This window comes from Lutra lutra, chromosome 10, assembly GCF_902655055.1.
Source record: "Lutra lutra chromosome 10, mLutLut1.2, whole genome shotgun sequence".
NCBI classification, from domain to species: Eukaryota; Metazoa; Chordata; class Mammalia; order Carnivora; family Mustelidae; genus Lutra; species Lutra lutra.
Window position 1 is genome coordinate 56,750,502 of NC_062287.1, and position 107,954 is coordinate 56,858,455.

The following is a 107,954-nucleotide window of genomic DNA, read 5'->3' on the forward strand; positions in this document are numbered from 1 at the left end:
AATCACAGGCTTTTAAAACTCCTGGCATCGCAGATGAGCCCGCGACATCTTAGCATTACAATCCCTACCCTTAGGGACCTCAGAGACCATCTCATGTGAACTTGTCATAGTACAGCTGAGGAACTGAGCCCAGAGAAAGCCTGCACCTCACCCTAGGCGGCCCGGCACAGGCCCCAGTAAGCCGGTATGACCTGTGATGGTGCTCCAGAGTCAGGGGTGTGGGCTCCATGCCCCACAGAGGCCCTGCCTGCAGTGGGGACCCTGTCCCACAGGATCTGAGCCATGGGATGCTGTTGTTGACAAGGGATCTGAACAAGATGTCAGCCTCTGCGGGTGTGGACCAGGAATCGTGGCGCCCTCTGCTGGCCGCACTGGAATTTTAACAAGGAAGTACAAAGTAGGAGGAATGCTCTCTAAGGGCGCCTGGCTGGCTCAGTCAGTGAATAGGACAGTTTATCTCTAGGTTGTAAGTTTGAACTCCTCATTGGGTACAGAGATTATTTAAAAGTAAAAGATCTTTTGTTTTCAAGGGCGCCTGGGTGGCTCAGTGGGTTAAAGCCTCTGCCTTCGGCTCAGGTCATGATCCCAGGGTCCTGGGATCGAGCCCTGCAACGGGCTCTCTGCTCAGTGGGGAGCCTGCTTCCTCCTCTCTCTCTCTGCCTGCCTCTCTGCCTACTTGTGATCTCTGTCAAATAAATAAATAAAATCTTAAAAAAAATTTTTTTTTCAATATTCTGCACTTGGGTAACCTTTAACTGGCCAAGTCCTACCCCTCTAAATGTCGGCTGCCCCCCTGTGTGTGGGAGCTAAGGGGAGGGGTGGGCTTTGGTCTAAGGAGGAACTGTGGCTAGGAGGTCAGGGTGGTCCTCAGACTTGGGGCAGGACAGGAACTGAACTGAGGCTGCTGGGCCTGAGAGCTAGGCTCAGGCCAAATTTAGGTCCAGACCCTGAGCTGGGTCTGGAATCTCACTGCGGTTGGGTTCTGGGGTCACAGAGATAGGGGTCAAGTCCCAGTTCTGCCATTGCCAGGCTGTGTGGCCTGTGTGGCTTAAGCAAGTGACTTTACCTCTATGAGTGCAAACTCACCAGCCCAGGGTGTAGTGAGGATCTATTGAGACCCCATGTCTCAGCTTCTTCCAGGACACTGGGCTCAGAACAGTTATCTGCTCCCTCTCCTCCTGTGTCCTCAATTCTTGCTTGGTGTTCTCCCTGCAGTCTGGCATGTAGACTCTGCTCAATGTCCCCCTCCTCACTTCAGCCCTGCAATTTCTCCCTGATCCAGCTTAGGAGGCCTGTTCACTTGCCTTTGCCAGGAAGGGCTCCTCATTGGCCATAATGGGCCCAAAATAGCACTTCCCCTTGCTGCTTCCTGCAACCTGGCCTGTGGCTTAAAGTCTTCGAGGACAGAAGGGAGAATTGGTGTTTGGCAGGCATGCAAAAGATGTGAAGGGCTCACAGAGGTCATTGGTTCCAGGGACGGCAGACACTTGCCTAGGGTCACACAGTGAGGGGAGGCTAGGGCTGAGGCTTGAGTTTGGATGTCTGGGTACCCCATCTCCTCCCCATAAGGTCTAAGCCAGGGCCTTAGCCAGACTTGCCATGGCTTACACCAAGACTTCTGGACCTGCAGACTACTACTAACCCCAGGTTGAGGTGTACAATGGGGCCCCTGGAGACCAGCTAATCCCGTCCTGTGCTTCCTGGGTTCTAAGGGTCTTTCTCTGACTGTTCTGACCACAGGAAATCTTCCTGCCTGGGCTGTCCTCTAACCCACCTCACCCCAGCTCCCCAGCCTCAGTGATGCCTTGCTGTGTGACCTGAGGTTAAGTCCCTAACCCTCTCTGTGCCTCATCTTCCCCGTGAGGCGGATGTCTAGCTAGCTAAATCCTGCCCTCTGTCCCCAGCCCCAAGGACCACCTGGAGAACCCCTTTGAAGAAGAGATGGCTCTCTCCCATCCTCTGAGATCAGGACACCCTGCCCTGGGCTGGTCTACAGAACACGAGCCAGACACCTCCTGAGTGACTGGATGTGGCTGCTCAGACTCCATCCTCCTGTCCTCCAGCCACTCCGCGTGGCCACCCCTCCTCTCTCCCTTGAGCTGTAGAGCCCCAAGCAGACAGACCATACGTGAATCCAGGCTGCACCACTTAGTAGACTGGTGACCTTGAGGAAGGCATTTTACCTCCCTGAGCCTCAGTTTCCTCATCTGAAAAGAATAATGGTACCAATGTCATGAGGATTTAGTGAGATGGTCCATGCTCCTGAGTTGCAGCAAACAATAATTGGGAGCTGGAGTTATTGTCCTGTGACATTTAAGACCTAAAGGGGGACCCCAACTGGATTCTCCAGATTGAATTCCACAAATATTTATTGAGCCTCTACTGTGTATCAGGCAGCCTGGGAATGGAGCAAGGAACAAAATAAGTGGCCTCTCACAGAGCTCACACTCTGGCTTCCCCTACCCTTTCCTCTGCTCCAGCTGGGCCTGCTCAGCGGACTCCTCCCTCTGGGCCCTCCCCTCCCCTGACTGCCTTGGCTCAGGCTGTTCCGTGTCCATACAAAACCTAAGCCCCACTTCCTCTGACCCTGGTCATACCCTGGTTTCAAGCTCAGGCTGGCAAAATTAAAACATGGTGTCATAAGCCAGGGTAGTGATTAGTGTTGGGGGACAGACTCAGAGGGAGGATACGGAGAGTTTTCAGGGTGATGAAATATTCATTTTTTTGATCTGGAGGTGTTCACTTCACAAAAATTCAAGTCACCTGCTAACAAACACAAGTTTGTATACTTCTCTGTACAAACATTATACTTCAACACAGTTCCCTTGAAAAACAGTGGCACCTGGGTCCACCCTCCAGCTTCTGATTTAATTGGTCTGGGGTGTGGGCTGGGCCCCTCAGGTGATTCTAATGTGCAGCCAAGATTGAGAACTACTGCTTTAGAGGAGCAGATTCTTCCAGAACTCTCCCCATGGCCAGCAGCCTAATGACTGTTCATCCCAGGACCTCCCTGCCCACAGCTGACTGGCTCAGGGCCAACCACCTGTCCACAAGCTGACCAGGGCCCCAGGATGTGATCTCCTAAGTAACAGTTGGCTGGGCCAGTGCCCAGTCCTGCTGAGGCGCTTGAGCTGGGAAAATGTCGGGGACCCGCCCTTGGGTGCCCAGTGCCGAAACTAAAGTCTGGCCAGGGCCCCTATGTTGAAGGCACAGAGGCCAGGAGGCCACAGAAGCCACTGTGAGCAGTGAGAACAGCAGTCATGTGGCAGCAAGGGAGGGAGGAGAGTGTCAAGGTGTAGGGGCCAGGTGTCCTGAGGGAGCTCCAATATCCAGGCCACTGTGCTGGCAACTACTAAATTAGTGGCTCCACTAGTTAGCTCCCCCCTTTTACTTCAGGGCACAACAAATCTCTTCTTCGTGGGGGAAAACGATCATAGGCCCCATTTTACAGATGAGGAAATGAAAGCTTACAGGGGATGGAACTCCTCCAAGGTCACATAGCTAGTTAGTGGCAAAGCTTTCTGTTCAACTTCAAAGCCTGTGTTCTGTTTTTCACCATGAATTCCACATGACTGTTGCCTTCCACTCTGGAATATGTGTGTTTAATATCATCCCCTCCTCCCCAGATATTCCAGGTGAAGTGACGCTGCGGAGAAATGGGCCTTGAAGGCCCAGCAGACCCGAGGTGTGTGTATACCAGTTTGCGAAGCATGAAACTACACTCCCCCTTCAGCAACTGATCACTTAGGTTGAAAAACGTTCCAAGGTGTTCAGCAGAGCGGGGCCCTGCCTCTGCCCTTTACAAGTGGTCCCCATCTCGAGCTCCGCAGGGGTACCCCACGGGGAGGGGATCTGCCCTCCAGGACTGGCCGGCCCCATGGGTTGGTCTTTGTGTTCTTCTGTCTGATTTAATGACGCACCACTTTGGACCAGAAATCAGACAGACTTGGATTCCACCCTTGCTCTAAAGCGTTAAGTCACTTTGGCTTCTGTCAGATTCCCCAGCTTCACACGAGGCTTTGCTGCAGAACACCGTTTCCTGCTGGAGCCGTCTGGTCTTCTGGTCGCCTTGTTTGTCACATGCTGCCTGTCAGCTTCGGACTCCCAAGCCCCATCCCAGGCCCAGCGACTGAGAAGCTGTGGGGAGCCTGGGAATGTATACTTATATGGACATATAATTATGGATCATACTTTATATTCACACATGTAATCTGTAAGGGTTTCTAACATGTCGCCCTGGTCACAAAGATGTGAATGGGCATGAGACTTTGTTTTCCTGATGAGAGAGAGCGACAGCCCAGACAGGGACAGCGACCTGCCTGGCCTATCATGGGGAGTGGTGGCTTTGCCTTCCCAGCACCTTCTTGGTCTCTGAGCCCTCCCTTCTGCTCAAGTGAGTGGTGTTGGGAGGCCTGTCTGCTGGGGAGCCCTGAGGCTGGTGGCTGGAGGCCCCTGTGCCACCAATGGGGAGTGGTCATTTGGTGTTTCTATTTATTGACTCTTTAAAATTCATCATCCAAGGAAAGTTAATACATGACTGTTTGGTAGCAAGAGAAACATAATCTAAGACCACAATGACCCACGCACCCCAAACAAAAACAGAACCAAACAAACCCCATCTGAAACCAGACCTTTGGAGCTGCAGCTGAAGAAGCAAGGGGGCTGGGGGTCAGACTGGCTCCTGCCATCCAAGGATCAGGGAAGAGGCTGCCTGTAAGTGGTTCCCAGTTGAAGAGGCCATATCCAGCCCCTGGGCTTTGGGAATTCTTCCTGCCCTGGCAGGAAGGGTGTGAAAAGAGGGTCTCAATGGTCCGAGTGAGGGGGGCTCCCAGGCCCACCCTGCCAAGGTGACCATACGTGCCAGTGCATGAGACACAGGAGCTGGGGGGGCAGCTTGGAGGAGAACAAGGGCCCTTTCCTCTTCCCTGCTCAGGCCAGGAAAGAGCCCTGTCCAAGTCCCTATCAGTGTTAACAAATCTGGAAACGACTAAAGGCACTGCCAACAAGTTAGGAAATGCCAAGGCCTGGGGAGGCCCCCACACAGGAGTCACTGCCCCCTGCAGCCATCACCTTGTTCTAGATGACTGAGGGTGCTTGGTCCTTGGCTCTGGATACTGGAGGGCAGCCCAATCACGACAAGGCCATGGAAAGTGTATGTTAAGAGGCAATATTCTAGTGCCCTGAACATGCAGTGTGTGTGTGTGTGTGTGCGCGTGTGTGCACACGTGCGTGCACACACCCATATGTCTATGCACATGTGTGCGCAAGTATGTAATAAGGGGGGATTGGTCCTTCCAGGAAGGCTCGCTTAGGGCCCCAGGGTGGCCCCCAGAGCAGGAATAGGGTCTTTCCCCTTCTGTGACTTCCTCAAATCACCCCTGCCCAGGTCATTGCATAAATAAGTGCTTGGGAAGGTACGCATCTAGAAAGAAACATAAATACTGTACATGGGAAAGGCTTCTGTCCCTAGCCCTCCCACTGCCCCCTGAAAACCCTCCAAATATTGCACATGGCCCTCCCCAGCCCCAGGGGGTCCAGGCCCGGCCGTGTCTTTGGTAGAAGCTCCAGGGACAGTGGTCCTGGGCAGCCCACATGCCCCCCTGCCCCACCCCTGTCATGACTGGGGGCACTGAAGCCGCCAGAGGGTCGGCAAAGGCCTCGGCCTGCTGGCCAGCAGGTGTTCCGTCAGGAATACTTCCTCGGGGCTGGGAGGGAGCCCGAGCAGGCACAGGTGTGCCCCTGGCGGGACTTTCCTGGTCAGAGACCGCTAGCAAGTGTGGGCTGGGAAGAGGCAAGCAGGCCGAGGGCAGCTGGGCAGGCAAGTCCTGGGCCACAGTGGACAGGGTCACACCCTCCACAGGAGGAGGTGGTTTGTGCTGTCGTCTCGGCCCACCGTCTCGCTGCTGCCACCACCCCCGCTGCTGAGTCGGAAGTCCTCGTAGCCGTCCCCACCACTGATAACGAGCATTTTAGGTCTGGCCGAGGCAGGTCCTCGGTGCCGAGGGGAGTCCCGGTGCTCCAGGGATGGCAGCTTCTCAGGGCCTGGAGGATGGAGAGAGAGACAGTCTGTTAGCAGGGGTGGGACTGGTGGCTGTGCTGTCCCCTAAGGGCCTGCCTCACCCCAGAAGATAGGAAGAAAGACAGGCATAGTTTCTGTGGGGGAATCCTACTTCCTGTTAGCCAAGAACATCTTTGGAAAGAAATATCCACTTCCTGGCAGTCACACAACTTCTTACCTCTTATCTGTGTGTCCCAGTCAAGAGTGACATAAGCTCTTGGCACCCCCCTCCCCCATTACACATGTACTGTCCTCCTCAAACTGCTTCCTACTTTCCCAGCCGGGGAGCTAGGTCTTCTCCCGCCCAAAGCTTCCCGGCTTCTCGGTTCCCACAGGCACCTCCTCGTGGGAATACGGTTTCCTGCCCGGTCAAGGCAAGCCTTGGCTCACTGTGGCGCTCCTTGACAGATGTCATCTCCTAACACGCTTCTCTTGCTAACCCTCCCAGTCCACGTCTGTCCCGCCTGCCATTCTGTGTTCTAGTTGCTGCTGCTCCGTTTCCCACTCTGCCCGGGACTTCCTGATGCCCTGCCCTGGCCCTCATTTCTGGTCTTCTCTGTTTGCCTGCTGTCTACATCCCTTGCTGTGCCATGGTCTGATTCTCAGGTGACAGTTCTTACAGTTCACTCCCTGTCTCCAGTGACACTTCTGGACCGAGGTGTGCACAGAGCCCACATCCGGGAAGGTTTTATTTTGGGGACTTTAGAGCCTACTTCCTGCTCTCTGTGCTACTTCCAGCCCGTACTACACTCTTCTTCCCTCTTAAAAACCTCTTCTGGTGGAAAAGGGGTCGGATCTTAAACAGAATCCGGATCCCCTGGGCCAGAGGAGGGGGCAAAACCCACCCGTGTCTGGGGGAGGTGGTGGGGTCGGGCAGAGCAGGCTGAAGCCATCTGGCAGCTGGACGGCAGCCAAGAAGCGGACGTGGCCGGTGTGCCCCTGGCCTAGGCCGGTGGGGCTGAGGGGCGCTCGCGGGCAGCTGACGGCACTGGGTGAGGTGGGCATGGTGAGCACGACGCCGGCGCTGGTGCCCACCCACAGCAGCTCCTCGCACACCAGCAGCGCCGTGATCCTCAGGCAGGCGGCCTTGTGCTGCCGGATGATGGCGTCCGAGCCTAGGGGGCGAGATGGACCGGAGCTGGGGCTGCCTCCCGGCCCCGGGCTCAGCCTCCAAGATATGGGGGCAGAAGGGCTCCAGGGGGAAGGGCAGGGGTGGATGGAGGTCAGTACCTGCCAGCATCCTGTGCACGGGGGGTGTGACGTCTACCTCTGCCAGCTGCTCAAAGGTGTCCGGGTGGTAGAGACACACGTGGGCACTGCCTTTCAACGTCACCCACACCCCCAGACTGGAATCCACCATGCAGGCCACGCTGCGGCTGGAATCCTGGCCCACGTGGAACGTGTGCTGGCCGGAGCGGTGGGAGGGGCAGGGAGAGAGAGCACGGGGGCGACTGGCAGGCCTCTGCCCTCCCTGGCCCCTCCCTGCCTCATGCTCCACCAGCACCCGCCTCACCCCTACAGCTCACACCAGACCTCTCCAGAAAGCCCCCCGGCTGACGGCAGAGGTGGCCTTGCTCCTTTGTCTAGATGACCAACCTGTCAAAGCCTGGTTTCAGTGAAGCCCCCCATTAAGCCTCAGAAATTAAAAATGGAGCTGGCTTTTCCCCTGCAGCTCAGTGATTCTGTGATCGAAGGATATTAGAGCTCAGAGGGTTTTCGGATCAATCACGGGCCTCTCTCTGGACAGATGGATGCTTTCTTATGGCCCCCATGGTCTCAGCTCCCTCTCTCACGGGCCAGGCTTACCCCAAATCACCAATTCTGTCCCCGCCCCCACCCCCACCGGTACCTCCAGCTGCAGTGTGTCAGGGCTCAGGACAAGGACCCGGTTCTGGCAGCCACACCACAGCCGCCCACCCACGGACACCATCTTGGTGATGGGGCTCCCCTGAGAACCCAGGGTCACTGACTTGAAGTTCTGGGGGTCCCAGAAATGGCCTGGAGTGGGAGCAGGATAAAGAAAACAGCAAATTCAGTCTGGTATTGCCCTGGAGCCTCAACCCCACAAATATAATTCTAAATGCTAAACTCCCCATTTGTACATGAGGACACCGAGGCCCAGAGAGGGCCTGGGAGGTGCCCAGAGCTACGTCTCCAGACTCACGGGCCTCAGGGAGAGGGCCTGCACCAGTCATGCCGGCGGGGCGGGTTGCGGAGGGCACTCACCTGCTTCTCGTTGGTAGACCACAAGTTCTCCATTGGCCAGAGACACAAACACCTGGTTATTCAGATACCTGGGCAGGGCAAAGGGGAAGGAGTCAGGGGTTTCAGGAGGCCAGAGGAGGTCACCTGGGGCCCAGGGACTCCCAGACAGAATGGCTACAATGCCCAAGAGACTGACGCTCCAGGCAGGGAGCCCAAGGCCAGAAAGGGGTAGTAACTCGCCCACCGTCACACACTGTAGGAGAGGCCCAGCTGGCCTAAGGCAAGCCTCCACAGAAAGAAGGGGCTGGTAGAACAGGGAGAGCTGGGTGAACAGAAGGAGGTCTGCATGGGTAGGAGGGTCTGGACCAGGAGGACTGGCCAAGGGCCTTACAATATGCAGGTCACAGAGGCCGCGTGCTGGAGCTTCATGCTGTTCCTGCGGTCACGGATGCTGTCGGAGGACTGGTACACGTGGACGCTGTGGATCGGGGCATGCACCTGTGACCAAGGCTTGCCCCCGAAGTTCGCCCTCCACCTCGGTCCCACAACCATCTCCCCGCCGCCAGGGGCCAAGGTACTGAGATCCCAAAGCCTCCCTGTAGGCTTCAGACCCCGCGGGAGCCCCGGCTGGTCGTACTCCTGAGGTTGGACCCCAAGCCCTCCCGCTTCTGTCTCAGGATACCACGTGGTTTCCCAAGCACGGAGCTCAGGGTTCTGTGTCCCTGGCTCCTGTCCTGCCCCTACCAGCCATCCTCAGTGCCCAGCCACACAGAGCTCTGGTAGGCCTCGGGGTCAACGTTCAGCAGGTCCTCAAGGCTGCCCCGGGTGAAGGAGCCACGGCTAGAGCGGCGAAGGGCTCTCCCATCCATGGGGCTGGTGCTGCAGGGACCGCCAGGCCCGAAGGAGCCAGACAGGGGCAAGAAGCCAGGGTCCTGCTCCTCCTCTGAGCTGGTCGTCTCTGCCGTGGCCTCTTTGGAGCTCGGAGTCTCCTCATCTGAGGGAGACAAAGGTGTCTACCTCCATTCCCCTCTGCTGGGCCCAAGACCTGTCACCTTTCCAGACCCCCATCTCCCCTCTGTGCGTCCCTCCCGGCCAAGTCCCTCCTGAGGGCCTCCCACCCGTTCCCCCCTTCCCCGAGGCATCTGCCCCTCTCAGGCCTAGTTATTCTGCTGGCTACACACACCAATCCACCATCATGCTATGGACAGGCAGATCAACCACTCCAGCCCCTACTCCATCTCCCCTACTTGACAGGGTGTTCTGGGGTCTTTGGGATCTGGCCTGACTGGCCCGCTGCCCTCTGGGTCCTTGCTGTCACAGTCCCCCTTCCCCACCTTGCCGGCTCCCCCAGCTCTGTGTGCTAACATCCTGAGACTCGATGCCATGCCTTCGCTGACGCTGGTCCCTCCTCACCCATCAGTACCTGCTGGGTGCCCCCTCCTCAGGGCAGTCCACCCTGACTGACAGCCCCAAGCCGGGCACTTACTGCCAAAGCTAGAGGAGATGGTGGACCGGCTGGCTTGGCTCTGCAGGGTTCCCGAGGGGCTCGGTGAAGACTCATCATCGGAGTCGCTGTCAAAGGGCACCAATTCCGGGCGGGGATCTCCTTCGGTGGGGCCTGGGGCCATCTCCAGCCCCGAGCCTGCGATGGAGATATGGAGGCAGGGCTGGGGCCCCGGCTCTGCCAGCGTTGCTGCTTCTTCATCCACAGCCTCGACGTCCAGTTCTGGACCAGGGGTCTCCAGGGCCGTCTCTGGGGGATTCCTCAGCGAGGCAGGCCGCTCCCTGTGAGATACAGGAGTGGGGATGAAAGCTGCCAGGAGCCGGGGCTCTGTCCCACTGCTTGGCCGCCAGCACCCAAGGCCCCGCCCCATCCACCAGCCTCGCCCACAGCTGCGGAGGGGTTGGGAGCCAGATGTGTCTCGCTGCTCCGCTGTCGCCGGCCTCACCTGTGGCCGCGGCGCTGAAGGCCAGGCACGGCCCCGATGCAGAGGATGCGGGCGGAGCAGACAGCGATGCAGGCCTCCACGTCGGGCTCAGCGCGCAGGCTCAGCAGGCACACCTGGCCCACGTAGCCGTCACTGTTGCACACCCACACCTCAGGCATGGGCTCAGGGCAGCTGCTCTGGGTCGGGGCTGCACACGAGAACTGCAGACGGCACCAACAGACAGGAGAAGGTGAATGTGGGAAGGGCTGCCAGCTCCCCACCGCTCTCCCGCCGGTTGGCGGAACGGAGGGGGTTGGGCCTGCAGTGCGGGGGGCATGAACTCCCAGGACATCCCTCTGTACACACGTGTACACACACACACACACACACATACATGCACAGCGCATGGGCCACTCTGTGAGCCAGAGGCACATATGCCCACATGATGTCGGTCTCGTCCCTTCATATATGTATGTGTACACAGACAGCCACACATGTGGAAGCCCTAAACACGATCCCAAATGTATGAGGTAACAAGTGTGAAAAGTGGTAACCGCTGTCCAGATGTAGTCAGACTTAGGCGCGTGACTTAGACACCTCATGCCCACCAGACAGCCTTCGCTCATGTGCACACACAGATGTGTGGCCACACCCATGTGTACTCGACCCACGTAGTAGCCACATGCGTGTGCATAGTAGTACACTCTGTAGCAGACACAGGGGGCGGCTATCATGTTCGAGACAGGCACCTAGTGGACCCCCAACAAAACCATGTGTACCCACGGGGCCGGGGCCCCCACACACCTGCATGCCACTGCGGGTCTTCATGATGGGGATGGCCTTCAGGAACTCGGGGTCTAGACAGCTTTTGCTGGAGGCTGTAGCGGAGATGGACAAACACTGCTCAGCTTCCACCTTGCCCTCGACCATTTCCCTTCCCGCCCTGCTCATTAGGGTCTCTCAGGGGAAAGCGAGGAGGCTGTGGGTTATGCCCTGCTTGTCCCTGGCCTCAATTTTCCCACCTGTACAATGTGGGAGGCAGACCCAGAAATCTCAAAGATCCTCTAAGCCACAGACTCTAACAGCTTTCCCTGCTCCAGGCCTGCTCAGAGTGTACGGAGGGCGCACAGGGAGGAGGGTCCTGCCTCCTCTCCACAGCAGTGCCCCTGTCCTAAGTTCACCCTTTCCATCCACTGAATCCCCTCCCTGCCCGGGGAAGCAAGTCCCGTTTCTCCTCGGGAGTCTCAAGCCACCCTCCCCCTGAGCAGGAACCGAAGCACAGGACACAGGGGTCTCGGGATTTCTGGTTCCTGATCTCCCACACCTGATCTTCCACTTCCCACTGGAAGTGCTGGAAGGAGGACATCGGCATGGGCCTGGCTTACCCAGCTTCCTCTTGGCCTCATCAAAGGCCTGTTCAAAGCCAAGGCGGGCGTCAGGATGAGGGAACTCAAAGATGAAGGAGTCCGTGCCCTCGGGCCTCGAGCTGCACAGCTCCAGCTTGGTAGGTGGGAAGGAAAGTGCGTAGCACAGCGCCTGCTTCTCTGACAGGTCCCGGTGCATGGCAGCTGAGAGGTCCCGCAGTGCTTCGTCCAGGCTCTGCCGGAAGGAGGACCCAGCCTTAGGCCCTGACATCTCCCCACAGCCTGCTCCTGCCCTGAGGACTAAGTGGGGACCTGACCCCCCCCAGACATGATGGGCCCACTCTCCTCCCTCAGCTGGGGACAGAGCTGTGTCTCCACCCTCAGGTCTGGAACACATCACTTCCCTCAGTTGCCATGAGGCTGTACTTTTCCCTTCCAATAAGTGACAGAGCTGAGTGACCTCTTCCTCAGGCAATGAAGAGGCTGTTCTCTCTCCCTCAGATAGGGTCTGGGAGCCCCCATCACCCCACTCCCCCTGCCTCAGGGGGCAGACCTGGTGGGGGAAACCAAGGCTCTCCGAGAGCTTGCTCATCTGGCCCAGGGTGGTCAGGTCCTCGTCCAGGCGGCTGATAGCCTTCTGGATGTTCTCCCGATTGGTGGCTTGGGATGCCCCTGGTAGAGACAGAGGGAGGCCATGGACAGATACAGAAGCAGACAAGGTCAGGCTTGGACAGACAGTCTGCCCTTTCCTCAAAGTCTGCAGTCAAGCATGGGGAGTGGCCTGACAAGCTGAGAGCTGGTCAACCCCAAGACCCAAGGAACAGAGTGACAGCCAGGTGGCTCGCAGAGAAACACCAGGCCTGGCAACAGGGGACTGGGCCTGATTCAGAGCCACCTGGCCCAGGGTGCTGGTCCCTTGGAGAGACCCCGGATGGGCACACAGAATAGGCGGCGGACAGCCCTGTAGCTTCGGCAGCCTCCCACTGACACCGGAAGCCGCGGGGGTGCGGCTCCCACAAGGGAGTCGGCTGGGCAGCCAGAGCCTCGGGCAGTCAAATCTGCTGACCAAGGGACTCCGTTCCCTGACAGAGGAGGGGAAAATGAGCTGATGCTCTGGATTTCTCTAGTCCTACCCCATACCTGACCACAGCCAAGTAGCTGGACCCACAGGCCAGCTCAGCATCCCCACACCCAACACTGCCTGGCCAGGGGTGTCCACCCTAGACCAGGAACCCACCAACGGGCAGAGTAGACAGCGGTGGAATGTACTAGAAAAGCTAAGGCTTGGGTTTTCTCCTACTCCTTCTAAAGGATGCCATTCCCCCCACCCCACCCCAACAATGCTCACTGCCTGGGCAGCCCTGGTTTCTTCTGTAGGACCTTGCCCCACTCTGACCACACTCGATGGGACCAGGAGCAGACACCTGACCTAAAGGTAGTCACTTTATCAACTGGCCTGTGTTCCAGTGAGAAGAGACAAACCGGACCAACCATCAGCTTGTTTTCCTCCACAGTGGCCCACGTGAGGCCAGCCTGGGTTTGCCCTGGGGGCCACCACAGTTAAGCCTAGGGACAGAGTCTGGACCTGAACTGCCTGCCAGCCCAGAGGCACACACACCACCATCCCAGACCAACCCGCCCCCTCAGAAAGGTAAACTTCGGATCCTGGAGCAGCTAGGGAGAAAGGCCACGATGCGGAGCAGGCCATGAGGGAGCGCAGGAGGTGGAAGGAAGGAGGAAGCAGAGAAAGCTAAGGGCAGTGAGAACGGGCAGGAGGAGCAATTCTCTGAAACCACCTCAGCCCCTCTCAAAAATCTCAACACAGATTTTTCCAATCAGCCTTCTGCTTGCACTGACTTAAGTGAGTCTCTGCTCCCGATGAGCTAAACTGCTGGACCAGAGCAGTGCATCGTCGTCTAATAGGATGCTGGTGCCGTGGTCAGTGGCTGGTGGCAGGTGTGTCTGTGCCCCCGCACCACCCCAGCCTAGGCGAGGTCCCTGCCCCGTCAGAAGGTGGTCTGTGTGCACAGGTCCTGGTGTGGCTCTGTGGTGGGCACACCGATCCTGCAGCCCCCCCACCCCATACTGGCTGGGAAAGTGAGGCCCCCCCAACAGAAAAGCAGACAGATCCAGGCAGCCAGCCAGGTCACAGGGCAGGCCCTCCAGGAGGGCTTCTGAGAGGAGGGCCCCGGGCAGGCCTGGGCCAGCCCCACCTTTGACGATGTCCGCGTCCTCCAGCGGCAGCTTCCACAGCAGCTTGTACTTGCTGGCCGTGTCGATGACGCTGGCTGCCGTGTACCTGTGGGGAGCCAAGGGGGAGCTCTGGCCGGGCCGGCGCAGTGGGGGCAGGGAAGGACAGCTGCTCCCCCGCTGCCCCAGCCCAGCCCCGCCCCAGCCACTCACAGGCTCATGGAGCTGCGCCGCAGGGAACCCGATTTCCGCTTTAGGGTCGTGCAGACGATGAGGTCCGTGAACAGGAAGAGAGACCGGTCCTTCTTGCCACCGACGGCCTTCTGTGGGGTCCGAGGCAGGACTCAGGCCCAGAGGCCCACCCTCCTGCCCACCGTGCCCAAGGGGACAGCCAGGCCCAGAGAGGGGTGAGGGCTCTGCCCCAGATGCCCAGAGGCAGAGCTGGGACTCGACCCAGGACTCCTGTTGTGGGGAAGAGCAGGGAGACCCAAGGGCAGCAGGTATGAGCGGAAGTATGAACAAAACAGGGAGATGGGAACAGGTGAGTAGACAATGGGATACTTCTTACCACTTCAATGACCATCTCCTGCCTTAGGAATCGCCGCAGAGGGGCTTGGAGCTGTGGGGCAGGAAAGACAAAACCTTGAAGGCCAATTATTAATCCCATCTCCTCCCCAGACCCCAGGGACCCCTGGCCCCCCTCCACGGGCCAGGCCAGTAGAAGCAGCATCCCCTCCGTCCTCCTGATGCTGTGCGCTCAGGCCGTGGGATCTGTGGCCAGAGGCAGACAACAGGGTTGTGGCTATGGACAGAGATGGGTGGGGATGCTGGCAGACACGCTGTGGAGGTGGACGGGACGGTGACTGCAGGGGACCACAGGTGCAAATGAAGACTTGGGTGGCGGGGGGCACTCACGTCCTCCATGCCCTCAATGTGAGCCTCAATTTCCTGCAGCACACGGGCGTGTCGCTCTGCCTCCTCTGCGCTGCGCACACCCTTGTTGATGCGTTCAGCCACCTGCTTAATGTTCCGCTGAGCATCCAGCAGGAGTGGGTGGTCTGGGTGGTCCTCGGGTGTGTGTTTCAGGAGGTCCTGATGTGGAGATGGGGATAAGACCCCTGCTTATCAGCTGCCCCTTTCAGGCCCGGCAGCCCCATGTTGATGGCTGGAGCAGGAAGGACTACAGGGAGACTCCAGAGAGGACTTCTCTTCCTACCCGACCCTTGGGGACACTGACGTCAGGCTCAATCGAGGAGGGGCCTTCCAGCCCCCTGCAGCCTCACGTGCCTCCAATGCCCACCTTCACCAGAAGCTCATAGCGTGGGATCCGCTGCACAGGCTTGATCATGAGGTCAGACAGAGCCTGCTTCTCCTTGTTCTCACGCATGCTTTGCTGAAACCAGAGACAAAGTGGATGGGCACCCATGTGAGGAATGTCATGCAAAGAAGGGAATGACTGGGGACAGGTCCCCAGCCAGTGCCTCCATCCCAGCCCAAGGGCAAAAACTGAACCCTAGCCTAAGGCTATGGTGCCCAGTCTGGGAGCTCTTGCCCCCTCCCAAAGCTGGCCCAAGGTAGGAGTCATGTCCACCCCCCTTAGCTGGCCCCCAGTACCTCCAAGAACTTGAGAAAGGCAGGCCTCGCCTCCTTAGCCACACGTACGGCATCCTTTGCGTTGAGAAAGTTGTCAATGTAGGCAGAATAGATGTTGACCAGGATGTCCTTGGAGAACTGTGGGTGAAGAGGTAGGTTGGGGACCTTCAAGGTATCCCTTACTTCACCTCACCCTGTCCTGGTTTCCAATGATGCACAAGCCAACATCCTTTCCCTCCAACTGGACATGATGTGGTCTCTAAGGGATGGGGTATGTGCTCCTGCATTGTGTATACACATACACCTTGTATGTGTGACCCTGTGAGCATGTGTGTGTGCAAACATGTATCTTACTTAGGGTCTGTGTGTACATGGAAATACATATACCTAGAAGTGTCCTGTAGACCAGGCTCTTCCATTTCCAACTGGGCATTTCCATCCCTTGCTCTCCAGCCTCACTAAGTCCAGCCAGGAGGTCCCCCTCCTCACTGTCTTCTGAGAAACACAGACTCATTCCAGCCTCTTGGCCTTTGCCCATGTAATTCTCTCCACCAGATGCCCTTACTACATCCAAATCTCACCATCATCCAATCTCAGGGCTAAGCTCCAACCGTGCCTCCTCCAGGAAGCCCTCCCTGCCCTGACTAGAACTCTTTCTGGAATCACACTTGAAATCTGGCCTCCCTTGATTCCCCCTGGGGACAAGTCTCTCCTCTGGAAGGCAATAGGGATGTCCATCCTGTCCAGTGGGGGCACACAGCTGGTGGCTAGCACCGATGGCCAGCTGATAGCTGGGCTAAATGATAAAGTTCTTGGGCAGAAGCGCTGGCTTCTGCCCAAGGTGGTGGGACACCCTGGTTCCTGTGTCAGCTGAACCACGGATGGATTAAGGGCCCTATGGTGGTATTTGTTTCTGGCCCCTCTGGGCCCACAAGCTCCTGTGTCTCTAAGGTACTGACTGTCCCCCTCCCCAGGCCCAGGATGTGCTACAGAGCAGAGGCTCGGAGAAGAAGACAGCCCTTATGCCCCAGCCCACCCTGGGCCCAAGCTTGCTCTGCTGACCCTTCCCTGGGACCAGGGCTTCTGCTCGTAGACCATGGTCAGCATCCAAGTCCAGACAGGGGATGAGCCTGGTGACAGCGAGGGTGGCAATGGCCTGGAGGTGTCAGCACCCAACGGGGGTCCCATCAGAGTTCTTGCCACATCCGTTCAGGGTCAGCAGACATCTTCTAAGACCTTCTTAGGCCCAAGGCCCACCCACATCATCACAAACACATGAATGAACATCCACATCTCACAACAACAGGTAAGTTTGTAAGTTTGTTTTTGTTTGTTTGCTAGTACAATTTTTGAAAGGCATTTTACAATTTTGTTTTTGAAATCATTTGGCTCTGAGTAAGCAGTTTAGTTTGTGTTTGGCTATGATTTATCAGTCATCACCGTGCATTCCTGGGAATTCTGGCCAAAAAACAAAATGTAACTTAAGTTTTTTCAAATGCAATTAAGCTCGTATAAACAATACTATATTTAACAACTAAAGAAAATGGTGTGCTATGTTTTTACAGACATTTAATTAAATGTTTATTAGCTTTGCTTTTACAGCTCTTTTTGAGTTTTGAAGCCAATACCTTTTCTAAGGTCCCATTCACTATTGTGGGATCCTGAAGAGCTCACAGGTGGGGGCGTGCTCGTGATGAAGGGGGGCACAGACTGGGGCAGAGTGTGGGCACTGGAGCCGCAGCTCTTGGAGCCTGAACCCTTTACCACTCACTGTGACCTTGATCAGGTTACTTTCTCTCTATGCTGCAGAGTCATCCACTTTAAACTTGGGAGAATAATTGCACCTTTCTCCTAGCCTTGTGGATTTATGTAATGTATTTAGAATAATGGCTAGCACTTAAGTGCCAAGTAGTTAGCTATCTGATTAAAATGCTGGATGGAGAAAAGAGCTAGTCAACGTAAGGGCTGAGGTCAGTACCAGCAACCGCTGAGGTCTGGGTCAGTGTCAGGACCAGCTCGAGTTCAGGACTAGGGTCAAAGTTAGTGCCAGCAACTAAAGCTGGGTCCAGGATCAGGGTCAGGAACTGGTTGGGGCTGGGGTCTGTGCCAGAGTCTAGCCAAGCTCTGAGGTTTTGGGGTGTCCAGGTTCAGGTCAACCCCAGGGCTGGAGTCAGTGCCACTGTCTGCCCAGGTTCTGGGGTTGGACCTGGGATCAGAGTCAGTGTCCAGGTGGAGTGGGGGAGGGTGAGGGGTCCATGGCAGCAGTCATCCCCTTCCAGGAGGGGCCCAGGCTCGTGGGGGCTGTAGCAGCGGGCAGCAGGGCCACTCACCGACTGGACGAGCAGGTCTCCCACCTTCTGCTGGGCGTGCCAGGTCTGCACACAGTGCCGCACCTGCTCGAGGAACTGTTCGTGGTGCTCCAGGAGCTCGGGGATCTGGTCGAAGATCTCATCCACCAGCGATGGGTCACAGAGCAAGGAGTTCTCTGGCTGCTTCAGCGGCTGCATGTAGCCCTGGGGGTCCGCTACAGGTCAGTCCAGGTACCCTCAGAGGGATGGCATCCCAACCCACTGGCATGGGGGGCATACGAAATCACCTGAGCCTATGACTCAATGGCCATGCCTCTGGATCTCCCTCGTTAGACTGAGAGCTCTAGCAGAGAGAGGAAGACCTATCCCCACACCTCTCACTGTGCGGCCCAGGGCCTGGCATAAGATGGGGGTGAGTGGCTCAGTAAAAGTTTGTTGGATGCATGAACCCGCAGAGAGTGGAGTGAGGAAAGCAAGAAGACTGGGCTCCTGGGAGACCCACATGCGCTAACTCAGCAGACACTTCACTGAGCAGTCACTGTGCACAGGCACAGTTCAGCAGTGAGCAAGGAAGACCAAACTCCCTGCCCAGCGGAGCTTACAGTCTAGTGTGATGGAACACACAGATATGAGGAAGAAACAAAAATAAACCACATTTCATTAAATCTTTAAGAAAAAAATTGCTGCCAATTAAGTTATCATATGCTATCAATTACAGGATGAACCTGGAATTCAGAGATGTTTATCTTCAAATCAGTTACATGTGGAAAGTTAAAAGTTGAGAACTGCTGTTGGGGAAATAAAGCAAGGAGGGGCCTGGGAGGCCTTTCATGCCACCATGTGAGCACTGTTTTCATGGTTTTCAGGGCTACGGTCAAGTCTGATTAAAACTCTTTTTCGCCTCCCATCTGCCTTCAACCCGGATTCCTGAGAATGAAGAGCCCTGCTTCGCAGTACGCGTGCTCACGCAGCGGTTGCTCTCTACTGGCCGAAACTCTAACTACAAGCCCAAGAAATGAGGATGTTTGAAAAAGTAATGCAATGTTCTGGCAAACTTTATATCAAACATTTTTAAAAACTGGCTTGATATAACAGCCTCGAGAAAGTCAGGCTCAACAGAATCCTCTTGCCCGGTTGGGGATTCTTAAAAGGCCAGCGGGTGATGGTGAAGGGGCAGGCAGGCAGCCTCCCTCCTAGAATTCCTAGGCCAGGGGCACCTGGGTGGCTCAGTGGGTGCCTCTGCCTTCCGGTCGGGTCATGATCCCAGGGTCCTGGGATCGAGCCCCCCCCACCCTCCCACCGCATCCCGCTCTCTGCTCAGTGGGGAGCCTGCTTCCCCTTCTCTCTGCCTACTTGTGATTTCTGTCTGTCAAATAAATAAATAAAATCTTAAAAAAAAAAAAAAAAGAATTCCTAGGCCAGTCTGAGCCAGGGTCTTCTCTGGCTGGGGGTGGGGTGGGAGGTGGGGGGGAGGTATGTGGGGACGGTGAGGCGGCCTGCTGTCTCACAAGGAGAGGAGATAAACTGCACCCCACACAGGAGCAGGCACACAGTGGGAGGAAAGACTAAGCAGAGAACCTGATCCAGAACCTTCTAGAAGCCAACACCTGCACCCACTCATCACGTACTCACTGGGCAACTACTGAGTGTCCCGCCTTCTAAGCACCAGGCGGCACCTGGGGGTAGACAAAAGTCCCCGTGCTTGTTGAGCTGACACCTCAGTGGAGAGAGGCAGAAAACAAACGCCATAAATATTGAAATTATTACATGTGTGTTAGAAGGCAGTAAGTACTGTGGGAAAAAAGACAAGGTCCGGAGTGCTGGGTGAAGGGGGCTGGGTCAGGGAAAAGAGGGGTTGTTGGCTGGGAATTCGGGGGTTAAAGAAAGGCTCAAAGTGGGAGGGTGACCCTGAGGAAAGGTGTAGCCTTAGGATGTGGGTTCAAATCCCATCGCCTCTGTTAACCTCTGTTTTTCTTCTTTAAAGAAATACCAAGCCTGGCCTACACATGACACTAATGTAACACCATATGTTAATTATACCTCAATTTAAAGAAAGGAAAAAAAAAGAAACTCCTGTCTTGCAGGGAGGATACCAATCAATGCAGGTGGCAGTGGTCACTGTGAGGGAACACTAGGGCCGTGGAGTCCATTCGGCTGACACTCTCCTGCCCATACTCTCAGTCCAGCCTTCTGAGAACTATCTTTAGCTCTCCTCCTGGCAGGTCCTGCAAGCCTCCACATGTGCAGCGCTGAACTGGCCAGGAGAGTGAAAGGCAGAGCGCCCTGCCCGGGTCGCGCCAGCCTCCCGGGTGTGAACAAGGCAAGAGCAGCTTTGTTACCTCTGCACCTTAGCACCAGGACATGGGTGTGATACTCACATTCTGCATACAAAAGCACCAAGGCTCAGAGAAGCAAGGTGACTAGGCTAGCATCACACAGCAGGGAGGCGAGTGACTCAAACCTTGGACTGCCTGACCCCAATGCCTTCAACTCCCACCCAGGAGACCCCAAAGAACCCCACACCCTGCTGGACCCCTGCATAACTACCACTGCCTAGCGGCCAAGGGCAAGGCTAAAAGACGGCATTCTAGTTGTGTCCCAGCACCTTGCATAGCAGCCACCCCGGCCACCTCTCCAGGGCTAACTGCTCCAGGTTTCCTCCAGCCTCCAGCCTTTGTTCCCGCTGTCCCAGCTGCCAGAAGGGTGCCCTCCAGGCTCTCCCGCTGCTTAACGCTTGCCCAACCTTCAGGTCTCCGCTGAACACCCCAACCTCAGAGAAGCCCTCCATGGCCTGTGACACCAAGGCAGGCCCCGTTCTATGATCTCCTCTTTCCATGCACTTATTTTTTCTTTATTTTTTAAAAAAGATTTTATTTATTTACTTGACAAAGAGAGACACAGCGGGAGAGGGAACCCAAGCAGGGGGAAAGGGAGAGCCACTGTGTGCTTATTTTTAATATAAAAAAGCAACGTGGGGGCCCCTGGGTGGCTCAATGGGTTAAGCCTCTGCCTTTGGCTCAGGTCATGATCCCAAAGTCCTGGGATCGAGCCCTGCATCGGGCTCCCTGCTCAGTGGGAAGCCTGCTTCTCTCTCTCCTCCCTACTTTTGCTCTCTCTCATGATCTCTGTCACTATCTGTCTCTGTCTCTCAAATAACTAGATAAAAATCTTTTAAAAAATAAAATAAAATAATAAAACTAATGTATATAAACACCATAAAACTTGCCAATTTCAATCATTTTTAAGTACAGTTAGTACACTCACATTAAAAACCTTCACGTTGCTGTGGAACCATCATCCCCAACACCCTCTGGAACTTTCCCATCTTCCCAAACCACAACTCCATACCCATTAAACACTATCTTCCACTTCCCCTCCCCCAGGCCCTGGCAAGCACCATTCGACTTTTCTGTTTCTATGAACTTGGCCATCCTAGGTGACCCACAGAAGTGCAGTCATACAGTATCTGTCCTCTTGTGACTGGCTCACTTTGGTTTAGCCTCGTGTCCTTGAGGTTCACCCATGTTGTGGCACATGTCAGAATTTCCTCCCTTCTCTGGCTGGACAATACTCAGTTGTTACGGATACACCCTCTGCGCACTTGTGAACCTGCATCTCTCCTCACGTGAGGTTTGCCTGGCTGGTTACTGTCCGTGTCTGCCGGAGACCATGAGCTCTAGGAGACAGGACCTTATCACTCATGGTCTCTGCTGAACCCTCACCAAGAACACGGTCCGCACCCAGAAGATGCTCATTGCGGATCTGCAGAGAAAATGATTGCACACTCTGGATGTTTCCAGGGCTCTACCTTCTGTTCTTTGTTCTCAGTCTGACTAGATGGCTTGAGTGAATTTGTCAAGGCCAGGCCCCCTCAGCTGGGATCCATGTTCTTAGTCCTGGGCCCCAGGCCTACATGTGCACCCTGAGCTGGGGGCTTTCCCCCATCAGAACCTGATCTGGCCATCTCACCCCAACTTTCACGTGTGGGGCTCTTACAGTGCTTCCATCACCCAGACCAGGAGTCAAGCATTATCCCACAGCCGACCAGCTACCAGGCCTGGCCTGATCAGTCCACTTCCTGAGTGTCTGTCCCGATGCTCCTTCCCTGTGGCTTCTGCTCTGGTCCTGGCCTCTCCTCCCTCACCCACCCTCAGTGGCTGCCCCCCTTGGCTGTCAACCTTCCTAGCAGTCAGATAGACTATGTAAAGCATGAATGAGACGACATGCCACCCCCGGCTCAAAGCCCTTCGCAGACTCTCCAGGGCCCCTGGTAGGGTCCAAACCTTCTTCCTGGTAGTCAAGGCCTCTACCATGTGGCCCCCTGCATCCACAGAGGACCAACACTTTGTGCTCTATGCTGGCCTCTCCTTACCTGACCTTGCACGTGCCGTTCCTATTGTTGCCAAGACAGGTGGGGAGGAAGACAGCACGTCCTCCAGGGAAAATTCCCTGACCCCCTCACCTCACAGGTGGCCCCTCAATACTTTGAGAATGAACATATACTCAACTCTGTGCCCAATGGGATGATGAGATCCTGCGGCAGCGGCTTGCCTCTCTTATTCATCCTTGTGCTTCCTATTCTTGGGCTGGGGCCTGGCACACAGCAAGTGCCCAGCATTTTACTCCATTCAATGATCATTTTCCCAGTCAATGAATAAAATGGATGGGGCTACCGTGGGCAGGGGCACAGATCTAAGCTCAGGCCCAGGGCTGCCAGGGGGAGGTGGCAGGACAGTAAAAGGAGGGAGCACCTGCCCTGGGGTGGCCTGTCTGGCCTTATTAAGTCCCCTCCATGTTGTCCCCCACCCTGGTGGGAGCTTCCTCCTCTGGGATAGTCACACGATGGGGGGGGGGGGATTCTCCACAGAGGGGTGATGTATCCCAGGGTCCTTCCTCTCTCCTCTCCAGCCTCCATCCCGTCCATAAAAGTGGCTTTGTTCCCGTGTGTGTGACAGCCTCCTAGACACAGAATGGCCGCTCTCAGGGGCCTGGTTAATAGCCTCGAGCCTCACCTGCATCAAGGTGCGCAGAGACTCCACGTACGACTGCTCCGTGTCCAGCAGGGTCATGGTCACGTGCTTCCGCATGTCCTTGGGGGACAGAAGGCAGAGGGTGAGCATGCCTTGTTCCCCTAAGACCCCACCCCCTGCAGGCACAATGACCCAGAGAGCCCACCCTCTTCCTCTGCCTGGCCTTCAAAGCCTGCTTTCCCACCATGCAGGGCTGCTAGCTATTACCCCAAAGCACCATGGGCCTCCACTCTGCCAGAACTTGCTCACATGCTCCCCGTGCAGGGGGCACCCTCCCCCCACATCTCAAATGCCCCCCTTCCAGGGTGTGCCCCTTACTCCTCCACCACCACCCCATGGCTGCTGGTAGAACTGGTGATCTCCTGTTCACTTCGAGGTTACCCAATGGGCTCCTGAAAAGGACTCAAAACAACCAATAACTTCTTACCTTGGCAAAGGAAGATGCCTCCAGGCCACCCCCCACCCCAGCTGCCAACTTCAAAAACCCCTCCTTCAGGCTCAGTGCTACGGGGTGAGACCCTACCAGGCTGGGCTTCACACCATCCCTGAGAGTGGAGACTATGGCCTCCTGCCACAGATGAAGAAAAGGTGACTCAGAAAGGTGACATCAGTACCAAAGGTCACTCAGCCAGGTTGGGGCAGGGTTCATCCACTCTCAGACAAGGCTGGATATCCATTCTCTCAGTAAAAACAGGTTAACTGAGCCCTACTCCACACCAGCTCTGAGCATATCATTATTTCATCCTCCTGACTACCCTGTGAGGTAGACGATGTTCTTCCCGTTTTAAGGATGGGGAAAAGGAGACCCAGGAGCTAATGCCTCCATCCTAAGCATGTGATGGTCTACAGTATGGAGTCCCTGAGGGTCAACCAGACTCTGCACCTGCCCCTCCAGGGATAGGGTGTCCATCCTGCCCTGACAGGGCAGCCCCTATTCTGTGGGAAAGCTTTGCTAGAAACCAGGCAGAGGATGCCTTCTCTGTGTCTGACTCCCTGGACCTCAGCTTACCTACCTACTACCTACCTACTGCCCCTTGCCACCAGTTCCTATACCTCTGGCCCACTCCTCCAGGAAACCTTTACCAGATGGTATACCCATCTGGTGATCCCCTCCCTCTGACTTGGGGCCAAGTCTGTCCCCAAACCTGTCAACAATGGGACATGCTCAGAAAAGTAGGCTCCTGTGCTAGGAACTCACAGGTGGGAGGGGTGCGAATGGCTCTCCCTTGAGGGAGGGGAGGAGACTGGCCTTGCCCCACCCCCACCAGCTGCATGCTCTGATGGGTGACAAGACACTGGGCTTTGCCTCAGAGCCCCCAGCTACAGTCAGATCATCTACCCTCAGTGATTCGAAGGCCCTTAAAACACAAGGGCAGCTTCTAGTAGGAGCGAACATCAGTTGGGCCCACCCTAGGATGGAGAGTTTGGGAGAGCCTCAAAGGCCAGAAGGGCCTCCCAAGGAAAGGCCCAGATGCTCAGTCCTCCCCTTGTCCCCCAGAGCCCTCTCAGCACTCACAGATATGGCCTCATTTCTGCCTCACACTTGCAGGTATCATCATCTCCACTTTATAGACAAGGTAGTCAAGTCTGAGAGGTGATTGACTTGCCCACGGTCACACAGCTAGTGACTGGCAGAGTGGGGACCGAGTCTATTTTTTTTTTTTTTTTAAAGATTTACTTATTTGAGAGAGAAAGAGTGTGCATGTACATGAGACAGCAGGAGGAGGGGCAGAGGGAGAGGGCAGAGAGAATCTCAAGTGGATTCCCCACTGAGCACAGAGCCTGATGTGGGGCTCAATCTCACGATCCTGAGATCATGACCTGAGCTGACACCAAAAGCCGGACCCTTAACTGACTGAGCCACCCAAGCACCCTGACCCGAGTTTCTTTAGCCACCTTATGCTGAGTCTTAGGGCCCAAGCACCCCGAGTTCTTGCCCACACTGACTGACCAGCCACCGGCCACAGGGTCCCCAGCTGGGCCCTCATGAGCTCTGTGACCTTGGGTAACTGCCCTAGGTTCCCACATTCTCTCCTATGAAATGGAATGAATAATGTCTTCCTCCCATACTGTGAAAGCAAGGAGCTGGGAAGCGGGGCAGCTCCCTCCACACATGCCGGGTCTTCAGTGTTCTTACTCTGCCTCAGCAAAATGGCTCTTCTATATTCATCTCCCTGCCCCACATGGAGCTCCCTGACAGAAGAACCGGGCCAGGCTCGGCCCTGAGGGGCGCAGCGTCCCTCCCCCTTCCACTCCCTGGGCCCGGCCCTGCTAGGCCCAGGGCGGAGGGTCATGGGCAGGCAGGGAGGCCTCCTGAGGGAGGCAGGGCTGAGGCTGGGCCTGCCAGCGCAGAGGGCTGGGGTAACTCACGCAGGGAGGCTGACGCTGCAACACCCGCCTTTCCCAGCCTTCTCCTGCTTGAAAGCACAGTGGGCTGTCACTCAGCTGTCAGGTAGAGGCATGGAAATTAAGGCCAGCTCCCTGTCACTGCACGGAGTGCCCTTCTGCACGTGCCCAGACACGGGTGTGAGTGCACGTGGGGGTGGGGAGGCAGGAGCGGAGCGATGCAGCTGTCAAGCAGATCAGCAGGCCCACCTGTTCTGGGCGGGACAGCCCTGTAGGCCTAGCCTCCCCCCCAGAGCCCGTCACCCCTCAACAGCCCCATCCTCAGACCTTTACTACAGGGGGTGCAGAAGTGGGAGAGGGAAGGGGGCTGGAGTGATACAGCAGGGAGATAGAGGGGGGCCTCTTCTACCAGTGTGATTGGGACATCATGACCCAAAGCTTCAGACCCTGCACACACAGCATGAAGACAGAGACACATGTACACAGGAGAAGCCATAAAGGCCAGACACTCCGAGAAGAGACCAAAAGGAAATGTGGCCAAGTCACCTAGCTGAGAACCAGGGCCTTCAGCCCAGAGATGTCAGGTGGTGGGGAGAAACACATCACACACAGCACAGCATGGGGAGGACGACAGAACCAGAGGCCCGGCGGGAGCCCAGGAGAGCAGGACAATGAGAGACAGGGCCCAGAGACACACACAAAGGCACGGACACAGCCCCTGGAAGCCTCCCCCTCCTCTTCCCCCAGAGGAGAAGAGCACCGAGCCAGGAATGGGGACACCACCATTGCCACCACAGCATGACACCTTCCAGGCCCAGCAGGTCCAATGGCAGGGGGAGAATGGCAAGGCAGGAGCATGATCAGCTATTCCCAAGGCCCCATCCCCCCAGCACACACATACACCTGGGGACTGCTGCAGGCCTGCCGGCAAGAGGCTGATGAAACCTCTTCTTCCGGAGCCTGTGAACCCAGGATACCTCCGGAGCGGGTCTCTGCCCACACCCTGACCCATATCACGCACTAGGAACCACTAGGCCTTGCCAAGGCTGGGTCTCAGGGTACAGGCCCACACCCCAGTTGAGGTTGCCAGCCCTTCTGCCGTCCCAAGCTTGCATTCTGGTACCATCAAACCTCAACGCCCTGCCAGCCGCACCATCCCTGCCCCCATCATTAGTCTCTGAGCCCCCAGGCCCACGGCCGGACAGCTGGTGTGCCTGATCCGAGTTCCCGGTCCTGTGCCCCGGCATCTACCCATGCCTCCCCCAGGCCCGGATGCGCTGGGTTCTAGGTCTTGGCCCAGGGCCCTGGCTGTGTCTCCCCCTCCCCGTACCTGGGCCTCCCCAGGCTCCTCAGCGTCAGCACCACTGCTCCCGGCGGGCTCCCCGGAGGCGGTGGCCGGGCCCAGATCGCGCATGTCTTCCAGCGCAATGGTGAACTGGGCCAGGGTCTTCACCATCTGAAGCATGCGGCCGGGCCGCCGCCAGAGCGGGGATGCCGGGGCGGCGGGGGACGGTGGGCCCCCTCTCTCCCACCGTCGTTCCCTCCAGGGGCTCAGCCCGGCCTCCGCGGTGTCAGTTCCAGCGCCGATCTGATCGCGTCGGCCCGGGCGGCGGCGCTGTTGCCTCCTCCGCTTCGCGAGTGCGCTGGGCGAGCCTGGCGCGCTTGGCGCCGCTGGCGCGGGGGGAGGGGAGCGGAGAGGAGCGGAGGGGAGTCCCCGCCCCCCGCGCCCCCCCCCCGCTCCGCCCGCCCCCTTTCCGCGCAGCCGGGTCTCCCCCAACACGCTGAGGGCTGCAGGACCTCGCCCCCGCCGCTCCCGCACGCCGCAGCCTCCCCTTGAGTACCCATCCCCCTCAGAGGACAGAAGTTGGCGCACACCAGTCGACAAAGGCCAGTACACTGGGAGACATGGGCCTTTTGTCCACACCTGTACCCAACCGGGCACGCACGGACCTACGCTGAACAGGCCCATATACATGGAAACCTGTCCTCCGGCCTTGGTTTGTATACGGGTGTGGGGGCCAAGTGCACACTCATCAACAGAGTCCCATACAGACCTGAGCCCGGACACACATGAACCCGACCCAGTGCTGCACGGTGGCACATGCTTCCGGCTCACACAACTAGAACCAGGCACAAACAGGCACACATATTTAGGGATGAGCATACATGTACATCCCTGGAAACTGACACTGTCCTCCCTCGGAGGGGGGGGGGGGGCGGGTGGGTGGGTGTGCACAGCATTAGGGCATGATAGCAGAAAGGGCCCACCCTGAGTCATGCCTACTCCCACCCCAACCAGATGACCAGTGTCTATACTTGAGACAGTCCTAGTGGATTCCAGCCCTAGTTCTCTCCACCCACCCCCCCAGCATGGGGGTGGGGGGTGGCTCAGGCATTTACAACCCCTACCACCATCACCAGATGATGCTCCAGAATGTATCCAAGCATGATCCCCAGGACCTGGTCCTCAAATTGCAGGCGATGCCAGAACACATCCCAGACCCATTTAATCAGGAATGGGGGCAGTGTGAGCTTTGTTTTTGTACCAGCCTCCACGACCCACCAGGGGACTCTGATGCACCCTACAGCTCACTGGGGGTCCCTCTGCTGTGTCTCTGGGCTGGCTAACTTTATGCTTCTTCAGTGTACTAAGGGCTCCCACACTCACCGAACTCCTGTTGCCCTCCCTCAAACCTGCTTTCTGCTGGGTTTCCGGCACGGTGGACACCTTCTGACCCATTGCCCAAGCTAGTCCCCTCATTCCCTTTCTCTGATTGATATGCTGCAACCACTTCTGTTTTAACTCTTAGAAACAAACCAAGCTCTCTCCTAGTAATGTTTTTGCTTTTCCTTTAAGATGAATCTTGGTGTGATTGTCACCTCCTCCAGGAAGCCCTCCCTGATCCTCATCCTCAGATCAGGCCAGGTGCACCTGCTCTGCACTCTCAAAGATTCTCTGTTTTTCTTAACCAGATACCATAGTTTGTAATTACACATTTGAACAATTGCTAGGTTGATGGCCATCTCCTCCCGGGACACTGTAGGTCCCCTAAGGGCAGGGTCCATGGCCCTTTGTAAACCACAGCACTCTGCACATAGATGTTGGCTAATAAACAAAACTTCTATAACTCTTCCCCCTCCCTTCTCTCCCCACACTATGCAATCATCACAGGGAAGCAAACCCTGTAATTCCCTGCTCAGGAATCTTCCCTGGCAGCCCCAAGGCACAGGATAAACCCCTTGCTGGCCCTTGCAGCCTCCTGCCATCTTCCCCTATTCAGCCCTGAATCAGGTGAATCAACACCCCACAGCCCCACCCAAGGGAATTCTTCCTTCTCCTCTCCTGAGAGGGCAGGACATGGGCCCAGCAGCACTGGCTTCCTCAGAGGATCCAAAATGTCCAACACTCAAATTTTAACTTCCCAACAGACAATCCCAAAGTAGTCAACAATGAAAACAGGCACAGAGAATTCCAAGAGAGAGTAGCCAGAGAAAACAGGCGTGACCCCACCTGGCAGTGAGGTGGCTCCCAGGGAAGTGAGGCTGCACGAGGGGGCAGAGCCTGACTCCTGAGAGAGGCTTGTTAAGTGTGTGCTGCCCTCTCCCCTGTGTTCCAAGAGGGCCTGGCCCAGGGTAATGCCTGAGCCAGCTTGCTGAGTGAAAGAATGAACGGAAGCATGAGTGTGTCCTCTGCACCGACACCCTTGCTGGTCCCTCTATGACACTGGTTCTCAAAGGGCAGGCCCTGTGGACCCCGAGGGAATGTGTTGGAAATGCACATTCCCATCCTAGGGCACAGGTCCTGGCCGAGCCCCTCCTACCCCTGGGAGGCAGAACAAGGGTCCCCCAGGAGGGCCCCCAGCTCTCCTCTACCTCTAGATTGAACCAAGAAATCCAATGAGTCCAGCTGCCTCTTATCATCTCTATGGGCTGGATTATGGACTTCCCTGGGGGCTGGCCATGTTGGGGGAGGGTTTGGAACCACCAGACCAGTTGACGATGGAGTGATGATTTAAGCACAGAGGATGGACACACCCCCCGGGGAAATCTAAATAGCCAGGTCTCAAAGATAATCCCACACTAGCAGGAGGGCCATGAATCGAGCGCCCCATCTTTAGCCCATTGCTTGATCATGGTGGCTACTTAACTCACCTTTAGTTTTCTCTCAGCACCTCCTCCCCCATCTGACCCTGTCTCCAGCTATGTGACCTAGGGCCTCATCTCCCCTGAGCAGCTGGGGGGCTGTGCATAGCTTGGACTTATTAGTAAAGTATGTCTATGCCCTCACTCACTTCAGCAGGACAAGGCCCTGCAAAGATGAACCACTCTGGCTGGCATCCAGGAGCTGCCAGGCAATATACAGGACTCAGCAGAGGGAGTCACCTCTACCTGGGGTAGGGGGTAGTTAGGGGGTATTCAGGGAGGCCTTCCTGGAGGAGGTAGGGTTTGAACAACCTCCTGAGGTCAAGAAATCCAGAGGCACGTGGGTGCCCAGATAGCAGAGTTCACAGGAGGCCGCTGCCCTAGAGAAGGGGGCAGGGCTTGGCGCGGAGGCCCTGCTTGCTGCTGCTGCTTCATTAAAGATGGCTAATTACATCCAAGCCTGTTGTCATGGCAACAGGGGAGCTGGTGGGGTGGGGGAATGAAAGGAAGCTGAGAGAAGGAACAGGAGCACACAGCTGCTGAATTGGGGTGTCCAAGGATCATTCCCACAACAGCAAGGCATCGGAGCCCCTCAGGGTGAGGTCAGCCTGGATGGGTGTCGGGGACACCATGTATGCCCAGAGCACCCCGTGCAGGTCTGGTTCTTTTGTTGTTTGGCTGAACTGAACCCTCCTTTTAGGTGCTGACGTCTCTTTTCCTTTTGGGTATCTGCAGTTGCTTGGAGTGGGTCTGGCTCGGAATCGTTTTTACAAGCGTACGACGTGGCTGGTAAGGGCCCTCCTCTCCTCTCCGTACCCCACACCCAACTGCAACACATACCCTCCTCCCACCAAGCAGCTCCCATCCTCCTTAGGCCAGGGGAGATGAGAGGCAGGGAGGGACAAAGGGCTCTGCTCTGCCAAACCACCGCGCCCTGTAGGAGAAGCAGGCTGGGCACCCCAGTTGGGTGGAACCAACCTTCTGCTGCTCCTGGGGAACACCTAACTCTCCCTCCCTCCCTCCAGTCAGTCAGCTGACACTTCCCCATCTCTCAAAGAAGCCTGATACCTTGTTTTCCTGCCTCTGGACACACCTCCCACCATGAGCCCCACCAAGACCTCCTACAAGCCTTCTTGCCCGCTCAGGCCCACTTGGTCCTGCAGCTAGTGCTGGACCAGCTGGCGGCCGGGGATGAGACAGGACATATGGATGGACAGACGGATGGGTGATGAGTACGGGCTGACCGAGTGAAAGGATGGGTCTCTGAGCAAGGAAGCCTCCAAGGGGATTCCAGCCCAGTCACTAATAGGTGAATAGGTGATAGGTGAATGAATGAATGGACGGGTGAGCAGAACGATGTATGTTACAAATGAACACAAGTGGAGGCGCAGACACATGGTTTCACGGATGAGTAATTCATGGAATTTTTATTTTATTCATTTGTTGATTACTTCAACAAATATTTACTGAGTACCTCCCAGGTACCAAGCACTGTGCTGGGAATTTACAGGGAAAAGTGGTCCATGCCCTGCTGGGCACCACAGTCTAAATGGGAAAAGAGGAAGTAAAAAAGAAATGACAAAGGCAATTCAGATTCTGGGGCAGTGGGTCTCCTCAGGCTCCTGTGGGGTGGGGAAGGGTCTCCAGCCTTTCCTATCTGCACAGCTCTATCTAAGTATCTGCCACAGAGGGTCCGGACGCCAGAGCTGCCCACACAGATCGGGAGCACCATAATCTTAGAATCCTCACCATCACTAATGCTGTCGGAATACTTTTCAGGTGTCACCCCCTCACCATTGCTTTCCAAGCTCTGGCTCCTTTAATCCCCACAGCAACACTACATCAAGGGCTCTGCTACTGCTTCTCCTCTATTTTACAAACAAAGAAACTGAGGCTCAGGGCAGTCACCTAAGTGATAAAAGGTGATGCTGAGGCCTGCAGGGTCCATATTCTGCAACCCACCCCTTCCTCCAAGAGGACAGCTCCTCTCCACCGCCCCTCCAGCCTCATGCGCTCAGCCTGGCCTCCCCGCTGCCTCCCCGGTGCACTAGTTGCCTGAACTACCTTTCTCCGGCCTCACTGGTACTGAGATAATGATGTAAAGAGGTTCTCCTGACCCAAGGTGGTTTCGGTGGAAGACAAAATGCATCAACAGGCCATGCTGGGATCAGAGAGAATCCTCTTCCCTGGAAACCAAGCCCTGGCTAATGACCCCGATGGACCGTCTCATGTTCCTGACCCCACTGATCTCCACCGGTGTGGACTAGTGCTGGATGTCCCTGACCTGATGGGCTAGTAATTTCCCTGATGGTGCTGCGCTCCTGGGTCTTCAGGTTCATCACTGAGACCAGAGTTCCAAGAGAGGGACTACTTGGCACAGAAATGAAGAGAGCAGGCTCTGAGGCCACAGCTTGGGCTCACATCCTGGTTCTACCACTTGGTGGCGATGTGACCTTCAACAAGCCACTTCCCTTCCTGGGGTCTCAGTCTCTCCATCTGCTCTCGTCTGAGACCCCTTCCTGCTTCTTCCCATCATCTGTCCCTTTGTCCTGCCTTCCCAGGTCATGGCCTGTCCCCTACAGACCTTCTCTTCCAGAAGGAGGAGCCTCCCAAGGCCCCACAGAGTTCCCAGGCAGTGTCCAAACCACAGGGCTCCCCTGAGACTGCTGCTCAGGCTGGGTCCCAGTATTCTAAAGAATGGGAAGGAGAGATCAAGGGCCAAAGGGCCTCAGGTCCTTCCTGCCAGGGGAAGGCCGCTGCTCTGCTTAGGTGGCCCTGTCCTGTGAGTGACATGACGTGTGTCCCATTTGTGTGGACTTGTCCACGTGTCTGTGTATACCTGTCAGCGGTCCGTCACCACGTGACCATCGCAGGGAGACGGTCCATGTGGTTCCGTGGCAGAGGTGAACAGCGAAGGCCATTTCCGTGATAATTCCATGATAATCAAAAGCAGCCATAGCTGTTGTTTCCTGAGCATTCACCACGTGCCGGAGATGAGCCTAGTACTTGACACCGCTGTCGCATCTTATCCGCAGAGCCACCCGGGGAGGTGTGGCATCTGGTACTTCCCGAAGACAGCTACCCCAGTATTCTCTGTGCCGCCTACGCTTCTTTTAGTGCGCTACTGACACTCTTCCATAGCCTGGTGAGGCCTGGGTCCCCTCCCCCTTGCAACCAGGTGACCTCTGTGACTGCCTCGGTGAGCGGAAGACAGCAAAAAGCAATACCATGTGACATCCAAAGGTTGGCCATAAAAATGCCATGCACGTCCTTCCACTTTGCTGTCTCGTGTCCCTTGTTCCTGGAACCAGGCTGCCGCACTGGGTGGAAGCCCAGGCCACAGGCAGAGGCCGTGTGTAGGAGCTGACCGCCCAGATAAGGTCCCACCCAGATGCCTGCATGCACTGCCAGGTCTTTGAGCAAGGAAGCCTCCAAGGGGATGCCAGCCCAGTCACGAAGACTGAGAACTACCTAGCTGGGGAAACTGAGGCTCAGAGAAGTAACAAAGCCAGGCGAAGCCAGGAAGCGGCAGAACTGGGCTAAGAACCCAGGGTCCTTAATGTCCTGAAGGGAGAAGGGAAGAAAGGGGATGATTTCTGCACAGACCTAGATTTCATCTATTGGCCTAGAGGAGTCTAGCTGGGAGCCCTCGTCCCAGCAGCACTAGAAGATCACCTTCTAGAAACTAACCCTGCTGGCTGACGGGAATTCGAGGTGGCAGCTCTCACTCCCTGTGCTGGGGGCTCAGGCCTGATTTCTGGCTGATGAGCCGTGCTGGCCACTACTCAACCCAGAAGAAACGCCTCCCCCCACTGCACTCCTGACCCCCTCCTGGACCTCCAGGAGGGAAGTGCACTCCCCACACCCTTGGTGGGGTCTGACTTTTACTACCAGCTCACGTCCCATGAGGTGCTGCTTCTCATGTATTATCTCATTTAATCCTCACACCAATCCTCTAAGTTACGTATAACTATTACCTTCATTTCACAAATGACTGAACAAAGGCTCCAAGAACTATAGGTCAAGAAGTTGGATGTGGCAAAACTGGGAGTTGGCAAAGCTGGGATCTGGCCCCAAATAATCAGCCTAACAGAGAGGCAAGTGACTTCCTCAAGGTCACAGAGCACATAAATGATCAAGCCAAATGCAGGACACCTTGAAATAGATGGTGACGGTCTGTATTCGCTTCCTTGGATGACTGACAATAATAGGAGAGATGGAAACAAGAGGAAGGTCTGTGTCCACGGCACCCCTTTCCCCTAATAGGATCCAAAGGGCAGAGTCCAGGACTCTCTGTGTTCATAGCTGTGCCCCTGACCCACACTAGGTGCACAATACATGCGTGTCAAACGACTGACTTGCTCCGTAACTTAGCAGAGTCACTCCACACTCTGGGATCCTTTCCTCCCCTGTAGACAAATGGGGAAGGAAGGAGGGTTCGGGTGGATTCCAGATTCCTCACCATGCTCCCTGAAAGAGGTGTGTAAGTGAGGCCACGCCTGCCCATCCTCCTAGATTTCAGGCACCAGGATCCAGCCTTCAGCTTTAGTGAGAGAGCTGGGCCTCCAGAACTGCACTTCCAGCAGACAACCCCAGATGGCAGCAGAGGCCTGCATGGCAGGAGCTGCGGTGCATGTGGTTTAAATTTAACTGGTCTTTTTTCATTCGGGTTTTTTTTTTCCCTTTCTTCTTCTCTGCTCTCCCCCATACCCACTTAATTTTGAGAAGATACAGCTGGACCTTCCAGCTTGGAAAAGAAGAGTTTCTTAACATCAAGGATAATGGCCGGAAGCGGGAGGTGGGGGGTGGGGGAGGTAGGTGGATGGAGAGACCCCAAAGGATGTGAAAAACACCTCCTGACCAGCTAATATGCTCTGAATTGCCTCATCTCCAGGGCCCAAGGGGCTCAGTTTGTCATCTGTACTTTTCAGGCAGAGAAACTGAAACCCAGAACTTCTGGGTCCCACATCTGAGTCTGAGGGGCCAGGTTGGCCCACTCTTGGAGGCCAGGGGTTGGGGGCAAGGACACCACTGGGAATTGGATGAAGCCTTAGAGTAGGATTTATTAAATCTGGCAGCCTTCGCTCCCAGGAAATACACCCACCCAATCCTGTGCACACTTGTGCCCACAATAGTGGTCTGGCCCATGGTCCCAGTCCTAGCTCAGAACCTGTGTATGAGGTCATGAGGTCACCTCCCAGAGCCCTCCCCTCCGAACTCCAGAAACTGTCTCATTCAGAATGTCTAAACCTTGCTCAGCAGAGACCACCACAGGGATTTGGGCCAGATGGTCTGGCCCTAGCACTGCCACCTTCTAGCTGTTGCAAAACATCCCTTTCCTTCGACCTCAGTTTCCCCACTTGGAAAATGAGGGTGAACACCTGCTGCCCAGTAGATGCTCTTCGAAGGAGGGCTCCCTTCCCTTGCCTCCACCCAGTTCTCCAGCTTGCAGGGAGGCTGGGGTGAGGGATCGTGGGAAAGGAAGTTATCCAGTGTCTGTTTCCAGACCCTCCTGCTCCCTCCCTCTCTCGGACCCAGGCACAAGCTGGGGGAAGGGAGGGGATGGGCTCCATTTGTGTGTGCCTTCGGGGTGGGATGGGGTGTCCTGCCTCTAGAGCGGAAGATGACTCACTGGGCTGTGGGCCAGGCACCCTGGGAAAGGCCAGGCCAGCCTCAGGCCAGAGCCCCAGGGAGCTGAGAGGCAGGGAGGAGGGAGCAGGGCCTGTCTGAGCTGCAGATATGATCCTGGGGGCTCTCAAAGCTGAGCAAAGAGGCCATCTTCCCCACTTACAATGGTGCCAGAAATTATATTCAAACCACCAAAGGCTGAGGGAAGCTTGAGGTGTTATCAGCTCCTACCAACCTACGAATCTGACCTGTTCTAGGTGTGGATGCTGCTGGAACAAGGAGGGGTAATCCCTCTCCTTTGGAGCTCGCAGATTTCAGTATCTGTGCCTAAACAGTCTGGCCCACAGCAAGTGCCCAGTACATATTCGTGAATCAGTGAATGAATGAAAGTAAGTTTCAGTGTTATGAACGTGCACAGCAAGCTTAGAATGCCCACGTTCCAGCTTTCCTTATAAAGGAGAGAGCCAGAGAAAGGTCCATTCCTTCTCAGTTTACGGATAGGCACTGAGGCTCAGAGAGGAGAGTGTCTTGAGACCACCAGGGCAGTAGGCAGTCAGCTGAGGCTAGAACTGGGCCCTTGGGACTTTTGCACTAAATCTGGTCTAAAGGGGCCCAACCTACTCGGAGCATCGTGGCCCCCACCTACCCTACCCCTACCCTAGTCCAAGATCCAGGGGACACCCCAGGAGAGGAGCAAGTTCAACCCATCAGTAAGTCTCTCTGGCTCTAAAGTAAGCCCTGGGTGCCCTGGCTCAACCTAGACTAGCCCAGAGAAGACCCTCCCCTCATACTAGCTAAGCTGAGGGTGGTCGAGCTGCCCGGGACAGGAACAAACAAGTCTTGCCCACCAATCCCTCTACCCCAACCTCCGGGGGGGCTGTCACTGGGTCTGGGTCACGTTGGTAGAAGTGGCCCCTACCTTGGGCCGACCAGGCAGCCTCAACTTCCAAGCCTTGCTGCTCAGGATCGACAATTAGTGACCAGTCCTAGTGTCTGAGCCGCCACAGTCACCCGTGTGTGCGTGCACGCACATGGGTGTGCACACGCACATACAACAGGATTCAGAGCTGAAAGTCAGCTAGAGACAGGACTAGGCTCCACTGTCCCAAAGCCCCAGGACCAGGACTACCACTTCCGGGAAGCTGTCCTAATACCCCAGATCTGGTGACGCCCCTCCTCCTCGGAGCACCTTCAGCCTCTGCGGTTGCAACCATGTTCTCCTGACACTGATAGTAGTAAGTGGCCCCACCAGCACTTCGCTGTTTACAGAACGCTGGTAGGGCCTAATCTCATTGGAGCATCTCAGCGGGGGAACCAAAGCTCAGTGAGGAGTCATAACTTGCTCAGGTTCTCAAGATAAAGGCAGTGAGGCTGGGGCCCAAATCCTGCCCTCTGTCGGTGACCTGCAGTGCCCGAGGTCGGGAAGAGAGCAATGGCAGACAAACAGGAGTTCATCTCTCGCAAGCAGTTCCTGAGTGCTGCTTACCCAAAGTTACTTTAACCTGAAGGCAGACCTCCTAGGTGGGCCCTATTATTACCCTGCTTTACACAAAAGAAGATGGGCCCAGAGAAGCTAAGGACTGGACTCAAGGTCTCATGGTGACAGGGTCTGTGCCCACGGGGTCCCCTGGGGTCAGGATGTCTGTCCACATCTGTTCCACTGTGCAGGAGAGGGGCTGCCTTCCAGCTCAAGGGACAGCAGCAGCAGAGGGGGACGAGGGCGCTCACACTGCCTTCTTTACAACAGTGGGAACTGACTGCAGGGCTGCGGGAATCGTGCACTTAGGGAGCTCTTTAAAGGGCCACGGGGAAGTGTTCAGTGAGATATTAACTGAAAGAAGCAAGAAGCCTACGTACTGCACCATCACCATATCATGAGACAGATGTATGCATACATATATACAATATACGCCTGCATATATACGTGCATATATATATATGCAAGGAGAAAAGCCTGGAAGCAAACCCGCCACACACCTGGAAGTTAACAGTGGATGGGAGCCCTGGAAGAAGGAGGGCAAAGCCAGAGATCACATTGCACAGACGGCCACCCCAACCTCCAGGAGGCCCATATCAGTGCCAGTTTCATCTATACGATATGGGATATAAAGGGCTTACTTAGCATCGTGCCTGGAACAGAGCCCTCCATAAACACTGGCACGTTATGAATAACCAGAGAACCTTAGAAGGCAGGTGATCGCGGGGGCGCCCAGGTGGCGCAGTTAGTTGGTGTCCGACTCTGGGTTTTGGCTTAGGTCATGATCTCGGGGTCATGGGATCAAGCCCCGGGCCTGGCTCCCTGCTCTGCTAGGAGTCTGTTTGGGATTCTCTCTCCCTCACTCTCTGCCCACACCGCCCCCCCCGATGTGCGCACACACTCTCTTTTACTCTCTCCCTCTAAAAAAATAAATAGGTAGCTCTTAAAAGAAAAGGAGGCAGGTCATCTGAGAGGTTGAGGGCAATATCCCCCTCCCACTGTAGGCTTCCCCTGACAATCCTTGTTTGCATAACCCCACGGCCAAGGAGCTCACCCCCTCCAAGGGAACCATGGCAACTCCTTCCACAATGGGGCATGTCTACTTGGAAGAAAGCCCAAGATGGGATGGGCCCCTCAGTCCCGAGGCAGCCTTAGCATTGGACAGTGGCGACCTTAGGATCTTCCATCTCCCATTCCAAATCCTTTCATGAGGCAATTCTCCAGGTGTAAGTTCGAGGACCCTTTCTGGGTGGCTCTCTTGTCCCCAGCCCCGGTGACCATCTCTGTCCCTCCCACTGTGTCTGGGATAACAGAGTAGCATTTGCTGGCAGCACTCTGTGCCTTTTCCATTTTCTCCCTTGGAAAACAAATGAGAAACCAGCTGGGTCTGATCTCCTCCCTATCCCCAACCCCTCTAGTCCCCTAGGGGCGGGAGGCCCTTTCTGCCTCCTCCCTGGACAAAAGCCTGGTAGAGAATCCCCAAAAGGAGGGGCCCTGTGAGCGGGCTGTTGCCACGGCAATGGCAGCCCTGGAATTTGACCACTTTGGCCCAGGAGTGGGGGTGGGGAGTTGGTAAAGGCCCTGTGGGGGCAGGGAGGAAGGTCCAGAGGCCCAAGAAAGCCAAGAAGAGCAAAGGCAGGGCAGAGGTCAGGGTCCCCTCTGTGGCCTCAGTTTCCCCATCTGTAAAGGGGGAAGAGGCAAGGACCTCAATCCCTCCCCCCCACCCAGCTTTAATCCAAACTGGAATCTGGGTGAGGGCCAGGGATGGCAGAAACATGTGAGGCAAGTCCAGTAGCCCCTTTTGCTGGACAGTGACCCCAATGGACGGGGACTGGCCCCAGGTCACAGAGCAAGTCCAGGACAGTACCGGGACTAGCCCCTGGGAGAGTGGTCTGTCCCTATTTCTCCGCTGGAGAGGACAAGGATGCCTGCTTCATGGAGGGGGGACCAGGACCTCCAAGAAGAGCTATGGCTGGGTTGGGCTGGGTCCACAGTCAGACAACTGACAGTGTGCCTGCCCCAGCAACCCTCAGCATTCCTGGACCCAGAGGGCTGGCAGAGGGCCTGCCCCCTACCCCTGCCTGCAGTGCCAGGCGGCAGTGGGTATTTTTAAATGGGTGCCCACCCCTCTCTGCCTTCCCACCGGCCCACTCCAAGAACACAGTGAATTCTGCTGCTAATCCCCCAATCCCCTCCACTTCAGCCCAACTGAATGGGTGCTGGACCCATGGCCGGCCTCTCTGTCCCTGCCCTCAGGATGGCCCCCACTTGCTGGCCAGCTTGCCGGCCACCACTGCCCTCACAGTCAGCCCTGGGTTCACGGTGATATCTGGGACCCCTTCAGCGACACTCTAGGTATACTTTAGGCCCAGAGAAGGGCTGGGACTTGTCCAATGTCACACAGCAAAGATGTATTTGGGCATGCTATGCCCCCAGCCTTGGCCCAATCTCCACCTGCCTATCCCAATATACTGGTGTTGCCCCAAGCCCTTCCTACCACTCTGCCACTGACCTTCAACAGCTACAGCCTCTGGCCTTCATACCCACCCCAAAAAGATACTCTAGTTCTGGGAAAAAATGGAGTGGGAGTCATAACCTACACTACGCACCAGAATAAATTCCAAATGGGTCAAAGATTTAAATGTAAAACATAACAAGAAAACATAAAACACCAGAGGAAAACGTGGGGAAAGTGCCTTTTAACCTTGGAGTGGGAAAGGGCTTTCTAACTGCAACTCCAAATATAGAAGCCATAAAATAAGAGCTTGATAAATCAGACCACACAAAAACAAAACCTTCTGCAGGGCAAAAATATGCCATAAACAAAGTCAAAAATCGAGTGACAAATCTGGAAAAAAAAATCTACAACTCATAACCCAGACGATAATAAACTCCTTAATATTATAAAGGTTCGTAGGAATTGAAGAAAACAAAAAGCCAACAATCCAATAGAAAAAATGGGCAAAGGGGAAATAATACATTGAAAAGAGAATCCAAATGCTCCTGGACAGGTGGAAAGATGCTCAGCCTCGCCTGTTGTAAGATAAACGCAAATTAAAATACACTGAGATGCCATTTCACCTCTCAGACCGGGAAAATAGTACAGGTCCAACTCGGTGATGCTGTGGGGACACAGTCTCCTTATGCAGGCAGCCCCTCCATGAAACATCAAATCAGAATCACATATACCTTTTGTCCCAGCAATCTGACTCCTAAGACATTGCTCTAAACATACACCAGCCCCCATACAAGATAACCTATGGACAAGCTTGTTTGCAACAGCACTGTTGGTAACGGCAAAAGACTGAAAATAACTTAAACATCTTTTAATGTGGGCTTCAGTACAGATCCGGTAGTCAGCGTGATGGGACACCCTACAGTGAGAGAAAGGATACACAAGCTCTTAACGCACTGAGAAGGGAAGATCTGGGCTGAGATTTCACTAAGCGGACAGCGGTGTGCCTCTGTGTGGAAAGTGGAGGAAAGTGCATTTGCTGGCCTTTGCATATAGAAGGATTCATAAGAACTAATAACTGGGTATCCTGGATGGGGCAAGGAGGGTACTAGGTAGCTGGTGGGAAGACTTTTGCCCTTTTTTATTTTGTTGTTGTTGTTGTTTTGTTTGTTTGTTTTGTTTTTTTTTTTAATTTCATTTTCTTTTTTTTTTAATTTTTTATTTTTTCAGCATAACAGTATTCATTATTTTTGCACCACACCCAGTGCTCCATGCAATCCGTGCCCTCTACAATACCCACCACCTGGTGCCCCCAACCTCCCACCCCCCACCCCTTCAAAATTCTCAGATCGTTTTTCAGAGTCCATAGTCTCTCATGGTTCACCTCCCCTTCCAATTTCCCTCAACTCCCTTCTCCTCTCCATCTCCCCTTGTCCTCCATGCTGTTTTTAAGATCTTATCCATTTGTTTTAGAAAGAGGGTGCACATGAGAGCAGGGGGAGGAGGAGGGGGAGAGAATCTCAAGCAGACTCCCCACTGAGTGTGGAGCCCGACTCTGGGTTCATCCCCGGACCCTGAGATCATGACCTGAGCTGAAACCAAGAGTCAGATGTTCAACCGACTGAGCCACCCAGGTGCGCTGCCCCCTTTTTATTTTTCGTAACCACATGAGTATGTTACATATTCAAAATCTTAAATACATACATTGAATTTCCGTCTCAGCCTTTGCGACCCTCTTTATCTTCCCTCTCACCCATCAAAGGCTTAGCTTCAGTCTCTTCCCCAGGAACTGTCCCTTATGCACACTGACTTTCTGTGCTCCCCCCGCCTCCAGGCATCTCCACCTAGGCCACCGATCACCCCTGGGCACTGCCCTGTGTTCCCAGCCTACGCACAGGACTAAGTCCCGAAGGGGCTCCTGGTGAATGAAAACCAGATTTCATTAGAAGAAGGAGGGTTTGTTCTGGGACCCTGAGTTTGGAGCCTTTGTCTTTGCTTTCTCCCTTCAGCTTCCCACTCAGTCTTCTCTTGCGCAATTCCAGTGTCATCTGTGCTCTCCTCTAGGACACTTTCCCTGCCTCCCTGCCCTGAAGCCAGAGAGGAAGTTCCTAACCCCTTCTGCAGAGAACTGTCAAATTCTTCCTTCATAGCCGCCACGCCTCCTCAAGTCAGGCAACCTCAGAGCTGGGCTTTGACCCAGCCAAAGCTTGGAGATGAGTCCCCAGCCTGGATGAAGGACGCGGGGCTGGAACTTGCTGGGCAACCCTGGCAATCCTGCCTGTCTCTAGGCCACAGATAATGACTGTAAAGTGAGGTCAGTCATGGGCAACGTCATAGCAGGGTGGGAATCTCTGCCCATGAGAATTCAGTAGGTCCCCAAGCCCTCGGAATCCCACCCCACCTCTCCAAAGCCCCTTCCTATGGCAAAGCTCTCATCCTATGACAGCTGCCTGGGGGGGATGTTTGAGCCTCCCTTGGAGAACTCAGTCTATCCTTCTACCTCAGAGATGACTCTAAGCTGTTCCTGGTGACCCCATACACTTCTTCTCATCCCTGGGACCCCTTCTCAGCCAGGCCAGGTCATTACGCTCCTCTTCCAACATTACGATTTCCCACTGATCCCCTGTGGTCAGTGTTCTAGCCCAACCACTGCAGGCATTATCACCTTTAATTTTTAAGGAAACCCTATAATAGGTGCTGTCATTGTCATCACCATCATCCCCATTTTACAGGTGCATAAACTGAGCCACGGAGGGATTAAATATTTGCTCCAGGTCATACAGCTAAGAGGAAGAGCAGGAGTTGGACCTGAGCCACCTGGCTCCAATTTATTCTAGCCATTACACCAACACAGCTGGACGTAGGATCAGAGGTGAGTGCTCAGGTTGCCCCCGACACTCTGGGTGCCCCGGCTCTTGCTGACACACCAGCATCAGGTCAAATTTCCCCACCTCCCCACACATGTCCTACCCTGGCTGCATGATGCTCTGGCCACAGTGATTCCTCCAGACCATCACACTCCTACACACCAGGCCTCAGCAGATGCTGGTCTCTGCAAGGTGCGTCCACCTCCGTCTTTATGCCGGGCGTTTCTGCCTCCACCCATGTTTTTTTGTTTTTTTTTTTTAAAGATATTATTTATTTATTTGACAGAGAGATCACAAGCAGGCAGAGAGGCAGGCAGAGAGAGAGGAGGAACCAGGCTCCCTGCTGAGCAGAGAGCCCGATACAGGGCTCAATCCCAGGACTCCGAGACCATGACCCGAGCCGAAGGCAGCGGCTTAACCCACTGAGCCACCCAGGTGCCCCTCCACCCATGTTTTTAATGGCCAAGGAAGTGGGAGCCTAAGCTAGGTGGCAGGCCAGGTAGGCTGGTGCCCGAGGTGGGCAAAGTCTGGGTTGCAAAGGGTATGGGACTTGCCAGGTGCTTAGCTCAGGCCTTCTCCTGACAATAGCTGTTCACACTTCCAGTGACTCTGAGCTCTGGGGGAGCCTTCCCGATTCATCTCAGTTGAGCCAGCTTCCTCCCCCTGTCCTCAGCCAGTGATGGAGCTGGGCCAGGCAGCATGCCTATGCTGGGGGCACGGCTAGCTGCTATCCCCCTGCCTCCTCAAAGGGCCTGTGCCTTCCCAGAAACAGCAGTCAGCAATCAGGGCCTCCCCACCACTCTGAAAGGTCGTCTTCCTAATCAAGCAGGGCCCAGCCCAGCTCTGCAGACCCCTGGTAGGGGACATCGCCTGCTCATTGGAGTCCCAAGGTAGGGTGCTCCATCATCCTGGCTCCTTCTGGAGACATGGCCCCCGCAGGGTTTGTCCCTGCCCAGGGAACCTGGCTGGGTGGAACTTCTGAGCCTGCGGAGAAGCTGAAGGGAGACGCTTGTCCTGCTCTCAACCCACCTCCCTGCCCCTCACCAGGGCCCTTCTGCCCCAAACAGGGATTCTCTGCCTGAGTCCCAGGGGGCTCCATGGAAGCACACAGGGGAGACATGATCAAGAGGGAAGCTATGCCCCCACCTCCACTTATATCAACAAGGTTCCAAGCTGACCTGTTTTATAGTTCAGTGTCAAGATTCCTCTAGAAGATAGGGTTCCACTATTTTAAAAAAAGATTTTATTTATTTGTCAGAAAGAGAGAGAGCACGAGCAGAGGGAGGGGCAGAGGGAGAAGCAGGCTCCTGGCAGAGCAGGGAGCCCGACTCGGGGCTCCATACCAGGACCTGGGATCATGAACCGAGCTGCAGGCAGATGCTTAACCTACTGAGCCACCCAGGCGCCACCGCGCTATCTGTAAAAGTTTGGAAATTCCTGCCTCAGGGTGAACTCCAGACTTTCAGGGCTGGCCTTTTAGACTCCCCAGAACCCACCTGACTTTCTCTAGAACCAGTGGGCTTCCATGGCACCCCAGACACACCAGGGCTTTTCCATCACAGGCTTCTGCCTTCCTGGTTCTCTCTGACAGAAAGGCCTGGCCCCATTTTCACCAGTAAGTCCTGCTGGTTCTTCAAGGCTCCAGCCACATTAGCCTCCCTCGACCTCAGCCACTTTGGCCTCCTTTGGATCCTCAGTTCTCAGATGGGGCTCCCACCTCTTCTTGGGGCAGGAACCTCTGTCTGTCTGTCCTGTAGCCCACATGCTAACCCTGCAAATATAGGTACCAGTGGGCGACAGTGGAGCTGAATTTTAAAGGTTACCCTGGGCTCTCCAGACCCATTACCCAGGCTGATTCCAGAATTAATTACCCAGGGCTCATTAGAAAAGCTCGGAGCAGCTGTGGAATCAGCTCAGCTACCCCGCCAGTGACAGCGAGCATCTGGGTTCTCCCCCTGGAATGAGGTCCTGCTCCAGGCAGAACATGGGCTGAGGCCCCCTCCCGGCCACCTGGTTCCGGCACCCACCACACAACCTAGCCCCACACGCTGGGTACTCGGGGTTTCAGTGCAGGGACAGACGGCTCTGTCTGCATGTCCCCAGATGGATGATGACTGTTTACACTGCTTGTTAAATTGACCTCTGGCTGTCCCTATCTACTCCAAGTCTGCTGTCATCAACGCTTGCTCTGGGAAAGGTGTGAGAGGTTCCCGGGCTGGGCCCTCACTTCTGATATCCGCACAGACGTCTTTGTGAATACGGAAGTCGACTGGGGATTGAAAAGAAATGTGTATGAGTGTGTATGTGTGTGTGCATGCGTGTGTACCTGCCTGCTGTTGCGGACCTCAGGCTTTGCCATGCTGGGTTCATACCATAGTCAACTTACCCCACGGCATGTGCATTGTCTGTGTAGGTGTATAAACCCGTCTGACCTGAGTGCTCTGCCAGGGCTCCTCTCCGCATTTCTACCCCAGGCTCAGGGCCCAGAGCTAGCTGTTTCTTCTCCAGCACCCATGGCCCAGGCTTGGCCGCATGGAAGGCAGCCTGATGGCTGAGGGGAGGACGCTGCAGTGCTGCCTGAGGCCTGAGAGTTAAGCTCAGTGGGACAGGGCTCAGGGCTAGGGGCCCAGAGGGAGACCGGGGGTGGGGGGAGGCGGCCTCTCTGGGCTCTTTGTCCAAATATGGAAGGTTTTTTTGTCTCCATTTGAGTCACGCCGGCCATGGCCCAAGAGATCTGCTTTCCAGATACTGCCGGTGGGATCGCGCCAGCACTGCCTGGCCTGCCCCTACCCACCCCTCCTTCCCTCGCCTGTGGCTCATCTCAGCACCCTTCCAACCCAAAGCTTTCTCCACAAGCAAGGAGCCTGACACCCACCTCAGCTGCACTCTAGCACCAAGAGAAAGGTCCCTGGGCCAATGGTGGGGGGAGACGCTCACTCCTTCTGCCTGTCCATCACCTCCTCTTGCAGCCCAAGGGCCCCTTATATTCAAGGAGCCATTCAGCTAGTATTTACCGAGCCTCCACTCTATGCTCCTTCCCGGGGCTAGGACTGCGGACTGCAAATCCAGTGGGTTTCCCGCGTCCAAAGCAGAATCCACTCTCTCCTCCCTCAAACCCACCTTGGTGATGGCACCGCCCCTACCCAAGCAGTCTGAAAGCCAGGAGCCTCTGGGACGTTCAGAGATCCTGGAACCAGACTCCAATCTCTCGCTCAGTTAGTGTCCCTAACCCTGGTGAACTACTTTATTATGCTTTGCCCAAGGCTCCTCATCTAGAAACAGGGATGACAGTACCTCCCCACGGGCAGCTGTGAGATTAAATGAGTGGATTCGTGGATGCGCTCAGACCAGCACCCAACACACGGGGAGAGCTCGACACGCTTTGTTGCCACTACTTGTGACCCGCCCCCATCCCTGAGTCTCGCCATATTCAATCAAGTACTATGGGCCAGATCTCCTAAGACTTTCGTCCACTTCCTTCTGGATCTCTCTGCTACGTTAGACCAGCAGCCTTGGAGTGAGGCCAGCCTGGGTTCTAATCCCACCACCTCTCTCCTGAGCTCTGCAATCTGAGCTAGGAATCTCACCTTCCCTGGGCCTCAGCGTCCAGTTCCCACCTCACCTCCACCCCCACTTGGTATTGGCTTGGGACAGTACCCTTTGCCCATCTGCCAGCTCTCACCTGCCTGGGTGCTCAGGCCTGCCATCTCCAGGGCAGAGCCCAAACAGGGCTGGACATGGGTGGTGGGAAGACTTCTGAGCAGCTTGGGAATTCCCCCAAGGGCAGGCCCCAGCTCTCCTCCTCCTGCCTTCCCCACTCCCTCCACATTATTTGTTTAATACGTGTGTTTTGATGCCCTGTGTGCCAGGAACAGCAGGGCTTGGCAAGGGTGGGGCCGCTTGACCAGAACCATGTACCAGGCCACGGGGTGAAGCGGGGGCCCCACCCACATCTCCACACCTCCGAACCTTTGAGGTCTGTCGTCTCCTATACTCCTGCCCCAGAAGAGAGGGGTTACAATCAGCTGCTGGTGGAGGGGAGGTGATTCCTGACGCCGGCTAGGATGCCAAGGGGACACCTCCCTATACAAGGCCCTCTTCTGAAGTCCTGGTCCTGGCCACCAGCCTCTGTCTGGCTCTGTCAGAGGCGGGGAGATACAGGGACAAGAGACAGCCAGAAGGGGCAAGGCTGGGGGAGTAGGGCAGGGAGAGGAACAGAGGAGGGAGGAGAGAAGAAAGAGGGAAGCCCCAGTGAGGGAAAGGCCTGGTGTGAGTGAGGAGGGAGGAGGCAGCTTGCAGCCCAGGCCCTGGGTCCAGGTGAAGGGGTGGGGCAGGCAGGATAAGGGCCAGCCCTGCCTTCCTCCTCCTCCTCCTCCTCCTCCTCTTCCCCCTCTAGCCCTGGGGCCAGGCCCAGGACTATTTTTAGCCAGGGCTGAATTTAGCTGTTCCCTCGGAAATTCCTCACCCGCCCCAGGCACCGCCCCCGCTGGCCTTGGGGAGAAGCCTGAAAGCTCTGGTCCAGGAGGAAGGGAGAAGAGGACCAGGGTGCAGCGAGGAGCTAGAAGGTTAATTAGGCATCTGGTGAGGAAACAGCCTCAGATCAGGCCCCAAATCTGAGTTTCTCCTCTCTCTACAGACTACTCTCCTCCAGGAAGGCCTCCAGGACTGCAGGACGAGAGAACAGCACTTGTCTTGGGGTTGGTGGTATAAATATCATACGGATACTTTGTCTCTGACTACAGGACCCACGTGAGCACTGCTAGCAAGGTGGCCTGCCTGTCTACCTACCAGTAACTCCACCCCCAGCTCCTAAGAGCCTGCACAGTCCAGAGCTTTCCTGGACTCTGCCACATCTGGGATTCCCACTTCACAGAATGGAGACTGAGACTGAGTGACTGGTCTTGGGTCATAGCTAGCAAAGCAGCACAGGCCTGCTCCTGCCCACCCCCACCTCAAGCTCCCCACCCAGGCCAGTCCCAGAGGTAGCGGGACTGGGGGTGTAGCCTGGAGCTCTGCTCTTCTCTGGTAACCCCACTGAGAAGCAGGTACTTCTGCTGGAACAGGAGGTACTGAAGTTAGACAGGAAGCAAATGAGGCACAGAGACACGGACCTGAGCTGATTCAGAGCTCCCTTCCCCTTCTAGAAACGCAGAGGAACATTCGGCCCTGAGGCAGGGGGATGACTCAGATGACCGTGCATTCTGTCCCACTGCCCTATTCTCGAACTGCAACAAGGGAGGCAGCCCCACTCCCCTCATGCTGCTTTCTGGTAGGGCCCCTGAGCCTAAATTTAAGTTGTCGGGTTTTACCTCCAAATGATCTCCCTAGTAAGTCCTTTTTCCTCCATCCCTGCATCACCTGTACCCCTTAGCTCGGGCTTCTCATCCTTGCTTTCTCTAGTCCACAACCAGAGGATGTTTTTGAATGTGTCCATCTGGCAATGCTCCTCCTTGGCTCCTAACCTTCCATGGCTCCCCACTGCCCACAGGACAAAGCCCGGCCCATTTAACTTGGCACTTCCAGCCTTCAGCCTGGCGCCTGCTCACACAGCCTCTCCCTGTGTGCTCTGGTCAAAAGGGGACCTCTCTGCAGACACATATTGAGGCTTCCTTTTCCTGCCCTGTTCAGCCCAATTCCCTTAAATGCCAAGTGACCCATGCCATCCCCTGTCTTGAGAATTCCCAGTGGCCCCTTATATGCAGCAGTCCAAGTGTGAGGCTGGAACAGCAGTGAGGTGCCTGGTCCACTATGTCTCGGCCTTGGGGAAGACCCCTGCCCTGGCTGGCCATCAGTTTACCCTCTGAATAATGTTGGGTTGAGGGATGGTTAGAAGACATAGCTGACAGCTGGTTTCTCTCTCTTTCTTTCTTTAAGATTTTCTTTCCTTCCTTCCTTCCTTCCTTCCTTTCTTTCTTTCTCTCTCTCTCTCTCTCTCTCTCTTTCTTTCTTTCTTTCTTTCTTTCTTTCTTTCTTTCTTTCCTTTCTTTCTTTATCAGGATGAGAGATAGGGACAGCACAAGCAGCAGGAACAGCAGGCAGAGGGAGAAGCAGGCTCCCTGCTGAGTAAGGAGCTCAATGTGCGAGAGGTGCGACCCAATCCCAGGACCCCGGGATGATGACCTGAGCCAAAGGCAGACACTTAATTGCCTGAGCCGCCCAGGCGTCCTGACACAGCTGGATTCTAAAGATCTTTCCAGGTGGATCTCTTGGGACTGAGGGCCCTATCCCTCTTCTTCCTCCTCCTGCCTCCTGGCCTTCCAAGAAGTTGGCTATCTCACCACCACACCACACCCCTCGCCCCTCCCAGGGATACAGAAGACAGAAGGGGACAGTGAGAAACCAGGAGTGAGACTTCAGTGACACAGGCAGCCAAGAAAGATGGAGTCAGTAGGATTTTTTGGGGGGAAGGGTCCCTTCCTGTCCTTCCAGCCCTTCCCTTCCACATCTGCTCCTTGACCTCCAGTGCCCTGTCCTGGGAAAGGACTGGATGTTTGTCTAAGGGGGCTCAGGGGGAGGGGTCTCAGCAGTCCCAGGAGGCTGAACTGTGGGGCTGGCTGGCTGGCTGGCAGCCAGGATACCCGCCTCCCTCCCTCCCACTCCTTGCTGCTCTGGGGCAGGGCCTGCTCACCCCCTGGGAACCAATAAACAGGAAACAGACACCAACCTGGCGCTGGCTCCCTCAGCCTGGCTCCCTCCAACACAGTCTGCCTGCCCCCCCACAACCCCACTGGCCCAGGACCTGCCCCCATCTCCTTGGCCCCAGAATCTCAGAACATCTCAAATGCATGAACAAAATCAAGCTAAGAGGTATGGACTCCTGGAAAAAAATGAATCCTTCATCCTGAAAGCGCAAGATTCCAGATTCTACACTCTAAACTAGCAATCTGGAAAGCACATGCTTTTAAAGTAGTCACCGTTCTGAGAGCTTCTATACCCGGGGTCCTGGGCTGACAGGGTAGGACACTGAGGCTCTGCACTAAGATGAAATGACTTGTGAGTTTTCACGCAGTGAGGGAGCCAGAGTCTACTCTGAGATGTTAACCTTCATTGGTCTGACCCCCAAGCCCACCAGGCACATGGATGGACCCTTAGACTCCCTGGCTTGGAGAAGCCACTGAGCCCTGCTTCGGAGGCTGGTTCCAGTGGGTCTAAGGCTTTGACCAGAGAGGGCTCTGGCTCTGCTTAGCCTCCCAGGTTGGGGATGGTGGCAACAAAGCCCGAGGGGGAGCTGGAGAGAAGAGCAAGGACGCTGGGTACTTGATTCCACCCAAATACCTAGCCCTCTCCTCTGCCCACCTCCCATCTCCAAAGGCCGGGGCTGCTGGGCCACCAAACCTACCTAGTCAGTACCCCACCTGCCCACCTGCCCAGAGCTTTGTCCTCTGCTTTAAGCTGGAGAGGGATGCTGGGAAACTGAGCATGTTGGAGTCAGTGTCTATTAGAATCTTAGAATCCTAGCGCCTTGCCTCTCAGTCATGAAGGGAGGAACTAACGCTCCTTGAGCACTCGCTATGTGCCAAGCCCTCTTAGCAGGATTCCAGTTAATCTGAACAATAATCCCTATGGATCGAGGGGACAATGCTGAGGAGTCTCTATATGCTTGCCCTGGTCCCAAAGCAGCCTCGGGGAAGAAAGGATCCTGGTCGGCTCCTGCCCTCCACATGCCCCCTCCTGGGAAGTGCTTCGGTCTCTCAGGGCATGAAGTGGCCTGACAGGTCCTCTGGTCCCACGGCACCAGGGTCACCAATCCCCAGTACGCAGCTCCTCCCCATCTGCCCGAGCTCTACCTAGGGCAGCTCCACGGAGATGGGATTCCTACTCCCTTCCTAGACCCTCACCTTCCCTCTTTGCCCTGGCTCTGAATGGACCTGCCAACGGCGCCTCCTGGAAGCTGCTTCATCCCAGTTTTTGGTCAGCAAGCTCGGAGCCAGCTGCCCCTAAAAGCCAAGCCCACCCGTAAGACCTACGGACACTTGTCCCTTTCTCATCAGGCCAGGGCTCAGCCACCCGGTGGATCCCACCCACCTCAGGGGACAAGGACCCTTGTTGAAAAGCATTGTCAGGCAGGGATGGTGTCCAAGCTTTCCCTGTGTGTCCCCACTGCCCCCTAAGGGGCTCAACAACTGACCGCAGAATGAACGAATGACAGATGACAAATGACCATGGGAAGAAACTAGTGCGGGACAGATGCAGTAGGCCTGTGCTCACAGGCTCCGCCTTGTGCCCAGCACCTCCTGGGGACTCTGGATCTCAGGGGCTGACAGCCTGGCCCCTCTCTGACCTGTGGTAGGCAGAATAATGGCTCCCAAGGATGTCCACGTCCTAATCCCTGGAACCATGAATATGTTACCTTATGTGGCAAAAGGGACTTTGCAGAGTACGGATCTGGAGAGGAGAAAATTATCCTGGATGATCCTATGGGTCTAAAGTGATCACCGGGGCCTGACAAGAGGGCGGCAGGATGTACAGGGTGAGAGAAAGATTTGAAGGTGCCATGCTGCTGGCTTTGAAGACAGAAGAAGGGGTCACAACGCAAGAAGTGCCCGCAGACACCATAAGCTGCCAAAGGCAAGGAAACAGGTTTTCCCCTAAAGCTTCCAGAAGAAATCCAGCCCTATTAACACCTTAACTCTTAGCACATTGAAACCTTTTTCTTCTGACCTCCAGAACCGTAAGACAGTATTTGTATTGTTTTAAGTCCTAAATGTGTAGTAATTTGCCACAGCAGCAATTGGGAAGCCAATACACCACCCATTCGCCATCTTGGACTGGAATCCACAACAGTCCCTCTGACCTCAAGTGCTGACTAGCCTCCCCCTCAGTCTATCCCATCCTCCTCCAGAGTGTCTTGGAGCCACGTGACAGCCTCAGGCCCAGGACGGAGTTTAAAAATCCTGGCTAGGCACCAGCTTGAGCCACACAGCCTGCCACCCGTGTGGGGAAAGGCCTCACATATGTGTGTGGTGGAGCCCAGAGCAGCTGCCAGTGGCAAGGGCAAGGCCTCGGGGGCCAAACCTAGTGAGGCCCAGCCCCACTCAGCCTCAGTCTCCTCAGCTGCTTAATTCCAGCTCTTCAGTCTACAAATTGGGACCTGCTCAGGGAAGCTAGTGCCTCTCCCACCAGGCCTGGGGTAGGGGGAGAGTTTCCATCCTGGGGTCCAAGAGCATGGAGGAATTTGTGGCTCTGAGGGGAAGTGACTTACTTAAAGCCACACGCCAGGAAACTGGAGAGGCTAAGGCTGGACCCAGTCTCCTGACCCCTAGTGCAGACCTCCATGTGCTCCACCAAGTCATCCCTGGTAACCCTGGCTACTGGAGGGGGTGGTTGTGGACACCCCACTGGGAGCTCAGATACCCTGGCTGGGGCCACAGGCCCCTGCATTTCATCAGCTGGGGCTCACTCACTGCCCAGGGCCTGGCAGCCTGGCAGCTGTCCTCTGCCTGTCCACCCCTGGAATGCCCCAGAGGCTTGGGCTGGAAGTGGGAGGAGAGGCTCAACTCCCAAGGTGGGGGCATTGGCTCCAATAGGCTCCTGCTTCCCAGGGGACCCAGAGCCCCTGTTTTAGGGCCTGCCAGCGAGGCGCCAGGCTGCCTGGGCACATTTCCCAGCAAGCACGGCAGGGCTTTAAGCCTTTCTGGGAAACATGGGCTCCCCCTTCCCCCACCCTACTCCGCCATTCTAGCCAACTCTGCTCAGTGGGAACTCTGTGGGGCCAATGTATGGCCTGGATGTCAGGATACCTGGGGCGAAATCCCATACTTGAGCCATAGGGCATTAGGCAAACCTCTGTCTACTCTGGACCTGCTTCTTCATCCATATACTGGGTCCAGGGCAATGCCCACCTGGCTAGGGGACCAGATGGGAGGGACAGAGTTACCTTAGGGTGTCGGGAGCTCCCTGTCCCAGGAGATAAGCAAGCTGGAGCTGATGGGCGTCACTGTGGCTCTAGAAGAGACACCAGTAGGACATGGCACTGTTGCTATCCTCACCAGGGCCCTATAGTGGTTCCACCCTCCTGCTCTTGGAGCCCAGCCAGTGTGGTTCTGCAGGGGGCAGTCAGTGTAGTCTACAGCTCCATGACACCCTGGGGGCTTGATCAACTCCCCCCTCCCCACCCTAATCAACCCCTCCCACACTGCCCAGCTATGAGAGCCTCAGTAGCTCTGTGTTCACCTTGAATGCTGGGGTCCAGGCCCTCACAAAATCCTCTGGGCTGCAGCAGAAACCCACTACTCCCCCACCTCGCTCTAGATGAAGCCACCAGCAGCTCTTACCCAGATTATCCAGTGGCCTCCTTACCAGCCTCCCTGCTTCCACCCTAGGCCCCTGCAGCCAGAGCAGACCTATGAAAGCCTAACTCAGATCAGGTCACTGCTCTGCTCAGAACCTTCCCAAAGTGCCTACCCCATCTCACTTCCAGTAATGCTGGAGTCCTCTTATTGGTCTATGACATCTATCTCCAGCCTGATCTACTCCCACCCTCCCTTTACCTCTCTGACCTCATTCCTACTTTGCTCCAACCACACAGTCCTGGGGGCAATTTCTCCAACACTTCTACCTCAGGACTTTTGCATTTGCTGTTCTCTGCCCAGAATGTTCTTTCTCAGAAATAGCTACCTTGCTTGCTCTCTCACTTTTTCCAGGCCTCTGCTCAGATCTCACTTTTTGAGACAGGCTTTCCCAGACCTCTTGATCTAAGCTAATACTCCCTCCCTGTCAGTCTCTACTCCCTTAACCTGCTTTCTCTCTCCCTAGCCCCATCTCTCTGACGCATAATGTATCCATTGACACACAGGCTTCCTCATTAGTCTGGAAGCTCCACGAGGCCAGGCCTTTGTTTTGCTTGTTACTGTATCCCCAGGACCTGGGAGACTGCCTGGCACTATCTGGGAACTCAGTAAATATCTGTTAACTGGATGAATGCATTGCTCTATCAAGGGTCACCCACCTGGCCTTGAAAACTCTCCGGAATTTTTCAAGGCCAAGCTCCAGGCATAGCCTCCTCCAGGAAGTCTCCCCTGCCAGCCCTTAAGTCGATTCCTCACCATTCTAGAGTCCCTTCTGGCTGCTTCTAGATTCTGAACTCTCCGAGTGTCTGGTTCCCCAGGCCTGGGGGTGCCTCCATCTGCTGCAAGGCACCATGTGTAGCCTGAGATCACAGATGTGGGGAGGGGGGAAGGGGCAGGAAGCAGGAGGGGCAAGTCCCTACACTGGGAGGGTGCTGGGGACAGGATTAGCAACAGCCCAGATCATCCCAAAACCCAGCTGGTTTCAGAAATGTGGGGGAGAAATGTCAGACTCAACTCTGGCCCATCCCCCAAGTCTTCCATGTTTGTGGGGGCGGGCGACCCATTTCTGGACTGTACTCCCTCCAATAGTCCCGGGCCCCTTAGGAAGGAGTAGGGGAGCAGGGGATAAACAGAGGAAAGGGACAGCCCTCTGCCTGTCCTCCCCATCCCACCCTCCTACTGGGTGACAAGACATTTAATTATAGATATTTGGTACCGCTCAGAACTCCAAATGTCCTGATTGTCTCCCCTCCCAGAACCAGTTTCCATGGAAAAATCACAGTAAAGAGCCAAGGAGGGAGCAGAGAGAACCCCCCACCCCCGTGGGTCCCCTGCTAAGGGGACACAGAGAGAAGAAAGGTGATGAAGAGCTGCAACCCAGGCCTTCTTCAGCAAGGCAGGGAACTGGCTAGACAAGCTGTATCTGCCAGGACAGGGGGTTGGTGCTTGGGCCTGGCGTGCCTTGCCTTATTGTGTGACCTTAGACCCAGCATCCTCCTTTCTGAGTCTTAAAGTCCTTTCCAACACACCCCCAGATCCCAGTGAATTAAATAACCACCAGGAAGGTGTTCAGGCCATCAGGGGTATGCAGAGGACACCCCCCGACTCTCCCCGACCCTGTCCCCATTACTCAGATGGCAGGCCAATCCCACCAAGAAACAGGGATCGCCTGGGTTCCTTCACATCTAAGATACTGACATTCTAGGACTCAGCGGGAATCTACCAGCTTGCAATTCTAAGAATCCGGCACTGGAAGGTTCTCAAAGCTTTAGACATTTGAAGAATGAAATATTCAGAGTATCTGGCATATAATAAGTACTTAATAAATGTTAGCCACTGTTACTGCTATTGCAGTATGCTAAAATTCTGTGAGTTAATCCATCTGTGATTCTGAGACACAGGTCATTTCCTGTTCTGGGCTACATCTGTCAAGGGGTATCAGCACCTGAGGACAGAAGACTAGGCTATAAGACTCTGTACTCTAGGGCCAGGGTAGGGGAAGCCCTGGAAGGAAGAGTCTATCACCTAGGCTACTGTGGTTCTAAGTGGCAATGACAAAGGTGTGTGGCAGGAGCAGGGCATGGAGGCTCCAACAGCTCTGCTTGGTCCCAGCAGAAACTCAAGCAGGTGTTCAGAGAATAAAATGACCACGAGTTAGTCCTCATTCCCTGGGCTCCTAGGTTCTCACAGCTGTTGCACAGAGTTGCCTTTCTCTTCCAGCAACACTCCAACACTTCCTGTTTCCCTTGACCACTCTGCCGGCTGTCCTCTCTCAGAGCTTCAAAGAGCAGGCTGTCTAACATCCCACTGTGCAGATAGGAAAATTGAAGCCCAAGGTGACTCTGCCCGGGTCTCAGAGTGAGTCAGAGGCTGAGCCGGGCCTGGGTGCCCAGGCCACCTGCTCACAATGGGGACATGCCATGCAGAGGGCAAATGCAGATTCTGGGTTGGGAGAGACCTGAGTTTGAGGGACTCCCCAGAGCCTAGGGGTGGGTCAGGGGCCACTTCTGCCCTCCCCCACTCCTGGGCCTCTCTTGTTTGCCCCTGGCTGGGTTCAGCCTGGTTTCTGCTTCATCAGCAAAGTCTGAAAGCCTCTTCTCTTCCCTTCTTATTCTGGAGAGCTCACACCACACCATCTCCACCCACAGCCCAAGGAGCGTGACTGGAGCCCCAGGCCCGAAACAAGGGAACATTGTCTCTTCCATGGAGGCCATATGGAGGGGGTGAAGAGCTGCTCCCCATCTTCCTGGAGGCAGAAGGAAGGGGGCAGCAGAAGGGATTTGGGCTAGCAGACAGGAGAACTTCCAGGTTTTATGAGGGGTTTGGGGAATTAGGGGATAGTGATTCTCTTTTGAGCCAGTTCAAGTCCACCTGGTAATACTGAGGCTCAGAGTGCCCAGCCTGGTGCTCAGAAACTAGGAGGGGGCAGGGAGGAGAGGCCACAGCTGGTCACTGAGAAGCAGCGGGGGCAGGGGAGCCTGTTTTTCCACCCCCTCTCTCCTGTTCCTAGGGAGGGAGTGGTCACACCACCCACTCACCTGACAAGAGCCTGCCAGGCAGAAACCATTATACCCATTTTACAGAAGAGGAAAGTGAGTTATGGAGCAGGGATGTGATGGATCCTAGGCCACACAGAGATCTGGAGCCATGGCTCAAACCCTGCTCTTCCAAATATAGACTTACTAGTTCTCTCCACTCAGAGGCAAGAGGGAACATCAAGCTAGGCCTAGAAAGATGGGAGGACTAGAGTGGGCTAAGGTTTGGAGGCTGGAGAGCAGCTCGGTTGAGGACAGGGAGAAGCTGGTATTATAGGCCCATATGCCCCACCTCATAGCCCTCCGGGGGTGGAGGGGGCTAAGCTTCTCCCTAAAGTTCGGGGACAGGGGGAGGACACGAAGGGAGGCAGACCAAAAGCCAATTCTGCAAAAACTCCCACCTCCTCTCTGGGTCTCAGTGCTTCTTTTTAGGAGCAACCCTCTCCCATATTTTCCCTGAGTCCCTGGTTCATTCCTGCCTTCTTCCCCTATTTAGCCTTCAAGGCCCCCTGAGGAGATGATGCTATGGGAAAGACAGCTGGGGAAGGGGCCCTGGCAGGAGCTGCCCTTTCTCTTGCCCTCCCCCACCCATGTTCCACTGACAATAGGCACTGGAGTTCGGGGCATCGCAGCTGTCCCACCAGGCTCTCTTGAGGAAGGACAGGTCCGAAATTTCCCCTCTCTCCACTCCCTGCCTGCTGGCTCTCTGTGGCCTCCGTGAGAGACACCAGAGCCAGGACAAGGGGGAAACAGAGAAAAAGAGAGACACAAAGAAAGAGTTCAGAGGGGCTGTGAGAGTGCTGGGAACTGGGAGTGACCAAATCAGTCCAGGCTTTAGGGTTTCCGGGCCCTTCGAACGGGCAGGGAAAACAGTGGGCATGCAGGCCGTGGTTGAAATAACCTGAACCATCCCCACACTAGACCCAGAACCCAAAACCTAGAACCGAGCTTCCAGTACAGGTGCGGGGCCATCGCGGAGCCCAGAACCTATCTGAACCCACAGCCAACACTCCAGGGACATCTGAAGGCAGAAGTGGGGGCCTCAGAAAGATGGAGTCCCCAAGGGCTTGGAGTCTGACAGAGGAAGGGGGAAACATTTCAGAGTCACTAGGAAGGGGGTGGTGGGCAGAGAGGCGGAAGTTGGCAGGATGGGGGGCCAGTGCAGAGGCAGCCCTCCTGTGGGAGCTGGAGCCCCTCCCCAACTCTCTCCAGGCCCCTGTCTGCTAGGCTCGGGCAGCCTCTTCTCGGTCCCTGCTCTTCCCGGCAAGCTCCTGCTCTAATCAGAAGAGGCGCCAGCAGACCTCAGACACCAAGGACGCCTCAAGTCCAACCTGTGAACTCCCTAATCTGGGCAGCAACAGCTGGACGGAGGCACAGGGACCCTGTCCACAGGCCCCTTCTTTCCCAGATGCAGAGGTCAAGGCACAGAGAAAGGCCGGGGCCACCAGAGTCCTTTATGGAGTCTTTTCTGCTCCTCCGTAAAGCAACAGCTGTCCCTCTCTCCAATTCTCCCTAAACAATCCCACGTTTCAATCTGCCACAGGAGAGCCACAATAGGAAGTACAAACCTGTCTCAGCTGTGGGCCCCAAGCCCTAATATCCTACAAAGGGTCTGGCTAATAGCGCAGTATGACTCAAGAAAGACTCACACCTCCTTGTGTATTTATAAAAAAGAACCAGATAGAATCTGTAAAAGCAGTCCCTGAGAAACAGCTAAAGGACTAGATTAGAACCCTTTGTAATTATCACCCAGAACACTGCGAAGCATGCAAGAACCTTTTTCATCAGCCCTGGCAGAAGCCTTCAGGGCCTGAGTAGACAGGAACCCTGTGTCATTAACACCCTTAAAACTACCTGAGCACTCCCAGGACCAGGGAAGCACCCTCAGACCAGGGCACCGACCCAATGAGCACACTCAAAAGGCTTCTGAGGAAGTCAGCTCCCGTGGCCTTCTTTGCCTCTCCCTCCAGAGCCCCCCCACAAAGGACTCACCACCTGTGGCTTGCGGCAGCACTTGCTGGCCGGGGCAGGTTCATCTGGGGCCCGGGCTGCCTCAGGGGGCTTGGCCTCAGCAGAAGGCGCTGCAGCAGGGGTCAAGCAGGGCATATCCACAGGTCCTGGGGCAGGAACCTCGCCAGCGTGGAGGGTCAGCATATACTGCTTAGTGACATCCTCGAGTGATGGTGCCTGCAGTGCAGTGTGGGCTCTGGCAGGAAAGCCCACGGGCTCTGGCACAGCCACAGGGGGGCCGGCAGAAGTCGGAGGCTCAGGCACCATGATAGGTGTGAAGGTGGCAGGCACACTTGCGTGGCGAATGTGTTTGGAGGATGGCCGGGCCCGAGACAGGCTGCTAGTCTGGTCCTCGTCGCCTTCCTCTCTCTGTAGTTCCTGATGACTGCTCCGGGCTGGGCGCTTCTTGGAACCCCGTCGGATAAGCCGTGGGGACAGAACATCAGCCAGTTTAGGGTCAAGATGGAAGTCACGGTGGGCAGTGGAGGAGGCAGGTGGGGTCTTGGGTAGGGCCCTTTCAGACTGTGCCCGGCCCCTGGCAGGACTGGGCTCTTCTGGTTCTGCCCGCGGCTCTGCAAGAATGGGCTCACTGCTAGATGGAGGCAGTATGGGCTCAACTTCTCGGATGGGCTCCCCTCCGGGGCCCTCAAATCCAGGCCCGGCCAGCTCCCCACGGCGGCTGGGGTCACTCAGAGATTTCTTCTTGGGGCCTTTGCCAGCAACCCTGTCATCCACCACTCGCCCCAAGGCACCAGGCCCCTGAACAATATTCTGAATTACCTCCTCATAACCCTTGCTCTCTTCACTGCCCACAGACCAGTCACTGTGGCCACTGGTCAGGCCCTCGTCCACAGCTGGGGCTGCTGGAAGCCCTGTCTTGGGGCTTAGCGAACCCAAAAGGTTGCTATCCACAGAGAACCCAGAGGGCTCCTCGGAGGTGGCAGCCCGGTGGCGCTGTGGAATTGGGTCACTCAGAGACCGGTAGGCCTCACCGGCCTCCCCATTGCTCAGGTCAGTCCCACCAGGCCCTGAAGGAGGGACTTTGCGTCTCCGTCGGAGGGCACCTGATGTGGGAGGAGTATCAGGGGATACCAGGGCCCACCCTCCCAAACTATCTTCAGCCCCAGGGCCATAGTGGTTGGTCTGGGCTGAGGATGAGGAAAGTGGTCGCCACACCCCTGTGGTACCCAGGCTGCAGAAGGCTGAAACAAGAGGCTCAGGGTCTGCCCCAATGCCCTCGTCTGTCAGGCTAGACTCAGGACCAGAAAGCTCCTCCTGGGACCGCTGCCCCTGGGTCATGTCTCCTACCCAGTCAGGGCTTCCAGAGGGGACATCACTTCCATCATCCTGCTGGGCACCCATTCGCTGGATCTTCTCAAAAACCTGACGGGCCTCTTGTACATACTGATCCTGGACCACCAGGGGCAGTGGGTCCTCCTCAGCACTTGGGCCTGCCAGCAGGAGCTCAGAGGAGCTGGGCTTCAGGGCACTGGTGCGCGATGGGCGGCGGGCCACAGGCTTCTCAGAGCAGGTAAAAGACTTTGCCCTCCGCAGGGTGGCCGTCAAGTCTTTGAGTGTGGGGCGGATGCCAGGCGATGCTGGGGCTGGGGCCGGTGTGGGTCCAAGCTGTGCCCTGGGGCCACCTGCTGACCGTGAGTCTCTGACATCTAAAGGGCCACTGCCGAGGTCACTGGGGCACCCACCGGGCTTTCGGACCCTCAGCTCCGAAAGGTCTGAGCGAAGGAAACTGAGCAGCGTCAGGGTCTCTGAGGCAATATCTGGATTTGACAGGGACTTCCGCTGCCGGCTCTTGTCCAGCTCCAGTCCTCCATCTCTCAATACCCTGGTGGTGCCCACAGGTCCCTTGGTGCGGCTCCGAGGCTGAGGCCTTAGGAGCCCCTCTCCAGCTCCGAAGCTAGGGGAGCGGTACATGCCCCAGCCCCCAGAACCCCGACTAGCCCACAGGTCCTCATCCTTAAGGGTCTCGGTGCTGGAATAACGGCTGCTACCGCGGGAGCCTGCTGGGCTGGCTAGGTATGCAGGGAAGTTCACTTTAGCCACGCGGAAGGTTCCCCCCACAGTGTCAGACACGGGCCGGAGTCCCTCCTGGGAACCTGGTCCACAGGGAGGCAAGCCAGTACCCCACTCTCGGGCTCCTTCCTCACTACAAGCTCTTGGAGATTTGGGGGGCTCGGGACTCCTGGCTCCCCCAGCTGAATCCATGCTGCCCAGGTTTAACCCATAACTGTCCGGCCTACAGTCCTTGTCCAAGAGGGAGCTTCCAGGCCTGGGTCCCGGCCTCCCACCCCAGCGGTGGCCGCCCTCACCGTCTTGATCCTCGTCACTGCCCGAGGAGTGGCCTCCGTGGTAGGCCGGACTCTGCGCCCCGGGCGGCGGCGGCGGCGGGACCTCCTCTTCCTCTTCGCTGGAGCTGGCAGCCCGGCCGCGGCTGACAGAATAGGAGGAGGCGATGGAGGAGGAGCAGGAGCAGGAGGCTCGGGCCCCGGCCTGCGGTTGGGAGAAGCTATGCCAAGAATGTAAACCATCCGCCGGACGCTGCGCCCGCTCCTGTTGCTGCTGCTGCTGCCACAGCCTCCTCCCCTCGGTCCCTGGGCCGGGCAGCGGCCGCGCGGAACGCAGGCCCGCCAGGGGGAAGCACGTCCGAGGAGGTGGCGTCGGTGGTTGCCGGGGTTCGCGAGCCGGGGGCTCCCACACCGCACCGTCGGGGCTGGGCGTCCCCGAGGCCTCGGAGTCCGCACTGGGCCGCCTGGAGCCAGGGCCGCCAAAGAGCTTGCGCATCTCGGTGACGCTGGGCCAGGCCCCGCGCGCCGCGCCCTCCGCCGCTTCTTCCGCGGCCCCGGGGGAGACGCCCCCGTCTCGGGCCCCCGAGTGGTCGTGGTCCAGACGCGGCGCGTCGAAGCGCCGGGAGAGCTGGCGCACCGACGGCGAGAGGCTGCGGAGCGGGCGCGGCTGCGCGGGGGCGGCCGGGGGCCCCGACGCCAGTTTGGACACGCGCCGGGAGGGCTGGCCCGGGACCGACGCGGCGGGCCGGCACGAGGCGCGGCGCCGCAGCCCTGTGGTGTCCGTGGCCTCCTCCCTCGGCCCGGGCCCGCCGCTCCAGCGTTCCAGCAGCTTGAACGAGACGCTGCGATAGAGCGGGGACCGGGGCGCCCCGTCCGCCATGGTGGCAGCACTCACTCTGGGGGGGCTGGCCTCAGGGAGCCGCGGCCAACCCCCCCCCCCGCGCCCTCGCCCCAAAGGAGCGCAGCAGCCGGGGTCCGAAGGCCTGGGTTCTGCAGCAGCAGTGTGAGGGGGTTTGCAGGCAGAGGGCGCAGAGACCCAAGCAGAGGTTTATCTGCCGCCGCTCAAGTTTCTGAGGCCGCGGGCGGCATCGGCTCCATCCAGCGCGGTCCCTCCCGCCTCAGCGCCGACCCCCGGGACCGGCCCCCTCTTCGGCCGGTGCGATTCGGAGCATCAAGCCCGGCCCGGCCCGGTCCGGGCAGGATCCCAGTGCTCTGTTCCTCGGCTCCGTGCCCGCCAGCCGGCCTGCCTGTCTCCCCTCGCGCTCCCGCTCCGGCTCCCGCTCCCTCCCTCTTGGCTGCTCGCTCCGCGCTCCCTTTTGTTGCAAATAAACTTTGTGGTTGAGGAAAGGGGGCGGGAGGCGGGGCCTCGCGCCCAAAAGAGGGGGTGGGCTCCGGGCGCGCGCGAGGCTGGGAATCGGGATTTGGGGGTTGGGGAGGGAATCGGGGAGGAGTCGAAGGAGAAACAAGACTGCTTGAGCACATGCAGACCGAAGCGACCCTCCAGAGGACCCCTTCTGGAACCCATCGCCAAACTGCTCCTCCAAGCACTTGCTCCAACGCACGAAACCTCTGAGAGTGGTCAGCTGCGCCGACATACAGCCGAGGATGCGCACCGACTGCGGTTCAGACGCTTCTGCACGGTAACACCTTCGGCCAAAGGAACTCAGACATGGCAACCTTCGACCCATAAACTGGTATACACCGACTTTCAGGTACACCCAGAAACACTCTTCCAGCAGGAAAGGGACGGGACTCGCCGCCAGGGGGAGCAGGGAGAGCCACCGGCGGACCTGGGCGCCTGCGGCTCCCTGCCCCACCCCTCCTCCCCGCCCAGGCCACGCCCCCCGCCCGGCCCTCCGCCGTGAATCCTACGGTCGCGGAGACCCGGTCCAGCTGCTTGCGGCCCCAAAGGCCCCGCCCCTCTTACCTTGGCGTCCTGTCCCGCTCAGACTCTCCCACGTCGCCCCAGGTGCTCCACCCTTTGTGGCCACGCCCCCCCGCCTTCACGTTTACAGCTCCCCACCATAGTCACGCCCCCCACCTGTCCCGGCCATCTCCGAGGTCCCTCTCCTCGATGCTCCGCCCTGAGCCCCCCGCCCCCCCTCCTGAACTCAGTGGTACGCGGCTCTTACGCCCTCTACCGGCCGGATTCTCCCACCATGTGGAGTCCTGGACAAGTAAAGCAGTTCCCATCCCCAAAAAATGGAAGGGTTGGGAAGTCTTCATTTCCTTTACCTTCTTCAGCCCTTAACTAATCCCTGCAAGAACCTTTTCCCAAACCTAGTCCCTTCGCCACACACACAACAGGAGCTTCAACTGAAACGCCCTTGATTTGCCACTGCCAAACCTGAGGCCCTCATGCTCCTAGTAGGAGTGGGTCGCCTCTGTCGCTTCAGTCTGATCCGACCTTGAGCTCTCCTTCCACCTCTGCCCTTGTCTGGCAATTCTTCCATTGTCCCGGGTACTGGGGCCTTCCCCACCCCACCTGCCTCTGGGAGGTCCCATTCATCCTCAGGGTCCCAACTTAAATGCAAGGGACCTCCTTGACATCTGAATGAACCAATGAGAGTTTATGGAGTGCCTTGGATGTATGGATAATATTATTTCATTCATTTTATTTAATCCTAGAACCACTCTTAGGTGGATAATATTGCCTCTTCTCTGTGGGTCATGAAGGAGATGTAACTTTGACCACTGTCAAAGTCAGAAAATGGCAGCACCTTCAATGACTCAAATTCAGATTTGAGGGGCTTCGAACACTATGCTCCCCTCTAGTCTTCATTGGTCCCAGATCCCTGATGAAGAAAGGGTTTCTCTCTCCTTGAGCCCCCAGCAGCCTCTTCTTCCTCACCTTCCCTGGGAACAGAGGATAGCCTGGTCTGACTCGCACTCCCCTCAGCTCAAGAGGACTGTGTCTGGGCCTGACTAGGCTGACAGGCCCTGGGAACAGGAGGCCCCGGTCCAGATGAGAGGGGCAGGGATGGGTATAGGGCAGGACAGTAGACACTGAAGGACTGACTACTTCATGAGAAAAGGAAGACTCAGCTGGGATCTGGTGCCCTGCCTACTGCTTCCCTTGGGTTGTGGCAAATTCTTGTAGGGAGAAAACTTCCTCTTGGAGTGGAGACCAACCTCCTGTTAAGTCCCTTACCTCAACTTTGTCTCAGCTCTGCCTCAAAAGGACATCTCTCGAGGAATTGATGGCAAGAAGGAGAGCCCTGCCTGGCCTAGTGCCTCTCTACCTTGGCCTTGCTGTGTGGCCTTGGGGCATATCCTTACACTTCCCTGGGCCTCAGCTGTCTCATCTGGAAAGTGAGGAGTGGGTCTAGATTTCCCCAAGGGTACCTCTCTGACTCTATTTGAAGTCAGGCTTTTGTTTGCTCTGTAGTGTTTTTCTACTTTTTTGGGGAAATTTTGGTATGGTGGGGGGGGAACCTCATTCTAGGAGTCACTGCTTTACTCTAATGACAATGGTCCCTAGCATCTCAAATTTGTATTTTCCAAACTCTTTCACATCCTGTCATATTTTGTCTTCATATCACTTCTGGAATAGAGGTTTTTATTCCCATATCACAGATGGGCAAACTGATGGATAGGAGCCGAGACTCAGGCCACCTCAGCATCCTGCAGCTTGGCCTGGAGGTGGGCTGACTGGGGCCTCTGGATCAGGAATTTCCCTTGTTGGGGAGGGAGAGTGTTTAAGGATCTGAGCTGGGCCACCACCCAATGGGATACTCACCCAGAGAGTGGCTTGGCTGCTCCCAGCACCTCCTGAGTCCTCCCACCTTTAGCCCCTTCTGATTCAGTATGAGAGAAAATCATCTTCTAGGTATACAGAGACCCTGATTGTGTTTAGCCCTTCAAAGACTCATCTAGGAGGTGTCTGGAAACACCAGGCCCCAAGGTGGAGAGGGGAGCACTGTGCTGAGAATCTAGAGCGGGGCCCAATGCAGGCACCCTAACAGACATGCCTGGGACCCTCAGCAGGTCACTCTCGGGCTCCTCACCTATGAAAGGGGAATGAAAACATTAATCCATTTACCCAGTAAGTCATGGTGACCCAGCAAGATCAGGGCTGTAAATCTCTTGGAGAAATCAAGATAGTAAGGTTGTGGTAGGCCTAGTCATGGCCAATGATGGGCCTTGAGTACATAAGAGGGAAAAAAAATGAGGAGAAGACCCCAAGAAGCAATGAGCTCCAGGAAGAAACTGTCTTAGGGGGAATCAGGCTCCTGACTCCATTCCCAAGTCAATTAGAAATGACCTGAGATTGTCCCCTTTCCTGTATAATTAGACCTCAAATGCACGGAATTGGATTACTTATAACCTTTTATTCATGACTCATTTTCACCACTTATTTAATTGGCTCCCACCACAAAACAGAACAGCTAGGACTTTGACAGTGTCCTACATCTCATTACATAGTTTCTCTAACCCATTCTGCTGCGGTGCCACCCAGGATAACCATCACCTCCTGTGTTCAGCATGCCTTTGCTTTCCTTTTTGTACAGATTTGTTGCATCTGTGTATTCCTTCAAAGTATATATTTTCATTTCAGTTGTCTTTATCAAAAGGACATCTTGCTGTGTATAATTTTTTTGAGATTTCTTCTCTTTTTATTTTTTATTTATTTTTTTAAAGATTTTATTTATTTATTTGACAGAGAGAAAGATCACAAGTAGTCAGAGAGGCAGGTAGAGAGAGAAGGGGAAGCAGGCTCTCTGGAGCCTGATGCGGGGCTCATCCCAGGACCCTGGGATCATGACCTGAGCCGAAGGCAGAGGCTTAACCCACTAAGCTACCCAGGCGCCCCGAGATTTCTTCTCTTTTTAAAGATTTTATTTACTTATTTGAGAGAGAGGCGGGGAGAGCATATTCATAGGCTGGGGGGAGAGGCAGGCCGAGGGAGGAAACAGGCTCCCTGCAGAGCCGGAGGTGGGGCTTCTGATATCACTACCAGAGCCAAAGGCAGCTGGCCAACTGAGCCACCCAGGCGCCCCGCCCCCTACCCCTCTTTATGTTCTTCTGAGCTCTCTTCCCCTAGCTGTAATGATCCAGGTTTCTGTTTATTTCATTACTGCCGTTCTCCTCCATCAGACTAGGAACTCCTTGAGGGGCAGGGACCCACTGTTCAGCATGATGCCTGGCACATGGTAGGTGTTCAATGTTCAATAAATGTTGTCTAGTGGCTGAACTGCTTCCTTGTCTGTACCCCCACCCTCACCCCCAGATTCTTTCTGAGGGTAGGGTCTGGGTCTGAGCTGCCTCTGTGTTCCCATTGCCATCTTGGAGGAGCAGAGAGAATGTGTGGGGAACAAATGAATGAGGGAGGGAGGAGAAAGCTGCTTCTGTTGCTAGGACAGATCCAGCGCCCCTGGGCTTTTCCAAAAGGACAGACCCTGGTTCCTGACTCTCTCTCTCCTCCATCTTTTGCCCTGCCCCTGTCCTCAACTCACAACAGCCAACACTCACAGGTCTCCTGTCATAGAATTGCCTTCCCTGGACGGGGCCTCCCTGGGAAACTTCTTCTCTCTTTTCTTCCCCACCCATCACCTCCACTTCCTCTCCTCACCCACCTCCCCTTCCACCACCACTCTGAAAACCCCAGGCCGTATCTCTGGCTCCCCATCCTCCCCACCCCCTTAATGGAATTCCCAGGGTTCTCCAGGCCCTTCCTTCTTAGTCTCTCCCTCAGGAAACCCATCCACCCCTTAAGCCTCCAGCCAAACGCAGCACGACCATTCCCCAAGTTTTGCAGCAACTTTTCTAAGCCTTCTTGGGTATCCCCAGACCCTGTTGACTCCTAGTTTGTCACCAGGCAAGACACTGGCCCCCACCCCAGTCCAGGACACTGCCTGGCCTCCCCCTAGGTCCTCATTTCAGCATAGAACCCGAATAAAGGGATTCATCTGGCTGTGGGTAACAACAGCCCGGAAAGCTAGTGGCTTAGAAAAGACAGACATTTATTTCTTTCTTGTGCAAAAGTCCCAATTTAGGTGGTCCCAAACCAGAATGGTCAGAAACCCAAGCTGTTTCTCATGGTCCAAGATGGTGCTCCAGTTGTGATGTCCTCTTTGTAAGCAGTGAGAAGGGAGGGGAGGCAAAGGACAGACAGATACTACCACTCTTTTACAGACATTCACCCCCTCCCCATATTAAATTGCCTTAAGGTACTTTGCTTATCTCCAATTGCCCAGGATTAAGGTACCTGGTCATACTTAGCTACAGGTAAGGATGGGAAATGAAGTTTTCATCCTAGGAGGACAGGTGCCCAATTAAAAGAGAGTTGCAGTTGGCACTTAGCTATCTCTGTCACAACTTCCTAGGCGGTCCCGTTACTAGGACTGGCTGAGGCAGGTGGACACTTGGAAGGCAACTGAAGAAAGGAAAGGGAAGGGAGGGAGTATGGAAGAGCTGGAGGGGGGCATCCTAGTATCTGGTTTAGAAAAAGACTGTGTGACCTTGACATGTTGATTCCCACAACTGGGCCTCAGTTTCCCCATCTGTAATTGGAGGTAATGTAAGGATTAAATGAGAAAATGTGTATACAGCACACTGCACAGTGCCTAGAACTTGCAGAGCCCAGCTGAATGGCCACTGCTGTCATTGTTGTGACTTCCCGGTGCTTCCCTGGGCTGGCACCAAGCTTTTGACTCTCTAGCCAGGACAGCTGTTAAGCCCAATCTCATGCCACAACCCTTCCTAACCATCCTCCAACAGCCTCCATGCCTTGGGCTGTGCTGTTCCCTGCACCAGGAACAACCTGGCCCTCTCGTCTTCAGTCTAATTACAGCCATCCTTCAAGCCCCAGTGGCACGACTCTACCTCCCAGGAAGTCTTCCCCAAGCCCTGAGAATCACCCTGGACCCCTGTGAACCCATGTGCTCCCCAGACCCCTCACCATGCTCTATCCCCACACCTTGTCTCTGTCCCCTCCACCCCAGCAAGCAGACCTCTCCATTATGATCCCCCATCACGGAGTGTGCTCTGGGTTAAAGTGAAGAGAGTAGGGGTGTGGGGACAAAAGGAGGGAAAAGGAAGGGGGCAATTCAGGCTCCCCGAATGGCACCTGGAATTCCTTGTACTCTCATGTAATAAATGACTTTTCCTTCTCGCAGGAACAGATGGGGCTCATGGATTATGGCCCTTGTTCTGACAAAAGTGTGCTGAGTTTTTTTCTTAGAAGACCAGCTGCCTTCCAGGTGAAGGCAAGGAGAAATCCTCTGCTCTTAGCCTCTTGTTTAGAAACCTCCCAGGCCAGTTCCTAGAGAGAGATGCTAAAGGAACTTGTGCGTACAATAGGCAAGTTCATTATAATAGTACCAGGCATTGCACGCTTATTCTGTTCCGGATATTATTCTAAGTGCTTTGCACGTATTAATCTTCACAACCATTTTACAAGATAGATATCGTTACTATTTCCATTTTACAGCTGGGGAAGTTAAGGCACAAGGAGGCTAAAGAACTGGCACAGAGTAAGACAGCTGCTGAGTGGTCGGGCCAAGATAAACACCAAGGGGACCTGGCTCTGGAATCCCTACCCTTTATGCGATTCTGGCTCTCAAAGGGAAGCTGGGAATGGGATTCACCTGCGGCCCACCATTTCCATTCTTGGAAAAGTAACCAGAGCGTCACAGTTCTTGGCAGTCTGCTGCACGGTCACCTGGGAGTCCCCACAGGGCTCAGCCGGCACTGTGGGCAGAGGTCCTCTGCCTTCTGGTCGCCCATTCCCCTACTTGCCCGGGACTGGCAGCTGACTCGGAACAAGATGCAAAGTAATTAGGATCTGTAGTGCTTGGCATGACATTGCATTGTAGAGGGAACAGACCTCTTCTGACATTGCCTCACGTCTTTCTGCTGTAACCCAAAGAGTTCCTTCTGTCCAAATTATCGGGGCACTTTTGATGGATTTCCAAGATGGGCTGGGCCTGGTTTTCCCCCTTCCTCAGCCAGCTGCAAGCACGTCTCCAGCATGACTATGGAGTTTAACTCCGGCAGAGTCCTTCTCTGAAGGGCCCCATTGCCCAACAGCCCTGGAGATGAGAGGGCTAAAAGAAAAATACTAAGTTACACAGTCCTTCCCTTCCCTGCCCTGTCCCTCTGCCCTGCCCTCACCCCTCCACTTTCTGAGAAGGGAGGCTCTTGGTCACGGCTGGTTTGTGTACAGGGTCTGAGTGGTATACCAGCAGCCAAGGGAAGGCTAGATTGTTCTACAGGAGGAAAGCTGAGCTCTGGGAGGAGGGAACAGGGACCTGAGGAGAAGTGAAGTGGGGGATGGGGTGGGCAGGGTGGTGGAGATAGAGAGGAAAAGGAGCAGAGAAAATAAGGAGCTCTATAATAAGGGCTAAAAGGAGGCGTGGGTGGGAAGAGCAGGTAAAGAGTTCTTATGTGGTGGAATCCCTCAGAGATCTTCAGTGAAGATGCCTTTCCAAAGCTTTCGAAGGCTCAGGTGTGTTTGAGATGCCTCCATGAGATGGCCTCCAGTGGCTCTCAGGCACCCACAGGCCAGAATGATGGAGCCGGGAGGGCAGGAGCAGAACACACGGAACAGGCTATCTTGAGATTGGTTGGCAGGCTCCTGGCCACAGGACCTCTGCACCTCTATGTTGCAGCCTCCTGGTGGCCCTGCACCTCTTCAAGCTAGAATGAAGCACTGTTGAAGGGGTATTTCCTCTTACTTGGGAGGCCTGGTGGAGGGGTTCTCAGGCACCCAGGCTCCCCCGAGGCTGAAAGAGGCACATTTGAAGAGGTAGGTGGAGAAGAGATAGAGTCTGGGGCTCTTCCTGGCATTCAGTGCTCTGGTTCTGCCCACACCGCCCCCTCCTGGCTTAACGGAAACTCACTGTTCAGGGCCAGAGTCGGCACATCTCCACCTCTGGGGTTTTATAGACACACAGTGCCTTCCATCAGGAGCAGCCTGCCTCTCTCTACATTTTGGATTCCTCCCCAGCTCAAGCTCCACCTCTCTGAAGACGTGCTCTGATTCCTTCCTCTGCCGAGTCCCCACAGGCTGAAACATTTGAGGCCACGCTTGCCCTTATATGGAGGGTGGCCAAGGGACAGCTCTCATTTCCCCAGTTTTCACACACAGGAGGCCATATGCCTGCCCCCCACCCCAGCTCTCTCTACCCCTCTACCCCAGGGCAGAGTCTAGCCTAGAGTTGTGGGAACATGCTCCCACTTCTATTGGCTGACCTCCTACTCAGTCTTCAACATCTGGTTCAGATGCCCCCCCACCCCATCCCATCCCAAGAGATCTTTCCTGACTCCTTGGACTGGATCATGGACATTCTCTATTTATCTGTCCCAGCCTTGACATCATTGTGTCAAGTGTCTGTAAGCCCAGTAGTTGGGAGCCTATATGGGGCAGGGCTAGGACTGGTTCTCCCAGTGCCCCTGAATCAACCCAGGCCCAAGGACAAGGTGTAGGTAAAGGTGCACTGAATGAAGGGACCATCACACACCTCCAGAGAGCTCATACTCAACCCATCAAAGTCCAGCTAGAACACTCCTTTCCAGAACTTCTCACCTCCTCCTCCCATCTTCCCTCAGTCCCTATACTGCTGACTCCAAAGCATCCAGCACACTCCTCAATTACAGTACGTGCCATGCCGTATTTTTGCGAACAGCTTCTGGCAGCTTCCCTGACTCCCCGGGGGGCTGACTGGCACCTTCTGGAAGGCCAGGTTCAAGCCTGTCTCTCTGCGCCCACAGGTCCAGAGCATGGGCTCAAGGAATAGTCATCGGTGAGATTCTGGAGTCTGTGGGGGACCTCACTCCATGCCCAGCTGAGCTAAGCTCTAATTCTCTGCCTGGTTTGGGGTTGGAGGGGCTTCTGGTGCCCAGGCCCCAGGTGTCCTGCCCCAGCGGACTCAGTGACCCTGTCGCTGCCACGTGGCTGTGAGTTTCTGGAGCAGCTCCTGTGGCCGCCGGCGGAACTTCTTCTGAGTGAAGTAGAAGAGGATGGGGTCCAGCACGCTGTTGGCGCTGGCAAAGGGCCGCGTGCCCTTGTAGGCAGCGGCAAAGGCCTCCAGCACGGGGCAGGGGACACCAGCTGTGGAGCGCACTGCCAGGTAGGCGGTCTTGGTGATGTGGAAGGGCAGGAAGCTAATGGCAAAGGCAGCTGCCACCACCAGGGCCATGCGGGCTGCCTTGCCGCGCCGTTCCCGGGCCACTGGCCCCACTGGTCCGTCCTGGCGGCACAGACGGCGGGCCAGGCAGCAGTAGCAGGCCAGCAGGGCGATGAAGGGCAGCAGGAAGCCAATGACGGTGAGGGCCATGCCATAGGGCATATAGCGGGCGGCCAGGGCCGGTGGGCTCAAGTCGTAGCAGACGGTGCGGTTACGCTGGATGCCAGTGGCGACGAAGAGGGCTGTGGGCAGGCACTGGGTTGTCACGGCCAGCCACACGGCCCCGCACACCAGCCAGGCCGCGCGGCGGCCCCCACGCTTGTGCCAGGGGGCCAGCGGGTAGCAGATGCCCAGGTAGCGCTGGAAACTGATGCAGGTGAGGAAGAGTATGCTGCCATGGAGGTTGGCATAAAAGAGGAAGCGGACCAGGCGACAGGCAAGGTCGCCAAAGGGCCAGTGGTCCCCCTGGGCGTAGTTGTAGATGAGCAGGGGCAGGGAGCAGGCATACAGCAGGTCAGCCAGGGCCAAGTTCAGGGTGTACACGGCTGTGCGGGTCAGAGCCCGGCGGGAGGTGCAGATCTGGGCAATGACACAGGCATTCAGGGGCAGGCCAGCCGCCAGCACCACTGAGTACACAGGTGGCAGGAGCAGTCTCTTGAAGTTCTCTTGGTAGACACAGGTGGTGGGCGCGGAGCCCAGGGCCTGGCCTGTACCATTGTCCCACTCCATGGCTGCCCGACTGCGCTTCCTACATCCAGAGAGGCTGGGGAAGCAACACACAACCTGTCAGTAACCATACTCACTGACCATCTGGTAGGCCCCTGTCCCTCTCTGGGCCCTTATCTTCACTTGAACCATCTCTGATACTCACCACCCTATGGAGGCCCTACATAGTCCTCACTTTAAGGAAACCTAGAATACAATAAAGCTCAAGCTTGGGGAAAATCTGGTTCACTTTCTACAATATTCATTTCCCACCAACCTTCCTGGCGAACTTCTATTCATCCTTCAAAACCCTAGTCAAATGTCTCCTCTGGAAGTGGAGATTGACAGACTTTAGTTTGTTTTTGTTTTTTTGTTTGTTTTAAATCTTTTTTAGAAAGTTTTTATTTATTTAAGTAATCTCTACACCCAACATGGGGCTCAAACTCATGACCCCAAGATCAAGAGATGCATGCTCTGCTGGCTAAGCCAGCCAGGTACCCCAGATAGACTTTAGTTTGTGTCCCACCTGTGCTACCTACTAGCTTTGTGACCTTGGGCTAGTGATATATCTTATCTGAGTCTCAATTTTCCTATTTGAAAAATGGCAGAAAGATACACCCATCTTTCAGAATGATATGAGATTAGAGGTACTAAATCAAACTATGCAGGGCTTCCCTGGGCTTTTTGGAGTTTGGAGATTATGGTCATGGTGAGCCTGCCTGTCTGTCTCTCCAGCACTGACTGGAACCTCCTGAAGAGAAGTGCCAGGTCTGATGCTCCTCTGTGTCTGAGAGTGTGGTCTGGGTCCAGGGCAGAGAAGGCCCTGGTAATTCTGAATTAATCAACAGGAACAGAACGTCCATACACTGTGGGCTGACAAAGGACAGCGCCCACCTCCTCAGCCTGGACTCCACCTTCCAAAGCCATGGTCCTTCTTTTGGCTGCAGTCTTCTTATCTGTAAAATGGAGGAAGAAAGTGATTCAGGAGTCCCCTAAGTTCCTTCCTCCCCTAAGTTGACTTCAGGCTACAAATGCGGGTCTGGCCTAGCCACTGGGTCACAGCACCCTCTGGTGGCTACAGTGAGAACAGCGTTCCTGAAGGCAAATGGCTGGGCACCAGCCGAATCTGCTTCCTTGTTTTTTTGTTTTTCAGGGTTTTGTTTTGTTTAGTTGAGTTGAGTTGAGTTTTGTTTTGTTTTTCTAAGACTTTAATTTTTAAGTAATCTCTATACCCCAGGTGGGGCTCGAACTCACAACCCAAAGACCAAGAGTTGTGTGACAGAGGCAGCCAAGTGCCCCTCCTGCTTGCCTTTTTTTTTTTTTAATTTTATTTTTTATAAACATATATTTTTATCCCCAGGGGTACAGGTCTGCGAATCGCCAGGTTTACCTGCTTGCTTTTTATAGAGAGGAAAATACAGCACAGCCAGAGGCTGTGGTGGCTCAGTCTTACTCCGTGAGTTAGAAGCAGAGCCAGAACCATAGACTGCCCTCCTGACTGAGAGGCTGCAACTTAGCGTAGCCCAGGGTCATGGAATGTAGAGGCTATAAACCAAATGTCAGAGCTAGGCAAACCTCATTCAAATCCTGGCTCCCTTACTTCTATGCTGTTCAACCCAAGACATGTCAAACTTGACTTTTCTAAATCTCTGTTATCGGTAAAAGATATCATAGGCCTGGTATATAGTAGGTGCTTAATAAATGCTATGCTGTGCTGCTGTATCCTACACCTCATCCCTTCATTCTTCCCTCAGGCTAGGTTTTGGGGGAGTCAGAAGCACAGGTGCCTTAAGGGGGTTCCATGGTGAGGTAGGTCTGACTTCTTGATACCTACCTCCCAACCAGCATGTCCACATTTCCTGGTGTCCAGCGAGAATTCACAACTTAAATCCAATGGACCTGTAAGACAAAACCCTTTGAGATAGTGGGCAGATTACCCCCCTCCCTATTAATAGATGGGAAAAACTGAAGCAAAGGAAAAAATATGAAATCCTGCAAATGCACACAGAACAGGATAGAGGGTTGAGGCCAAGTACATGGGCTCTGGTCCAGATGCCCAGGTTCAAATCCTAGCTCTGCTACATGTGAACTGTGGGGCCTTAAGGCTCATTATTTGACTTCCATGCCTTGGTTTCCCCATCTATAAAACGGGCTCATATAGTGCCTGCTTCCTAGGCTTGTTATAAAGATCAGTGCCTGGCACAGGGCAGGTGTTGGCTATTCTTAATGTGAATACACCCTGCTAAATCAAGTTATGATATTTTTCAAAGTTATGTTAGAGCAAAACCTAACTACCCAAACTGATTTCTTTCAACTTTCAATTTGATTTTGATGAAAATATTTTCCCCAGATTCTGGGAAACTGCAAAATGAGGTTCAACGAGTTTCTAGCTTATAGTCCCACAGGCCATATTACCTTAAATTACGAAAAACCCTTTGTGGGGTTTCAGCCCAGGTGCTAGGAATGCTGGGTGCCCAGCTAGCCAGTTAGGAGGTGGGGGGGGTGCAGAGGCAGAAGCATGGCCAGCCCCCCGTTGTAACCAAGAAGCCAAGATTAGTACAGGCAGAGAAAGTTCATTTCCTCATCACCTCATTCATTTGTCTGGGCCTTTCTTTCATTTATGCATTCATTCTTCTGTTTTCACCTGTCAGGCATTTAAAGGAACACTTATTACCTGCTGGGCACATGCAGGTACAGTATACAGATGCAGATGTAGATAGAGATATAAAAATTATACATACACATCTGCTAGTCCGAAGAGGGGGACCCATGTGAGCCATAGGATGGAAGAGACTTTTCAGAGGAGGAGAAAGGGTGGAACATGACCCGGGAGGTTGAGGAGGAGATCCCTGGGTGGGGAGGGGTGTCCTTAGGTCTGGGGGTGCGGAGAAGAGGCAGGCCTTGAGAGGAGAGCTGCCTACTAGGGCTGACGGTCATGGTAAGAAGGAAGAAGCTGGTAGAAGGAGCAGCGCTGTGCCTCTGAACATTTTTGGGAGGCTTGTTGTCCTCGATGCCACCCATGGAAAGAGACCTCTGCCTCAGGTGATGGGAGGCTCCAGATATTTTTTTTTAAAGATTTTATTTATTTATTTGACAGACAGGGATCACAAGTAGGCAGAGAGGCAGGCAGAGAGAGAGGGGGAAGCAAGCTCCCCGCGAGCAGAGAGCCCCATGTGGGTCTCGATCCCAGGACCCTGGGATCACGACCCGAGCCGAAGGCAGAGGCTTTAACCACTGAGCCACCCAGGCACCCAGGCTCCAGATATTTTCCGCTCTCCACCCCCTGGTAAGACTAGTCCTCTTGGAAGGAGTCAGAGGCTGCCCTAGGCGGGGTAGGGGATGGTTCTGAGGGAGGGCTCCCTTGGCCCCTGCCTCCCAGCAGCAGCTAACACGGGCTCCTCGATCTCTCACGGCTGTCACTCATTCTTGAGCCCTGAGCCCTGGGCCATCTCAGGCCCCAATGTCCTCCTGGGCTCCGGCCACTCTGACTACGGTCGGGGGCTTTCTAGCAAGTTGCTCTGATAGATGACATCCTTCCCTGCATCCGTCTGCCCTTTGAGGGAAAGCTCAAACTCCTGACATTGCAGCTTGCTGCCGAGCCCTCCAGCCTCATCCAAGGCCCCCCTGGTTGCACCCCTCAGTCCCCTCCTGTCCTGCCACACTGTCCCTGAGACACCACCTCTGCCACAAGACCGTTCAAAGCCAGAGATCCAGACTTCCCCTCTAGCCTCCCCATCTTGGCAGCTCCCTTCACACGAAGTGCCATTCATCCCATGCCTATCAAAACACTAAGTGTCCATCCAGCTCCAGATCTGATCTTGCTTCCTCCTTTCTGGGCCTCCGGCTGAGTGGAGTTGCTTCTTCTGCTCCCCACCCCCCAACACTGTGGACCTCCTTTAGGTCAGTGCGGGGCCCAGCCTGCCTGCCCACCCAAAGTCACAGTTCCTTGGGTCCAGCTCCCATGCCCGCCTCATACTGGCCCCCAGTGCCAGGATGCACCAACACTCACATGCGGCCTCCTGTCCCCGAAGCACCTTGGTGGCCTTGAATGTGTTGGCACAAGGGAAAGCCAGATGTGAGGCTCTCCACTCTCCTGTCCTGAGCCCAGGCTGAAACACCTCCGATGGGGCGGGCGGCTTCCTCTGTTTCCTGGCAGGGCTGTCTCTGACTGAAATAGCCCCTGCGGGGGCCACCCCCTCCCTGCCACCCCCAACACTGAGGCCTGGCGGAAACTGGGCCTAGAGGAGCAAGGAGGCGGAGAAAAGGTCTCCTTCCTGGAACCCTCCCCACCCCAGCAGAGGAAAGAAGGTGATGTGGGGGTAGAAAGAGAGGTGAGAAGAGAACCAGAGGCTGCTGGCCAAAGGCTACCCCCACAGACCCAGCAGCTTCCTTTCTCCTCAGCCCTCTGTCAGTCTTCTCATCTGTCAAATGGGCACGTTGGTGATAAAAGAGCTTTTGGCTCCCCCTTTAGCTGTAACACCCAGAGTCACCTTCCAGTCACTCACTCCCCAGCCATCCCTCCTTTCTCCATTCATTCAATAGCTCATTCACGAATATGTCCATCCCTCCACCTGGCAATCCACTTAGACATTCACTTATTTGCTCACCTTCTCCCTCCCCACTTTCCTCTCTTCCTTTTCTCCAAAACCATTTATTGAACTTCTACTGTATACCCTCCAATCCTCCTATATACCTCCACTTAGCACTCACTGTCTCCTTCCACATGGCAGGTCTGGGGCCCCTGGGAGGGATGGGTGTGTGTTGTGGGGATAGATACCTCCGGAAAACTCACCTGAGTGAGAGTCTCCCTGCCGGTGCCAAGCCCTCTTCCAACCCCTCCTCGCTCCCAAACCAAGACTCACAGCTGTTAGGACGGCCAGGGGAAGTGAGGTGGCTTCTCATTATCCCGAGGAGGCCAGCTCCGGTAGTAGAGCAGCATTTGAGAGGAGTGACCTGGAGGAAGGAGGCTTTGATTGGGAGCAGCTAAGGCAGCTAGGGGAGGGGGGACAGCACAGCGCAGGGAAGGAACACGTCCCTGGGCATCTGAGGCCCAGGTTCTTGTTCTACTTTGGTCCCTATTTACAAGCCCCTTCCCCTCTCTGAGCCTTAGTGGAATGTGGTCATACTGGCCACCAGCATGTCGTGAGGAGGAGAGGCCAGAGTGAGGGAGGACCCTTTCTACCCTGGAAGGTGTAAGCACTGACCTCCCACCCAAACCCACTTTAACAGCAAGGGGATTAGGGAACCGAGTCGGGGACAAAAGTCTGGGTCAAACTGAGAAAATTCAGATTTGGACTGCCAGCAAACACTTGGTCAGCTGTGCAAGGATTGAGCACCTACTGTTTATTCAGGTCCGTGCTAGGAGATTGCTTGTGCCAGATCCAAGTGTGGGTCTCCTGTTCTGATTTAGTGGTGCTGTAGCCCCCGAGGGCAAGGAGACCTGGCCTTCAGCCCAGCGACCAGTTCTTTGCTGGGTACCCAGGACAATCTCCAGTGGTCACCCCTATCATAGTGTCTGTCCCAAGAATGGGAGCAGTTCTGTGGGCTTCCTGGGGGTGTGAGCCTCAGGGAGGGGCTTGAGTCTGAGTTCTTGCTATCTGGGTGGGGCCCAGACGGGAGAGCTCAGATCATGGGAGTTATGGGTACCCCTAGGACAGAGTGACCCAGAATGGATCCTGGAGAAGGCACATCTGTGGCTGGGCCTTAAAGGACCAGAAAAGCTTGGACGAATGAAGAGTGAAGAGGGCATGATGTTCTCAGGTGGGGAAGGAGCCGACCTCCTGTGAGAAATGAACAACAGCATAGCATGGGATGCGTCATCTGAAGAGGGGCCCAGCAGGAGGCCTGAGGGGGCTGGCCATGCTTCCAGGCCTTCGAGGGCTCCCGAGTCCAGTTTCAGCCCTTCCCTACCAGGCTTTCCGACCCCCAGGCAAACGTGCATGCTGTTTCCTCTGCCTGGGATGCTTTCCCCCCACCTTCTCCAAATAATCCCTGCTTATCCTTCCTGTAGTTCTCATATCTCATTTTCAATGAGAATGACTAGTGGTATCTGCCATCTAGGCTGTGGTAAGACATAAAAGGAACCGCACAGGGGAAGTGCCCCAGCACATGGCACAGACTCCACACACTCTTGTTAACGGAATGAATGCATTCTGGGCCCCACTTAAAGGCCCCCACTTTGGACTCCCTCCATGCACAGCAGTCCATACTCACTTCTGGGTCCTCTGGGCCCTGTGTCCTTTCTTTCTTATTTATTTATGTATTTATGTATTTATTTGACAGGGATCACAAGTAGGTAGAGAAGCAGGCAGAGAGAGGAGGAAGTAGGTGCCCCTCTGAGCAGAGAGCCCAATGCGGGGCTCGATCCCAGGACCCTGAGATCGTGACCCGAGCCAAAGGCAGAGGCTTTAACCCACTGAGCCACCCAGGCGCCACCCCCCCCCCCGTGTCCTTTCTTTCTTTTTGCAGGCTCCCCGCCAAGCAAGGAGCCCGATGTGGGACTCGATCCCAGGACGCTGGGATCATGACCTGAGCCGAAGGCAGCTGCTTAACCAACTGAGCCACCCAGGCGTCCCGCCCCCCCGCCCCGTGTCCTTTCTTAATAGCCTACCCTCTGTGGGATGGTTTATCTGCAGTGCAGGCGGGTGGTGGGGGACAGTGTTCTCTCCGTTCTACAGATGAAGGAAGTAAGACTCAGGAAATTTCAGTGAGTTCCCCAACGTGTCCCAGCTAGGGGACATTTCAATACAGACCCCTTATCCAAGGTTTCCCTGAAGTCCATGCTTAGAAGTTCGGGCTGGGAAATTCCCAGATTGTCTTTCCTGCACCGAGGGCCTCCAGCCATGAGATGGTGCCAGCAGACTGCCTGGGATGGCCAGGCTCAAGCCTTTTGCCAGCTGCCCCGGGGACAGGGCTGAGCAGCAGGTCTACACAAGGCCAAGGTCTCCCCTCTGGGGCTGGCCCTGAGTTACCTCAGGCCTGGGTAGCCTCAGTTCCTCCTGACCCACTCCCCAGCCTTTCTGCTATTTATTATTCCCACATCGGTTCAAGCCCTGTTCTCAGAGCCTTACCTGGTCCATGTGGCTCACAGGAGCCGCTGCGAACACTGGCGGGGCGACAGGGCCAGTGTTGAGCCCTGTTTGTCTGAGGTAGAGGCTCTCAGAGTGTTGCCCCAACACCAGGCATCTGCCACCCATCTCTGTTCCAGGTATACCCTTAGCAGAAACACTGAAGTCCCTCACTGCTGAGAAGGGACAACCCAGCTGGTTTCCTTTTTTCAATTCAGGTAACATGTGGGATTGGTTTGTGCCCACAGCAGAAGCAATTCAGGACAGATGTCAGGGAGAACTGGCAAGGGTTGAAGCTCCTGGGGCTGCTTGGCTCCTATGGTCTCAGGATCCCCTTTGGATGACTCTGTAGCTCCCTCCCCGTCCCTGCTCCAAAGCCCTCCTATCTGGAAGTGATGAGGAGGCCAGAGACAGGAGCTGGAAGCCTGAGTCACTGTCTGCCAGCCAGCCAGGAACCAGCCCAGACCCGGCTGGATGTGGGAAGAGGCCTCCTAAACTTGGCCTGCCTGCCTGCTGGGAAATATGGCCTGGAAACCCCCCTGCTTGGCCTCTAGCTTGTGAGCTTAGCAGCAAGGGCACAGGATGACAGGGGTCAAGACTCAGCTTCCTTTCCCTTACAAGGCAGACCGACTGCTATCCATCACCGACTTACTGAATGACCCGGGGAGAGCTACCTACTCTCTCTGAGCCGGAGACTTCACATGGCAAACAGGTCACGGTGCCTGCCTTCCAGGGTCATTACGCCCGCTGCTATAGTCACCAAACCCACCTCGACCCAGAAGCATCCAGCCTGGGGCAAGAGGCCACCTCAAGCCAGCCTGAGTCCAGGTTCTGGATGCCAGTGCCTCCGGGTGCTGAGAGGACTGTGGGCAGGGGCCGCGCCCACCACTCCTGGGGGAATTTGGGTCCTCCAGCCACCCTGGGGTACCAGGCTGGCTGTGAAAGTAGGCAAATCTGATAGGAGACGGGCACAGGATGGGCAGAAAACTTGATTTCTCTTCTCTTTTTTGACTTCCCCTTCTTACCTTCTACTCAACAGGAATTAAAGCTGGAACCGAAACAGCCATTTTGAGCGCAAGGAAGGGGAAGCTGTAGCTTTGGGGAATTTGGGAGTTGAGGCTGCTTCCTTTAATTTCGTTCTGGCCCCTACAGGCTGAGCACAGAGGGAGCTAGCATCTCATGTCCCCCTGCTCCACTCCAGGCCCATCAGCCGGGCTCATGGAGTCCCCACCACAATCCGGACAGATGCTTTTATCCAGCACTGACCTCACACCATCACTGTCCAAAACGCCGCATCTCACCTTCTCTTCAGTTTCCACCTCAGCTTTACAGATGACGAAGCTGGGGCGTGGCCCAGTTAGCAAGAGGTTCTCTCTTAGGAAGGGGACTGAAGAGGTCAGTGACCATGGTGGCCCAGGTGGGCATAGGGCTGAGAAGGCATGGGGCAGCCTCAGGACTGGGGAACCGTGGGAGAGAAGACAGGGGCCTGGAGTGTCCCAGGGATGGTGGGGTCCATGGTGCCAGCTTTCCAAATCCATGCCCATGGGCTGTGGCACCTCCCACCCAGGGCTCTGGAAGATTCCAGAACCTTCCAATCCCCCCTTTTCCCTGGAGCTAGTGTGAGAGGGTCTCTGTTCCTTGCCTGGATGCTACTCAGGTTTTTTGGGTTTTGGTTTTGGTTTTTAATGCCCCTGTAGAGGTATGCTACTTGGATTCCCCTTCAAGTAAGAACCTGCTGTTGCCGGCAAGAACTGTGGTTGGCTGACAGCCTCTTTTGGTGACGTCAGGACCCGCCCATCCTTCCAGATAACCAGGCTCCAGTCCTCTGGGGAAGACATGGCCCATCTCCAGCTATCTGGCCTGTCCTGCAGGCAGTCATTGTTCTCCTTCACAGTTCCTTCCACCCAAGTCCCAGACCCCTCTCATGATGATGGCCCGCCTCCTGTTTTTCACTTGGGGATCCCCCCCTTCCTGTCAAGTCTTGACGATCTGGGGGTGGCAGACCTGTGATCTAGGCCTGCCTGTGAGAGAAGAGTATATCCTTAGGCCCTGAACAGGCTCAGGGGTGGATGGGTGAGCTTCGCTATGTGCCTCAGAGTCAATTTTGGACATTTTGCTGGAACACTGGGGAGGAGGCAGGGTTTCCAATGGGTTTGCAAAGCTGGTAGGAAGTGAGCCTGGAGCTTCTAGAGCCAGGTGAATTATATGCCAGCTACTGTCCTATGCAATGGTGATATTACCACCAGGAAAGAAACTGTGCAAAATAAAGCCAAGGGATGGCAGAGTGGAGAAATGAGAATATACAGTGTCCCGAGCATACCACTTAGTGCCTGGTTCCACTTACACCTGAAGCTTTACCTTCCACTGGACTTTCTGATGGCATGAACTGATAAATTCCCTTTTGCGGCAGTTCATCTGGCCTAGGATTCTGTCACTTAAAATCAGGAGTCCTGTCTATAGACCCGCACCTGCCCCCTCCATGTGTCTCTTCTCCTCTTTCCACATCACATGTTCACAGGCTCATCCCTGGAGGCCTTCAGGGGAGGGTGGAACTTGCTGTGTACCCGGAGGCCACCAGCAGCAGGGCAGGTGGGGACTGAGGGACTCTCAGGTCAAGCTTGATCCCTAAGGGGGCTGCCAGGGAAGCCCCCAATTCATTTCCCATGAGGGGAGCCCCTCCTCCAGCAGCCCGTAGAGCAACCACTGTGTCTCAGTAGTTCCTGGGCAGGAGCCTGGAAAGCTGGAAATCCAGCTTTCAGTCCTAGATTCATCACCCACCTGCTATGAGACCTTGAAAAGGTCATTGCACCTCCCCAAGGCTCCCTTTCCTGAGCTACTTCACTGTAGCTGAGCCGCCGAGCTCAGGGCTTGTGCTGCAAGATCTCATTTGCTTTTACAACAATCCTACATGGTGGAGGGTCTTATCCCCATTTGCAAATGAAGAAACAGGCTTAGAGAAGGCTGGTGGCTTGCCTAAGGGTGATACAGTGAGTCGTGGCAAGCCAGGACTAGGACACAGACCTAAATGTTGATATTGCCTATGCTCCGGAAGAGGGACAATATTCCCCCATGTGAAAACTGAGGCCAGAGAGATTAGGAACTTGCCCAAGGTGCGTGGTAAATCTACCAGCCTTCCCTGCCCCTCAGGAAAACGGTGGCCTAAGACAGGACACAGGAATGGGGGCCAAGAGTCAGGGCAGAAAAGAAGACCAGCCTGAGAGTCAATGTCAGCCAGACTCCCTCCCTTCTCTAACTTTGTTAGGAACTGGGGACAAAGTCTGCTTTGACTTTGGGGTCCCTGGAGCTCCAGCTCCCAAGTGGTGCTGGGAAATGTTGCCTGAGTGAGCCTAGTCTGTAAAGATGAGCCACAGGGCTCTGTCCTTGGTGCTGCCGGGCTCTATTAAAAAAAACAAACAACTTTGTCTTGGTTGACGACAGGGAAGACTTGTCAGGGGAATGAAGGTTACGGCTGCTGGAGAAGCCCCTCTGTGCTTACGTGGGTCCTCCAGACTCCAGCTCTCAGGAAAGGCAGACCGCCACCACTGCCTGAGTGTTCACTGTGGGTTATGATCCTACCCATTTCCGACACAGACCTTGAGGTCCCAAAGGTAGGCAACTTTGTCCAAAGCTCTCTCAGGCAAGAAGTCTCAGATAACCTCTTACCTCCCATGATAGGCAGCTCCTTTGCCTTGGTCCTGCTCTGACCACCCCTATCATCTAGTCCATCTGGCAGCAAGAGGAGACCCAACTGGGCCCCAGAGCCTAGGGGTCAATGACAGGGCTCTGTGTTCTGGACTCTAGGGGCCAGAGAGGCCTTAAGAGAATGACCCTGAGCTCTCCCTAGGCTCTCAGAGAAGGAGGCTCCCTGAAGCCTCTTTGACAGGACTTGTCTGTTCTTTAGTTGCATGCTGCCCATCATAGGGGACTCACCCCATCTCTCCCAGGCTGCTGCATTCCACCATGAGAAAGCTCTCTGGGAGATGTGCTTCACACAACACCCTGAGATCTGCCCCTAGCCACTGCTTCCCTTCCTGTCTGGCCTGCTTCGGCTCTCCCCAAGTCCCCAGGTCCCAGGATCCCCTGCAGAGAATGTCCCATGACTATTCATCAGCTGGTCTTCATTCCAACAGGCCAAATCCAGTGCTCTTCCTTGTCCAGGCCCAGGAAACCTCGTGGTGGAGCTCATAAACCAGACATGAGGCCAGGGAGCCGGGCCCGTTTCCAAATCTGAAGACAAAACCCTTTGCTTGAGGCTTGTAAGGGGCACATGGTCTCCTCTTACCATTTTGGGAGGATAAAACTGAGCAACCCCCCCACCCAAGCTTAGTATCTTGCCAAGGCCACCAATCAGCTGGTGGTTTTCCAATCGGCTGGATTGCTTTCCACCAAACCCCTAATCCTTGCCCGCAAACATCAGGCACGTAGGATGGACTGGGGTTCCATTTGTGGCCAACCTAGCGTGGGAGAAGCCATGCTTTGTAGGCATCTGAGGGCTGACCTGGAAGGAGGAAATCAAAGGCAGGGCAACCACCTGGCTTTGAATGTGGGAGGTCAGCCGTGACACAGGCGGTTCCTGCCACAGGGTGCACGGCTGCGTGCGGCGTGTGCCTGAGGACCATCGGGCAGACGTCACCTCCTCCGGGAGGCCCTCCCCTGCCATACCAGCTAATATGGCCACTTCCCACCTTAGACCCACACACTTCCTATTCCCCTTCTCCGCTATATTTTTCTCCATAGCATTTGTCATCTTTTAACATATGATTCTATTTATTGGTTTGATTACTGTCTGTTTCCTCCCACTAGGACCTTAACACCACCAGGCCGGGGTTGTTTGTTTTACTCACTCCTGCATCTCCAGTGCTAAGGGTGGCACCTCACACGAGCAGGTAGTCAGTAAATATTTGTGGGATGGATGGATGGATGGATGGATGGATGGGGAATTTCTAGGGGTGACTCAAGAATGTCTACAAGAGAGGACCGAGGGGCAGAAATGTGATGGGGGCAGAGGGGACTAGGCATGATGTTATGCTTGTATCGCAAACTACAGTATATTTACAGTATGTTTACTGGAGATCAGGTGCTGATAGAGACTTCAAGGCCACCCATGGGGCCGCCTCTCACTGGCCCTGAGGCCCAACGACTGGGTCACCACCCCACTTGGCTGAGTCCCCAAATGTCTGCCTGTCCTCGAACGGGCCCTTTCCTGTCTCTTCTAAGAGCCTTTGCCCAGTTTTTCTTGTCAGCCCTACCCTCAACCCCAACAGCCCTCAACTCCTCCTTCAGAGCTCAGAGTGCCCCTTCAGAAGGGCCTCCTTCGACTTCCTGGCCACCTAAATAAACTTGAATCCGTTCCGGTCTCTCATTCCTCCTGGGCCCCAAGCGGCCTCCTGCAGCGCCGCTCCGCCCTTGGCCCAGCCCTTCCCCTCAGCCCACAGTCCCTCATCCTCTCCCGCCTCCAGCTGTGCTTCTTCCCTCACAGTTCAGCTGGTCCACTAATCCTCTGTCTCCCATCCTCCCTCCCTGCCCTCATTTCTCACCCCCTTACAATCTGCCCAGGGCGCTGTATGCAGGGAGCCTTGGGGCCAGCTCAGGGAAGAGGGGTGGGCACCCTGTCCTCCTGGGTGAGGCTGGTGAGATGGGACAGTGGGAACAAGTGACCTCAGAGCCCCATCCTGAGGAAATCTCAGAGGTGATCCTGACATAACAGGCCTTGGGGAAAAAACAGGCCACTGTGAGGTCACTCGGGTTTGGTGCCGTGAGGATGAGGCAGGGCTGGGGGAGGGGAGCTGTCTTTGTGGCTTCCAGGAATGGGCCTGGGCTCTTCTGGGAATTTGGACGGGGGCCCGGGCTGGGCAGCGGCATCTCCAGAATGTCTGTATAGGTGACAGCTGGGGATTCTGGAGGGAGCAGAAGAGGGGCCTGACACCCTGCCATCGCTCATGACATGGGCTTGAGAGGACATCACAAACAGTAGGGGCTGTTGATCATGCAACAGGTGAGGGTGGGGGGCACGCTACCCCCAGTGTCACCCGGGTCATAGGAAATAGGAGGATTCATCCCAGAACAGGTCTCTGCTCAGAGCTCCCTGGAAAACCCAGAGTTCTTCAAACCCCGTTAATAGGGTTTCTTTCACGTGGTCCCCTACACTCCTCCTAACCTACCCCCCACCACCCAAGGTCACATAGATCCAACCGCCCATCCCTGGCACCTGCAACCCCTCGGCCACACATCGCTGTTCCCTCTGCAGAGCTTGGCACCTCTTGGGCGTGGATCCTGTCCTGGCTCCACAGCTCGTGAGTGGTGCTTTTACCTCTCTGAGCCCCAGGTCCATAAGTATAAAACAGAGATAATCATACCCACCTCCTGACACTGTTGGGGCCCGAATTAAGTAACAGATCTGAAACACCCAGCCAGTATCTGGAACAAGTAGATATTCCCTCCATGAAGCTTCTATTACCACTCATAATTTCATCACAGCCCAGCTGAGAGATGGCCTCACTGCCTTTTCTTATTTAACCATTCATTCATTCATTCATTCACACTTTTGACATGTATTGGCAGGAGGCCTTGCAATGCATAGGGACTTCACTGGGCTCTGGTCCCTGTCCTGGAGGAGCCCCAGCTGATGGTAAAGACAGATGAAGGGGTTTGCATCTGTCACAGGAAGACAGAGGAGGGCCCCATCCCTGCCAGGGGTATCAAGGAAGGATCCTTGGAAGAGGCGATTCTTTGGCGGCAGGTGGACGGGAAAGGGGAGGGTGTTCCTGGCAGAGAGGCCTGCTGGAGGTATGAGGGCACAGGGTAACTGCAGGTGTCTGTGTTTGCAGGAGGTGAGGCTGAGAGATCATCAGAGCCAGGTCCCAACAGGTCTTGAATGCCAGGCTATAAATTTGGCCCCTGTACTGTGGGTGCCAATCAAGGAGCCCTCGACAGTGTATAAAGCAGGGTAGAGGTGTGATCAGATTTGAGATAAGGTGGTCTCCCGAGCTGCTGGATGGAGGGTGGGATTGGTTAAGGAGAGAGTCATGGTCAGAGACTGTAGGACAAGTACCAAGTGGGGTCCTGGGTCCTGGGCCAAATCAGGAGCCTTAAAAGCCAGGCTCACAGCCCTCTTCTACACACCCCTACACAAGTCCTGATAGCCAGAGTGCTCAAAAGATAGGTTGGAAGAGAGCAGGTTCTCAGAGATGCCCTGGTCCAGTCCTCAGTTCACAGTCAGGAATCCAAGGCGCAGAGCAGCTAAGAGGATGGCCTACAACCCTGAAGTGAGACCATGGGGGGCCTTCTGCCTCTGTACCCTGTTCTCAAGGCTGCTGTTCCAATCTGACTCTCCTCTCCTGGGTAGATAAGGAATCCGGAAGGATAACCTGCTCCAACTGCCAGGCCCACATAGGCCCTCTCCTCTCCATCTGGGGAGGGGAGCCCATAGAGCTTCCTGAGTTCTCCCTTCCATTCACACCCATTCTGTAGCTGAGGAAACTGAGGCCCAGAGAAGAGAGGCATCGTCGCCGGTGAGAAACACAGCTCTCTGGGCCTTGAGATGGGCATCAGGTGTGGGAGATAGAATTCCTGGGTCCTAGTCCTGGCCCTGCCAGGGGGCAGCTGGATTCATGATTCTTGAGGAGACTCAGCTGGTGAGGGGTGGAGCTCTTACAGCACAAGCATGTGGTCCTGGCCCTGCCCTTGTGGCCAGCACTGTTTCCTGGGGGCACCCCCTTCCATACCAGCTTATGTTTCTGCCAGGCACAGCTGAGGAGGACAAAACAGGAAGAAACCATGTGCCATCTGCTCCAGAGAACTGTGGGCTGGAGCTGGGCCCTTTTCTGTCCAGTCCAGGTCCCACCCTGCCCAAGGGAGTCAGATGATCTCACCAGCACAGCTCAGCCAGGCCCGGCCTCTATCCCCAGCCCTACCAGCTCTCCCAGGGTGGGGTGGGTGAAGAGACCTGGCTCTGGTCCCTGGAGCTTAGAGATGTGACCAAGCCTCCTCAGTGTCCAGGCTTGTGCTTGACCTGGACCCCACCCAGGGAAGGGGATGGGCTGTGGGGAGCATGTGGGACTGCATGCGGGATATGGTTACTGACTGTTGGAGGTGGTCAGCTCTGTATCCAGCCTCATCCACAGAGGCGGGGGGTGAGGGGGCAGGACGTGCTCATTGCCATTTTCCACTTAAAATCAATCACCAAGACTAACATCCAGGGGCGCCTGGGTGGCTCAGTGGGTTAAACCCTCTGCCTTCGGCTCAGGTCATGATCCCAGGGTCCTGGGATCGAGCCCCGCATCGGGGTCTCTGCTTGGCAGGGAGCCTGCTTCCTCCTCTCTCTCTGCCTGCCTCTCTGCCTACTTGTGATCTCTGTCTGTTAAATAAATAAATAAAATCTTAAAAAAAAAAAAAGACTAACATCCATCAGACTGTCTGCTCATCTCATCCTGTGGTCCCTGCCTCAGCCTAGACCACATCCACCCAGTGCTGTCTTCCATCTCCCCAGCCAGCTAGAGGGATCTTTGCTCAGCAAAAATCTGACCTCATCGCTCCCCTGCCTAAGCATTTTATGGTTCCCCAGGGCCTGGAGATAAAGGCCAAGCAGGGCCCTGCTGACATCTCTGTTCTTAGCACTCATGCCTGTCCCTCACATGCGACCTGCGGGGCCCAGAGCTACTTTCAGTTCCTGGGACGTTTGCTCCTCACTCAGAACTCTTTCCGCTGGCCCCCGAATCGCCTGCTCCTCACATCTGCCGCTGGCCAACCCCCGCCGTGGGCTCAGTGACAGAGGAGATCCATGTCCTGCCCTCTCCCCCTACCCCGGCTCGTGCAGACAGGGATCCTGAAGACCCATTACCTGAGGCAGGCATCCGTGCTCCAGACTCCTGCTGAAGCCCAGGCAAGGGGAGGGGATGGTTCTGCAGGCAGGGAATGCTCCGTGGAGGAGGCAGTAATGGAATGGCCAAGTGCACATGGAGGCAAAGGCATTTCAGGCAGAGGGAACAGCAAGGGCTGAGGCTAGACGGGGCATGTTGAAGGATGCTGAGCCCAGCTGGAGCTGCCAGTGTACTGGCAAATGCAGCTGGAAAAGAGGCCCCAGCGAATTCTACTAATGATTCAGTTATTGGACCCTTACTGTGTGCCAGATATACCATACTCCATGCAATCCTCATGATGGCCCTGAGATAAGACAGGTATTATCTCCATTTAATCCCTCAAGTGGAGAAACCAAGGCACAGGTACATTAGCTGACTTACCCAAGGTAGCACAGGTAAAAAGAACGGCTACTGGGCAAGGAGCGCATACAGTCTGGCTCCAGAGGCACATGTTCGAAGCTCCCACAATACACTAGGGCTAGAGTAGGGAGGTTCTCAGGTGCCAGGGAAATCCAGCCCCTCAATCTCTGCCCAACCTGCCTGGGACCCAGCCTGACTGGAGCTCACACTCCCACTAGTCACGGGGCTTCCCCTAGGGAAGGAAGTCATCTGGGAGCAACTAAAAGGATTCCTTCTACTTCTCCCAAGGCTCCCCATGGGAAGTCTGAGGTGAGGGATGCCCTTTCCCAGACCTCTTTGGGGGAGGAATGTTTGCCTGTCGAGCATCTCTTGCTATGGGAAGCTCCCTCCCCCACCACATGGTGATCTTGTTCATTTGAAGTGGGCATCCAACCCCAAGCTGACCAGTTAGAACCTCCATACAGACCTGTTACTGGTGATTGGTTTAGGGGCAACCAATCAAAGTTTGCTCTAGGAATTTTGGGGGAACCAGTCTGAAAGTTTCTCTCCCTTTTCCTCTAGGATTATTAGTTGTGAGGGTCCTGGAAACCTGGTGCTTCTAGAAAGAAGTTGCAGGCCAATGTAGGAAACAAGCAGAAAGTCAGGAGGGAGGATACAAAAGGAGTGCTGATGGCATTGTTATCACTGCTAGATTTAGTCAGGCCTCATCCAGGTCTACCTTCGACTTTTTCTTTACATTAACGTATAAGACCTTTCTTGCCTAAACCAGTTCCATTTGTCACTTGCAATCAAAGCAGCCCTGACCCCTAGGACACCAAAAGTACAGGCAACAGAAGAAAAAAACAGATAAATTGGATTTCATCAAGATTTAAAACTTTTGTGCAGAACGGGAGAGATTTACAAATCATGTATCTGAAAAAAAGATGAATATCCAAACCATACAAAGAACTCCCACAACTCAACAACAAAAAAGCCAAACAATCCAATTCAAAAAATGGCAAAAGACTTGAATAGACATTTCTCCTAGGAAGACACACAGATGGCAATAAGCACACAAAAAGCTGCTGCTCATCATTAGGGAGACTCAAGTCAAACCCATAATGAGAAACCACCTCACACTCATTATTAGGATGGCTATTTAAAACAAAACAAAACAAAACAAAGCAAAACAAGACAAAAGACCAGGAAATAGCAAGTTCTGGGAAGGACGCGGAGATGCTGGAACCCTAGTGCATTGCTGGTGGGAATGCAAAATGGCGCAGCCGCTGTGAGAAACAGTATGGCGTATCCTTAAAAACCAACAAAAAACAACCCATAGGATTGGCTTAGAGATCCAGCAGTTTCACCTCTAGGTAAAAATAATTGAAACTTCTTTGTAAACAGACTCAAACAGATATGAATACACCAATGTTCACAGCAGCATTATTCACGGTAGCCAAAAAAGTAGAAATAACCTGACTGTCCATCAGCAGAAGAATGGATAAACAGCGGTCTATCCCTACAACAGAACACTAGTCAGCCTTCAAAAGGAAGGGAATTCTGACAGATGCTCTAACACGGATGAACCTTGGAAACACGATGCTGAGTGACCCGAACAAGATACAAAGGACAAATACTGTATGAGTCCACCTATATGAGGTATCTAAAACATTCAAATTCATAGAGATGGAAAGGAGAACACTGGTTACCTGGGGCTGGGGGAGAGAGAAGTGGGGTGTTATTATTTAGTGGGTACAGTGTTTCAGTTTGGGATGACAAAAAAGTCCTAGAGATGGATGGTGATTTTGATTACACAACTATGTACTTAATGCCACTGAACTGTGCGTTCAAAAAAGGTTAAAATGGTGACTTCTAGGTGTGCTGTAAGAAACATATTTGGGGGGCGCCTGGGTGGCTCAGTTGGTTAAATAGCCAACTCTTGGTTTCGGCTCAGGTCATGATCTCAGGGTTGGTCGTGAGATGAAGCCCTGCATCAGGCTCTGTGCTCAGTGTGTGTGTGGGGGGTCTGCTTGAGATTCTCTCTCCCCCTCTTCCTCTACCCCGGCTCGTGCATGCTTTCTCTCTAGAATGAATAAATCTTTATATATATGTATATACATACATGCATATATATACACACACTTAATTGTGTATACACACATATATATGTATATATATGTATATTTTTGTCTTTGTCCCCAATTCCTGACACAGAGCTCCTAAATTCCTTGGGATTTCCTGCATAATAGGAGCATCTTTTGTTCTAACGAGTTGACTCTTGGCTGGCCTCTGAATGATTTCAGGATGGGGGTGGTTGCCAGAAAGAACAAATCTTGATGAGAAACTTAGAACTTTCAGCCCTGCTCCTAATCTCCATGGAAAGGAAAGGGGCTGGAGATTGGGTCAGTTGCCAATGGCCAGTGATTTAAGCAATCATGTCTATGTAATGGTGCCTTCTTAAAAAAACCAAAATGGCAGGGTTTGGAGAGCTTCCAGGTTGGTGAACACGTCAAGAGCTGGGAAGATTGTGTCCCTTCCCTCATACTTCACCCTATGTACCTCTTCCATTTGGCTGTTCCTGAGTTGTATCCTTTAAATAATCTGGTAGGGGGCGCCGGGGTAGCGCAGTCAGTTAAGCATCTGCCTTTGGGGCAGGTCATGATCCTAGGGTCATAGGATCAAGCCCCACATCAGGCTCCCTGCTCCGCGGGGAGTCTGCTTCTCCCTCTCCCTCTGCCCCTCCCCCTGCTTGTGCTCTCTCGCTCAAACAAATAAAATCTTTAAAAAAACAATAATAATCTGGTAATAGTTCAATAAAGTGCTTTCCTGAGTTCTGTGAGCCATTCTAGCAAATTATCAAACCTAAGAAGGGGGTTGTAGGAACTCCTGAGATACAGCTAGTCAGTCAGAAGCATGCGAGGTCCAGGATTGGTGACTGGCACCTGAGCTGGGGGATAGTCTTGTCCTGTGGGACTGAACCTTTCCCCTGTGAGGTCCAGGCTACCCCCTCAGAGTCGGTGTCAGAACTGGCTGACATCAGGAGGGGAAAACCCTGCACAGTTGATGATGCCTTCCTCTGGGGCAAAGATCAGGCAGGCTGACTGCCCATTGTAAAAGACTCCAGTTGCCTCAGGTCCAGGTTCCTTTATCGGAACGCAGCCCACTGTGTGTGCAGGCATTACTCGGCCTTGTGTTCTACTGCCCTTGTGGGAACTGGGGCTTGCCGAGCCAGTGCTAATACCGACATTCTCCGTGCTTCTGTTGCTGAGGAACAAAGTTCTCCGTCTGCAACCAGGGGTCAGGTCTTCTGCCAGCATCTGTCAGAAGTGCAGTAGGCTAACCTGTCAGCTTGGATGGCCCTTCAAAGTTCTTGACGATCCTTGTTTCAGAATTGCTGGTGGGAGATGGAGGGAATTCGTGTTTTCGACAATTTATTATGATAGTCAGCCGACTCAGGCTTGGAGGACTCTCACCTTAGAGTGAAACTGTGGGAGAGTTGGCCTTCCTTCGGAGCTGGCCCTTTCCTCCTCTGGGAGGATGCTTCTCCCTTTTTGCTCCAGATGCCAGGAAGCTCACAGTCGAATTTCTCTGTGCTTCTGCCCTAGCGTCCACATTAGTCTCAACCTTCTGGGCTCCTTGTATGTTCCTGCTTCTGTTTTCTGAAAAATCAATACGTAATCTACCTACCATAAAATGCACATTTTCAAAATGTACAATTCAGTGGCTTATAGTATATTCTCAAGATTGTGTAACCATCCCCACTATCTAATTTCGGACCATTGCCCTTACCACAATAGAAACCTTGTACCCGTTAGCACTTCTCATTCCTCTCTCCTTCCATTCTGTGGAAGTTACTTACTGACTTTCGGTATTTATAGATTTGCCTATTCTGGAGACTACATGTAAAGGGGAATCATAGAATACATGCCTTTTTTTTCTGGCTTAGTTCACTTAGCATAATGTCTTTAGGATTCATACATATATGTATGGCTCAGAATTCCATTTTCACAGGTGAGTAATATTCCACGGGAGGGAAATACTATGTTTTGTTTGTCCATTCATCGGTTAATGAACTTTTGGGTTATTATGGCTAACACAGCGATGAACACTGTAGGAAGTTTTTTTTTTGTTTTTTTTTTTTTTTTTGAGTACACTGTAGGAAGTTTTTGCATGGATACACGCTTCCAGCTTTCTTGGATATATACCCAAAAGAGGAATTGCTGGGTTCTATAGCAACTCTACGTTTAAGTTTTTGAGAAATTGCCAAACTGTTTTCCAAAGTGGCTGTGCCGTTTCACACTCCCAGCAGCAATGTATGGGAGCTTCAATTTCCCCACTTCCTCTCCGACACTTGCTACTTTCTGTTTTTTTCATTAAAGTCACTATAATGGGGGTAAAGTGGTATTATATTGTGATTTTGATTTCTATTGTCCTAATTACTGCTTTTTCATGTTGTCATTCCCATTTTAACATTTTATTTTATGTATTTCTTATCTGAGGTTTGACATTTTTAATGGAACCAGTGCCCCATGGAGTAGGAGAGTCAAGGGTTTCAGGGTTAGTCTTCCCTGGGATACCTTCATCTGCTACTATTAGCTGTATGACCTTGAACGAGTTACACATCCCTCTGAACCTTGGGTTACCCATTTATTAAACATAGTATTTGCCTTTCATGGTTGTTGCTGTTACCGTAAAGTACATCTGTGATACAGCTGTGGTTTAGGCCTGGCACAAAGTCCTCAGTGAATCTCTCTAAGCCCGCGAGTCTGACAGGGAGGTTTCCAGGAGGGTCAGGAAACCGAGGATGGGGGCTGTTGGATTTTAACTTAGTATCTGCTTTATTCTAGCAACTTTTTACAACAGAGACATTTCAGGATGTCTCACACATCAGCCTCTCTGAGTCTCTATTTCCCCTTTGAGACATGAGAAATGAGACTGTGCCCCATGATGTCAATGTTGGTGAATCTATAGGGTTCCTCCTAACATCTTTACAAGTTTTGTCTCCTGCTTTAACCATCAGACCAGTTGCTGCCTAGAGGAGTGTCTCCTCCCTCAGATGAAGGGCTCTCCAGGGTGAGGTGGGAAATGAATTAACACTGTGTAGGAACCTACAGTAATGCTACGTGCACAGTCTTATTTACCACTCTGTGAGTTTTCAGGTATGCTCTAGCGTCCCATTTTACAGGTGGGGAAACTGAAATTCCAAGAAGTTAGGTAACTTGTCTGAGATCACACAGCCAGCAAATACTGGTGCCTAGATTCAAACTCAGCTCTGATTTCAACATCTCATTTCTTTTCCCTATGCAGAGTGTTGCCCCCGTCTCTGCCCCTTAATCGGAGGTGCTCAGGAAAACTTTGCTGACCTGAATGGCTGGTTCTCAACCCCCTGGCTCAGCAGATACAATGTCATCCCTTTGGGCTGAGATCTGTCTCCTAGACACCGCAGGTCAGCTCACTCCTGGGGCCACAGAACAGACCTCGCTCAGTCCCAGCCACCCCCCACTCCCAAACAAGTGCTGCGCTGGAAGTCAGGGTACCAGGATCTGCCCGCACTACTAGAAATGCAAGCCACCCAGGGCTCAGCACTCGTCCCAAGTTGGCTAAGTGGAAAGTTGCACCTACTTACTCCTGGGTCCCTGGCATCCAGCGCAGTGCTGGGCACGGAGACCACAGACCTAGCCTAGGCCATCTCCGCAGACCCACAGCAGCACCCTGGCCAGGCCTGCCCTCCCATGGCAGTTGCTAGTGACAAGGCCAGCCCTGGGGCAGGGGGAACAGGAGGCCACCTCCATTTGCCCAGGCTGGGGCTCTGGCCCTTACCAGACATGCTGACAGTCAAAGAGGAAGAGTCTGAGCTGGGCCACCAGTACCCACCAGACTGAAATAGGAACCCATTTCAGAGAAAAATGGGGAAATGGGCCCGGGACCAGAGAGCTGGGGTGGAGTGTCACTGGGGAGAACTCTGTAGACACAGCTGCCTGAGAGTCTTGTCTGGCCTCTGCTACAGAGAGCACCAGTCGCCAGACTCTGACGACTCATCCCTCCTCTGGGGAGGACAAATTCGAATCCCAAGTCCCATGCTTTAAATTCTCTGAACCTCAGCTTCCTCAACTGCAAAATGGGGAGAACAACAAGGTTGGTTGTATTCGTTGGTTCAGTCTCAGGACTTTGGAGCACTTGGCACCTAGTAGGTGCTCAATAAATGGCAGCCATTGCTATCCTCACTTCACCTGCTCTTTCAGCTCAGTACTGCCTGACTGATTCATTCATTTGTTCTCTCCTTCATTTATTCATTTGGCCAACCAGCCAGCACATGCCCACTAGGTGAGTCACAACAGTTAAGAATAAAGTCTCTGGAGTCGGGTCACAGTTAAAAAACTCCAGAAATGTCACTAGTTGGCTGGGTAACCCTGGGAAAGCCACTTCCCCTCACTCAGGCTTCATTTCCTACGTGTAAGATGGGAATCATAAGAGCACCTCTGGAGGGGGCTGGATGGGAGAACGGCATGACAGCAGCCAGCCCAGAGTCTTGGAAGGAAATGTGGGTGGCAGGTGAGCCACACAGAGGAGCCAGGCAAGGCGCCAGCCCTGCAGACCACGCCAGGCTGGGAGCGACAGGCAGTCAGGCCTCTAGGGACAGTCACAGGATGAGGCGATGGTGGGTGGGAGGGAAGAAGAGTCAGCAGGCTCAGAGACAATTGCTAGGTTTCTGGACCATGGCCTGCTCCCTTTCTGGTAAACTAGGAAGCAATGAGGAAACACACACACACACACTGATTGTAAGAGGTGTAGAGGAGAAAAGCCCTAGCTAAACAGAGAGCCTTGGGCAGCGTGGGGTCACCCCACCCCGCCAGGCCAGGGGAACATGTCCACACACACACATTGCACACATGTGCGCACACACTCACAAGCTGCATGTTCTCACTTGTGCATACACCCCCAAGGGCTTGCATACACAGGCTCATGCCCCCTCAGAGGCACGAACTTTGTAGTCTGCAAAGAGCCTTTTCACTTATCATCTCATTCCATACGGAGGGGTGAGAGGTTGTCCCTGAATTGGCCTGGGACGCGTTCCGGAGCAAACATGATACATGAATCCCAGACGTCTTCAGGACACACCCAGGGCCCATCCCAGGGTGTGCTGCCTAAGTGTCCCCCGTCCCCCAACCCCGGAGGTGTTAGCAGGAGCTAGATGGCACCAGAAACCTCAGGAAGGTTTGAATACAGCTTCCTACCCCAGATTTACTTACTCACCCCACTTCACTCTCCCTCAGTAAATCGCACTGCGCCTCAAGAACTCACTTTCCCCACCAGTCACACATGGTCGGCTCTAGGCTGTCCTTTGATTGAGCTGGGATGGCAGAGGCAAGAGTTTCCCAATCCCCTTTTCTGTGGACCCCCATCGGGTCACCTAATCCTTCTTAGCCTCTCCCACCGTAGGCTCCCAGAGGGCTCTGAGGGCAGAACCCAGCCTCCTCCCTGGGGGACCCTCACCAGCATACAATACCTAACAGTTTTCAATCCTCAGGGGGCGTCATCGTTATCCCCATTTTATAGAGTGAGAATTGAGGCCTTAAGAGGGAACATGTCCTGTGCCACTCGAAACTCAAAACCAGATGAACATGGCTCCCAATTTTATCTTCACTATTCTACCCCTCCACGGAGCGCCCCCCTGCCCCCTGCCCCAGTACCGAAGTCTTCATCTCCTCTGTCCTGTGTGGGCTGCAGGCTCCAGGTACAACCAGGATCAGGAAGGGAGGAAGACCCCCGCGTCTTCTCCCACCCCCACTACAGCCTGTGATCGGCCACAGTGGCTGCAAGGGGGACTGGGGTGAAGCCTTGAGAGGAGGTGAGAGCTCAGGGTCATTGACCCAGAACACTCACCCAACAGTTAGTAAGCTCCATGTTGGTCCACGAAGTGTTGGAGCAAATTCTGACTCCCAGAACAACCCCTAGAGCTAGCCAGTTCCTGCGCCGCAAACTGTCACGTGCATGTTTCACAGAAGTCCAAGGAGGTAGCAAGAAACCAAGAAATCAAGGAGGGGAAGTAATTTGCCGCAGCACAAAGATGGCAAGAGGCAGGGCTGGGGCTCAAATCCCAAGAACCAGTCAAGCTCATTCAGCCACTTCCAGTTGTGAGCAGGGCCCCCCATCGTCTGGGTGTGCTTACCTGGGTGTACTCGCCCATTTAGTCTGAGGGCTGTTGGGATGAGAGTCTGAGATTGCCTTCCACGATGGCACCGGAAGGCACTCCTCAGTAACCATTTTTCTCCTCCTCCTTTCTGCCCTACCCCTCAGCCCTCTCCTGGCCTTTCTCAGAAAGGTCTGGAGAGAGTCCTGGCCCTGCTTCTTGTTGCCATCGGGAGCAAATAACCTGATTTCTTTTTTTAACAGTGTCTGGAAGATCCATTAAGAGAGGCTGAGACCCTGAGTTAACAGCTCTGTCATCTACAGCTCTGACTCCAGATGCCACCCGCTCCTCCTAAGGGCCTAAGATGACTCCTTGGATTGAAGGTGATTTGGAGAAAAAATGGCTGAGCCTGAGCCACCGTCCTCTTGACAGCTGTAACCCACCTTCAAGCTTGGGCTTGACGAGAGGGCAGACAGGGTGGCTCTGCCTAGAGCCAGTGGTGGCCTGGGACAGCCCCTCCCCCTCCAGAAGATTGGTTCCCCTCCTCCTCCTCCTCCTCCTCCTCCTCCTTCTTCTTCTTCTTTTTTTGTCTTGTTTTGTTTTTACAAATACTTATTGGGTACCTACTCTGTCCAGGTAATGTCCAAGGCATCTGAGAACACAAAACAAAACCCCACCCTCACACCACTGACATTCTACCAGGGAGACCAGTCTATTTTAGTTAGTGAGTTTAGTAACTACAGAGCAGGTCAGGTAGCGCGCTGGAGAGCAACATCAGGAAGGGTAAGGAGGGCAAAGCGCCAGGGGCTTGCAATCTCAGCCAAGCTGGACAGGTGCCATCACCATCCTCCCCCGCCACCCAGCCCAGAGGAAACCCCAAGCCCTGAGTCCCCATTCTGTGCCAGGCCCTGCCTCAGGGGTTCTCAGAAGTGGGCCCAGGCTCCGGGGCACAGGCCTTAGCTCAGGACCATCAGGGCTCTGGCATGGAGCATCCTGAGCCTGCCTTCCTCTCATGGCCATGCGGAAGCCTTCTGAAGGCTCCACATTCTCCAGTCAACTCCAGCGTCTCATTGTTGAGAGAGCACAAGACCCAGATAGGCACAGGTAGGGACTGGCCTGGATCCCACAACGGGGCAAAGGTGTCCTTGCTCCCCCTCCCGCCTTCTCCTCTGGCATGTCCACAAGGGCAGACTCAGGGCTGAGCCTCACGGCAGAGCGCTGGCCTAGGGGGGCTGTCTGTGCCCTCAGCCAGCTCCTGGCAAATGACTGTGAGGTGCTCCTCTGTTGGGCCTACCTGGTAGTCGCAGCCTGCCCCATCCTCCCACCGTGGACAGGCCAAAATGTCCTTCTCTATGCCCCAGGGGGCTGAGACCACTTCTCCCCAGCTCAAGCTCAGGTGACTAGGGTTTTGGTTAACTCTGCCTCACCCCGCTGTCTGACTTCGGGCAGGTCCCATCTCTTTGTGGACCTTGGTTTCTTCATCCATCTGACAAGAAATGCAGACACCTGTATCTCTTTCTGTCATAAAGAAGGAGCAAGCCACTGGCAAGAGGGCAGTTTGCAAACTTCCCAGTGCTATCCATGTGACAGGGGATATTATAACCTTAACACCCCTGCTTGTCTGAAAAACAGCCTCCTCATGCTTGTGGGACCCTGACGTAGCCCCCAGAGCAGGCCTTTGATGCTTAATGGGATCTGAGTGTAAATTCAAAAAAGACAAAAGCACCTCTGTTCCCAGTCCGCTGGCCGACAGGAAAAGCCTCTCCTCTTTAAGAAGATGAGGAGGGAGACATGGAGAGGGACAAGGCCAGGAGATCTGGGAAAGGCAATTTCAGGAGGAGAAGGTGGAGGCTTGAGGTAGGTATAAGGGTCACCCTCCTCTGTCTCAGGCCCCCGGGGCTGGGAGAGGATGAAACTAGATGAATTTGGGTACATGTGGTCTATAAGGGAGGGGGGTGTCAGCCATGTGTGGGTTTGACCCAGAAACTGTACAGGTATTCACAGGGGTACATGTGTTTAGAATTGTACCCGTGTGTCTAGGGCACACATGTGTGCCCATGGGAGTGACCCTGGAATGTCTATGTTAGTTCACACTCATGGCAGCCCGTGTCTGTGTCTCTGTGTGTGATGCACACATGTGCCCACTCCTGTGAACCTCTGGTTCACAAGCCTTGTTTTTCCAGGAGATTTGTGGGGTTCCTGGTCCCTGTAGGCTCTCGATTTTCTCTGGGAACAAAAGCAGTTACGCAAGAGGAGGAGGAAGGCTTAGAGGCTTAACTCAGGCTCAGGCGCTCCCAGCTCAGCCATGGGCGTAGTCTCCTCACCATGGGTGTGTGCCCTAGGTCAAAGCCCTGCCTCGGGGGTTCCTCAGACCCTCTGTGGCACGTGGGCACTGACCCCCACAAGTCACCCTCCTGTCCTCCAGCACTAGCAGGAGCCCCTCAGTCTCCGATGATAGCCAAGCACTTTACATTTTATGCCCCATGTCCTTGTTGGATGATTGCCGAACACGAACTTCAGAGTCCCATTCCCTCCCCACCTCACAGGCAGCCCCTGCCAACTGGGTCTTAGGGTCTCCCCTTCCTCACTCTGGGCTGGGCTCATAGGACAGCTCTGGCTACTCCACGGGGTAAGTCTCCCCTCTTCCAGAACCTGGGTTTCTCCATCTGTCCAATAAAGCTCTCTCTGCCCACAGCAGACTCGACCACTGAGAAGGCCCGTGATGAGCCACCAGTAAGCAGCAACAGTGTCCTGCACATCCCAGACACCCAGACACCCAAGGCTACAGCTCACTGGGGCCTTGCTGCTCCCCGGAGCCAGGAGGGAAACATTGCTCTGAGTTCTCTGCCTGAAACAGGAGACCACCTGGCCCCAGGCTTGGGGCTAGACCTGGTTCCTCTGGGGTCCCCAAGGGCCTGGACCCTCCTTGAGGCTTGCAGGCAGCATGCCTGGTGGTCTCCTCAGACAGGGTGAGGCTAGGCCCTCTTGTTGCACCTCAGCTTTCCTTCTCTGCAACCTGGGCACTCCGTTCTGTCTCTTGTCTGGGATCTGCTGTTACCCATCATCGGGAGGGTCAGAGGGGCATCCGAGAAGTGGTGGGGGAGGAAGGAGCATGTGCTGGCAGGGGCAGTCCCTTGCTGGTGCACACTCAGCACACCCAGACCCAGACACAACTCCGCACAACCCACATGGGCCCACACATACATGCAGGGGCCCAGGCAGCTGGCACCCTCTGGGGCACACCCCCACGCACACAGGCAGCCGCTTAAGTGTGCACTCTCATGCAGCCCAGGATACACAGGGCGACTGCTTGGCTCTGCAGCCAGTTTCATTCCAAGACCTTTCAGAACCAGGAGAGGGGTGCACAGGGAAGAGCTGAGTCCTTGGCTTCCGCCCAGAGAGGCTGAGGTTTTCCCAAGGACACCAAGTGGTTTTCCTGGCCCATCCTCTCTGGCCACTTGGCCCAAGCCCTGCCCAGAGTGCTCAGAGAGAGCAGGCCAAAGTCCTTTCGGGAGTGTGGTCCTCCATCTGCCCAGTCCTGTGTGTTTCCGGCTCAAGGGGAGGCCTCGGACTAATTAGTCACTCAGGATTTGGAAGCCGCAGGGGCAGAACGGGGGAAAGAGAGTTGTGGGGGGGGGCACAGGGCCATTGCTAGACAGAGAGGGCCCAGCCTCCCCCAGAGCCCTCACTGCACTAGATTTGTGATTCATTCACTCATTCTGTGTTTATCAAGCTTTTCCGAGTATCAGTGACCTAGTGGTGAAGCTTCTCAGCCCGTCTCAGGCTTGGCTCGGAGTCCAGTTTCCACGGAGCTTCCGGAATGGTGTGGGTGGGGTCTGGTCCCAGGTGCCTCCACAGCACTCTGGTTCTCCTCCTGGATTCCAGCCACAGCCAATCTGGTCCTCACCGCACAGACTGAAGTGGGAACTTCGCTCAGGAGCACTGGCATCGTCTAAGAACATGTTAGAAATGCACCCTGAGGCCCTGCCTTGACCTACCAAATCAGATCCCCAAAGAAGCCAGGCATACAGTGACATTTGAGAAACACTGATATAGAACATTCCATAGAGACCCAGTTCTTCTTCCCACTGGCCTTTCTAGGACCGCAAAGGCCCATTTGGGTAACAACTATATTGGCAAACACACAGTGCTTATAACATCTTATTCAACCTTCATACAGCCCTAAAGGGGAAGTACCATTACTATTCCCGTATTACAGATGGGGAAATGAAGCACTGAGCTGTTGGGTAACTTACCCAAGACTGATAGAACTACTAGTAGCAGAGTCAGGATTTGAACACAATGCTTTGGACCAATACACTGCCCTATTCAGCACCAATGTCTCTCTATCTGGGTAGGAGTCAGTGTGGTGAGATAGGCCATAAAAAAAGTGAAAAACTTAAGGAGACAGTGAACCTCCTCCTAAGAACCTAGGAAATAATCAGATTTTACTTGTGATTTTTTTAGAATTTACAACTCTGGGGGCACCTGTGTGGCTCAGTGGGTTAAGCCTCTGCCTTTGGCTCAGATCATGATCTCAGGGTCCTGGGATCAAGCCCATGTCATCTCTCTGCTTGGCAGGGAGCCTGCTTCCCCCCACCCTCTCTGCCTGCCTCTCTGCCTACTTGTGATTCCTCACTCTCCGTCAAATAAATAAATAAAATCTTAAAAAAAAAAAAAAGAATTTACAATTCTGTCCTCAAAGGGCTGGAGGCAGCGCAGACAATAGCCACACAGGCCACATGATCCTATTAGAGGCTGGGCAGAAAAAAACAGTAGAGAAATCTGGACTAAGATGGTGAGTGAGCTCCCTGGCAGCCAAAATAAAAAGGGAGGGAAGAACGGGGCTAGCAGTAGAGAGGTTGTGAGGGTTCCTGAGCTAAGCCAGAGTCACAGGGAAGGAGACAAGGGGGCCACTGGAGAGGTATTCGGGATGAAAGTTCAATGGGGCCTGATCACCAAAGGGAGGGAAAAGCCCAGAATCCACCCAAGCCTTTGGCTCCTGCTGGGGTGCTGGAGGACCCAGAGCACACAGATAAGGACTGGGCACAGCACCTCATACAGTAAGCACCGGTGAATGTGAGCTACCTGTTCCCTCTTCATTCATGGTAATGCCACTCCCTTCCTCACCCCGCTTCACACAGCCTGGAGGCTCAGGACTCTGGTGTCTGCTCTTCCCCAACCTCTGGAAGGCTCCTGCTCACCACCCCAGCCTCCAGAACCACTGCCCCCCAAGCTACAGCTCCTTCCTCCCCCGCTTGGGGGCAGTCGCGAGAAAAAACTCATGGTGAGCACTGTGCATTAGCAGGCCTGCTGTCTGGGCTCAGGGCAGGGCTGGGTGGAAAGGCTGCAGGTCAAGAGGTGACACCCAGGGAGCCTGTCCCCCCACCCTCCCCAATCTCATAAACTCTCAGCCAATCCTGCATTCTTCCAGAGGACAAGCCTCCCCAGTTCTTTCAGTTCTGAGACCAATTTCTCACATGTGGCTGAGACTGAGGCGGAGCAGAGAGGAGGGGCGAGAGGTCACAGTCACGGTGCCTCGTGCTCTATTTTCCTAACTCTTCACCTGATCGTTCATTTCTTCAGGCTCTCCTCACCTGTTCGACTAATATCTACAGTCTGGTCCAGGTATCCCACAACAAGACTGCTATCCTCAGGAGCAGGAGCGAGAGGTCAGGGCGTTTTAGTCCTGTGTGACAGTTTATCAGGCGAGCAAAGTGGGTTCTGGAGAGGGAAAGTGACTTGTCCAGGCTGACAAGAGGCCTGGCTGTCCACCTTCCACTCCCCAGCCCACGCTGACTTCCAACACGGCTGTGCGTTAATGGTGCCATTCTTGAGAACCCCACAAGAGTTTTTTCTATAACCTAAGGTACTTAGAGAGTCCCCGACACAGTGAGGTTTGCCTTTGGGGTCTCCTCAGCCCCACTTCTTTTTCTCTCCCTTTGTCCTCTTTGTGTCCCCTTCAGGAACTCAGTGATCCCACAGTTCCCTCATCCCGAGGGGAACGATGACCAACCCTGGATCCAAACTACTCCCTCTCTGCGGCCACCCCTTCCCTTGAAAGCCATGAATTCCAAGTACCTCCATTGCCCTGTTGGGGAAGGGCCTTTAGGTTCACTGTCACCCATCCCAGAGAACACGTGGTCATTTTACCAGGGACCTCTCCTTACCCCTTCCCTGACCATGGCAGGAAGAGCTCCAATGGCTGCGGTTGGCTGCACAGACATTTCCTGGAGCTTCTCAGATAATCCTGCAGAAGTGACCACTAGCATATTTTCTCTGGCAGTTTATAAGCTTGAAAGTGTCTCAGGCTTCCAGAGCCAGGGTCAGAATCCTCGAACACTTTAAGCTGGAATCAGGGAATGTGACAGCCGGAGCACAGAAAGTCAGAGCTTAGGTTATAGACTTCAAGAATGTGTGAGTTGAGATTATAGATTCTTAGGGCTAGGGCTGTAGTATCACTGACAATTACAGCTGGGATTGTGGATTAAAAGGAAATCTGACAGCTGAGAAGAGAGAGCTGGCCTTGTCACCCAACCAGTCAGGGATGGGCCAGGTCTCCAGAAACCCAGCAAAGTTCTGTCCTCCAGGCCTCCTGGAGCAGCACACAGGGTCTCTGGGGCCAAAGCACTCTGCGTGGGGACAGTGGGGACACTGGTCTGCCTCTGTCCTGTCCTGAGCCTCACTGCCAGGCCATCACAGCACCCTGCCACCACAGTGGATATATTTAGGTGCCCTCCCTAAATATGTTTCCACAGCTCCCAACACTGCCTTTTATGTCCCCTCCTCCTCCAAGGCCTCTGGGCACCTTCTCTAAACTGCCCCAATGAAGTCATCAGGAACAAGAGCTCTTGCTCCACCAATGCAAACATTCCCCTCCCCTAAAGAAGGCCCAGCTTAAGGGGTCTCCTGGTGGCCTCAGCCTGGAGCTCAGGCCCACCTGCTCTAACTCTGACCTCACCTCCTCCCTCCAGCTCCCAGGGCCTGCCTTGGGCCAGGGACCAAACATCCTTGATCTTGCCCTTCTTGACTTTCCTCATTCTAGACAAAGGGCACCCTTGCCCCTGCCAGTCCCCAAACACACACACACACACACACACACGCCAGCATTTTTCTGTTCCTCTAGTGTTTATCAGGAGAGAGAGTCCTCTGTCAGACAGCTACCCTCGCACTTCACCCCAGCCTCCCTTCCACACTCCATTCCGGCCTTGCCAGAAACTTGGCGTCCTCCCTTTTCAGACTGCATCTTCCCAGGAGCACAGAGTCACTTAGAGTACCAGAGTGATGGAGACCAGGGACAGGAATGGATTCCCTAGACATGCTTTGATGGAAGGCTTTCAGATTCCCAACTGCCCAGCTCATGAGAAATTGTCATTCCTGTGGGAATCGGGGTTCCTGGGGCAGACAGGGAACCCCTCATGTAGGGGCTCCATCACACCCATCATAGTTTTATCACCGGCAGTTAGTCTTATCACCAACAGTTAAGGGACTTTATGGGCTGGAGTTTGTGCTAGTGTTTTATATCCTTACAATGACCCTCTGAGGCAACTATATTAATGTCTCCACCTTACAAAGGAAGAAACTGAGGCACAGACAGGTTTTAACCAAAGTCCCACATGTAGAGAGTGCCAGAGCTGGGATTTAACCAAGCCTGGATCACATAACCACCTCAACAGTCCCAGGTGGTAGCCTGCTATAGGGACCCCCTTCCCCGTAGTCCCCAGTGGTCCTGCAGCCTCTTTCTGCCCAGTCGGTGGAGAAAAAGTGAGAATCTCACTGATGGTCAGGGCTGCACCCCAGAAGCTCAGCTCCCCTGCTGCTGAACTAGAAATAACCAATAGACCCCACTATAGTCCCCTTATGTGGGGTACACCCCCCACATCACTGGGGCCCCTTCCTTCACATCCCAGACACACCACCATCCACAACTCCAGCTTCCCATAATGCACCTGTGCTGCACACAGGCACCCACAGCACAACCACACACCAGCCACACCTTGTGTTAAGTCCTGCCACCCCAGTCTGGAGGACAGGCAGGGGACTCCTACTCTACAGGTGCCAGAGAGATCCCACCCCAGCACAAACCCTGCCAAGCCTTGAGTCAACTCACGGGATGCTAACTTACCCAAACAATATTTTACATTAAAACAAATGCGGAAATCTTACAGAGAGGAATGCAAAATCCACATGAATGCTGAAGATTAGGCGACTTCAGAGAAGCTGTGTGTGTGAATGTGAGTGCGGGACTGTTTGCACTTCCTCCACCCAGATCTGGGGTGAGCTTTCATTCTCCAGAGCCTTTAGGGATGCTGTGTGGAAAAGTAAGAACCACCCTGGGGTCATGGAAAATGTTCTTCCCCGGGGGTAACGGCTACACAAATGCTTTTCACCTTCCACCACCCGGCTCAGCACACCACACAGGGCCGCACATGTGCCACACACGGAATACACATCTCAAAACCCGCACAACGCGCGTATGTATGCACCACTGTGCGGCGGCGCCTGCCACAGTGTGCACACCCCCGGGGGCACACACGGAAACCCGGGGTTCCTCCCGCACAGTCACGCAGAGCTTTGGGAGGTACTGCACACACTTTCTGCGTGTGGTCACACCCCACAATCCACTGGTCACACGCCACACACACACACTAATGCATACAACCCGGCACACACATTTCCCATACTCCATACTCATGTCTTACACACTGTCAACACCACACACACACACACACACACACGCACGCACCCCTAGGAACCCCACCCCGGCAGGGCTGCGAGCCTGGAGCTGGAGCGGGCAGGCATATCCGGGACCCGCGCTTGCCGGCACCTCCTGCCCCTGGATTCCCCCGACCCGCACGCCCTTACCTGCGCCCCGCAGCACCAGCCGGCTCCAGGCGGGGAACGGCGCTCGCTCCGGTGCTGAGAGGCGAACTCGCACGCCTCAGGCTCTGGCGTTAGGAGGCGAACCCGCAAATCAACCGGCCTCAGGCGGCGGTCCCAGCTCCCGGCCCAGCGTCTCCCGCCTCCCGCGTGCCTCGCAGCCCGACCCCGAGCCCGAGCACCAGGACTGGGGCGGGGGCGTGGCCGGGCTGGCGCGCAGCCACGTTGGAGTCCCGCCCAGGCTGGACCCGGCTGGGTTGCCCGCCCCTTGAGGAGAGCAGGGGATGCCGAGAAGAGTCTGGAAGAGGCCACAGGCGTCGGGGGCGGCGCTCTGGGTTGGGAATCAGGACCCCTTGGACTCTAGTCCAGGTTCTGGCATCCTTACCGTTCCGTGGTCTCAGTTTCCCTCTTTGTACTGGGGGCAGTGGAAAGTGGTGATTCCTCAGGTCTTTGGGGGCTCTGACATTCTGCAGTTCTGAGCTGGTGGCAGAGAGGAAGGAATAATAAGTGTTATTTCTTGAGTACCTGTTATGTGCCAGACACCGACTATATTAGGTATTTTAATTCGTTACCTCATTTAATCCCCATGGCAATTCCAGGGACTTTTAAAATCCCATTTTACAGGTGGAGAAACGGAAGCACAAACAGATGAAGTGACTTGCCCAATGTTATGCAGCTGGTAAGTGGCAGACCTGAGATTTGAAACCAGGCAGTCTGGCTCTAGAGCCCAAGTACCCCTACAGCCCGGGTTGGTGGCACTTTCCACACCAGAGACTGCTCCCTGATCCTCATAACAATCCCAGGAGCCTGGTGTTACAGATCCATTTTACGGATTAAGAAATTGAGGTTTGGGGAGATTATTTTACCCTAGGTCGTGGAGCTGGTGGGGCATCACACTAAAGATGAGAGTTGGAGTGATGCTGGGGTTGTGAGTGTCAGGATAGTGTGATGGGACAGCACTTGGCACATAGGTGGTGCTTAATCAATGTCAACATTCCTCCTGGACTGTCACTCCCTGTGCCTCTCTTCTTTTATCTCCTAAAATCTCCTACTGGACTCTGGCCTCCACTTCCTTCATCCCTGAAACCTCTTTGACCTATGGCCCTCAGATAAGCCAGCCCCGGTGGCTCAGTGACCACTGCAGCTTTTATTCAACAACTGAGTTCCTAGTGTGTGTCAGGTTCTGTGGTAGACACTGGAAATGCACAAAGACAGTCCAGAGAGCTCTGGTTTCATGGAGTTTACAAGTCGGTGGGGAACACAGACATTAGTCACAAAAATTAATACATGATTACACATTGTGATGAGTGCTAAGAAGGAAAAGTGAAGGGCTTTATGAGAGATTATAATGCAGGGCAGGGGAGACATCCAGTTTAAACCAAGAAATTTGGGAAGACGTCCCAGAGGAAGTACCATTTAAGCTGAGACCAAAGTGAGTGGCTGGCCTCAGCCATTTGACAGTGAGGGGAAGAGAATCGAAACGACACAGAGGGCTCGAGGCAGGAAAGGGCTTCTCTGGTTCCAGGAAATGAAGCGCAGCCAGACTTGGGGGTGCCCCACGAGCTGGGAGGCATGGTGGGAGATGGGTTACAAGAGCAGCAGTGGCCATCCCAGACAGGTCTTGTGGCAATGGTCAGGAATCTGGCCCTTGTCTGAAGGGCCGTGGGAGTCACAGAAGTGTTTGGAGCAGCAGAGTGACATAATCCAATTTCACTTTTGTAGATTTCTCCAGGTGCTGGATGGAGAATGAGGAATGGATGAAAGGTGAAGGTGGCAGCAGGAGCCCAACTAGGACACTGGCTATAGTCGGCTTTCCATAGGCTGCAGGCTGGCTTTCCATAGTCTGGAAAGAGATGATGGTGGCAGCTCTGGTAGGGAGTGGGGGATAGAGCTCTGAGGACAGACCCAAGGATGTCTAGTGTCGGGGGCTCTCTCTGACTGGATAGATCTTGAGGCAAAGCCCTGTCTGGTTCATCCCTTTGTAGGGAGAAGGTGTTTGCCTGTGACTCAAGGGACTTGGGCCCCTAGAAACCCTCAGCTAGGGAGGCTCTCTCCTCTGCCTTCAGAGTGGCCCTTCCAAATCCCCCCTTCTCATAAACCCTAACTCACCGATATCCCCATCCTAGCTGCTGACCCCACCCTCTACTGGACTCACCAAGAAAATTCACTCACAAATGTTCACTGGCCCTTTCTTGCATCAGACAGACACTAGGATTGAGGTCAGGCTTTCTAGAGGGGGCTCACTCAGGTTTCTGCCCCCAACCTTTCAACTCAGCAACCTTCTATCCAAGAAGTGGCTTTTCTGTCATCCGCAGTGAAGGCCCCAGCCAGTGCCCAAAGCTGTTCTGCTTCTGCAGTTGGGTCCCCCGTACCCTCAGGCAGCCCACTCTCTCCGGGTCTCCTTTCCTGCCAGTCTGAACCTGCTCCAGCATCTCCCCCAGCCCTGCTTTGGGGCCAGTCTCTCCAGGTACTGTCCCCTCCCTTTCCTTCACTGCCACTGCAGTCCTTTCCCATTTACTTCAGTCCCTACAGCACTCCCAACACAGCCCCTCCAAGAACCTAGGAACCCTTGTTTCCAAAGGAGTGTCACTCCATAGACACTGTCAAGAACTCCCAGGGTGGCCCCCACAATACCCCTCCTGGTTCTCCTCCTGCTTCCCAGATCCTCCCAGGGCTCTGTCCCTGCCTCTTCTCTGCTCACTCCGCACATTGTCCCTTGGGGAAGGCTCCTTCAATTACCTCTGTGTGCCAGACACCCAGTCCCCACCTCCAGCCCAGCCTATCTCCCGCATCCCAGACCCATTGTTTCTTGGACATCTTTGATGTCCTTTGATGACCAAAGCATCCTCTTCTCTACGTTATTCTCCCTCATGTCCTCATCTCTGTGATTCATCAGCCCCATCACCTCACCCCAATATCTGTGACACTCAGAAGCCAGCCGCTCCTTTCAGCTCCCTTTGTAGCTTGTATTCAGCAAACATTTACTGAATTCTTGCTGTGGGCCAGGACTAGGGAAGGATTTCTTAAAGAAAAACAACAAAAGAGAAAAAGATTATGCAGGAAAAAATTGGTGAACTCCAGTCAAATAAAATTTTTAAAGTTCAGTTAATCACAGACATACGCGAACACACACACAGACAGACCACACGCACACAAGTGAAAAGACAGACCACAGGCTGAGAGAAGATAATTGCAATACGTATAACAGACAAGGGTTACGATTCAACACATATGAATAATGCCTAAGTATCAATCAGTAGCCAAACCACCTAATAGAAAACAGCAAACACACAAACAGGCGTTTTAAAGAAGAGGAAGCAAGTACGGTCCATGCACATAGGAAAATATGTTCAACCTCATAATCACCCAGGGAAATTTCAATTAAAACTGCGGTGAGATGCCATTTCACACACATCAAATTAGCAAAAGTTGAAGAGCTTGAGAATATCAGCTTTGCCGAGAGCATGGAGACAGGAACTTGTACGCACTGCTGGTAAGGCTAGAATGCACACAACCAAGTCCAAGGACAGTTTGTCAATATCTACAAGTTGCAGGTGCACGGGAGTCTAAGACTGAGCCATGCCACTCAACATGCATAAGCAGGAGAAACCCACGGATGCTTCAAATGTACATCACAGCATTGTGTCTAAAGCAAAACACTGGAAGCAATCTAAATGTCCATTAACAGGAGAATGGAAAGATACATTTTTATTCAGGTATCCCTTGCTGTCTGAACTCTCACTCTCCTGGCGTTTGTTATAATGACTCGCAAAAATGTTACTTGTAGAAAACCTGACATAGGGGCGCCTGGGTGGCTCAGTGGGTTAAGCCGCTGCCTTCGGCTCGGGTCATGATCCCAGGTCCTGGGTTCAAGCCCCACATCGGGCTTTCTGCTCAGTGGGGAGCCTGCTTCCTCCTCTCTCTCTGCCTACCTCTCTGCCTACTTGTGATTTCTCTCTGTCAAATAAATAAATAAAATCTTTAAAAAAAAAAAAAAGAAAAGAAAACCTGACATAGGGGCACCTGGGTGGCTCAGTGGTTAAGGCCTCTGCCTTCGGCTCAGGTCATGATCTCAGGGTCCTGGGATCGAGCCCCGCATCGGGCTCTCTGCTCAGCAGGGAGCCTGCCTCCTTCTCCTGTCTCTCTCTGCCTGCCTCTCTGCCTACTTGTGATCTGTCTGTCAAATTAAAAAAAAAAAAAATTAAAAAAAAAAAAAAGAAAAGAACCTGACATAATGGAGCTCCATGTGCTCACCAGAGTGAGTCTGGGTAAGCAGGTGTGGAGAGGGTGGTGTCCTAAACTCAGCTGTTCTCTCAAGATGACAGGATCGTGCCCCATGCTAATGTCCCTTAAACTCATTTGATCCATAATTGTTCATCTTTCTTTCATTACGTGAAAATGTCTTCTAAGGAAGTTGGAAAGCCTGAGAAGAAAGCAGGTAACCCCAAGAGGCTTAGAGAAGCCCATACATTGGAAGAAAATGTGGAAGTCATAAAACTCATTGAGAGGCCTGGCCAGGCCCACGTCCTCCTTCTTCACACACAGGAACTGTTCTGTGCATGAGAAAACAGGGGAAAAAGCTCATTCAGTGTTAGATACTGGAGTAATCAGTGT

The 107,954-nt window shown here is 54.6% G+C and overlaps 2 protein-coding genes across 11 annotated transcripts; both read right to left on the reverse strand.

Annotated features, from left to right (window-relative positions):
* Positions 1-4,474: 4,474 nt before the first annotated feature.
* On the reverse strand, positions 4,475-60,634 carry ARHGEF17 (Rho guanine nucleotide exchange factor 17). 2 transcript variants are annotated; one of them, XM_047691124.1, is made up of 21 exons: positions 56,910-60,617; positions 22,660-22,737; positions 17,669-17,851; positions 15,360-15,476; positions 15,046-15,138; positions 14,661-14,837; positions 14,314-14,364; positions 13,959-14,068; positions 13,769-13,854; positions 12,109-12,227; positions 11,577-11,790; positions 10,996-11,069; positions 10,213-10,412; positions 9,750-10,048; positions 9,008-9,257; positions 8,655-8,741; positions 8,285-8,352; positions 7,908-8,056; positions 7,289-7,463; positions 6,904-7,173; positions 4,475-6,042 (listed from the first exon to the last, which is right to left on the reverse strand). In XM_047691124.1, exons 1-21 carry the CDS (start codon positions 60,108-60,110, stop codon positions 5,846-5,848), a joined length of 6,198 nt encoding a protein of 2,065 aa, XP_047547080.1. In that variant the 5' UTR covers positions 60,111-60,617; the 3' UTR covers positions 4,475-5,845. The 2 variants fall into 2 exon arrangements, with proteins under 2 accessions (XP_047547080.1, XP_047547081.1); XM_047691125.1 differs by lacking the exons at positions 4,475-6,042; positions 6,904-7,173; positions 7,289-7,463 and adding an exon at positions 7,476-7,654 and having other exon boundaries at positions 56,910-60,634.
* Positions 60,635-64,070: 3,436 nt separating this feature from the next.
* Positions 64,071-103,500, reverse strand: P2RY6 (pyrimidinergic receptor P2Y6). 9 transcript variants are annotated; one of them, XM_047693240.1, is made up of 6 exons: positions 103,326-103,500; positions 74,858-75,018; positions 72,654-72,709; positions 71,900-71,964; positions 70,960-71,021; positions 64,071-70,123 (listed from the first exon to the last, which is right to left on the reverse strand). In XM_047693240.1, the coding sequence occupies exon 6, from the start codon at positions 70,087-70,089 to the stop codon at positions 69,103-69,105; it is 987 nt and encodes a 328-aa protein (XP_047549196.1). In that variant the 5' UTR covers positions 70,090-70,123; positions 70,960-71,021; positions 71,900-71,964; positions 72,654-72,709; positions 74,858-75,018; positions 103,326-103,500; the 3' UTR covers positions 64,071-69,102. The 9 variants fall into 9 exon arrangements, with proteins under 9 accessions (XP_047549196.1, XP_047549193.1, XP_047549194.1 ...); XM_047693237.1 differs by lacking the exon at positions 72,654-72,709 and having other exon boundaries at positions 74,928-75,018; XM_047693238.1 differs by lacking the exon at positions 72,654-72,709.
* Positions 103,501-107,954: the final 4,454 nt, after the last annotated feature.

Bases quoted from the DNA above. Each gene is read 5' to 3' on its own strand.
- ARHGEF17 (XM_047691124.1), bottom strand. From the start codon at position 60,110: ATGGCGGACGGGGCGCCCCGGTCCCCGCTCTATCGCAGCGTCTCGTTC. The intron at 11,791-12,108 runs GTCTGCCCCCTG...TCCTTCCGGCAG, and splicing joins GCCTTGGTTTCCCCCACCAG to AGCCTGGACGAAGCACTGCG. The intron at 10,413-10,995 runs GTGTGTGGGGGC...TGCCGTCTGCAG, and splicing joins AGACCCGCAGTGGCATGCAG to TTCTCGTGTGCAGCCCCGAC.
- P2RY6 (XM_047693237.1), bottom strand. From the start codon at position 74,967: ATGAGAAGCCACCTCACTTCCCCTGGCCGTCCTAACAGCT. The intron at 71,022-71,899 runs GTAGGTATCAAG...TCCATTTTACAG, and splicing joins GTGGACATGCTGGTTGGGAG to ATAAGAAGACTGCAGCCAAA. The intron at 70,124-70,959 runs GTGGGCGCTGTC...TTGCTTCCCCAG, and splicing joins GTGGAGTCCAGGCTGAGGAG to CCTCTCTGGATGTAGGAAGC.